This window comes from Scomber japonicus, chromosome 18, assembly GCF_027409825.1.
Source record: "Scomber japonicus isolate fScoJap1 chromosome 18, fScoJap1.pri, whole genome shotgun sequence".
NCBI classification, from domain to species: domain Eukaryota; kingdom Metazoa; phylum Chordata; class Actinopteri; order Scombriformes; family Scombridae; genus Scomber; species Scomber japonicus.
Window position 1 is genome coordinate 22,346,420 of NC_070595.1, and position 125,844 is coordinate 22,472,263.

Sequence of the window (125,844 nt, forward strand, 5' to 3'; positions counted from 1 at the left end):
TTCTTAAAGATTACAAGTCATCACTGGAGAAATTTACAATAAATTCACATAAAATGTATTTCATATTTTTTGATGGAGGTATGTTCAGGTTAATTTTTGTACCTGACACACCAGACATTATAACAGCAAATAATTTAGCCACTTGTCTTTATCTGACACTAAGTCTCATGTTGGAATCCTCAGTTTTCTACTCAGTAGCTTTTTAGTTAGGGTTAGGGTTAGGAGATAATCTCAATTTCTGTTTTGTGGAAAAACTAAAGTCCACCTTTGCTATCTGTAGTTGTAATAAACACACAAGAGCTGCATTTGACTGACTGATTTAGCTCCTGATAGAAAGTCTCACCTCCTTACACAAGCTATTACAGTTGTATTATTCAGTTAATTATGACAAGGTTTTATGTCACCTCCTCTGTTTATTCTCCATTAGTCTTGTCTCTGTAGCATCGTGATGAAGAGATGAATTTACTATATTTGCCAAACCATTTAGGGGCTTAGACAAAGTCACAAAGTTTCAAATTCTCCATGCAGAATTAAATTAAATTAATCAAATTCATGATTTGCCTGTCGAGAGGAACATCAAATATTCTCTGTGCCAGTCTTTGGTTTTAGTTTGGCCAGGGTTTAATGGGTTATGTGGTGTTGCGATCACCTTCCGCCCCTCCACTCAGCTGATGTTGTTTTTGTTTGTTTCTCATTTAAACCCTTTTTAAATCTCGTTTAAACCCCCTTTAAATCTGAAACATGTTTTCATAATTTAATTGAAAGAGCTTGAACTTTTTATGTGTCGTTGCTGGAAATAGTTACAGCATCCAGTTAATGAATTATTAAAATCTGATAATAAATATTGCAATTTACAATTAAGAAAAACATGAAATTAATCAGTGACATTTAGTTTCAGTGACACTGTGTTGAATTAGAAGCAAGAGTACTATTATATACTCATTTGTAATGGTTTAAAATCATGTGAAGCACCAGTGATTGAAAAACTATTTATTATTCTGCTTGTGAGCAACTATCAGTATGGTCAAATGTTGTTGCTGGAAAATATTCAGTTCTGAAAGATGTGATCTTGGCCTAAATTTCTGAATTGGATTGGATTTGGTTTCCATAGCAATGGCCACAGACTAGTTTGTCCCTTGAATGGTGCCAGTGGACATGCATTTTATGACTGCGCAGCCACTGACTGTACAGTTTTGCATCCTCTCTCTCTCTCTGACATCACACAACACAACCATAACTGGTCCTAATTTTAATTATGTAGCTAACTCGGTGGCTTTTGTGTTATTATTTTAGTGAGCAGGTTACAATCTATTCCCGGGTTGCCTTTAAAACATCAGCGTGAGATGAGGAGTCTAACACTGATGTTGAAACAGAACAGGATAATGCTAATCATCCCCAGCCATAACAGAATACATTATTCTTAGCCACTTCATGTTGCTGTGGAAACTGTTTAAGAGTCAGTAGGTCTGCCAAGGGTGTGCAGATAAACATGTCACTCTCTGTGTGTGTGTGTGTGTGTGTGTGTGTGTGTGTGTGTTTTTGTGTATTTGTGTGTTTGTGTGGCTTGGCGTACTACGTGTTTTATCAATTGAAACGTTGAACTTGCTGGCGGCAGTGCGTGTTTGACGGGTTAATTTGAAAAACAGATGAACGGATTCCCAGAGATTCATGGAGGGTGAGAAAGGAATGAAAAAGTAACGGCGCAGGAGAAAGAAAAGGACAGACGATGAGGGAGAGAGATGCATGAAGAGAGGTGAAAGAAGGCGGGAGGGCAAAGTCTGAATGGGCAAAAAGACAGAGTTAGACAAGAAGATAGATGAATTGATGGGGGAGGAAAAAGCCTGAGCTATAATGATATCCTAGTGGTGACATGTATGTACAGTATATATGATTGTTATGGGGGCGTGTATTAAAACCCTCTCTGCAAGGTACAATGAATTGGCTCTATTAATTAAAGTGTGAACCACTGTGCGGTCATGGATCCAGGACACATACACACACACACAGACACACAAACACACACAAACACACTGTGCTTCCACTCCAGGCTCATATCATTACCCATCATTACACCCCCCATTTGGCATCAGCCGGCCAGATCGATCATGGCCGATAACTCTGTCTCACTCCAGGCCAGCCTATCTATCTCTATCTCACGCCCTCTCATATCTCGCTTTCTCTGTATCTCTCTTTTTTCACACCATATCGGCTCTCTCCCTGTCTCAACCCCCTCACACAACTCTCCCCTGCCTACAAATTGTATCAGTTTCAAAATTACTTAAATCGTCCACCCACCCCGTCCTCTATAGCTTTTTAGCTTTGCTCTCTCTAAAGTATCTCTTCATCTCCTGTCGACCAAATATCGCTAACACTCACTAATCTCCTGCTGAATCCTCTCTAGGTTCTTTGCCTTATTTCCCTAACTCATATCTCTACCTTTTAGCACTGTGACAAGCATATCAATCACCTTGTATTTCCATTTGTTGCTGACCTGCTTTCAGCTTCACTTTAATATGCCTCTTCTTCTTCCACTGTACCCTCCCACAGCCTTTCATCTTTCTTTCAGTCTCTGTCACCCATCTTGCTCTCACTCAGGCAGCCCAGTCACACCAGCTGTGTCTTTGCACACGACTCACCGCCACTTCCTCTCTCCTTTTGCAGTGCTCTCCTTCACCACCACCGCCGTCACCACCTCCTCCTCATCCTCCTCATCCTCCTCATCCTCCCCCTCCTCTTCTATCTCTGCATTCCCCTCTTCTCCTTCTCTGCAGAGAGAAAGTGGTGCTTACATCAAGACTTGAAGGCTCAAGGCTGGGCTCAACAGCCAGTTGGAAAAGTGTTGAGTTTCTTTAATGTGTGCGTGCATACTGTTTGTGTGCAGAAGTGTGAAAAAGCAAATGACAGGCAGACCTGGAGATGGACGCTTGAACAGAAGAACGATTCATCTGATCTCATTTGAAGGCTTGAAAACATGGCCTGAAAAAGGAAGAGAGTAATCAGCTGCTTTTCGTCTTCTCCTCCTTCACTGTCCCTCTCTTTACTTGCGTCTGTTGATTTAATGATGCTCTTGCTTGTGTATGTTTCACATTGATTCTAATTCAATTTGGATGGAACTGGTCTTTCAGACAATTGTCTGCAGCGAGGGCCCCAGATGGATTTTTAGCTTCTTCTGCCGGCATTAGAGATTAATGGTAAGAATGCCACGCTGGACAGAAGAGAGCAACAATCAATTTCTCAATAATTCCATATTTACACATTCTCCTCTCCCAGGGGAAACAAACAGTATTATAGTGAATGTGAAGAAGTGAATGCATCACTGCCACAAGCAGATGAGCTGTTTTATATTAATGACTTGTCTTTGTAAAGAAACCAGTGCTGTTGTTGACAGTCTTGATTAACTGATAATCATTGATGACTCACTTTATGCCAGACGTGATTCCAGAATAATAAATAAGTAGCCTTACTTTGGTTTATAACCTTACATTACAACCTTATATTTGCAATACTTGACATTCTTTATATTGATCATGGCAACTTTTTATACACTAGCCTTTCTTTTTTTAAACTTTGTGCATCCGCAAACAAATGAAAGCTACAAACAGGCATTGCTGGGATTTACAGCTCCAAATCTCAACCATCAAGTAGCTAAATAAAATGCTTTAACTACTTAATTGTTGGCCAAGATAAATTTAAACAAGAGCCACAAAGAAAAAGAAAAACAGTTTTTCTTGAAACACTTTGCAAGCCAACTACTGCAGAGTTAGAGCCGTGGCTATGGTTTCACTTGCAGCTATCATGCAGTGACACGCAGCCTTTGTACAGTCGATTCACTTTGACACAGTCTGTTTTCATGCCCACTGTTGTGACACGGGGAACTACGTGCACGCGTGTGCCTTTATACAAGTGTGCACAAGTGTGATTTTGTGTCCTGAGTGGTATCACTATACTGCACTCTTCTCGTGTCAAAACAGTGGTGGCTTGCCAGACGTGAGCTGTTTATTGATGTCATATGAAGCAGCCTGAAGCAGTATGGTTGTACAGTGCAGCAGCCCTGGCCCTATAATATCCCGGCCTGCCTGTAGTGGCTATTGTTTCCTGGCTTACCAGCTCTTTGAGCATTTCGCTGAGATGGTCTCTGGAGGCCGTGCTATAAGCCCCAGACTCGCTCCCTGTAGGCCGTCTCACTGACAGGAGATCAGGCTACATCAGTATGTGTGAGAGGTACAGTGGGATCTAAGGGATGGATCCTATTTCAGCTGATCCAGCACACTGAGAGATGGTTGCCAGAGACTCGCAAAAAACTTACTTTGTGCATCTGTGTGTGTGTGTGTGTGTGTGGACACATGTGTGTGCCTGGTTGCGTATGATGTGAGTGGGTTTTGGAAAAAGACAGCAGTGAAAGACAGTTGAGAAAGTGTTAGAGAGTGAGAGAGAGAAAGAGAGAGAGAAAGCGAGTTGGAAAATATGTTTGCCCTGTTCACACCGATCTGTTTGTGTGGGAGTGCATTAACATCTATGTGGGCTGGAAGGGAGGCTGAATATGCAAAACAGTTGGAACAAAGGCTAATAACTCTGGAGCTGCTGTGCAAAAAGATGGTACATTTCCTTGACTTTTGTGGGAGCCAAACAGGCTGGTGTATCGTTTGGAGGAGGAACACAGGTTTCTGTTATTCTTTGTATAGTCTAGAGTGCTTATCTGAACCACGGGGAGAGATTTTCAGTATCAATGACAAACTGACAGGGGGCAATCTGAAACTACTTAGCCTTCACTCTTGTGTATGTTTTTTCTTCCGAACAGAGTTCATCTGTTATACTATAAAATAAGTTCAAGGAATGTCACAGCCAATACAACTTTGTGTTTAGCATCCAAAAACCTGATAAAATGGTATAATCCAATCGACACTACAGCGACAGTGTCAGGAGAACAAGGACAAATGGAGGGAGGGTGATAATTGGGGAGAATCTGAGTGTATGATTCAGAAATTTGAGGGCAGGAATTATTCATTCAAGGGAGCAGATTAAGTAATTCCAGAGTACAAATTACAAAATTGAGGGAATGAGAATATATATTAGTGCACAAATTAGTAATTTGAAGGGATGATTTGTGCAGAGAACAGTGTGCTGATTGGAAGGAAGAATTCACGAAAAAAAAAAACATCCCGGCACCTCCCTTGCTCCTTAGAAATCGGTGCATCAGGTCTTTTGAAATACCTTGAAATACCTTTTGTCATTACTGAAATACTTTCTCAGTCATTCAGCTGAAGAAGGCACAGATGCCATTTTCGTATGGGTGTGAGCTAAAAATGTCAGGGTTATGTTGCATTGTGTAAGAGATGGCTTGTGTTAACGGGGATCTTTGTGTCTCTGTGTTCATGTTTACTAGAATACACACAACAGGGTGTAATGATGTGCATTTGTATGAATGTGTATGTGTGTCTTTTATTTCAGTAGTGGAAGGTTTTTGGCAGTAAAGGGATTTCAAAAGTGCGATTTTGAACTTCTTCATGTTAGAAGTCAGTTTGATCAATGTCTGCTGCAGCTCTCACTTGCTTCAGGGCACAGTGAACCACTGATAGATGAATTCCTCTGTGTGAGTCCATGGACTGATGTGTAGGTGTACAGTGAGAAAAAAAAGAGAACAAAAGCAAATCACAGAGTTTAAATGAGTGTGTGTGTGTGTGTGTGTGTGTGTGTGTGTGTGTGTGTGTACACACATACCATAATATCTGCATACTGTATCTTTCTAGTACAGAAAAGGTGTGGGCGTTGTGTATCTGTGAGCTTGTGCATCCATCTATGTGTGTAGCGTTCACTGATTGAATCACATATTCAAAGCCTCTAATTAGTATCGTCTTACTCGTAGGCTCATAGCGGCTAACAAAGACACCAATGAGTCTCTGGACTTTATCAGCCAGTCCAGCCACAGAGTCGGGCTGGCAGTCAGGCCTCAGTGCCCAGCCTGGCCCTGGAGCCCAGCGGCCTGCAGAGGAACCCATGTGCAGAAAACCTTTTAGAGCTCCAGCAATCCGATTAAGGCAGCTCTTTTTTTTTCCTGCAGCACTGTTGATGCCGAGATAAGTGTTCTAGTTGGCTCCTTAGATCAACTCTAAAAGCACTATTTCATTAAACCAAGAACTCAAATTTCTGAGTGGATCATTTTGGGTTTCTTCATATGTTTTGAGGTGGTGAGATGGGATAGAAAAGCTTGCATACATGCACACACACACACACACACACACACACACACATACAGCTGCCGCCATCAAGATGTGAAATAATGATGCAGGATAAAAGGCGGTGAAGCTGCTGCTGACAGAGTGAGCCGTGGTTGATGAATAGGCGCGAGAAAGATAGATTTTTTTTTTTTTTTTTTTACACTTTTGATTTGCAGAAGTAGATGGGAATTACGTGTCTGTGTATGTTTACTCTACGTGTGTTTATGATTGTGTGGTTTTTCAAAAACAGGTACAACTTGAAAAAGCCTCCATATTTATCTCCAAGTGTTCTGGCAGAGTGTCAGTGGGATGATGGATGATGTCTTCATCGGTGGCCAATTCTCTGAAGTTGTGGTTTGAGCGCTGGACTGAAAAACAAGATTACATTTAATGGACATTCACTCCCATCCAGGATTAACTGCAGGCTAAACACATACAGCTGAGCGCAACATGGCGTCCAACAATCCAATTCAGTGTCCAGTGCTTAAAGAAATACACAAAGATAAATAAAATTACTTTCAATTTTCACATTAAAGTCTTTAGTGAATATTGTTTTTTATGGAAGGATGAGGAATATACTCTGGACTGTCAGCTCAGCGCAATAAAATATATTATTCAATCTAGCTTTTTCAAATAAAACCTGTGTACATATTTTATTTATTTAAGGCAACAAATGCAGTAAACAGAGCACGTAGGACATCAGTTAAATTATAAAACTTTTTTTTTCAGGGAAAATTGTATCTAAATTACGATGGTAATGCCATGTTGTGGCCTTGTTTTGAACTGAAGTGGAAAAATATGCTTTAATATTAATTAGCTCTTGAAAGAGGACATTTTTATGTGATGTTGAGACATTGGGAACAGAAAAATCTAATTCACAATTGGAATTTATAATTAAACTGTTGCAAAAAAAGTGATTTTTTATTATTTAGTAGTACTGGTGTCTTATCATTATCTATTAACAGAACAAAAGATAATTTCCTAAGAAAGGTCACATTACTAGAGCATCTTGAAAAATTTAAAACTATGAGTTGTATAATGCTGGTTAAGTAACTACACAGTCTTGATTATGCCTCAAATAATAGCTACAAATGCAATAAATTATAAAAAACAATCATTGACTCTGCAGATACATGCTTGTAATGCATTTTTTGTATTCTGTAAATAACTAATAATATAGTCTCCTTCATTTTCTATAGCAATGCAACACTAAACTACTGCTTTGAAATGAAAGAGTAGAGCATGTGGATTGACATAGAAATAAGGTTTCAAGAAATTAAGACACTAAATATGTATGCAGTGCCCTATCTTCATCAGAGGGTAACCTTTAGCACAGCCTGTTCCTGTATAGTTTTCCTCAGGGTGCGAGGTTGTGGGCAGGGCTTGGCTATATACAGTAGGAGTACTCAGTAGGATCAATAGCTCTCTCTAAAGCTGCTCCCAGACACACCTGCTGTACCCGGGGTGGCCTTTGTGACACAGAGATAAAGGGAAAACACTCCCCAGGCTGTTAGTGTCTGCCAATCTCCTCCTGTCCCTGTTTCCCCTCCTCCTCTTCCTCCTCCTCTTCCACCCGCACAGAAGAAGATGGATAAATCAAACTCGCATGACAGAGCGCGAAGTATTGCTAGTATTTTCATGATCCACAACAATATTGTCGTGACTTAACCTTTTCTTCAAGGCGGGGAAAAAAAAAAATCCCTCCATCCATCCATGCCGGGCTATGCTGAGACAGCTGAAAGAGCTGGAGGGCGGGGTCCATGTATATTTACTAACTCTCTGTTCAATCCATCACTAAACGCAGCATGTTGGCTCCACCTGTCTATCAGTGTCCTCTCACATTCCCTGTCCACTTCCTCTCCCCTGGCCACTCCATGGTCTCCTTCACTTGATATGTGCATGTTAAAGAGAGCACTCTCCTCTTTGTCTTCCCAGACTCTTTTCTGTCACTGGTCTTTTGTTGCTGACTCCAATCTTCTACCTCTTACTGTCTTTTCCCTTCTCTTCATCCCTCCTTTTTTTGTCTGACTCCTGTATGCATTTTCCCTAAAGCTCCGGGAACAGAAGTAGTGTGTAGTATGAGTGTGCTGTCCAAGCAGGTTAGAGAGGGTAATTTGAGCCTCTGAGGGTGCCGTGGGGCTTGGATCTAGTTTAGGAAGGTGTGCTGACAGTCAGCAATCCAGCACTGATCACACCAAAGTCACACGGATCGGTAAGATGTGTAAAATCCTGGTGGGAAGAGGGTAAGTGTAAATGAGTTAAGGAGAGAGTGAAGGGAAAGGAGTGATTGTAGTTTTATCCACATAGACAGAGTCGACAGAAATGTCACTTAACACACGAGGGCCATGTTAGCTTTTGAGCTGAAGTCCATTTACACCTGACACAACTGGAGAGAGCATTTTCTGCCTGAATCCACATGTGTGCAGGACAAAGGACGTATGATTCTTGCTGTGTGTGTGTGTGTGTGTGAGTGTGTGGGTGTGCATTGTGTATGCATAAGTAGAAAAATGAAGACTGATGTGGTGCAGTGATTAAATGTATTTGAAGAGTAGATAGTCTCCACTAATGGCTTAGTTTCAAAAGAACAACTGACACATTCTCAATTGAACAACGCACACCCAAAAAGAAAGAGAGTTGGAGTTGGAGTGGAAGTTGGGAGTTTGAGTGGAGTAGACAAGCGTCTGGTATAGAAGCAGTTTTAATATGTTAGCCTGTCTCCCTGCTGGCTTCCCCTCCCCCTTTCAGGGACGGCACTAATGCCATTAAGTGTGGGACAGATCTGTTCCATGTCTGCAGGCCTGCCAGTCTACTGGTCTGCCCCGAGACCACTCTCCATCTAATCCTATCCTCTCTCTCCCTCTATCCTCCGCCTCCCCTCCACGCCAGAGACAGGAAGAGGCGGCTGGGAGAAAAATCTAATAAATAAATGAGAGGATGCAAGAGGAAAAAAATATATAAATTAAGTTCTCCGTTCTCGTAAATCATGTTGCCAACTTCCAGTAGACAGGAGGGCGGAGCTTAGGGGGGTAGCGAGAGAGACCATACGAGAAAGAGGGAGGGAAAGGCAGAGAGCAAGAGAGAGAGAACGAGTGTCAGGGAGTGATCGAGAGAGTGCGGGAAACGTTTCTGTTCCACCCTCAACCTAGGCTTGGCTCTGGAGACTCGGCGGCGAGGTGTTTTTAATTGATTTTTGATTAGATAGACATGAGGAGGGGGGGGTTGTCCATTAGCATGAGGGGAATGAACCTCTGAGAGGAAGTGAGTGAGAGGGAAAGGTACAGTAAAGGAGAGAGAGAGAGAGAAGCTGACATAAAGAATTGTCAAAGACACTGTAAAACAAATGACAAGTAAATAAATGCATATGTACATTTGATATGCACCAATGGGATAGAACATTTTTTCTTTAAATCAAACTACTTTGCAGCTTAATTGACTAAATTATTTGCTTTAATTATACCCTATTACCCACGGGTTTCAGGTTTTCCATTTATAGAGTAACATTTTCATACCAGCAGATAAACTTAGGCTATGCACATGCTGGTGTTTAACTCAGCAAAACCTTGATGAGTTTTGAAACTGTAGGTAGTTTTAATATCTCCTGGGTCCATCCTGCTCAGAGAGATGCTTAAAGCAACGGTGTCCTTTACAGTACTTTGTAATCAGTACTATCTAATCATATAGCTATCACCCACCCATAGTGTTTACCTGTAAACTATAAGAAAAAAGGTGGGTGTTTTAAGTTTAAATTCAAGAAGAGGGCTCAGTGACTCCAGGTGTCTGAAAGCTCCATTTACATTAAAAGCACTAAACAACAGGTAACGAGTCTGAGAAGCTTTTCTCCAGCTGAAAAAGTCAGATCAAAATCATCATGTAACAAGATGATCCGTGGAGTGATTACATGATCTTACTAGTTATTTTAGATGGTCAGACGCCGACTCGAAAAAAATAGAGTGCAACAGCGCAGTATAAAAGTCTCAAGTGTGTTTGACCTCTGACCACACCCAGCAGTACTGCTCGGTGTCCCGGAGTACACTTGTACATGTCAGACTCATCACTCACTGTTTACTGTTCCCTCTCTTTACACCACATCAGAGCACCCTACGGCCTCTGCCTCAAACTAAACGCATTCAGCTAGTAAAAAAATGCACACCTCCAATTCCTCAGCAAAATAACCAATTCCTGTGCACGCACACTGTGGTAGCAATATTTTTGACTGACTTCATTATTTAAAAAAAAACAAAAAAAAACCTTGAGTTTGTTTGGCTGCACTTCTAACTGATTCTGTTGTATTTCTGACAAAATAGCTTGAGGAGTTTTTTGCTTCAGTAATAAACATACTTGCTGATATTACAGTGGGTGCTGCCAAATCGACCAGCACTGAAATCTTAAATCTTACAGTTTTAATGTCCATCAACAAAAGTAAAGGGTGTAAAAGAGAGCTTCAATGCGTGGTGCAAAGTGAATCATCATATCAGTAAGACCAAAGAGACTGTAATGATTTTCAACTTACCCATGTCTGTTGGAAGTCGCCAGCCACCTGTCAGTAGTGAACTGTGAGAGCTTACTATTGTGCAAGCAAAGATCATAAAGAGAGTGTCTCCTTCTGCCTCATAGTTATCCCTCCCCCAATCTCAGTGTAGTTATTTGCTGTTATTTGGGGATCGAATGGCATTGTTCTAACTCGCTAAAATGAAACAGTAACTGTTCCACAGTTCCAATAAACCGCTCCAAACATATTTGGTGTGATCACACTCTAACTGTCATCCACTACAAAAGACACAAAAACTCCTGCCTCAGTCTCTGCTCATTGAGATAGTGCTGACGCTTAAGCTTGTTCACACAATTTTATATAAAACATGTTCTTGAGTAGCATATATTTTTAGAAAGGCATCCGTCCCTTTTATAAACTTGTGTATACATAATTGATAACATTTGCACCATTTTACATATTTATTTTATGTTTCTCAAATAATGATTTATAGTCAATCTATTCCATAAATCTAATGTGAAAAAATCAAAATGAATTTGCTTTTGTCTTTTTCTAATCTTATGTATTAACTGCAAACTTTTCTCAATCTGCCATAGGTCAATACAGTGAGAGTTTCTTTTATATGATAATGCCATTATAGTATTTTTTTATTTAGTACTTCAATGTCAGTGTCTGATCAGTTAGTAATTCTATTTTGTCTGTAGCCCACCTACTCACAGATATGCACGCATGCAAAGACCCTGCACTAATATGAAAACAGAAGGGAATTTACTGCCAATTACAAGAAATCCAATATAGGAGAACTATGTAGCCATAAAGAAAAAAAAAAAAAAAAAACTAGCCTCGCACAGAGGAAGGCACTGACAAATGACCTCTCACATATTGATTGCTGTTCACCCAGAGCCTCACGTACAGCATAATAACAACCAACAGCGAGCACAGTAGCGTTGATATTTGTTGCACGTTTGTTTTTTGTTTTTTTATATTTCCTATTTGTCCTCAGGATTAGTTTTAATGGCTGAGCAAACCAAGGAGAGAAACACAACATGGTATTCTCCAACCATAAATTAGATTTGCACCTCCAGCAAACTTTCGCTTTGCTACTTGGTAACTTGTCTCAGTTCTCATAAGTTTTCTAGTCTCTAGACAGTTCACCCCTCCCCTTCCCAACTCTCATCCTCCTGGTCAGTGAAACTGGTCCCAGCTGCACTTAAACAGAAACCCAGAGCTGCGGACGTAGACACATTCACACACTCCCACTCCCTCACCCATTCCCTCTGAGGCACATAGGGTTAGAGTAATATCCAAAGTGCAGGTGGGACATTGCATTCGTACCAAGGCTGAACAAAGCGGGGCAAGAGCGCGGGCCAAGTAATGGAGTGATGATCACTGCAGAGATTGAACAATCAAAGTGGGGAGGCCAGTGGTGGGGGCACTCATGGACTTAGGGAACTTGCACACTAATTGTATCTTATGACTAATTGGTAAATTAGTGAAACCTATTTCAAGGCGCCAGGCTTAGCTTTGGGGGACACCCACAGCTCATTATAGACTCATATTCGGGGAAGAGGAGGAGAAAAATAAAGGAAATTATACAATTGCTCAGGTGAGAATGGCAATTAAGCAAGTGCTTAAGAAGAGGAGGAAATGAAGCCTCACTCACGCATAATTTACTGTACTCTCTTGTGCCTGGCTTTAAATCACCACTGATCCAGGGCACGTATTTATAGTGGCGCAAAGCGGGAATAAGCAGTGTATGTGTTTTTGTTTGCTTACTTATTTGCGTGTATGTTTGTGTGCATGCAAACGAGCATGATTTTTCATGGTTGTATTGATGTTGTATATTTATCCATATAACTGAGGTTGATGTGGTTGCACTGCAAGTTTTAATAAATTACTTAAATGCAAATGACTGAATTCTTTACTAATGTCACTGGAAGGTCCATAAGCAGTAGGTTTGCTTGCCCAGTGAAACCATTATAAACATTCCCTGAACAGTATTCTTGGTGATGATTTTGAACTGTCCAGGCCTGATTCTGTGAAAAATCATTTAGCCTCAGGAGATAAGACGATGTCATCAAAGACCAATAAGTCCTGGAGGATTTAAGAACGGAAGAGGCCAACTTTGTTGAGAGAGATACACTGCCTAATGAAATTCACTGGAGATATGACCTTATTTTTAGATTCAGGCCAGTTAGCTTTACGGGAAGAAATTTAGACATTAAATCTTAAAGAGACATTCTGAGTCTATAAAGATAGATGGCTGCATAGATTCCCAGCTTTGAAAGCTAGCTGTTCTTTTTCTCAAATATTGATTTACCTGCCAAAGATCACACAAATTACAGATCCACATAATATCCAAAAATACATACAGAAGTATGAGGCTCTAACAGTTCAGACGTGAAAGTTAGAACATCTGGGCAGAAAATGACACCAATTGTATGGTGAGATATGTAATTATATTTATTTTTGCTGTGCCTTCAGTCAAAAGGTGTGGTTTATCACACAATCACAGAATATGTCCTCAAAAGTTACAAAAGGTGATACAAACTCTTAACCTTAACCAAACTCTCAAAGCTCTTAACCTTCATTTCTGCTCATGGTGTCCTTTCTCCTTCTATCTCCTCCACAGTGTCCTCTTCACACGCTATCACTCCATGTTGAGGGTTGCTTCACCTGACTCCTCTCATGCTTTGACTCTGTCTCTTCGTTGTCATTCGGAGGACATTTTAGATATTTCCACAAGGACACCATCAATCCTTTCAAACCCCTTTGCCCACCCTCCCCAACCAATTTGCCAGCAGTAAAACTAATATTGTCTTTAATCAGATGCAATTAGGCTTGCAAGTTAAGATCTCCTCCCAATTAAAACTCATTAGGTCTATAACATCATTAGGGGAGTCTGGAGTAACCACTGCTTGCTTAGGCAGCCCACTCGTCACAAACAACAGCACAACTCAGTAACTCTGGCCCGTGCAAACTTAAAAAGTAGGCTATAACAGCAGCCAGGATGACTTTCTACTCGTAATTGTACAGCCTTGTGACTGTAGAGTAAAATTGTTGAATGTAAAAATTCAGACACTGCACGGGTCAAAGTCATTCTGTTGTTGGGTGTGAATGGAGAGGCTTCAATAGTAACGAATAACACAGTAACAGAATAATCACAGTTGAAGTATGAATGGAAAAGCGTGACCTTTTTGTGCATTATTTTTCTAATATGTTTTCTGAAGCAGGTCAGCAGTGCAACACTATTAACATCGTTTTAAATGAGACAGATAAGCAGGTTGAGTAAATGGAAAATGTTTTTTTTTCGAAATGTAGTTTTGTAAATTCTTACAAAAATGAATAAAAACATCGAGCTTGGGGCCGTACGAACAAATGTGTGATTTGATGTGAAAGAAAATGCCAGGGGCTATGACAGCATTCTAGCAATGATGATTCAGTGTTTAGTGGATATATCACAGTCTTAGTCATTTTCAATATTGTATTTTTTTTTTTCGAGTCTCAAAGTCTATAAATGCACTGCTTTAAATTGTGATGATCTTCAGTACTGACAGGTGATGTAACTAAGCAGGTATGTTTTTTCCAGACTTTAATTAAGAGATGTCAGATGTTCTGTTGTAACAAAATAGAGCTACAGTATATTAAAGACATACTCCGTTAAAATATAGAAATTGAATAGTCTCATTTATGGTATTGTAGTTTATTAGAGTAAAATAATTATGATGACTTGGGGAAAACAAGGTAGCAAAAACAATATTTCATATTCAATATTATTGTTTAGACCCTCAGATATACACTATAAATGGTTCAAAATGATACCATGTTATGTGTGTTTGTCTCTATACATTTGCTCAAAGAACAATCAATAATGCAGTAGACCATGGCACTTCTATAACACAGCTATAAAAAAAAAGCAGTGGCAAGGTCAAATGTTAAATTCACTGACTGCAAAATAAACAAATAAACAGATTGCTGCTTACAAAACCCAATAAAACATAAAATCACCACAGATTCACAACAACATTGAAATGTATGAAGTAACTGATTTGCTGTTTTGCCTGAACTACCCCGCCATTAAGCTGGGGAAATATTTTTTTTGAACGAACCTAAAACTGCTGAAGGAATATTGAATTTGAGGGTCTCTCTGTCGTGCTCGCAGTTCATCATTGATTCCTGCTGAAGAGTTTTTCTAAAACCTTGAAACAGCACTACCTTGAAGTTCATGTGCTAAAGGCACACAGACATAGCACTCTTGCTCGAACGCAATTCTTACTATCTCAACACTCCCTTTGAAAGCTCTCACAGTACACCATTTTCCTTAGGCATGTAAAGAAATCTTGAGGCATCATTTTATAATTCAGCAAATTTTGAACCAGTCGAAAAGGAATCCATTTCACATGTACAGTATGTTTGTGATAAAGCAAGAGTTCCTGCACTGTAAAAAGGATATTTATCGATGCAATGGTTTCATTTCTGTGGGTGGAGCCTGTAAAATGTCTGTGTGACACCAATCAGCAGTAATTACCAGAGGGGTTTGAGTTTTCCTCCCACCTCTAATTGGCCTTTGCTGTCAATCAGCAAGTGATTTCTGTTCACAATTGAACTAAAGGGAGTGATAGAAGCATTGATGGCGGGATAATTGAAAATAATTGAGGAAATTGCAGATTTAAGAACTTGGCTTCATCAGCACTGCGGGGGTGGAATATGAGCATGTAGAGAGAGGAGAGGTGAACAGAGGAAAAGCCAGATCTTAATGATAATGAACAAAACACTCGCCTCTATTTTGCCTCCACCCCCGAGGATAGATCTGCTTATCTGAATAATCAGCCTCGTACATGTCTCAATGTCACATGCATGGGAGAAGATGAGCACCTTTGATCTCTGTATCCTGAGCTTCAGCAGCTATTCACCAGCCTGAGGGCTTACATCCTGGCCCCGGTCTGAAAAAGACCCTCGAGCACAGAGGAAGTGTACCTCTGTGGTGCAACTGTGTTGGAGTCTCTGCATATAATTAAATGTGTGAATTCAGCACTGGGCATGTGTGAGGCTGAGAATGAGAGTGAGAGTGTGTGTGTCCATATGTGGAACATTTTTACAAGTCAATTTGATTTAATGGGCCTGAAAGTGTCCAACATCAAGTCACATTTGTAAATACATAATATCATAGCCAATGTATGTGCTTTAAACGCAAGTTATAGGTGGGCTTAACAGTGTGCATGTGTGTAACAGCATAAATCAACTCAAGTCTACTAAATTTTCCTCTGTGGGCGGATTTGTGTATCTGATAGAATAGCAATACTGACAAGCTATTGGGACCAAAGGCGGGCCCTCAGTTTCAGTTGTTTGTCATCTCTTCCTTTTCTTCCTCCTACTCTCCCCATCCTCAAGAGCAGCTTACCTTCCACAGCTTTGAAAAAAAAAAAAAAAAAAAAACCATCTCGCCTGCAATTTACATTTCCATATGCTGCCAGTGGCGCCAGGGAGAGTGGATAATTGGGTTGAAAGTGGTGACGGTGAGAGCAGGATAGAAAGGGATACAGAGAAGGCCAAATGAAAAAAAAAACAAAAAAAAAAAAACAAGCCATTACAGGATGGTTTTCGTTTTTCCCCTTCACTCGTCATTTTGCCATGCTGCTCTTAACCACTTGTGTAACTGAAAAGATTTACCTTGGCCTCCCATTCTCTCTTACTCCTGCAGAATCACTCTGTACTTGCCTCCCCCAGAGTCTCGCTCCCGCCCTGCTTCTGCCTCATCCATATTCATCCTGCGTCTCTCTCTCTCTCTCTCTCTCTCTCCCACTCTCTCTCTATCCCTCCCTCTCTCTCTCTCTCTCTGTCTCTCTCTTACTCTGTGTCTCCATCTCTATCTCTGTTTCTCTTCCGCTTTCTCCCTGTGTCACCCACAGCACGGCGTTAATACACCAATTAGTACTAAGAGCAGATAATGGACTATGTCATATTGCAAAAGGGAAAGAGAGACACAGACATATCCAGCGAGTGAAAAAGAGAAAAAAGAGAGCAAGATTGAGAGGGTGAGTGAGAAAGAGAGCGAGACAGAGGGGTGGTGGAGGTGTCTTTATGGATGTGGTCTCTGAAAATGTTGAAATGCTGCGTTTGCTGTGAACATCCATCCAATGGAAAGAGCATGATGGGAAGAGAGCGCTCCACCGGTCACAGGGTTGCTATATAAAAGCTGAGGTGTTACACCAACGCTTTACCGGCTCCAAATACTGATGTCTGTTTGGCTTTGTTGGACTCTTAAACCCTTTTTATTGGTTTCCTCCCCTTTCACTACTGGAAATACTATAGAATTACTGTGCTCATATCTACGCCTACAGGCCCTCTCCTCCACTACGCTCTATATACAGCTATACACAGTATGTCTGTAGTAAAATGCTTTTGTTTTTATATCTTCTACCACATATCATAAATAGGATATTGATTTTTATATAAAGAAAACCCATCTTTAATCATGTTTCAACAACATAGCGAAATGCTGGAAACAATGCAGGTATTTTGGTGATAAGCTTTCCACAGTAAAACACACACACATACACACATACACACACACACACACACACACACACACACACACAGACACACACAAATGCCAATATGGTGATTTTCTATGACACAGATGCATTTTAAAGTAATGCATTGCAGCTTTTAATATGTCCTTAATCAATATTCATGCGTCGGTATCGTTATAATTTTTATATTCTTAATTCATCATGACTCATAATTTGATAGCAACCAATACAAGTTTTAAACTACCCTGCTGAGTATTTTATACAGAGCGTTGGAAAATGGAATATACTTTCATAACAAGCCTTGTAACAAGAAAAATGTGATTCTGTATTGTGGTGAAGGAGATAATTTGTCAATCATTGCAAAATGAGAAGCTGTATCACTGTGAAAATAGGAGCATTTTGCAAATAGGGCAAGGTGTTATGTAAATAATGGTGCCGCATAAACATGAGCCCTAACTAGGAAAAATTGGCATTAATCAAACATGAGCCAGAACAAATTAAAATATGCCAGCTGTATGAGTCCATTTTCTCCTTCTTTTTTAGAAGAAAACAAGAAATAGGCAGGCAAACAGGACTACTGATGCTTTGTTGATAAAGTCTGTCTTATCACTGACGGCATCGCTGTATTGAGAATATAAATGCAACTTGGAACACAAGTGAACAAAAAGAATTATTATTAACAATGACTGAAATTTTCACAGTCATGATCGAGTCTGAATGAATTTATTCAGCGCTAGAACGTCCCCACACACCAGAATAAAACCGCTACAATGCGAGACAGTGGCAGGTTCTTATCTCGGGTTTTCTTTCATTTTTTTTCCCCACACCATCCTGTGTTTTCTAACCACTGCATTTATCAACACGTATCTGGATCATTTCATGTGGGCAAAAGCAGGAAACTAATTATGATGTCTTTAAAATTGAAGAAACGTCTATTGATGTGAGAGCCTCTTCAGACAATGAATACTGAAATGCACTGTTCATGTCACTGTAACATTTAACAGTATAGTATTTATTTTGACCACACTGCAAAATAGTATTAGAAAGATGGAAAGCAGATGATGATGATGATGATATTTGAGGACAGTGAACTTTTCACTTTTCAAAGTTATTGTGCAGCTCCAATCCATATATGGACATTTCCTAATTTAGAGGACATGTAGAGGCTTTAAAGCATGCTAATAATTGTGATTATACTGTATTTTAATACCACTGCACTGACTTGAACACAAGATGTATATCGTGTATTACCACATAATATATTTAAATCTCACAACTAGCCTATCTGATGTTAAGATATCCACAGTTTATCAACCCGCTATAGAGCATCTAGAAATCTTTATGTGGAGATTTCATTTCGAACACTTGACTTTCTAAGATTATATTATTTATAAGTAAAGTGATAAAGCAGGGAGGACGGCAGTATTTGTAACAAGGGACCGCTGCTTGTGTTTAGTAAGCCAATCAGCACTTAATCATGTGTAGTCACTATTGTTGTTGCTAAGAGACTGGGGTGCGATGAACAACTGCTCAGACTGTGCAAGGAATGAGTTGATGCTGTAAATCTGTCCACATTTGGTTCTTAGTGGGTTACAAGTCCATTCTGCTCAGTAGGTGATGAGGTTTGCCTGCAGTCTCTTCTGATCACATGTAGCACTGTGACTTTGCATGAATAACATTTGATCTTTAAAAAAAAAGAAAAAAAGAAAAAACAAAACTGAAAAACTGATGACTGAGAGTGTGTGACTGCCATGGAGCACAAACTACATTATGCTAGCTGTTTATTGGCACAATGAGTCAGGCGGCCCATGAAGGTCAATTGACTGGATTTGAGAGCAGTATAACTGAGTAGGTACTGTGTGACAGAAGGCTAAGTGGGAAAGGCGTGTTGAGCCCATACAATAGAGCCCAATATTAGCTATCATAATAGAAACTGACAAAGGCATTTTCAGAGGGGCCAGAAAATTGCAACATGCGCTGTGCACTGGTGCAATTATTGCATGTGATGAAGTTAAATAATATCATCTGGCAGTGCAACCTATTCTGTGTGCACCTGGAGACCAAAGACTGCCTGAGTTTAATCCTGAATCATTAGCACTCTTGGCAAACATGAGCTGAAAAATTAAGCAAAACAATATCATATATTATATGTGGACATTTTGGGTTATTGGTTCCAAAATGTAAGATATTCTAAGTAAGTACAGAAAATTGTGTAAAATAGTTTATTTCCACTAAAGAAAAAAAAGATTTTGCCTTAAATGAAAAAAATGTCTTGTGGTATATACTTGAATATTTCTGTGTATGTGTGTATGCTGTATATAGTATGGACTAAATATATTAAACCTACATACAGTACCAATCTAAAGTTCGGACACACCTTCCCTTTCCCCTGAATAAGAAAGTGTGTCGGAGTGTGACTGGTACTGCATTTGTATGTATGATGTACCTTGAATTCAGTCCTGGTGCTGCCCTTTCCTCCCACAGTCCAGACATGCAGGCTAAGTGAACTTCAACTCTAAAATGACCAAATACTGTTGTGAGATGTGTTATGGTACTGTATATTATAAACATGATTACATAAAGTACATGACATAAACTGTAAATAATATGGTAGAGTATATAACATATGGAAGTGAACATACAGTATATTGTGTGCAGCTTAAAAATATTATATTTAATATGTAAACCTAGCAATATACAGTATATTATGTACACCGTTTTGAAGTGTCTTCTGGCTATAGAGGATGAATAACTGATTCATCAATGTAGTTGATATAGTTGAACAGTCACTGCCATTGTGCTTTTAGAGTTAGACTATAGTGGCTTGTGGCAAATGTTTCATTCATGCCTCCAGGATAAAACTACAAGTAAGAAAGTGACTGGTATCTGTAGAGCATCATGCAGTTCAGCAGGCTGAGGAGTAACATGTACGTTCAGCTCATCTCCCACTTTGCTATGCGTCACTGTCTGACTCACTTTCACCCCATAGAGCATCTCGTATGTGCTATGCAGTAGCTAAACCATGTTCCACTAAAGGATTTTAACTTGTTCTTAGTTTTTTATTCCTCAGTTGATTTTCTTTTTTCACTCTCACCTATGAACATCCTGAAGAGTCCCTGAACTGCCAATTTATGACACTCTTTCAGTTCTGTGTAAATTTTTGGTTTTTCAGCAAGTTGACTTTCAATAGAGGTACAGTACCAGAAAATAATATTAAAAGACTGTTTAACATTTCATCTCATCTAGTGGACTGGACTTGGAAGAAATGGAATATAATATTAATAAGTATATTTTGGGGGGCAGGTCCTCTTCCACAGAGGCTGCTGTGTTGCACCGCCATGTTTCTGAGTAGTAATTATTTGCAAGTGTCACACCGTAGGTTCTCCTACATACTTGGAAGGGGTATTCAGTTTGTTGCAGTCTGCAACCTCACCACTCGTTGCCACTAACTCGTACACACTGGTCCTTTAAAACAAGACTACTGCCTGGGACACACTGTCTGAACTGCTGTGGTTTGCGCATGTGTGGTGTCTACAAATATAGCACTGTTGCCACAGCGCTTCTACTGCCAGCCCTCTTTCTACATATAATTTGATTCTGATAATGGCCATCAATTATATTACGTGTCATATAATTTCATTATAAATTTCACTTAGAGTTAATTTAGATTAAAAAAACAGGTTAAGCATGTGCTCATTTGTGAAAATAGATACATAAAATATAAGGTGATGGCAGTTTTCTGTCCAATGGGAATGATAGGGTCTGACTGGGGCTACCTCTGTGTCAGCCACATAGGGTAAACTTCTTACACAGGATGGGTTTTGTTATTTTATTGATTACATTGATTATTCCACCAGTTAAACCCCTGCTGTCTCCGCTTCAAGGGAAGAAAATCCTTTCAGAGGACACCAGGTTCCCCAAATGAGCCAAACACACTCTGACAGACAAACATCCAAACTAACCATCAGGAGGGACACAGACAGCAAATGAGGAAAATAACGACATCAAACCTGTGTCTGGAAGCAGGTGAAACAACAGGCAGAAGTCCCGGTTTGAACTAATGTCACAAAAAGTGAGCAGGAGTCAAGAGAAAAGTTCAGTGGCAGTGTGGCTCCCAGCCCTGGCCAGCACTGTGCATGCTAACCTGCATGTCGGTGACATATTTTACAGAACTGATGTACATTGATACTATAGTAAAAGCTGTAATGTTGCTGGTATGATGTCAGTTTGACTACAGTGCATTTTCACTGTCTATTATTTGTGAAAACTGCAAGGGTCACACAGAAAAAATAGATGAGATGCTGAATCTCCAGACGATGTGCTGCTAGCCTTACGTGAGCCATGCGTCTGATGCAGGCTGTGTGGCTGCTCTAACCTGTTAACATGGGTACGAAATGACCAACATACACTGCTAAGAGAGACAGTGTATTCTATAGGCGTAGGAGTCTGTAGTCATGCTAATGGCTGTATGGAGCTAAACTTAAACATAGCAGTAGGCTATGCTAAATACATCTCAATGTTCACAGTGTGCTTATATTCAGCAGGTTTAATGTTTATGATCATAGTTTGTCATGTTAGCATGGGGATTAGCACTAAACATACAGTTGAGTACCAAACAGTACAGTACAGTACAGCTGAGGCTGATGGGATATGTCATACTTTTGTCAAGCGCTCACCTGCAGGATTCATGAGGACCATGAATGTATATACAAAAAGTCATGGCAATTAATGATATTTCAACTGATACAGCTTCCAGTGTCTTGCTTGGCTGCGAAAGGCATCCTGGCTTAGTGCCATTTATGTCCTACTGTATATCATAATTGTCTTAATTGTTGTTAAATTTTTCACTGTCCAAGATGACTGTGTGTAGAGTGTGAAATGAATTTTCTCTCAGTATATAATGATACTGGTGGGGATCATCACCCTTTTGTCACCCAATATACCTGAGTGTCAATATGGACAGGTGCATATTACAGCCAGGACACTCTGCTGGAGTTGCATCCTAAATTGACCCCAGAGGACAAAAAGCACTGAATATCCCCAATGATTTTAGATAACATCCCCACTGAACTGAGAAGGCCAGTTGGGAGAAGTAGGGGAGGAGAGGTGGGATTTGAAACTGCCTGTGGCAAAGGCACACCAGACTGCCTCTACCATCTATCATCCTTAGTAACCCACACTCATTGAACAACAAGGTGGATGAGATCTGAGCCTGTGCAAAGTACTGTTTTGAATTCTGTGAAGAACCCTAGCTATGTTCAACTGAGAGTCGGCCTCAACAGGACATGGCCGACTCCCTCTTTGAGATAAGTGGATTCACTCTGGTGCATGCTGCCAACTTAAGGGAAATACAAAGGTGGTAGGATCTGTGTATACATATAAGATCTCTGGTGTCCTCAGTTTACATTAAGGGACACAATATGCAATCCCAATGTTGAGATGCTTTGCATGACATTGAGACCTTTTTATTTAGCACAGGAATTGTGAAGTGTCCTGCTATGTGTGTTGTACCTAATGCCCAGCAGTAAAGCTGTGCAAGCCAATGCCACCATAGCAGAATGTGTATAAACTGCAGCAGAAACACTCTGAAGCATCAGCCATCGTTCTGGGTGACTTAAACCATTATAATCTGGACAGTACACTGCCTGGCTTCTGTCAGTATATTAAACAAAAGACAAAGACAAGAAAGAGAAGGGTAAGATCCTGGACAAATGTCATTTAAATGTTAAAATGGCTTATGAATCCACAATCTGATCTCCTGTCGAAAACTCTGATCATAATGTTGTACATTCAATTCCAGCTTACAAAACAAGACTAAAGAGTATTAAGTCAAAGGAGAGAGAAATCAGGATATGGTCTCCTGAGAGTAAGGAAGACCTTAAAGCATACTTAGATTGGACTGATTGGGAAATAGTTCCCTCGATGAAACCACGACTGTAACTAGTGACAGTTATTACCAAAAGGTCTTCTTCTTCTTCGTCGTCTTCGTCTTCTTCTTCGTCTTCGTCTTCTTCTTCGTCTTCTTCTTCGTCTTCTTCTTCGTCTTCTTCTTCGTCTTCTTCTCATTTTGACTATCTGACAACCCTGAGAAATGTGCAGATCTACTTAAGAGCATTACACCCACCATTGCAGATAGTATTGCCATTACTGTGGATGAAGTGAGGTTCATCTTCCAGCGTAACATCTCAAGGAAAGACCTTGGCCCTGACTCAAACAGAGCTCCTTTACTTTGCAAGGAAATTGGCCCTTGTCTGGCAACCCATCTTTCAACTGTCCACTGACACTCAAACCATTCTACTGGCTTGGAAATCATCTCATATTAAACCTTTCCCAACAAAAGCAATGTCATAAAGAGTACAGTGATTTTCGGCCAATTGCACTTATATTTGTTATTATGAAACCACTGGAAAAGATTATGGTCTAACACCTCACCAAAGCAATAACACACAGGATCCTTTTCAATTTTTCTTACAGGCAAGGTGATAGCATGGAAGATGCAATAATCAAGCTTGTGTATCTCATCTCTAAACACTTTGACAAACCTAAAATGTGCCAGAGCTCTTTTCTAGGACTTTTCATCTGCATTTAATACAATTCAGCCTGATTTGCTCCAACCCAAAATGATTCAGTTACAGCTCAATCCAAACCTTATTTACTGGTACAACTCTTTTCTCACAAACAAAATAAAGCTAATAATGGTAAATGATACACTTTTCTCTTCAATCAGGACAAATGCTAGAGCACCTCAAGGCTGTATTAGCTCAGCTCATCTGTGTTGTTGACATTGTACACTGCTGATTTGCGTGACCAGTGTGCCCAAAGAGTTTCTTTTAAACTACTTTGATGATTCCACCTTAGTGTCTCTACTGACTGACAGCAATGACTCCAGACTGTACCAGTGTAAATCTGACCAGTTAAAGGAATGGTGTGGCACTGCAGTACAGCCTGGCTCCCCAGCCTATCTGTAAAACTTAAAACTAAAGTATGATCAAATCCAAATTTGTGTGAAGATTACTGACCAACCTGCCACACTCCTTTGCCTGAACAGTGGTGGAACAAAGTGGTGGACTCACCTACACACTGTAATTGCCTTTCCTAAAACCATGTTGTTAGCATGGCTAAAAATCCATTTGTGTCTGCACACAGAGGCGGCAAACTGCCATCTTATGAGGATTTTGTTCCCTCTGTTAATCAGTGTTTCATATTGAAGATATTGTTTTCTATGCTATTAAATTAATATTACAAAATACAATATAAAAGACCTTTGAGATGCATTTAAATTCAAGATGGTTCACTTGAGAAGAATCCAGTCTCATAATACAGATGAGCTGTTGCCAGGTATAACGTTGTAAGTGATTCCCTCAAAACGTTATCAACGTTAATAAATTTGCTGCAGCAAGAAAAATGTTGTATCATTTAAAATAAATCTTTATTGCTCATTTAGAAAATGTTGTCTGATATATGCTGAGGCTTCAGCTCCAGCTTATCATCAAACTGATGAGTTTGAGTTCTTACACAAAAAGGTTCAAGCACATGCTGATTGCATGCTGTCGCAGGAAAATCAAACTCATCTCTTATCAAAGAGTGAACCATTTTAGCAATTTCTTTTTTTTTTTAAAGATTTTTTTTTTTTTCGACACAGATGCCTTTATTTAACAGTAGACAGACAGGAAACAGGAGAGAGAGGGGGGTGTGACATGCAGCAAAGGACCTCCAGCCGGGATTTGAGCTGGGGTTGGCTGCGTATGTGGCATGCACTCTAACCACTCGACCACCTGTGGGCCCTATTTTAGCAGCTTCAATACTGAACACACAGTGTGAGGTTGTATAAAAACGTAGCAACCACGTTACATTGTCTCTGTTTTTCTGCTCTGCTCCATTCTGCTCTCTGTCTCTGTGTCATGGCTGTATAAAGAGCTGCAGGTCTGTGTGTCTGCTTGACTGAAGGCACAGCTGAGCTACACACACACAGAGCAGAGAGGCCACAGTGGACAGGATGAAACTCTAAATTCATATAAAATCTGGAAATGCTGCACCTGCCTGCAGGGTTGTGCGGAGGTGTGGGCGTGTTTATTTGTGATTTAGAACTTTACAGCCATGAAAAGATCAGACAATAACTGATTTGTGACTTTGTTATTACTCTCTTCATTCACTCTCTAGGTTTCTCAACCATCACTGCTCCCTCAGACTCTGGTTGAACAGGGGAGGAGGGGCCAACTTTGAAAGCTGTGTTTTTACAAACACCAACCAACAAATCCTGCATAGTATAATTTTAAACTGAAAGCACTTAAGGCATGTAAACAATGAGAAATTATATAAACAATTATTTATTTGAACACCAACATCATTTCATAAACCTCCATCCAAATAAATCACTTCTGGTGATCAGAAATGACTGGAGACAGAATGTATACAGCAACATGTCTCAAAGCCAGCAGGGAGATAATAGGAGTAAAATCTGTAAATCAAGTAGGCCCAATTTAATCTTTTTCTCATGCATATACTATACAGTATGTACCTGGAGAATTACACCAAACATTAAACTATATCAGGTTTTGCAAACCAACCAATCACCTCTTCAAGGACGTGGGATTGGCAACTGATAAAAACCCCCTGCTTTATACAAGGGAAACAGTTTAACTAAGTGGGCGGGCAGAAGTGTCACATTTTCCCTGCCCTGAGTCAGGGTAGGTTTTAAAAACTGTTTAAACTGTCTTTAGGCTACCAAACTAAATGTGAAAGCCAATGATGAATGCGCTAGGTTGTAATAGGCCTGATGTAGAACTGCAGTGGTTGAAAATACCTTGTGAATGGTCCTGATGAGAGTGTGCGCTGCCTGCCGATGAAGAGGGAAACTATAGGCTAGACGAGTGATCCGCTCGGTGCGTCAGGACGCACAAGATAACCGCAGATGGCAGACTATCCCAGTTCAAACGGATGATTTCAAACCGTGTATTTTTTTTAGACTCTATGAAGGTGAAGAGTCTACGCTTTTTTGGGGGGGGTGAAAAACAGAAGCGTCCTACGAACAGATACGCATCAGACATCCAATAGTCTGATTTGCCTTACGCAGACGTTTTTCAACGCTGGCACATTTGCTCACATGCTCACCATCTAACCAGCAACGGACGGACAAGCCGACTGCAACTTCAATTCAGTCAATATATCCACCACAGTGTCACATTTCCGTCACCGCTTCGCTTGACGTTGTAGTAACTCGCAAGTCATTGTTGTTTTTAAGCAGGACGATGGTGTCGTCGTTATTTATTTTGATGCCCACACGGGCGCATTTCCGTGAGAATCTTCTCTGTCCGTGAGGATTTTCCTCCCACTGCCGTTATCAGATTCTCAGTCGGGTGGATTTTTTCTTTACTCTCCCGTTATTCGTTGGTTTGTCTTTAAGATAGCAGGCTATTAATTTTTAATTCTTATGCATCCGCACGAAGACGGGACCAGAGAGGAGAAACCGAGTGATAACCAGAGGGGGAGAGAAGGAGAAGGAGGCAAGTGAGCGAGAATGAATGAGACACATTGAGCAATCAAGGAAAAGGAGATTGGAGGAATCAAGGTAGGAACGAAGCTGTTTTTATGTTATATGTTCTTAACACATGTTATACCAGTACGACAATAATAGCATGTAATGTGCACCACCCAAGCTTACCGTATATGCTGCGTGAGGTGGTCGGGCGTGTAAGCCGATTTATTTATTGATATTTTCTGCTTTGACAAATACGGAGTTTTACGCTGCGTTAACAGCAGTCGCTTCATATTTGAAATGCGTGCTGCATGCTCTCAATAAGTCGGGTTTGAGAGTAGGTAGTCCCGTTCGTGGGCCTATGCATTGCACCGTGGCCTGCACACTAATAGATTTAGGTAATTTTAATTATTACAGTCTGGTAGCAAGGAAAATTCTTGTCCTATTAAAGCAAAGTGGTGGAGGACATTTTCAGTTTGGCTAAATGGTGATGGGAGTGGGTTATGAGATTGTGAAATAGTATATAAAAATATAGTGAGTGATAAACTATTTTTTATTCCTGGTGTGATCTCTTCCAGAAGAATGAGAAAAAGAGATGTCCTGGGATATTTTCTGCATATGTGTTTTAAGCAAACATCCCTCACATCATGTCTTCTTCTTTTTAAAAACAAATCTCAGCACAAGTTCCATATGAGAGAAAGAAATTGTCTATTGACTATTAGAGGAATATATTCATCAGAGCAAAGTCCAGAGAGCCTCAAAGTGAACTGCTCTCTCCATCCTCCCATGTCCAAGAGTAAACCATTAATCCCCCACCTTGTCAAATCATTACCTATAGGCCAGTTGCTCTCAGAGGGGTCTGTGGAGTCCTAGGGGAATGTCTCAGGGTGCCCCAACAAAATGAGGTGCACTTTAATTTAATTTAATTCAATTTCATTTAATTTAACTTGTCTGAAATCCCAATTAAGGCGCATGTATGTTCAGCCTTATAGGTTCATGTGTTAAATAATAAATGTATCTCCACCTTACAGCAGGAAAAGATCCTTGCATATAGCCAGATTTCCAATGTCACCCCGTAATGTTTAGGGGCTCATATCATGAAAATTGAGAAGCCTTTATAATGTACTGTGTTGACATAATTCCCAGTATAATAAAACATCTAATAAAAAGGCACCAACAGCCTGCATTGTAGTTATGATGGAAGAAATTAAACCTTTTCTCTTTGTGTGTTATTATGATAAAATTGATCCTGAGGAGGCAGACCCTGAAAACAGTTATTTTCTGTCGCTAAGCCTTTTCCTCATTTCAGCGGGGTGCATTGTGTTTGTCCAATTCTTGGGGAAAAATTGGCATGTCTACTATTCTGAAGGGGCTGAATGAAATTCAAATTCTTCAGGTGGTAAAACAGCAATATTGCAACTGTCTGATTGCATTATCTGGGCATTCAAGAAGCCAGACTTGGAATTGGTTTACTGCCAAACACTCTCCCCGGGAAGACAGAAGGATTTATTTCCCCCTTGTCTGTGTGTCACATCACCATCAGAAAAATTATTCTCTGCTTTCAATGGGTGAATAATAATCATACATTAGCATGGCATTAATGATCGTCAGACTTTTAATAAGTCACTAATCATAATTAGATTTATTTCACTGTGAGTTCTGCATTTTGGGAGGTTCTGCGATACTGTGGTTAGGATTCATAAACCATATCATTCAGTTGAAAGTACCAGCTGTGAATGAAATACTTTATATGGAACCTGCCTGTCTGTCTTTGCACCGGAGAAGTGAATTGATTTGGATTTATTAAATGCATTTAGTTTAAACAAACGTGTATACTCTGTATTCTGCACGTGTGCCCAAGCACGCATGCACACGACAAATGGACAGACTCATATGCTCCCCTATACAGCATGTGTTTTGTATACACACACACACACACACACACACACACACACACACACACACACCCACAGACATACTATTTTTATGAATAAGAAAAATAGGAACATGTCCCCATAGTGAGTAGGGAGAGTTTCCTTTGTGTTTTTGTTCTTCTCTTCTATGAAGAGGAAAAACAAAAACGTATGTACCCCCTACAGCTCTTTGACATGGCGGACTAAATGAATATGTTAATAGAAAAAAAGTAGGGAGATAGAACCCTGATATGAATTTCAGAAAATGACCTATGATATTTCATATCCTTAGGACAGATAAATGTATTACACATATGCTAAAGAGTAATGTGAGAATAACATAAACCAGTTTTTATTTTTTTATTTTTCAACATGTATTTTCACAATGTATTTAAATGTGTCACGGCATCACTATTAATTACAGCGCAGGACACATATTGAATGCTACATGTCAATAAGGGATTCTTGATTTTGACACTGCATTGAGATTTGTCCGTAACCTGCGAAGGACACTGACATCCTTTTCACGCATAGGATGGTGTGAAATGAAAATGAGCGAGGCTTTTACTAGCAGCACATCATTGTGCAGTTGCAATGGGCTTCGGGGTAACAAATAACATTGTTAAAAATACTGATAAAAATGCACTATGCTGCGGATATGAAAATTCACCTAATCCACGATTCAATTACGTTTTCTATTTTGAGATTAAAATTGTCTTCAATTTCTATTTTGTCCCCCATTTCAACAGATGATAAAACTATTGTAACTATTGTGAACATATCCGTTTTTATTTTTCAAAAAATGTTCAAAAGAAAAAAAAAAAGAATATAATATTACACACACACATACATATGCGCATATACATATACATATACATATGCGCATATACAAACAAACCATAGATAATGAACAAGGATTTCTTATGCACAACAATAGTATATTTTCATTTAGAGCAAATCATGCTCCGGTTAAATTTGAACGGAACAATAAATATAAACCTACTGATAAGATACCACTACACAGCACGAAAATATTGCCATCACGTGTTACATTTTTGTTCTTGTGGGAGAACTTGTCTGAGTATGTTATGAAGTCTTAGTTGTTTTTTACCTCTGTCAAACAAAGCATTGATCCTGTGGAATAATAGAAATGAAATACTTTCTTCTTTCTAATATGAAGTGGAAATTGTTGCACCTCTCTATTATGACCATATCCAGGTTTGTCTTGATGTAGTCTTAACACACTGCAAGCTTTGTCAACATGCAGCAGGAAATGGTTGAAGAACCTTTAATGCCAGTCCAGAAGAGACAAGCTCTACAACAGCACTGCAGTATATTCTGATGATAAACTTAATCTCATTATTGCCTTTTGATGATGAAAGGCCCCCAGATATGATATCCGATTAGAACTACAAGCCTTGCAAGCTAGTCTGCCAGACCTTGCATGGTCCATTGAATAGAGGAATTTATTTTTAATAATCATGTTCATGCTCTGTATTGATTTATCGTAATTCTGAAGATTGTTTGCAGTTGTAATCCATTCAGAACAACCCTTTGAAAGATTGAATCTGGATGTCAATTTTTGACCTTCTTTTTCCCAAAATGACATTTTGACATAGCACTCAAAGTCATTCTGATAACTGGCTGACTAGTTGCGACCTTTATCACAACAATTTTGGAGCAGCGTTTTTCAGCCCATCTTTACATATTTGCTGACATTTGAAACGGAATGGATACGCTTCGGTGGGTACTTTTGGTGATCAGTGAGTGCTCTTCAACCAATTCTATCTCATTAGGGTGGAGGTATGCTGTGATGGATGGCTGTGCTGGGATCCATGCAATTTTTTAAAGTGTCTCAAGAGGTGCTACCATGTACCAATGTACCTCTTGTGCATAGGTAAAGGGTAATCTTTTATGCCCTTTTCAGTTGATGTCAAAAAGGTATGTCTCTGTAGGCCAGTTTTTCACCAGACTGACCTAGAAAGTATTTTATTGTGTAGTGCCTGGTAGCTTTTCCTTACTGCTTCCCTTCGTAGCACTGCTGTTTACCTGGCAGTGGCAGCTCTGTGGTTGTCAGCAGCCTGATAAGACTTGTCATGACAGGAAAGCTATTATGATGATAATGACAGTTATTGTGGTCCAATGTTTTACCACCGCCGACAAAACTCCCTGGAAATGGTTTTAAACAGCTGTTGTTGGACTAATTATTGCAATCAAAAATACCCTATTATGTTTTCTAAGGCTATTTGTAATGTGTTGGCTGTTTTCCCCTTAAATGCTAGATTACATTTTGGGATCTTGGACATGCATTAATGGGTTGGAAAGAGAGGGATAAGGAGAGGACAACAGAGGGAAAGAAAATAGAAGAGGGTGCAGAGTGCAATAGCGCGTGTGTGTGTGTGTGGGGGGGGGGGGGGGGGGCTAGGCGGCGTGGGGGGGGGGGGGGCAACAAGCAGAAATTGTCGTGTAGCGCAGAGGTGCAAAAGCGATGGGCAGTGTACATCCATTTTGAAGCTTTTGGCCTTTATGCTTTTGGAGTTCTCTGAATGTAGCCATGCACTCAACAGCCGGTAACTGCGGACCAGCTCTGCTACATCTGGAGAAAAGCTAGAGGTGTGAGCTTTCAGAAGTCAGTCCTATAGCAACCCTACAACACACACTAATTCAATTCAATTGCTGCCAGCCTTGAGCACGTGTAGGCGCCAGCATGGCGAAAATGAACAAGAAAAAATCGATGAGGACTCTTTTTCATAAATGGAGTGGGTGTTAAATTAGCTGGATGGGCCCATGTAGCAACACATTGGATTGAGTGCCTGGTGTATTTGGGTTGTATCTATCGACTGAGAGACAACTTGGTGTACAGCAGTGAAAAGACTCCGTGATGCTCAATCAATGTGACCAATCAGCCTCTCCGGCAATTCATTCCGTTTTATACAGATTTGTCGAGAAGAGCGGGACTCTGAATTGGTGTTTAAAGCATGCATCACCACAGTTTCGATGACCAAATTCAAACCGCTGCTTGTAATGGCCGCCTTTGATTGCCCTTTTGAGGCTGCCTGATTTTCCTATTCATGTTGTTAAAAGCAACTTCAAATGCCAGCTATCAGCTCACCCTGTGTTTGTCAGTTTTCATTTCTTAACATGTGTTTAATGGGGTTTCAAGGCTCTGTGCCATGATCCAATTTTGAAGGCACTTGGGAATAATGATCACAAATCAATATAATCTTGCCCTACTGGTTGTCTGGCATTTGGGGAAATCAGTTATGGCAGCTCCTACCAAAGGTGTATAGTGGCAATGGTGCTCTTAACACTGTGAGATCGATTTTGATCCCTTCGCAGCACCTATAGCAAAGCACACAGTCACAGAGAAATACTATACATGCTATATATGCCAAGAGACATACAGTACAGGAAGGAAACACAACACACAAGGACAGCTTTGTTTGTGCCAAATTATTATATTTTCTGTCTGAGTGCTAAAGTCACCAAAAACTGAAATCACTGTAGGGTGGAAAGGTGAAAATATTGCTTTGCACACAAAGAGAAAGACGGAAAGAGGGTCCATCTTATTTAAAGCCTTGTCTTCAGGTAATTGGAGTAGCTTTCCACGTCCAAACTGTCTATCTGAAAAAGGAGGAGCACACAGATGAAAGGAAACAGGGATCAATTGACCTAATAGCTTGTCCAATCAATCCTTATGTTTTTCTGATAGCTTGACGGAGGGTGCACGGACCAGAGTGGTGGATGAGCCCATCTAATTGGCTCGGGCCAGAGCAAGGCAAAGCGGGAGGCTGAGTGGTAATGGCAGGAGTAGTCGTCATTCCTCCTCCCACCTGGCTCTCTCACAGCGTCAATACAGTGACACCTTTGTCCTCATTACCTTCAGCTTAGTGCCATGTACAGACCCTTCATCTGCCAGTGAAGGACTCCGATGTTCCTTCATTACACCTCCGTTTACACAAACCACTTCTCACTTTCTGCCGCTGACCCCTCACACTCAATGACTAATATAGGAGTTACTCAACATTGTCTAAGCTATCAACGCATTCAGTCAGGCAGGAAAATATGAAGAGACGTGTATATAAACAGAAACTCCTTTTGTGTGTGTTTGCCAGTCTGGCCCTTACAAGCAGTGATGTTCACCTGAGACTCACCTGAGCCATTCCGCAGAGGACGGCTCTGGTGGATTTGTATTTGTGTCAGTCGTGCTCCCCTTGGAGTACCTGGTGTTGGACCAGTGTGAGCATGTTTGTGTTTGTGCGTCTGTGTGCGCATGTGTGTGTGTGTGCATCCATGCTGTGAGCTGTGAGAAGAAGCAACGCTACGAAACAACACGGGACCAAAAGAGGCTGTTTGTTTGCCTGTCTGCCATGGTAGTAGTTGGAGTGGAGGAGGAAGAGAAAAAAGAGAACAGGAAGTAGAGAAGGGGGTGGGGGAGATGGAGCTCCTAGAAAGAGGTGTGGAAGGGCACGTACATTCATAAACAGCTGAAAAAACACCTAGAGCATAATACATAGTGTACAGTAGTTAGATGCCAGATGAGACAAAGGGGGAAGGTGCACCGTGATGGAAAAAGTCTATAAACAACTAGAGCAATGAACTTAAAGAGAGAGAGTGAGAGAGTGCATCCGGAGTGGATTAATTAAGAATTATAATTATGTTGGGACTATGCCTGCCTCACCTGAGACTGCCCTGTGCCACTCTTCTCCAATCCTCATGCCCACTGCTGCTCCTCTGCACATATGGACATAAACCAGAGGAAAATACTACTCGTGCTTGTCGTATCATAGAGTAACCTCGCTGATGATGTGCACAAAAAGTGAATGAGCACCATGGTGTATTAACCACTTTGCTGCTTTTTCTTTTTTTCAATTCACAACGGCATATGTCGAAAGTCTTTGTGTTCATGCACATGTGGCAAGAGTTTGAGTTTGAGTTACCTTGAAGTACAAATTGGTTTATGTATTAAATTTACAATATTTGGTTGTGAAAACTAAGTTAATCATGGTAACTACAAAAATTGTCATCAAAGAGCAATTTTGCATATTTCTATTTGAACCTGCATTAATAAACTTTTGCCGCTTATGGACAATGGAAAAAGGTGTAAGCATACCACTGACATTATTACTGTAAATAGTTAATATAGCAAACATGTAAGTAGTTGCCTGTAAACTAGCAACAAGCAACATTAGCATTCATTTAGAGTTGTGTGTCTGGCCACAAATGTAAGCCAAATATTCACTCACTTTTTATGTTTTTGTCTCCGTCAGCTTCTGTGGAAATATCTGACTGTTTATCAGCTAAATACTCCACTGTGTTCACCAGGTAGTTTCTAACTTTGCCTGTCTGCAGTTTTGTGCTGAGCAGGTAGAATGGGTGATTTTTTAGAGCTTTTTCTCTGAAAACACCTGGTGAAGCTGAAAATGGGGATGCTGAGAGAGCAGGAAAACTGTAGCAAAACAGTTAAAATCTAAAACTTACAAAGTTTTCTGCTTATTTTCAAGACTACTACTTGTTCATACAATACCACATATTCATTACAAACATTGTGTTATGGAGACAATGGCAGAACATCAGCATCAGGCACATTGTTTATTAGCAACCTTCTACTGCTAGCGAGAAAAACAAGATGGCTGAACGATTTGTCGTTTGTCTGATTTTGAAGACATCTTGGAAGAAAATAAAGACTGTGATTCAAGCCGTACCACAGCTGTACTCAGCAGTGGTGACATGCTCCAGAAACACAGGCAGGGGAGGGAATTTTTCCATGTGTCTTCCTTACATTACAAATATAGTATTGAGTTTGTAATGTCCTTTTTGTAGCATTTAGGAAATAGTGTCCAGTGTGACTGCACAGTGGTCAACAGATAGCTCCAAGGTGTGGATTTAACAGTGTAAACGTCAAATAAAAATGACTATATGTTCAGCAAATCTTCTGTAGTTACATGAAGTCTTTTTAAAATGTATTTATTCTCTAAAAACTACAGTGCAGTGCAGCAGTTTTTTTTTATTAAATGAGTGCTTTGCTACTTTCATTTGTAATAGAATTGGGGGATGTTTATTTAGTTAACACCAACAAAATGATGAGTATCGTGACTACATGTTGCATGTTGAAGGACATCATTTCTGATGAAATACACTGTCAGGGTATTAATGTGCTTTTAATCCCGTAACGATTAATATAACACCACTTGCGCTCTCATCCTGTAGTGCTATTAGAGTATGAACAAGAACCACACATCATACATCATCTGACCACGAAAGACACTTGCCAGACCACAACTTAACCTATGGTCACCTCACAGCTCCAACACAACACACACAACTTGAACTGACCACTAAACACACACACACACACACACACACACACACACACACACACACACACACACACACACACACACACATACACACACACACACACACACACACACACACACACTTGCTCTGCAGCCACAGACATTAGGCATTTAGGGAACAGAATGGAAAAGGATTTAATTGAGTCTTTGATCATTATAGAATTACCATGTGCCTTCTTGGCACCCTGGTTATTGTTTCATGGATTAATCATTTTCATTTCACAAATTGTGGAATCCACATAGCAAATCAGTGTGCTGCCTGCTTGACATAGATATGCAGTTGGACCAAGGGAATTTTAATGTGCCCTCCAATTGGCTCTAGTCGTCCATGCGACTTGATTTATTTGAAAGATTGGTTTTATTGATTTGCTGAATTAATATGGTGCCAGTTTAATCAGTGTGCTATGGAACTATGCAGAATTTGGCATCTCTGTGAACTCAAATGAATTGAGTGTACAATATTGATCTGGTTATCCACAGTATTTATTCAGCTATTTGTCTAAGGGCTGATTAATTCAGTGTGTACGAAATAATGTAGGTATGTGTTTATGAGGTTGTGCGAGTGTTTATGTTTGTGTGTGTGTGTCTCTCTCTCTCTCTCTCTCTCTCTCTCTCTCTCTCTCTCTCTCTCTCTCTCTCTCTCTCTCTCTCTCTCTCTCTCTCTCTCTCGGGTAATTTCATTTGTTATGGGCTGCAGGTTTCAACCTTTTATTGGAACAGCAGCATTTACAATTTATACCTTTCCCTTTCTGTACATGCAAAAGCACGCTTTCGCTGTGTGTCATAAAATGACACATCACATGCAGGCTCAGCATTAATACATGAGAGCATGCATGCACACAAAACAAGTATGAGCGCCATGCCTGGATGAGTGCAGTATGTGAGGTGTCATTATATAGCAGCAGTATATAATGTAATGTATGTAATGTAGAAGTGGAGCCGTGTTCAGCACCAGTTTGGTGATTGAGCAGTATCTGTCAAAGAGGGCCAGAGGAGGGAGAGTAGTTCTCTAATTAGAGCTAACTCAGGATAGATATGGATGCCTTCTGACAGCTGTCTCATCTGATTCTGCTGCCTGTGGAAGAAGAACATTTCTTTGGAGATGTTTGTTTAGGCTCATTATGGATAAAAACAGAGGCTTCACACATCTCTTTCGTTCTATTCCATGTGTAATGGAGGACCACCAATGTAAAATTACACAGAAGAGAATCTCGGCTGTCAGTGGGTTTCCCACATTTATAGAGCGAGTTCTGCTCACAAGATATTTTGCAGTTCTCGCTGTAACCCTACAAGGCTATTTGAGCACACTGGGGTAAAGACATCTGCCTGTATAAGAGACATCATCAGCAAAGAAACATTTTTTTTTAAGCTTGATATATAAATTCTCTGACTGTATGCTATCATAGATGTTGTTGCACATCCTGGAAGCTATTGTAGATTTTAGGAGACTGAGGGTACACCAGTATGTAATGAAATACAGCCCAAACTGAAAACTCCTGCTCCACATGTTTACTTAATCATATGATACGGACCACAGCTCAGGTCATAATTACCATACAAGTTCAAACAAATGCAAAGGGCAGCACTCTATATTCTACTGGCATTTCTGCTCTGCATTATGATACACTGTATATAGTTAATACGATGAATGACTAAAGGTGCCATAGGAATGATCATTAGGTTTACAGCTATAGGGTGTGAATTAGTTCTATTTAAAAGAAATTATGGAATTGAATTCCATCTTTTATGCTTTGTATTGTGTTGTGTGAGGGTTTCTATAGGAGCATGTGTGAATGTCTGAGTTTCTTTACCTGTTTGCCACACAGAAGGCACAAGGAAACAATAACCTTCAACACTATGCAGCATTTTCACCATATTTTTTTATACTGCAGCACTACTTTACACTTTACATGAATGTTGTAACTTAATTATAATCAGATCAAGGCACTTAAAATACTACAGCTGCCATGTAAACATGTTAACTAGATTATTTTAGTTGAATTAAATCCAAAATTGGAGAAAGGATAATTGACTGACCCCAAAATCAATTGTTTTCTTTAGTCTGACACACACTTCCATCCTGATTTCTTTGATTCTGTGGAAAGCAGCGTTACTGCACAGACAATGACATGGCTGCCTACCAGTGGAAAACGAAGCAAAACAAACATTTTTGGGGCGACAGAAAAAAAAAATGACTGATGTTGCAACCAGCTCTGCAAGTGACAGAGCTCGTGTTACAGGGGACTCGATAAATTCATCATCACAACAAAACAAAAGCACAAAGTGTCTCTGTTTTCCTCGTGCTGATAAAAAAAATTTCTTGCCGACTTTGCGTCATATAAATTATGTAAACACTGCATCACTGGCAAATAGTGTTAATGCAAACTAATTGCATGTTGAACTAATGTGAGTTATTCAGCGAAAACAGGTTAAAGGTGTGTGTTTAAACATACTATTTCCCACATCTACTACTATAGGTCTCTGCGCATGTACTGAATTGCATTTTTAACTTCCTCTCCTCTAAACCAGATTTTTTCCACTGTACTAACAGTATGAAAGTATCTACATTAACCTCTTTTCTATGCTCTTTCCGTTACCCTCTAAACAATTTGTTCTGCCCTCACAGACTGTATTTGTTGACTAGTCTAAATAATTAGGGTGCTTCAGCCCACATTCATACCTGTTTGCTCACCTATTGTTTGCAGTTCACAAACCTAAGTGTCTATGTGCTCACTGGTTCTCTAATATGTGCCCGTTTACACTCTCTTGCCCCTGCACTCTGCACTTGCATGCACTTGTATGCACTTGTATGGACTATCCTTCCTCTGCAAGTGTACTAACGTTTGCCCTACACTCACCTTCTCTCCTGCTCATGTGCCCCCCTCACTCACCTTCCGATGTTAGCAGATATGGATGGAAATACAAATGACCCCTGATGAACCCAGATATTGAGCTGTTTCAAAGCTGGAGGCTTTAGATAATATCCCTTCTTTGCTCCAACGTGCTGGTGAAGGAGGGGCCATGGTTTCTTGCTACATCAGAGTTTTATGGGATTTATGACCCCCGTCCCCAGCAGCTATCTTTTCCTCTACTGGCACTTCTCCCACTGGCTAGAATTAGCAGGCAAGGAAAACAAACAAATTACAAGGAAACAAACACAAGGGCTAATAAGCATGTAGTGACATGAAGAGAACGCTTTCAGCAGGATGCAGGCTGAGAGAGGGAGAGGGAGGGAAAGGGCAGGGTATAATCTTCTCTCGCTCTCCCTTCGTCTTCTGTTTCTGCATTTCCCTCTAATTTCCTCCTGCCCGGCTGTCCCTTCCACCCTCTGTGACTCGCCAGTGGGGCTCTCCGAGGAGATCATCTCCGAGCATGGGCAGTGTGAGACAGATGGGCGGATGATGGATCTGACGTGATAGACAGCGGGGTGATGGATGGCTGGCTGGCTGATAGGGGATTAATGCAGTGCTGAGGCCGCTGCAGCACAGCGGATGGCTTAGTGATAGATAGATAAAACTGACGAGCAGATAAACAAGAGAGCGCTAATCCACGCCCCCTTGATGGACAGAAAATCAAAGAGAGGGAAAAGAGCCACAGAGGGAGAGGTGGACCTTTATATCGCCATTGCTGGGTGTAGAGCTTTAATGGGAGGGAACGTAAGTGGATGCAAGGTGAGATGAGGTAGGGGTCTTCTGAGAGTTGGTGTAGTAGTGGTGTGTAGGCATGGGTCAATGAAAGCACATGTCTTTTCGAGCCAGGCTTAGTACTGGATATATTGGATGAGGGCGGGAGTTTTGGTGATATGGCACTGCGGGGGTGACAGTGAGGGCTGGTGATATTCTGTTTCGAGTGATGGCGAATAGTTTGACTGCGGAGGAGAGATTGGGCACAGTGGCAAATTGGCCATAGTGGGATGTGATGATTGGACAGCAGTGAGTGCGCTGGTAAGGGATTTGAAGATAGGGATGATTGTTGTGCTTGTTGGTATTTTCAATGCACTTCCCTCAGTGAAACAGCTTAACCTTCTGTGCAATGTACGAAAATAAAGTTTTTGGGTCTCTATGTTTATGCAATTCTTCCAACTGGCGGGTTGAAAAGGCCTGCCGTGATAAGAGGAAGGGGGAGGGGAGGGGAGGGGGGCTGAGGGGAGTGGAGGACAAGCCCAGAGAGAGAGTTCCTCTGAAAATAGGGAGCAAGCAGCCTATCCCTACGTTATTATCGAGCGCTAAGCTTTGTCTCTGTTCACCGTTTCAGGGGACCCCAGGGGTTCTGGCATCGATCCGGTGTACTCAAAATGCACTCCGGTGTCACCTATTTAAACACAGTGAGCCGCTAGCCAACTGAGACAAGCCTTTATTTATCAAGCCTCTGATTTTGGCTGCACGGATGACAACCTGATTAGTACTTAAAGGAGCTCTTAAATCTTTTATTGGAATGGGTGGAGGAAATCTATATAGAGAGGGAGACAGCAGTCCTAGTCGGAGAGAGTTATGGAGGATGAACAGAGAGGCGAGGTGAGGGACTGTCATCCCAGGGGGTTAATGAAGGGGAGGGACACACCGGATAAGAACTGTGTGATAGAGAGAGATAGTGTGTTACTGGGAACGATGGGTGAGAAGTAGAAGGAGAGTCTGGGTGAAAGCAAGAGAGGGCATGTGACTAAGGAGTGGTGGCAGAGATCAGGGGACCGGATGAGAGCATGAGCAGCTGAGGCAATGAATGAACGTAGGATGACTGGGTGTGAATATAGTGAAAAAGTGAAGGGCCTGAGCAAATGAACAAATTGCTAAACAAACAAGTGGGTGATTGCGTGTGTTCATGCAGGATGTGCACACACACAGGCAAATGAATGCGTGAGGCATGATGGAAGAGACTAAGTGAGCGAGTAATGGGGGTTAGTGATGGGTGTGTTGACAGAAAGTGTCAGCTTTAACCACACTGACCCGCGAATACAGGCTGCATGCACAAGTGGCTGAATTTGAGTGCCAGCTTGGACGTGAACTGACTGTAAAATTGGATCTGAATTTCGTGTTGGATGTGAAATGAATGCAAATAGGAAAAGTAGGTGGATGGTGTTTGCGCATCTATCTCTATGTGTCAGCCTCCCGTCATTTCTATATCATTTTAGATGAGCGCTGGAGACGAGCATCTCTCCAGTCTCTCAGGCACATAGATGTAGCTACATTTGAACATGTCGTTTCATCTTCTGTGTAATTATAGCCGACGGGATTGATCTGCGTTTTGTTTTTGCGGGGAAGGTCCTCTCCTCACTTCTTGTCAACATCATCAGTGTACCAAAATTGAGGCTTGTATTTTTAATTCATAGATTAAACTCCATTAAATAATAATCCCAACCTTCTTGGCACGCTTTAACTGGGAACCATTTTGTATTGTGTAATGTATGAGTATATTTACTCTCGTAGGGAGAGGAACACTAAGCGATGCCAGTGCTCGATTAGAGAGGAGCTGTTACTAGAGAGCAACAAGATAATTTATTCTTGCTCTCTTCCCCCCTTGGGATGCCAATGGCCGATTCACTTTCAGCGCCAAGATATGTGTATACGTTTGTTTATGTGTGTGACACCAGTGGCGGGTTGATGTAGGGCTTTTCAGGACGAGGCTACTGTCTGTCCTGCAGCTCGCGCTACACTCAAATCCTTCCCCCCTCTCACCTCGCCTCTGTCAGTAACAGCAGTTGCAAAACAATACGGCCCGTAAAATGTCAAGAGAATTAGCATGGCATGAATGCACACACATTTTTTACTGTCTCCTCTTCTCTCCCTGGCCTTTCTTTTTTTTTTCTGCTCACCTGTCTCTCTCACCAACTTGTCTGCCGTGCCCTCCCCACCACCCTGGGCTGCAGCATGCTTGTCTGACCCTGTCCTAGTCTCCTTCAGGGTCTGTGTCTTGGTGATCAAGCTCCATTATTCATGCTGTATCGTGTTTCGCCATCAATTCCCGCAATGGAACAATTGAGACAGATTTCCCTGACTGTCACAATAGCACCGAGACTCAGCAGAGGTTGGAAATGGGATTAGCCTTAAATGGAATTTAATTTTCACCGTCGTTGTCTCCGAAGCCTGTCTACCACCCAGACACCATGACGCGCTTTGGTAGTGCTTTTTACCAGTGTGTGTTGTGTGTTTGTGTGTGTGTGTGTGTGTGTGTGTGTGTGCGTTTGTGAGAGAGAGAGATTAGGCCTACTCCTGTGCTTTACAATACCGAGTGTAGCATTTATAATATAATTGTAATGTGATGCACATGTTCAACTGTGTCTTATTGTTGTAAAGCACTGTCATTTAACTGTGCAGCAGTATCATTCAGTTTTTTTTTTTCAACAAAGTCTCGCATTGACAAGTTGAGACTGTAAGATGTCAATGCCTCAGTGTATAATACTGCAGGAGATGGAGTGTGTTTATTTGTGTTTCTTTGTAGTGATGGAGAAAAAAACACAAAAGCAGCACATAACAAACAATAGGAACTTTCTCTCATCTCTTTAACTCTCCTTTTTGTGTCTCCCAATGAGTAAAAAAAAAAAAAAAAATCCCTCGCAAGTCAATGGACTACTCAGGCTTCAGCCACAGTAGCTGGTGCTTCTTTGACATGAAACGTATAAGCGAGTAAATAGATAAATGAATAAGTGTTGTCGAAGAGTGAATCAATGTTTATGGATTGGCATCCACAGACCTGCTGTGCTGCAGATGAAATGAATGAGGTAGTGGTTGTGTGTGTGTACATGTCAGTGTGTTTGTGTTCCTCAGTGAGGCGGGTTGGGAGCTGAGTTTGGAGGCTGCTGTGATGCTTTAAGTGTGTGTAAGTGTATGTATGATGTGTTTGTCTTCGGAAGTTGAGGTGTACGTTTGTGTGTGTGTGTGTGTGTGTATGTGTGTGTGTGTGTGTGTGTGTGTGTGTGTGTGTGTGTGTGTAAACTTCTGATGAATTCCGTTTGGTGTTTTTCTGACTTCCCTTCTCTCTTTTTCCATCAGCTTAACACAAACATGATCAATACTTGAATTAATGTGTAAGTAAAGAGGCAAAACATGTCGCACTGGCCTTGGAAAAAAGCTCCCGCCCCACACTCTCCCCTCCCCCCAACAGCCTCCAATGCAGCTGGGCTTAGTGAAGTCAAGAGAGGAGTGAAGAGAAAGAAAGAGCAACATAGCATGGGGAGGAGAAGAAATGAGTGTTCATTAGTAATGAACACATTATGGGGGTAAACTGAAATGCATTCAGCTTTCAGAGTCTGTTTTTTTTTTTTTTTTACTGCTGTATTAATTTTACTAATTATTAGTCGAGGGGTAATTATGTCTTGCTCCATGGGTGAAGCCTCTTGTCAAGGAAGGCAGCAGTGTGGTGAATGACGTGTGCGCTGGAGTGTTGGGGGTGTACATGAGGTATAAAGAGCAGTGACTACAGCATGGCGAGACAGGCCACAGGTGTGGGTGTCGACTCAGGGGAGGGTGTCAGTGTATGTGCGAGAGAGAGCGCTTGTGTGTTGTGTTTGTGTGCGAGTGACAGGGTGTGAGGTTCAAGAGGCAGAACGGTGATTTGTGAGTATTGTATTCCTGTAATCTGCTCAGATCAGATCAACTAGAGCCAATAATGCAACACTGAGCCAAATACCACACTGCTCTTTCTTCATTTCTTTCTCTCTCTCTCTCTCTCTCTCTGTTTTGTGTGCCCCCCCCCTCCATCGCCACCCTCTCTCTCTGCCTTTTTTCTTTTCACTGCAGTGGGTGCCAGCTTTGCTGCAGAGGGAAAGATTGAGGAAAGATGTAGAGAGAGAGAGAGAGAGAGAGAGAGGAAGAGACAGCGAAAGACAAACTAGATGAGAGAAGATGGATGGTGAGAAATGGAGATAGGAGTAAGAGAAAGAGACTCTGAGAACAGAGGAGGAGATGGAAGGTGGACGGGATTGAACAGCAAACGATTACTGCTCTGTGTGTGCTCCTGGTAGAGCCTGATACCGAATCAAACAGTGCTGTTTCTTTCTATTGACACGCACACACACACACACACACACACACACAAATAGACACACACACAAACACTGGCCACAAGCATTTGAGTTTGTTTTTGGCCAGTGCTGGGTGGTGCTTGGCAGAAGAAATTAAGCCTAACAACCGTGGCATCTGTCTCAGCAGCAGGAGAGTCCCGCCTCCCCACCCACACATGACCTGCCCTGCTTTCATTCACTGAACGCCTGCTGCCAGCCTCAGGATGGGCCGCTGCCTCCGCCACTGCCTGCCACCCCCCTCCATCCTGGCCTCTCTGCACTGCCAACCACTCTGTGCCCGCGCCCATGTTTCCCCCCTCGAGCAACAACCAGGAGCCTAGCGATATGGCTGCTTCAAATATTCATAACAGCCACACTGCAACACAGAGCTCTCTCCTCCCCTCCATTTTGAGAGGCAGTTCTCATGCTGTAGCTACTGTTAGTGTGAACACGGTTTCGCTGCTCCGAGTCAACTACTCTGTAGTTAGTGTGTGTGTATTAACTATATTGTAAGTATTAAGCAGCACTTTCAGTCTGGCCTCCCAAATGATTGTGCATGGAGCTAAATATAAACCCTCATCCTTTCTCTTTGACGCCATCCCTCCATCCACTCTCAACCCTCCCCCCTCATCCACGGTTGAGCACAACCACCAGCCTGCTAAAGGGGTCGTGCTGCTTTACGCCACATTGAAACCCAACCGGAGTCGGGGAAGAGCAAACTAGCACACATGCAAAAGAGTCACCGATGCTATACTTAGACAGGCACAGGCATACCACAGGCACACATGCTGGGCCAGTGCGTAATACATGCAAAGACTATTAGGCAGAGAAATGTATCCGGACTTCAGTGCACACATGAACATGTAGGCCCGCAGAGTGATGTGAGAGGCTGCTTCTGGGGAGAAAAGTTCTACTATGTGTCTCTCAGGAAGCCACAGGCTGGATAAACATCCATTTGGAGCAACAGCAGATGCCTCCGTCTCCCTCTAATGCCTGTTCCTCCCTTCCTCTCCACTCTCACCGTACCACCTCTTCACGCCCAACACCTCGCATCCCTCTCTCTCGCTTTGTCCTTTAATGAAGACTACCCCCTGCTTGTTCAACCCATCCCTCTCAATCTCCCTTTTCATTCAGCCACCTCCCCTCCTTTACTCACTCCCTATGTTGTCTCCAATTCTCCTTTTTCTCTCTCTATCTCTGTCCTTTCTTTTATTCTCCATCCCTTCTCATCATGCAGGCCGCCTGCTAGCTCTGGGCCCCGCTGCTTATCCTTCGTATTCACTCGTTGTATCTCCAGATTATTTCTCTGGGGGGCATCCTGTGTGTGTGCTCTCCACCATACTGTGTTATCTAGCTCATCAAGTGGGTTGGAGTGGATCAGGATGGGTGGGGGTTGAGGCTTGATGCTCTGGCTTGTGGCAAACAGGTGGCCCATAGGGATGAGCACTAACAGTGATAAGTACAAAGGCATGGGAGGATGCTAGTGTTTCTATAGCAATCTGTTTGGAACTGGCATGGCTTCTAAACAACAAGACATTATTTAAGGCGTGCCATCAATATCATGAAGTTGTGAAGCTACACAGTGGGCCCACCAACCACCAGTGAGCTGCAAGATGGATGGGATGGCTGCTGGAACTAATGTGGCAGCTGAGTCTTGAGGCATGAGCCTGAATAACATCTGGTTTAGCAGTTAAGTTGTACAGCTTGCTTTAATGTGATTATTTTTAAACTGTGTTGGGGCACCTGCAAATTGGCGTTGATCATTGCTGATTGGCTAGTTTTTAACAGCTGGTCTACTGTTTAATGTTTCTGTCATGGAGGGGTTATCATGTATCCTGTTTCTACTGTCTCCTGTCCTCGCAATAGCTAAATGGCAAGTCATCCTCTTAAGAGAGAGGGAGAGAGAGCATGAAAAAGAGAGCCGTGCAGCATGGAGCCCTTATTAAAGCTGTCCTCCAAGGCTGCCCTCTGACTGATTCCCCCTGTAAATCTCTCCTTTAATTGGAGAGGGCACAAGCATAGAGGTGCAGTCTCAGTCACAAATGTATTCTGTGTCTCTGAGGATGGATGGAGGAGAAAAAGATAGAAGCAGACGGAGAAGGGGGACAGAGGTCTTTAGAACCTGTGGGTGGAGACCAAACAAAAGTCAGAGTTATAAACACGATGAAGGGTTGTGAAGTGAGATGCCATATTTACATTTGCCTGGGAAGTTGGAGGTGAGACGATGAACAGGTAGCGCAGTAATGGAGAGAGACGGACAGGGAGAGTTGAGCCAAGGGTGATACAAGGAGAGCAGGAGTACAATGGCTGAGGAACAGAAAGTAATGGAGGGAGACAAATAGAAATGGCTGGCAGTGAAAGAAAAGAAAGGTGAGTGTGTGTAAAAGGAAGAGAGAGTGAGAGAGAGGGGCAGAAGAGAGACAGGCTGATTTCACCAGAGTTGCAGCCTGAGTGTCCTCCCTTAATGGGGTTGCCATGACAACAGTGTATAAGAGAGTCAGGCTCCAGCAGAGTGTGTGGTATGTGTATGTGTGTGGGTAAATTTGTGTGCGTGTGCTCTGCTCCTCAAGTGATTGATTGTCTGTGAGATAATATACACCACAATGCCGTAACACAAGCACACCTTGGGCATTTTTTTTATAAAAAGGTGGGCAGGGGTTTATTTCCTTTCTCTGTTTGTTTGGTTGTATGTCCTTGTGTGAATGACAAACAGAGGGATGGAGGGAGGGAGAAGGAAAAGGAGCAGTTTCTGAGTCTGTGTCACTGCCCTTACTGGCAGAGCCAAGTGAGTGTGCAGTAGCTGTTGTGGACTGTCCATGTCCCTTATACCACTGGCAGCCATGTTGAAAGAGGTTAGGTCATGTCATGCCAGTCAGGTGACGTTGTTTGGAGGGCCCAGCTGTCACAGAGCAGAGGCAGTCCCACAGGAGCACCAATCTGTCATCATTATATTAATGACACGCATAGCACTGCTAGCAATGTCATCTCTTGTGTGTGCCAAAGCTAACGAGCAGCGCCCTAATTGTAAAATTAATTGAAAAACATTTTGATTAAGGACCACACTCCCCACCCCAACCCTCCTTCATCTTCATCAGCTCCCCTTTCACTCGGCACCACCATCTTTCTATCCCCCCCGGTTATATCTTTCCAGGCCCAGCGGCTCTCTCATTCTTATACTATACTTATTCTCACCTTCTTTGTCTCCTATCGCATTTGCATCACTGACCTTCTCTAATTTTCATCCGTGCTGTTTCTCCTTCAACCTTTCCTAACCCATCAACCTGCTCCCTAGCCCATCATTATCTCCTCCCCTTAACATACTCATTTTCTACTATCTGCCACTCTCTTCTTTCGTTAGGCAAATGACAACTCTTTTATGTGTGCAATCTCCCTCCTCATCCCTCCCTTCCTCCCCACCTCTTTGTCTTTTCCCATCAGGCTTCCCTCTGCGCTGCTGTCTCTCTTGTCTTTTCTCCTCATGTCTCCATTACTGTCTGTTTTCCGCCCTCAGTATGTCTGTGTATCTTTGTGACTTTATGCAGTGGTGGAATTATAAGGGGGAACGAGTTGATGAGGTAGTCATTTGTGCCCAGCTTTGCCTTTTTACAGCAACCCCACACCCCTTCAGTCCTTTTTTGTACCCTCAGAGACTGGTCAGACTCTCACTCACACACTTTCTCCTTCCTCTCAGAGCCAGAGGGAAAGAGAGAGAGCGTGATATGGCTAGTGTACATCTCCACTGGTCTTTTATTCTCTAGCCTTCCCTCTCATCTTGCCTCTCCTTCTGCTTCTCTCAGTCTCCATTTTTCCCGTGTGGACTAAGGTCCAGTTTATCATTCCACCACAGACTCCACAGCAAGATTTCTGGTTTTGTGCAATTTTGTGTGTGTGTGTGTGTGTGTATGTGTGTATGTGTGTGTGTGTGTGTGTGTGTGCACATGTCATGATCTAATTAAGTAAATGACACATTAGGTATTTTAGCTCCCTATGTGTGCTTGAGTACGTACAGTATGTGTGAGTGTAAATTACAAGGTTTGCGAGAGTGAGAGTATATATAGGCAGGGATAATGGGAGCACCAGGACTCATTAATGTCACTTGTTGCAATAATGATACAGACACTGAGGAGACATTGATCATCAGCGGACGATCAATAATGGGCCGTATTGATCAGAACAACAGTTTGTCACCATGTAGATCGACAACCCTGCAAGACACCCGGCTCCCAGGGGAGGGTGTTACTGCCTCACCACAGGCTCCTATGTTCATTAATTCAAGAGGAAACATAGGCATAAACAAATTCCGCTCCAATGAATGTCTGTTTTGTGCATAATTAGGTAAAGATAGCTCTTAGTCAATAGATTCACAAGATTCTTCCTTTGTGAATAATAACCTCTAAATGTGGCTATCGAACATTGTGGGAGCATCTCCAAATTCTTCATGTTCTTGATAGCTGAGCTGAGAGCAAGAGAAAGGAAAGGGGAAAATGTACCCATAAAAAACCATATCAGTGCCAACATGAGAGACTTAAGCCTGCCCTCTTTTCCTATCTCGCTTTCCTGAGTCCAATCTTGTTGGCCCTTTTTACAGGACCCAGACTGTCTCGAAGAATAGCTGGCAGTGAAAGAAAAGACAGCAAAGTGACTGTAACACCGGGTGGAGTGTTGCCATAGAAACGCAGCATCACAGCTCCTAAGCAGATAACACATTCGGTGCCATTCCCTTCATTGTGATTCCCACATCCAAGGATGGAGCGGGAACAGGTGTGATCAACAGCTTTCTTAAATATTAGAGAGGTGGGGTGAGGGAGCTTTTGGCACAGGAGGGATGGTCTCTCTGTGAATTCAGAGCAAAGCTTGTTCTGTTGTAATGACGACCTTGGGGAAAGAACATGAGACAGTTCTGATGCCTCATGAGCCTGCATTGAAATGCAAAATAAGGTGGTGTGGAGGGGAGGACAGTAGGAAAGTAACACTTTATAATATGTTACTTCCTGCATGTAGCACTGTCTGTGTAATTACAAGTGCTTTTTAACTGTGGCCATTATTTCAGTCTCATGCTTCCCTGTAGACAGTTTCCCTTGCCTTCTTTTATATTGCAAGTACAAACCAGTGTTTTACAAGGCATCGAATGTGTTCTTCTTCACATATGTGTGTGTCTGTGTGGGGCTGGCCCAAAGGCAGATCACCAAACAGCTGTGTGTTAGTGCCAGCAAGCAGACATTTGGTCCACTCGACCTGTAACGCTGGCACACAGGGAGGGGAATGGTGTCCAAGTCTTCCTCTCAAATCCTCAGTCCATCCATCCATCCCCTCTCATTGTCCCTGGGGCAGCAGGAGGCCCCAGCTAAATACTGATCTGCCTGAACGAGCACAGGTGCGGCAGGGGGTCTGTCCCACTGCCAAATGTTGTGCTTGTGTTTCCTTTGGGCTTATGGGAGGGTTGTGCAGCTCTCTCTTTTGCTTCTGGGGGGATTTAAAAAGCTGCAGATGCAAGTGTTTGATCAGCCTGTCAATACAACTAGAAACATGGGAGAGAGTGAGACTTACATAAAGAAAACAGAGGCAATGAAACAGTCCAAGAGAAAAAATCTGATTGGCAATTTGCAGGACTGTAATAAGTGACAACAGTAAAGCATTTCAAAAGTGTTGAGCAGCTCTGGGACTTACCAAAAATGGAGCCCTGTTTGAAGGGACACTGCAGTGTACCTGCAGCTGTCCTCAGGGAACAGTATTTGGTGCGGCTGTGTGTGCCAGGGGTATCTTTAGAGAGAGGCATGCTGCAGGCATCCCTTTGGGAATGCAGGAAGGGGAGGGAAAAGTAGTGCTCTGGTTTCATGTCTCAATCAGGGAAGCTTCAGGAGTGCCTCTCAAGGCTCAAGTAGAGGCTAACGTCCATTTGTAGTGTATTTAAAAGAGAATGCTTGCACTTAAGGGCTACTTATTGCCTCACGTAGCCTAACAGAGACAGTAAGAGACAGTAGATACATGCGTAAAACCCTGGGTACACTGAGAGACTGACACATAGCACAGCAAACCTCTCTCACCCTCTCTCTTTCTTTGCGTGCCCTTGCTTTCTCATTCGCTTTATGTCTCCCAGGATAGTGCTCAAAAATGTTGAATAGGGGCCTAACCCATGAAGCAAAGAGGGAGAGTCGTTTAAGCTAAGTTAAACAAGGGCACTTAGATTTTAAAGGGCCATAATCTTCAAAAAGGGGCGCTTTAAAATCAATTGACAAGACATATAAAAGGTAAAGACAGATTGAAAGCATGAAGGTGTAGTTGCTGGCACTTGAGTGACTCTTTATGAATGAGCTTGTTTAATTGCATGTCGTTGACACTTGTTCTGTGCGTGCATCTGTGCTTATGTGCATGTGTCCACATCTGTAAGTATATGCGTGTGTGTTTTCTGGGCTGCGCAGGTGGGCTTGATCAGTATCCAGAACAGCACTGAGCCAGTGATTCAGCCCGCACAGTTTGGGCCAGAATCCAATCAGGGCAGCCATCTGGTGACCAATCAGGGCCCTGGCCGTGATGTCACAGCAACAGAGTTTTGAGTTTCATGGGAGTAGGGAGGGATAAATGCCATGTATCACACTGGATCTCTGTGCTGGTAACTCCGGCTAGTTGGACCACAGAGCACACTATACGGACATAGCTATGTGAGTGTCAATGGAGTGGATGATGGGTCATGAGGGGGTGAACTGTGCTGCTGACCGGGACACAGGGTCAGTGAAACCAGGCTGCTGTGATTTGTTTGCTTGTGTATGTGGTTGTGTTTGTTTTCACCGACAAGCAGCCATTGTTGACTTGTTTAAAGCTCCTTCTCTATTCATGGTCGAGCAGTCTAGTCCACATATCCTTACTTTCACTCTCATGTACTGTAGAAGTCTTGTGGAGAAATGTGGCATTTCTGTCTTTGTTTAACTCTACAGATGATGGAGGTGACACTGGAGTCCATGCAGATAGGGCTGGTGTGATTGACAGCTCTGTTAATTCTAATGTGATTAATATTTCAAGGCTGTCCTCCATGTGAATGTGTCTATAATGTAAAACAGTCTCAAAGAGCACAAGCCAGGTCTCTAGCAACCCGGCGAATCACCCCGATCGAGCCTACAGTGGGATCGTTCCCAGCTTTCACACCACTTGCGGTTAGCAGGCCAGAGGGGTGGCGGATGGCAGTGTGACAGAGAGAAGGAAGTCACAGGAGAACGGCTACTGTCACTACCGAAAGGCCCTCTGCAAGGGCATCAGAGGGGAAACAGAACAGGCAGGCAAAAGAGAGTCTGAGTGAAAGTTGACCTTAAAAGGCTTCACAGCACCAGATATTGCTGTAACACTCAGGCCTGTGAATATTTCATCAGCCCTTAAGCGAGTTGTAGAATATAGCTGGCGATAGTGGTACAGCTATAGTAGTAATGCACTGCCCTACTGTGAAGTCTTATATTCTGACTGCAATGTAGGAAAAAGGGGTTTACATTTATATGGTAGCAGAATTCAAACTAGCCTACAGTATTAATGCAAATCCCTCGGTTTGGATGTACAGTATAGCATGGATAGAGGAGGTAGGGTGGACTGTTGTGATTACTAAAAGCAGTTAAATCCACCCTCCTTCCCTCTGGTGCTTATCTGATCAGTCGAGCAACCAGCTAGCCCCTCAGCATGGGATTTAATATCAAACACAGGCCATAAGCTGTGTTCAATAGGCATGACAAGGATAAACATCAGTGGGAACACGCAACGTATTGCTGGCCCTGACTGCATATAAGGGCAGCAGGGGTGAGACGAGCGCTGCGTCTTGACATCAGTGCATACGTAAATAAACAGGGGAGAGCCCACAAGCTGGACCTCACATATTCTTCACACAGAGAATGTGAGTGCAACAAAGAGGGAGGAAAAAAAATGAAAAGATAGAAAAAGAGGAGTGAGAAGGGGAGGCAATCATGCAGAGAGACGAATTTGAGGGCCTAGCATGAAAGTGCAGGAGGTGGGAGGTGTATGAGCTTGTGGCTTGTGGGACTGTGTGTGTGTGTGTGTGTGTGTGTGTGTGTGTGCGTGCGTGTATACACTTGTATGTGTGTATGCCTGCTCTGCCACCCTGGTGACTTCAGGTGTTATCTTCTTAGCCTCCAGACGTGACACTGAGATAATTAGAAATGTTAACACTCAGTGGAGCTTGTACTTCTATACTTCTATGAATTCTCACTTTCTTTCTCACTCACTCTCATTTGCTCATTCTCCTGTTTCTCTTTCATAAACACACATATGCATGCACATACACACTCAAATTCTATTATCTCCCTTAGCCCGTGTTATGAATGACACACTTAAAACCTGGAATGACATGGCCATGCGGCAGTGGATCACAATTAGCGTCAACACCAGCATCTGTGGAAATAATTGTCACAGTTCAATTTTAATATGTTGATGACCCGTTTTATGTACTTTTAATAAGATGTATTTATTTTGATTGATCATTTTTTGTACATAGGATTATCCATTTGTTCACTGCATTTGTTGCAGATTTCATAATTCATTAGAATTGCAAGGATCATCTGTTAATTACAGTATTTTCCAAAACAACACAAAAAAGGTGAAAATGGAATGATAGATGTGAAATTAATTACATTCACAGTTGGATTAATCCGACTAGGATCAGAATCAAGGATCGTAAGTTGCATTTTCTTCCCTTGAATAGACACAGACAATAGACATCTATTTTTGAGGCAGCCAACACAGCGCTTGGTTTACTGAAGCAGTAGGACACTGTAGAAATTCTGACAAATGTCTTGGCTCAAGGAAAGGGAGAGATACAGAGAAAGACATGCTTACTGGAGTGTTTCACATGGATTTATGAAAAGTGACAGAGAGCTGACAGAGGGATGACAACCTTGTTTGTCCTTTACTGGATGATCAACATGTGTTACATGGATATGGGTCCCTAAGGTGGACATCGGGCGGCTGATACAGTGGGTTCCACGCTCCACTGGAATTCCCCTGCCTTTAAATTAGCATCCTAACTCTGCTTACTCAGCTAGCGGCACAAGCTGTGGAGCAGTGTGTGAACGCTGGCGATAACGAAACTGCACAACGTCGACATCATTAAAGATAATCTTGGCTCATTTTGTGCTGGGACACATAATCCTAGGAAGATGCTGCAAACAACAGGAAGCGTTAATTTTTTCCAGAGCAGGGCACATAAACACCTTTCTACTATCATCTCATTGTCTCCCACCAATCTCCACACCTCTGATGCTTGGTCGGAGGGATGAAAAGGTACTATAGGTTGGTTTGCACGAAACAGATCCCAGGTCAAGGCAAAGGCTTGTCTGAAAGCGTCTCCAGCGTGTGTCTAATTGAGCGCTGTGTAGTTAATTGTTTGTGCGTGGGAGGGGAGAAATCAATCTGTTTTCTCACTGTCGTGACTTCTGGGCCCTGGGGTGGGAGACTGAAGCTGGCAGACTCAGACCTACACGTACACACACATGCACGCGCATACACACACGCACAGCTCTGCCAAAAGAACCCAAAACCATGCCTTGCAAGCACAAACTCATGCACATGCACACCCCTACCCTCTCTTCAGTGGTACACACACTGAAACACACACACACACACACACTCCTCAGAGGAAGAAGATGTGCATGAGGGGTTATTGAGTCAGGGAAAAGTCAGATCCATCTATTGATCGGCTGCTTGCTGAGAGAGGAGTCAGGAACGTGAGACCTGCACAGGTCAGAGGGCCAGGAGACAGAAAGGATGAGAGACAGTAAAAGAGAGAGAGAGAGAGACAGAGAGGGAGAGAGAAAGAGAGAGAGAGAGAGACAGAGAGGGAGAGAGAAAGAGAGAGAGAGATCTACAGAGCTTTCAGCTAGCAGCATTCTCCCCCACACCCATCCTTTCTGAATGCAGAGCCAGCGTTCTGCTTTGATGTGGATATTCAGAGAAGCTACTCGGCTCCATAAACACTAGAGATGAGATTTCTTCAATTTGTAACTTGGGTCAGTGCCATATGTCAGATCAATGAGAAAGAAAGAAACATACTAACGGCAACTAATTGTTACCCTTATCTTTTGATCTGTAGTCATTGCTATAGATTATTATATACTTAATGTATAATATATATAATTAATTTGCTGTGAATTACTCTGTCAATTAACATATAAATGCTTTCTATAAATAATGAATTAATTTGCATATTCTGCTAATCAGTTCATTTGCATGTGTCTAGTTATCTTTAAGGGTGTTTCACTTTATGACAGAGTACTGCTGTCAGTGAAACCCTATTTGCATTTTTAAATCTTTTACGGTGTGGGAAAAAAAACACAGCTTCCTATGATGCTCTGGTCTCCCCCACAGAGGGAAGACGGTCGTGCTGGTTTAGGAGAAATTTGCAGAAAAAGAGTGTCACCTGAATAATTTACTTTTCCTTTTAATGGTATCAGAGCTCAAACTCACTTCTGATCTCATTTGAGCCACCGAGGCTCCTTTCCTATTGGCTGACAGTGGCTCGTGGAATGCCTGTAAGTCCCCCCTTGATTGGCTGAGAGTTATTTATTTTCATCCAGTCAAAAACTCTTCAATTATTGATGGGAATGAAGCAAACTGGGATCTGATGATGAGATGTGAAAATAGGATGAGAACTGCAGAGGGATGGAGGGAGGCGCATGTGAGTACAAAACAGGGGCGGTGGGAGGGTGTGGAGGGGCAGAGATGTGAGGTTGAAGCGAGATATGTGGAGGGGGAGGGGTGATAAGGTGGATGAGTACAAACAGTACTATCCTTCACTTGGGTAGCAGCAGGAACCATGAGATGTCTGTTGATTCATCTCCCTTTATGCGCTTGGTTCCCTTTCTCTGCCGAACCTTTTTAACCGAACAAAGGCAGACGGAGGGAGTGATTCAGAGTGACCAGACGCCCGAGACTCCCGAAACGAAGGGGGAGAAAGGTCACATGAAACAGGAGGCTCCATGGAGACCACCGACCAGAACGAAATGTGTCGATGAACTGATGTACTCAGGCCCTCAGGGACAGGAGGAGATGGAGGGAAAAATGAGTATTTGAAAAGAAAGAAAAATAGGGAGCGGGTAGAGTCAGAACTTCGTGTGTGTGTATGTGTATGTACGTATTTAAGGTGTGTGTCTGGGTGTACATGTCTCAAGGGCGTAATTATTACACCAATGCACAACAAGAAGAAAATATACAAATGTGTGTGCAGTAAATGTGTGTTTTGTCTTTGTACATACGTGCCTATACTATCCTTGCTTCAGTCTATGAATGGTAGTGGGGGAGGCAGTCGGCACAGACCCTCTGGATCCTCTCCATGCACTAATGGGTGTTCACCTGGTGTGGATTCCGGCAAAGCGTTTTCAGCACAGCGCTGTTGGTAATTAACAGAAGCAAGCAGTGGAAAGCAGCACATGTTACAGCCTGACTGACTGAGGCCCTGAGCTCTGGGCTCTGGGCTGTGTCTTCCACCACTCTTCTCTAATAATCAGACCACCACAAATGCCCATCTCCTCCTTTGGGACCTCACAGCATGAATGTATGCACTTGTGAGTTTGTATGATTAACTGTGGAGTTCAAAAAAAAAGGAAAGGAGGCAAGTACAAAGAAAGAGAGTGTACAATAATTACAATAGTAATGTTGATTCTGCACATAGCTTTAGGCTCTCTGTCTTGTTCTGAACACTGTTTCATTTGCAGTAAATAAACGTTCCAGTGGCAAACATTTACCTGTCTCTGTTTCTAGACAGCTGCTCAGTGGACACAGGACATGATGAGATGATTTAACCACTGTAGTGCTGGTGTTAGAGTGAATGTGTCTATTTCTGCTCATTTATACTCACTTATAAACACCAGGTGATACAATTGTTTTAAAAAAATGAATAAATGAGAGGTTTTAGCATTAAATTCAGATTTAGCAGGACAAGATGGCTACACGAGTGTGTGTGTGTGTGTGTGTGTGTGTGTGTGTGTTCGTGTGTGTGTGTTCGTGTGTGTGTGTGTGTGTGTGTGTGTGTGTTCGTGTGTTCGTGTGTGTGTGTGTGTGTTTCCGTGTGCATAGACTTTTATTTCTTCTCAATTATTCCTGAGCAGCCATGAAGGCTACTGCTGTGCTGTATGTGGGACACTGTCACTCTGCCTTCATGTGTGTGTGTGTGTGTGTGTGTGTGTGTGTGTGTGTGTGTGTGTGTGTGTGTGTGTGTGTGTGGGCTGCATATGCGTGTTTGACAAAGGTAGACATAGAGAGGAAGTGAGAGAGGAAGTGAGTGACAGCCATGTTTTAGAATTGGGGCATGTCAGGCAGGCCTGCTGTGTCAGTATCTCCTGATGCCCACTCTGCCCATCCTAAAGCTGGATAACCTTGGCAGGCAGATTGGGGTCAACACTATCAAATTAGATACATCACTCACACACACACACACACACACACACACACACACACACACAGAGAGAGATACACACCGTTGCACAACACAAATCACTTGGACATGTGCATTTGGAAAAGGTAGACATGTTTGCGTCCACATAAACAGACAAACACCCACTCATTGTGCTCTTGTGATGCACAACAAAACCATCTGGATAACTGCCACCAGGATTAGGGGGTAGGGGGTAGGAAACAACACTTTGTTAAAGTTGGAGTTTGGTTAAATTGCTAAAATGCCTCTAAATTGGCTACTCTACTGCCCAGAATTGCACTGTGTTGATAACAGTCCTGATACATTCATCCATGGTTTGATTTATGTTTGCTCACATTAAGGCTAGAAGCATACGCTCAGAAAGTGCTTATGAATGCAAACTGCTCTGTGCTTGTGTGTGGTTCATTTACATGCTAGTGTAACGCTCTTAAATCTTGAGTGTTGCCAATAATAAACAGCACTTTCAGGCTTTCATGACAGAAAACCACACCCTGAAAACAAATGAAAACCTGAAAATTCATCAAACATTGATGTTTTCTAAAGGATATAATGGATTTGGCAGCTTTTTCCAATTATAAGGCTGCCAAGACTTGGATCCAGAACATACTTAGAAAATTTAGTAATGTCAGCTTTATATTCAACGAGCAATAAACCTGCTGTAGTGAAAGGGATGTCAAAACCCAGTATGTAGGTATAAAGAGGAGACACAAAATGCATCTTTCTTTAGCCACAGTGTGAGCAGCTGTGGAAGTTAAATATGAAACGATATGAGGACATTTGGATGTCCCAGCTACCCGACTTGCCTCATGGTTACACCATTTCATAGATTTCACCATGAACTAGAGAAAAAGTAGCTGGTGTCAACAAAGATAAAACAAAGGATGGATTTATTTGAAATATTAACAAGTAAGATGTTTAAGCCTTAGTTCAACAGTCTGTTGGATCCTCCTGACTCCAGCAAGCTTCACTTTACCCAAACCCCGGCTAGTGTAAGGACTGGATCTCTGAAATGGCAAAGTCAAAGATGTGACAGAATAATTAGTTGATGGTGTCACTGACACAAAAGATGGATACTTCCATTGTATGGGTCTCAGCAAAGAGATGAAAAGAAAGTCAACCTATTTTTAAATGTCACTGTCTCTTTTTGTTCTGAATCCCTGCTCTACTTTGTGCCACAGATCTAAACTGGGTCAACATCACATGTGGCGCCCCGGTGGGCTTCTTCTCTGTGCATATATGTGTGCGCGTGAACATGTGTGTGAATGCTTCAAGCCATGATCATGTGCGTCTTAGCATACACTGACACCAACACTGCGGAGGGGGTGTCTACAGTTTGCCTTGAGTGAATCCCAAAGGTTTGCTGAACAATTATGAATTATTTTTTTCCACAAGTAATTATTGTCTATCTTTCCCAATTAGGAGTGAGCATGCATTATCTGCAAATTGTTTAAGTCTGTTGTGGTGCTCATTATTAGAGAGGGAGCTGTAGATAGGCTCGTGTGTAACAGGATTGTGCATTTGTGTAAGTGCATAGAAAGTTTGTATGTGTTGCATCTGTTGTGTATCAGTAGTGTGTTTGCACAAAACGTATGCTTGACTATGGCGTACTGTGTTGCAACAGTGAGGCGGGGGTTGCCCTGCTGGAGCTTTCAGATTAATAGACACTGATAATAACACACAACTCGCAGCGCTTCTGTCCTTAATGAAGATGGATCTAGTAGGGCCAGGCAGTGCACAGGCACTCAGGGTGGCAGTCTGCCAGTCACAGCCAAGTGACATCTGGGAACAGCTCAATGCAAAGGGCGGGAGGGAGCAAGATTCACTAGAGAGTACAATTTCATAACATTATCATGTTATATCATAATCCATTGTTGGTGGCTCACAAGATTAATGTCAGGGCCGGCAGTTATCACTCTTGTTGTTTAGACTTAATGGTCACGGTGAATTATTCATTTCCTCCTATTGATTTGCAACACAACTCATGCCGACAAAGTTGACAGCGCAGGTTGACTGATATGGAGTTTATCTAATTTGACTGTGAGGTTGGGAAGCAGGGTGACAGTAATAAAGTAGAAAGCATAAGAGAAAAAATCTAAATCCAGAAACAAGTTGAAGTTATTTGTCACAGCGCAGATACAGATGTGCAACAAACTGTGCTAATTGACTTTTTTTTGTCCTGTAAGTGTTTTGATTAGTAGATTTCTTTGCATTTATATCAGTAAACTGATTTTAAAATTTGCAGTTTTCAGAATGAATTACTGTATAATTTTTCTACTGGTTAGCAACTGGTTAAGAAGTGGCTGCCAAACTGGTTCAGAGGTTCCATCCCTGTAAGATATTATAGTCCATTAGAGCGAGGCTGCAGACAGTGTTTGTTTGAGAAGACAGGTGGGTGCTGAGGTCACTTCCTCTGGCAGCTGTAGCGGGCATCACAGGGCAAGCATTGATGGGTGGTGGCATTGCCTCCTGTTGCATCAGTAATAATGAACAGTGACAAGCTCTGCACCGACACAATAGATCACAGGGCACACTGGAGACACTGAAGACCCGGCCGGGGGAGCATCCTCGCTCTGCTGTGTGGTGTCAGCACTGACGAACACACTCACTGGTTGGCTGTCTGGCTAGGGGCAGACTATCTCACTCATTCATAGATGCTGCGCTGTTATCACACTCGGAGATACTCGCCCACTCTGATTAGCATGTACAACTGTCACTCAGGAATATTGGGCTCTTACTGGCTGCTTTATAGGCAATGAGGACTTTTTTTTAGAGCTACTACTGTTACGGAAACATATAATAGTTAAAGTGTAGACTCTAGAGATAAGGAGGTGTGTGGGTTGGGGTTCGTGGAGAGCTGCAGCCGAGGGCGGTTGCTGAAGCAGGAGAAAGTGGTACAGGAGTGTCTATTGAATAAAGTGAGAAGGGCTCTCTCTCTCTCTCTCTCCCCCCCCCCCTTCCCTTTGCCGTTACCTCTTTGACAGCCACACTAGACCTGTTTGATATCCCTCCGCTGTGTTCTGCAGCTCTGCAGATTCCCTTGTCTCATTTACATTCCCTTAAAGCACACTTCCATTAAAGTCTCTCCTTGTTTTTTTGTCTCTTCCCTCTTTCCTTCTGTTTCTTCAAATAGGTCTTTTTTTTCCCTGGGTTGCTGTTTTGGAGGGAGCCTTATTCCCTGTTGACTACACAGCCTATCCCCGCTCTCCCTGAGTCAGTAATCAAACACATTGGCCCTAATACACAGGCCATTACAAGAGCTCTGATGTTCCATCTGCACACAGTCGGCACAATGGTGTCATTATATAAACAGCCCTGCTGTTGAAGCCAGCAAGATATTACCACACCAGAGCTCCGGCCTTAACTGACCTACCCTAGTAAATAGAGAAGTGTTGGGATGATCTGACCTGAATGTGCTTGTGTCGCTGCTAGCTTAACAACATTATCCATCCTCCATGAATGCTGTAGTGTTAACATTACAACAGGCTATCAGTTCTCACTATGGTCGAGATAATGTGGGCTGTCGAGCATCAATGCAAATGTAATAGAATCAGGTTGTTTTGAAGGAATGATATCTAATGCTATTATGTTGTCTTTGCTAGCGATAGCCTCACCAAAAAGGATTATGGAGATTAGTGATAGGCCCAACTGGAAGATAACAAGTAAGGGGGTGGGAGGGCGGCGGTTTATACAAGCTGTATCATATTTCTTATGCAGTGACATTGATTCAATCTTGTTTTGCAGCTGCCAAGTGTAGAGATGGGATGGTTTGTTCAAAATTGTGTTTAAGGCATGTATCTGGAGTTATTTTAAAGTTTCAGGGGTGTAGGATATTAAACGCTGACTTGCTGAGATTCCTGTTGTTTTGAATTTCATAGATAATGGTGTCGAATTGTGCAGGCTTATCCTCTGATATCACTTTAGCACAGTGATTGAGGCAAACTCTTTGTCATTATCAGAGTGATCTGATTCTGTGCGCTCTCTTAATGGGGGATTTTGAAACACACACACAGCAAGTGGAAGTGTATCCAAATCATCACTTTGGCTAATTTGAATGATCATTGAATTAAATTCGACTGTCATACCTCAGCATCCTGGAGGGCAGGTTTGACAGTAAAAACACAGCCTCCCACTCAGCACGGCTCGATCACAGATGGAGATGGTAATATTTCATGGTATGTCTGTTACGTTTCAAAAGGAAAAGTAGAATAATTATATTCGCTGGAGAGTGATTAGTTTTATGGTGGTGAAAAGGTAATTAATGAATTCTATCTCATCCTCATTTATTGTTACACTTCCTTGTATTGCTCCCTGTTGCCTAACTCAGGAGAGTACAAAGTGGTATTGAGTGTGACAAAGCTTCAGCACCGATGACTCATAGGCAGAATTACTTAGAGGCCCACAGGCGAAGCATACGTTTTTGTCATCCTCTGCAGTCTCATCAAACTCTGATAATACTACATGCTTAGCCTTCACTGAGTCCAGTGATCCTTGCCTCTGAACTTTCTCTATTTATTTCAATTTAAGTGGAAGTCTATTTGAGCTAAAATTTTACTTGATTACAAATATGTAATGCAGCAGTTTGCATCATTCTCTGATTTGTAAGTGAGATGTGATTGCTATTCATTTGTACGCTAGACCGTGTTAGTTGCTAGGAGGCAATAATTTCCCTCATAGCGGGAGCGTTGCTACTGAACCAACTATTTGTTGTTGAAGCATCTGAGGCATAAACATCAATCCTAATAGCATAAGAAATGCTGGTGCTTCATCTTAAGATGCAAAGACTTCATTTTGCATCAAGCAACTGACCGTCATAATTTATGACTGTCAAATCTTTAAATCAATCACAAGTGTTTTCCAAACCGAATACATTTGTGTGTTTGTGTTTTCCCACTCTCCACTTTGCCCCCCTCATTGCCCCGCATAATTTGCACTTGTTCATACAACATACCTCATCTTGAAATGTATTGAAATGCTAATTAAGATGACAGCAGTTGCTGTAGTATTTTATTTTAAAGCATATTTGGCAAGATCTCAGCTTGAGGTTTACAATTAAAAACACACACACGCTGCAATGACTCACCTATCATACTTGTCTCCCTCTCACCTTGATATCAGAACCTGAAGCTGTAGCAGCTCTTGAGAGTTGCACCAGCTTTTCTAATTATGCAGCAAAAATTGTCTACGTAAACTATTTGTCCTTCCTAAATGCCTCTTTCTAATGTACAGAAAGAGATAAACATGGATAGTTCTCATGACAGACACACAAGCTTTAACTGTACCCCCTACCCCGAATAAAAAGGACTTGTGACACCCTGTTCTTGATGAGCATGTCTGCAAAAGCAAACAGATCCTAATGATCAGGGTGATTATCGTAATGATCCAATAGAAGTGGATAATGAGGTTATTTGCTTTAGATCAAAGCAGCCTGTAAATTAATAGCTGAAGAAACAGAGGGTAGCATTTGAAACAAAATGACAGAGCTCTGTGCTGAAAGTCTGTGTAAAGTCAAATCATTGATTTACTTCTAAACATATTATACATGTTGGAAAATGGTTACAGAAAACATGTGAAAAGGCTGATAACTATGCAGTGCTAAATTGTGGAGATAGAGCCTTAAACTGTTTCTCACCCTCTCATTTTTCCTGATTTTCTGAGCCTGCAAAAAAGGGGTACTCCGTGACGTAGTGGCGTGACCTTGGTCCCTCCTCTACTATATAAGACCGAGAGTCCCGTCTCCTAAGTGGTTAACCTGCCTAGTGGCGAGTTATTGTTACTACATCTAACACTACTACTACAGCCTATAGTTAGCCAGTTAGCTGACTTAGCCACCGAGTTAGCCGCTCTCAGACGGAGCGTCCATGTTTCGGGTAGAGTTGGTGACTTTGATTGACAGGTGACACTTGGTAGGGGGCGGGGTTTCAGCAAACTCGGTGGGTGTTTGGGAGCAGAGACAGAGGCTTATTTTTACACAACTTCGAAGGCTAATTTCATATATTTGGCGATTTTTTTAATCATTCAAATTTTGCAGAGTGATTAACCACACACTTTTCTGTGGTTGTCATACTCAAAACACATATTTATTCTTACTTTACACAGACTTTAAGTATAACTCTCGGTTTAGATGGCTGCATATCTTTCTTGTTGTTCATAGAACAGACTGTCTCCTACTTTCTCCTGTCCTCACCCTCCTAACCTTTCCACCAGTGCAGTGAAATTGCTGTCCATTCTCCCATTTTGTGGGCTCTGGTCTCAAAGGGATATGATGTTTTCCGCTCTATTAGAAGAGAAACAGTGATGATAATAATGGTGGATGTGATCAGTGCAAAAGGTCAGCCTCTGGCCTCGGGCGTGTAACATCCTCCAAGTAGCGAGAGCACGGAGGGCGAATACCCCCATCTCACACCCTCTCAAAGATTCCTAACCTTCCTCCACCCAGAGGGAGACTGACTCATAGATACAGGCAGAAGAAATATTTTGTCCTTTGCCATTATTTCCTGCTTTCTTACTATTCTTTTGCTGTTCTCACTTGGCTATTTTCAGCCATTTCCCCTCCCACTCGCTCTTATTTATTCTTGTTATACAGAAAGCCACCCTTCCTTACGTTGTTTGTTCCTAACTTCCTTTGCTCCTTCTGTTCCTTGTTTGTCAGTAGCTCACGCCGCATCATGCTTTCTCTGTCAGTTGCTTCCTCTCCTTTTCTGTTCCTTTATTCCCTTTTTCCTTTGTTCTGTCATTCCTTTGTTTCTTCCTTCCTTCATTTTGGCCTTCAGTCCTTCCATCTTCGCTTCCTACCATATTAAAATTGAGCGTTGCCTAATGTTAGCCTTCTTTTTGTCACAAAATAAAATCAATTTATCCACCCTGCACTTTTCTCTCCTTCGCTCCCTCAATCCACATACTGCCCTCCCCTCCTCTGCTTTCATTCTCTGGCCTTTCTCATCTTCTGAGACCACAGGAGAGCTACTGTTGAAAAGTACAGACAGAACAGTCAAAGGAAACAAGAGGAAAGACAGATTTTTCTTATTAAAACCACAAAAGTTGGAGAGAACATAAAAAAACCCAATGCCCGTCACTGCACAGGAGGGGATCACTTTTTGACCATTAATAATACAGTGAGATGGAGGGGCGGGGAGGGGGGGGGGTGCTGAGAGACCAAGTGATAGAGACTGAGAGACTAAGGCTTCTACTGTACCACATCACACATCTATTGCTATTTGTTTACAGCTTTCTGCTCTTTCTTTATCTCTCCTGCTCTCCCTCAGAGAATGTTCTTTTTTCTCAGCTGCTGGTCATAGAGGGTGGTCACAAGCAAACTCAAATTAAGGCCCAGGCTGCACTAGTGCAGAGGTTGTGTGTGTGTTGTACGTATAATAGAAATAAACACTGGGGTAAAAAACTGCTGCTGTGGATGTGCTTCATACTCTTGTGTTCTGTTTTCGTTCTTTCTTCCTCTTCACTATTTGTCCTCTCCTTTTCTCTCTGTCTTGCTTGTACTCTACGACATCCGACACACTAATCCACCCAACAACACCCAGGCAGGTTGGTTGCTGTGGGCTGGGCGTTGCCACTGGGGAGGCGGGTAAATATCAGAGAAGGTCAGGGAGAGGAGGGGCTGGAGAGATGGAGTGGAAGCCAAATCAGTGATGATGGAGAGAGGGGGTGAAGCCAACCAGTCACTCACGACCTGCCGTCTTGGCTGCCAGGAAAAAAAAGCTTTGCCGTACTTGCATGCTGTTGTGTAAACAAACAACGATGAAAAGATTACAAAAATGCAATTTAAATTCCTCAAATAAACGATGGTTGTCACTTAAAAGCTCTGATAATAGCCAGTGGTGGTTGACATGAACAAATAAAGGCTGGCCCCAAAAACATGCCAGGGGAAAAATCAAGGGTGGATGAACTTCTGGTGCCTGTTATGTAATGTGCATGCCAGTTAAGCATAAATATAGTTACCTGGATGTAACTCCAGTTCTATGAGTACATGTGTAGCCCTGTAGCCAACTGTCACAGAGAGGAGGGGGGCCAGGGAAGACACAATGTCACTTAAACATGGGGATACCGATGCATATTTTAATAATAATGACGGCAGTGTCACTGCATGAGCACGGTAACCGGGGTAACTTGGTGATGCCGGTGAGCATACTGTACATCCATGAGCATGCTGCGTGCATGCTACAGTTAAGTGATGCACTGACAAAATATTCTGGGTGTAACTCAAGCGCTGGAATTATTGTTCCAGGAGTATGTGGATTACCGCTGAAGCAGTAACAAAAAATGAACAGAGTAAATGGAAGCAGATCATAAAGCAAAGAGGCTTTGTACTCAAAAGGTGAGCAGAAATAAAGGCCTCTCTTTAATATAGGTCTGTTTCCAATAAAGGTCTGGTACCCTCTGCAATTGGAGTAAATGAGGCCACTATATGTGGTAGTATAGTAGTCTGACTTCTATTTCAGGTTAAAGTTTAGATGATCAAGATTAGGATTAGGGTTAAAAATTCAACATTTGTGAGTGCATCACTGTAGCGCAAATTCATTTGTGTGTGTCGTCCTGTACAAATACGATCAATCAAATAAAGTAGGTAGAGAGTTAGTGAGACCAAAGAAATCCTCTCAACAAACCCCCACGCCCCCATCATCACCATCCAAAAGAACAATTCGCACAAACAATCACACACACGGGTACCAACAGTCTCAGCAAGCTCAGCAGGAGTAGTGGGTTTCAGCAATACCGTAGCTACAGTTTTCTGTCTCTTAGCCCCTGGAGAGACAGAGCAGCCTTTACTGTCAAAAAATCAGAGCTGAAGTTCCAGATTGTGATTTATTTCATTAGGCAAATGAGATGAGTGAGCCCTACGGCACTGCTGACTGAGTCACAGCTATTGTCACACACACACACGCAAGCACGCACGCACCACACACACGCGCAAGCAGGCACACACACACACACACACACACACACACACGCATAGACATGTATTTTTTACATGTTGAATATAGCTCCGTTAACAGCCCCAAAACATATGTAGCATGTCTGATTCAATCAAGCGTTCAAACACTGTAGAGTGATGAGCCGGTGGTGGCAACAGCTGTTGCCATGCCATGCTGCACAAAATGGCCTCAGATCTCCCTGACTGATCATTCTACCTGACCACCAGAGGGGGAGCCTATCTCCTCTCCTCTCCTCTCCTCTCCTCTCCTCTCCTCTCCTCTCCTCTCCTCTCCTCTCCTCTCCTCTCCTCTCCTCTCCTCTCCTCTCCTCTTCATCTTGATCTCCTACCTGATACCATTTAGTATGCTATACCGGTTGTGAGCCACTCAGTTTTGACTTATTATCACATATTCCAGTGATAAATGCATAATAAATTAGTCAACACTGTCTAATTCAAATGCCATGCTGAGAGGAGAAAGAATGAAAAACAGAACAGTAGAATAACTCCTGTTTATGGGCATGCAGTTACACACAAATATTTATGAAGCAGTACTTACTTCTCTTTCATTTCTCTCCCTCTTTCCCTACAGGATCACCCTCAGGGAGGGTGTAAGCTGAGGAAGTGCCACCCCACTCACCTGTGCCTGCTGACCACCCCTACGCTTTAGCCCTCCCTCCCTCGCCCTGGCCTCTGGTCAGCCTCCAACATGGCTGTTGCAGTCTGGATCGTTTTCACCTGTGCAGTGGCTTTCAGTAACATTACTCCATCCTCGCAAGGTATGTAATAAATATTTACATTGTACGGTATTTTAAATATTATTACATTGCATTATAAATAATTAGAATCTGTCTTGTGTACAGCTTTTATACTGTATTTCACTGTTCACAGTATACAATATGTATGGTTTTGCGTTGCTTCACTGGTTCAGCCTGTAATGTTGCTTGTAAGCTGCTGTCGGTGTCACTGTGCCCTGTAACTGGCCTGATCAGGTTATTGCAAATGAGGATGTAATATTTATACCTCAGCTACGTGATGAAGGTTGTAAGTATATTGACTCATTGACCAAGCGAGAAATGCTGCACTTGATTAACTAGACTGTCTCTACAGGAGACAGAAGGGAGAGAGAATGTGAGTGAGGTGGAGAGTGTATGTGCGAATGTCAATAAAATTTCTTGTCATCTTGATGTTAGTTGGAGCGTGGCAAGAGTGTAAGGGGGAATCCGTGCATGTAATGTTGCCATATGTGTGACCTTCTTGAACATGCCGTGTACCATAAGATATTTCATTTTTTGTTTGTGTGTATATGTGTGTGTGTGTGTGTGTGTGTGTTAGTGTGTGTGTGCACTAGCTGTTATAAGCCTGGCAGCAGGTGACCTGGTTGGGCTGAAAGTGATGCTGGAGGGGTTATGTGTGTGTGTGTGTTGAAAGATGTGTAGGAGGGGGGGGGGCAGGGATAGCAAAGGGGAGGCCGAGGACTGAGGAGGGAAAGGAGGGGCTGTCGGGTGTCCTGCTAGTGGCCTGCCACACCGACAGCAGCACACCATCTGCTGTATGCTCTCAGTCAGCTCTGTGCCAACGAGCCGCTGGGTGATGGACAGCTAGGACGAGGTGGAGGAGGAGCACGGAGGAGAGGCACGGTCGCCACAGGGAGGTGCTAGTGATGAAGCAGGAGAAGTTGGGAAAACTGAGGGAGGGAAAATGTGTTTGTGTTCGCCTGTGTCAGCACTGGTTTTAACATTCCCTCTGTGTAAGCACTGATTGGCCAGGTGTGATTCTAATTCGAGTAGGTGCTGTTTTTTTCCATCTTAATTTGGATGCTTTTCTAACATTGGATTTGTGTAGCGCTCGTTCTGTTCCATTGGTTACATTTGGCCTCTGGCACTGTGTTGCTTTGTGTTTGTGTGGGTGTGTGTGTGGGTGTGTGTATTTGGGTGAGAATGAGTCTCCAACTATCTGTGTGACCTGGCACTTGGGGAGGATTAATAATGCATTAATAATCAATTGACTGTTATTTGTATTCAGCCCCAAAGCACAGGCGCAGTATTTGATGAAATTAAGAAAACCTTTTTTTTTTCCTAATGAAATCAGGCATGCAGGTACATACTCAAGCACACCAAAAGCATTTTAGTGCTCATAATTTTGGCAGCCAAGTGTTGGCCTAAATGTTTTCTCTCTATTGTTGTGTGACCAGAGGAGGAGGAGAGAAGAGCAAAGGAGAACAAGGGAGATAGAGTACAAAGGAAGAGGGAAGAGTTTTGATGTGATGAGAGCTGCTGAAATCACTCTCAGGCTAATCAGAGCTCATTTGGAAACCTGCAGGATCATCACACATGGCTTCACAGTCTAATGTGTAGCCCTGCTCCTCCTCGGTGTCCAGACTAATCTGCCATGCTTTAACCTCACTCTACACCTGGCTGCACATCCTAATATTTACCCCTAACACACACATTTATTCTTCTCCGGAAGCAGCTTTTTAACTCAAATGCTCCTCACCAGCATGAGCTATGTACATATACTACTTCCCTGCTTTGTCCAACAAACCTCACTTATCTCACACAGTGACTATTTATCTTGTTAAATCACTCTGCATTTTTCCGTTTCTCTGTGAGATGCAGTGGATGTGTGGAACACAAACTATATCTTCATCAGTGAATACAAACCCATTCTAACCTAGGCAGAGCCCCCCTCACACCCGTCCGTCTTGGCACTCTCCCCGACAGACCGACATGCGTACCCTGACAAACAAAATGTCCCGCTGATTCCACAGAATGCTCGAGAATGTACAACCCTTCATATGCTGTGTTGTTGCTCTGAAAGCCCATTAGGCTTGCTTAATGTGGCAGGCATTGCAGGCAGCTGCGCCGTACGTGATGAAACCCTGACACAGAGCTTTCATTTAGCACAGCGCAAGCATTGGTGTGTGTGTGTCTTTGTGTGTGTTTGTATTTATGTGTACCAGTGGTGGCAGCCAGACCATTATAAGGTTATTTGTAAGACCTTTCAGCTTGTAATGCATGTGACATGTGTGTATTTGCAAGTACACACATACAATACTGTATATTCATGTGTATACAGTTTGCTCATGACTGCATAGTGATGTGTATGTGCAAGAGTCTGTGTGGGTTTTTGTGTTTACATAAGCGTGTTCATATGTCCAGATGGGTGTGTGTGTGTGTGTGTGTGTGTGTGTGTGTGTGTGTGTGTGTGTGTGTGTGTGTGTGCGTGTGCATAAGTGTGTGTGTGTGTGCATCCGTGTGCCACTCATATCAGCATCTCAGTGCCAGCTGACTGGTGGAATCTGTTCTCATCTCCCTTGTATTTAAGCCTTTGCTCTCAAATCAGTCGCCTGGAAAGGCCTCTGGTCCTTTAGTGCACACGCAGACATTTTTATCTGCCTTCCCCTTCTCTCCCCTGCTTTTTTCTTCTGTGCCTTTTCCCCTGAACAGTAGTGATTATTTAAGGATAGGGGACTTGCTGTTTTTACACATCTTCTCAACAAAGTGTCTCTCGACTGTCCTTGGGTGGTGACTGAATGTGTGAATGGGGACTGATCTCAATGCAGTATTTTTCTTTCTATGATGCAGGGGGTGCATAGTTATTTTTCATGGAGGGCCACATGAAGAATTCCCCATGCCTTTGCAAGCCAGGTGATATTTTTATGACTGAGCTGAACAGTTACATGTGTTATACAACCTTAAACTTAAAATTCTGAGTGAAGATCTAAAAAATGCTTGACCTGAAACCACATCCAATATTGAATTGAGAGAGCAGACTTTCAGTCTCGCAATACTATAATATTAAAATGCTAATTTCAGAACAGCGACCTACTCACTAATTCATAAGAATTGATTCTCAGACAGGGTTGTAGCAATAATATTTTGAGAGGAGGCAATAAAGCAGTGGTGCCGCTAACCTTGCTGTGTGGAGTTGACTTCTTGTTGTATAATTTGCTGAACAGCACATTGCATTGGCTTAATATGTGTTCAGTAAATTCTCAGTTTTACACTTCTTTTGCCACAAGACACGTTTGAAAAAATTCGCGCTGAAGTTGTGCATCCTATTAGCCGATCAGAATCAGGTTGACACAATAACCAGTTAGATTCACACAAATCAGTGAGGTGAACTTTATAACCTGGCAGGCACACACTACTCTCATTGCTGCTACCTGCTGTGCCTGCTGCTGATAAGGTTGTGCTGAGCTCTTTCATTTCTTGCTAATCCTACACGCTGCCTTGAGCTTTATGATCAGAATCAGTTATGTATATTTCACATCTCAGTAATATGTGTCTGCTAGCTTCTGTCTGTGCTAACAGAAGCCAGTAACATGCTGTTTGAATTCATACAGGAAGTATTCTCCAGAGTCGAGTTGTTGTTTTTTCCCCCCTAATAAATACAACAGAACAACCATGTGCTGCTACAAATGGCCCAATTTTCTTTGACATAAGTGTTATACACTATGCAGAATCATAAACATAGACATATCAGTGTTTTAGATTTAGAAGTTTACAGACAAGTTGCATTTGCCTGGTTCTACATTTAATAGCGTTTTGTTTTATAGACCGAGGCCAGTCAGAACCGGCTGCATGTGTTTGCGTTTATAGAGACAAGTAAACACTCATTTTGTCTCAAAATGACCTTTGAATATTTTACCACGTTTCTCTCTGCCATAAAGCTGAAATCCACAGTCTTCGCTGACACTAATTGCTAATCTAGCGGCTTGTGAATATTGCAGCGTATCATCTGGATTTTGCAATAAAGAACTGCTGTAAAGCCTATTTTCCCCTGTTTCTCCCTCTTTGCCTCTCATGTGTGTTTTCGAGCTTTCGTTGCCTCCCCATCTTATTAGCAACAGTCGGTGCTTCTCACTTCTCTCACTCCTAACACTCGCCTCTCATTTTCATCCAATCGCTCCACTTTCTCTCCCCTAACACCTCGGTTATTAGTAGGCATACTCCCTCTCTGTGCGTCGTGATGTCCCCCCCCCCCTTCTGTTTTACTGGTCTTCCTTATCTCTCGGCCCCTATTCCTATTCCCACTTTGTCTCCTCCATGTTTTTTCTTCCACCATCTTCCTCTCCAACCTCTCGCCTTACTCCACTTTCTTTCCAGCTTCGCTTCTTCCTTATCCCTCTCTTCCCACGGTTATGTCTTCCCTTTCCCTTTCTGTTCTCTATTTTGCCTCTTCCTGTCCTCCTCTCTTTTCTCGTTTGCTACAGTACCTCCCTTGCTCCCTCCCCTGTGCTGGGGGTTGCTGTGCTCTTCAAAGCCCTTGGCTGAGAGCAGTAGATCACAGAGAGGTCTGTGTGAGTGAAAGGTTAATGGATGGCCTTTGAACATATATTGGGAGTCGGGGGCGGGCAGGAGAAGGAGGGAGAGGCCGGGGCAGAGTGACGGTGTGTTCTTTCAAACCTCCCTTTGAAGATGACGCTCGCCTCTCTCATGTGTCTGCGCCTGTATACAGGAGCTGCGCCTTTTTGTTTATTCATTTGTTCACAGTGTTGGTGTATGTATGTTTGTGCCCATTTTGTTTGTGTGTTTGTGTTTGCTTGTAGTTGTGTGTGTTGGGGTATGTTAGTTTGTGTACATTGATTTGTGTACTGCAAACAAGCTCCTACATAAAGGATTGGGGACTGTGTTCCTGTTTGTGCAGTCGTGTGATAGCTGCCTCTTTTCTCCCAGGGCCTAGCTGCGTAACTTTGAGGCTTTGTAGCCGTGAAGGACTGTGTGCGTGTATCTGGGAGTGCTGGTGTGTGTACGTATGTGTGTGTGTGTGCGCGTGTGCAAAAGTGTTGGTGTGTATGTGCCAAGCATGTCATGTGTTTGAGAATGCGTGCCTTTGCTTCTTGTGTGTTTTGTGAACTGCAGATTGATAATTACCAGCAGCAGCTTACGGCTGGCAGCCAAGGGCAGAGAGAGTAGAAAGGGGGACAGAGGAGAGAAACAGAGGGAGAGGGATGGTGAGTGGAGAGGCTGGTAAAATGGTGAGAGGGAGTGAGAAAGCAGGAAAGGATGGGAAGAGAAGAGGGGAAAACAAGGAGTGTAAGGTCAGGACGAGAGGGAGGAATAAAGACATGAAAAGAAGGAGAGGAGGGCGAAGAGGACGGGTGGGGAGGGTAAATGAGAGAGTTTGCGGGTGGATGAAATTGGTCGAGGGATCGAGGGATGGTGCTCGGTTAGAAGAGAAAAAAACAAAGGGAGGGGAAACCTTCAGCACATGTTTACTGCATTACAGGTGAACAAGTAAGCGTTCAAAGATGTAAGAGACGGAGTCGCATTTTATAGCTGAATCTATATTTAGTCATAGACATAAATTCAAAATGCTGGAAATGGAAATGCTGTATACTATATTTACATGCATATACTTGCAAACACATTGATCCGCTCATAAACATGCACAGTAAAAATACATACAGACACACACTCATACACACACTCACTAGCCACATGTCCAAGCCTTTGGCTTAGCATATAAGGAGGTTAATTAAGTGTCTAATGCAGCGGCAGGACTGGGCTTTGACACTCATCTTTACTAACAGGTCTCTGGATGCGACTTGCAACTCTTCCAAATGCACACACACACATCTCTCTGACAGCAGGCCTTGCATGGTGCTCACTCAGTCTTCCCTTTCTCCTTTACATATTATATCTAACTCTCTGTCCGTTTTCTTATCACTTTCTACTCTTCAGTTTCTTACCATCCCCCTCACTATACTCTCTCTGCTTCTCTATTTCTGCTCCATTCTCTCCTCGTCCCCGTGGCTGTTTCCCTGCAGCACCTGCAGTTTACTCCACCACAGTGTTTATATGAATCTAGGTCTGACTCACTGTCTACTGGACTGCCTCTTGTGATATGTGCTGGAAACAGAACAGAACAGCGTTGTATTGAGCCGGTAGCACTGTTCCCGTCCCTGGGGACAAGGAAGATATTTTACACCGGGTAAATCTCGTATTTTTTAGGCAGGCTGATTTTTATTTTGGGCTATGCCGTTTCCCCCCGCTGAGGCGTTTTTATTGCATAATTAGGCGCCAGGGCCAGCAATGAAGTGGTTTGACAGTATGAGCACGTCCCGTCTCGCCTCCCTCCTCAAGTTTGTGTGTGTGTCTATTGCTCTGTGTCTCAGTGGCGTTTTAACCGCCTGTCTTAATCTCTCTGCTATGCCTGCTAGTTCCCCCCACAGCAAAGTTTGTCAACACATACTGAGAGTTCTCGAGGTTGAGGATGAATGAGGGTTAGAGCTTGTGTGCGTGTGTTTGTCTGCCTGCAAGAATTTTGGTGTGTGTGTGTGTGTGTGTGTGTGTGTGTGTGTGTGTGTGTGTGTGTGTGTGTGTGTGTGTGTGTGTGTGTGTGTGTGTGTGTGTGTGTGTGTGTGTGTGTGTGTGTGTGTGTGTGTGTGTGTATGTGTGCATCATTGCAAATGCATGAGTATGTGTTGCATGAGGGTGTGTGTATCCCATTTCCAGTGGGGGCACTGTTAAATTCTCTTATGAATGATGTAATGTTATGGGCTGTGCTGTAATTCAGTTCAGTTAGAGGACTGGGCTACTGAGGCGAGAGGCTGTCTGTGCTGAGGACCTCTCTCCCATGAATCTGTCTGCGTCATTCCTTTTATGTTGGTGACCTTGTGCCTGCGCAAAGAATGGTCCGCATGTTCATCTTCAGCCAGCATCTAGGTTGATAGTTTCTGTCTTTTTTTACTATTCTTACCCTGTCTCATCGGCTCTTCCGTTCCATTTCCATCGACTTGACTCAGCTCCATCATGGTAGATCTGTGTCATTTCGGTGCTGCTTTGTGTTCTGACCTTATAGTGCGACTGGTGACTCCCCATACACTTGCCCCTCATCTCATCCCCGCTGTCTCCCTCGCCTGTAGGAGACAGGCGGAGGAGTCACAGGAGATGAGATAGCATCCTAGCTTTGAGGCCAATGTCACTCCCCTCTACCCCTCTTTCTCATTCACACACACACACAGTCCCACAAGCTCACATAGCCCCCAACCCTTGCGCCCTCATGTTAGGCCTTTAGCTTTGTCTCAGGATGTCACTTTGTCACAACTCCTCAGCTTAAAGGCTGCCTGGATGTGACAGTTCTGGCCACATCGCCTCAGTTCGTCTGTGGTGACAGGCCATGCTCCAGCGAGTCATTACGCTAACTCACAGCGCTAAGTGAGTTGCTAAGATACAGCGCTGAGCTGATAAAGTACTGGAGAAATTGGTGGGCATGATTATCTGCTAGAGAGGGACTCCCATCACTGAGACCTTTCGGTTCTGTCCAATGACTGTAAAATTACTTGTTCTTCTTCACCAGTTTTACTCAGGAACTAACCTGAAACTCATGAGGGAGTTAGCTCTTAGCACCAGCACTGAGGTTGAGGGCATATGTAGATGTATGCAATAAACTTTTAATATTCCACTGCTATCGCTGGGTGAAAAGATGATACTCATCTGTTAACCTTAATGCCACTGAAAGCTGATTTTAAGGATAGTGATGAAAAAAGAATCCCACCTCATTAGCAGCATGCCCAGTTTTTCAACTACCAATACAGCTTGGCATAAATGTTCTCTGGCACTAAGCATCAGTGCTATGCTAATGAGTAGCATTAGGAGATGACTGTTGGAACCAACAGAGGGGCTAAGAGGGGCTGATCACATTTTGACCCCCTGAAGACAGTCATCCAGCCAGCTAACAATTCAGCCTTAGGGCCACGAAGCTCCATAAGTATAATCTCTTATTGTAACTCAGTTGCAGAGTTCGCTAGAGTCACAGTTTCTAGCTACCTGGAAGGCCAAACCATCTCACTCAATTCTTTCTGAAAAAAACCCTAAAGAACGTCTGTGATAATGCAGACCAAGGTCAAAATGTTGGAGACAAAATCAAAGAGCTTTTATGTTTGAAGAAAGTTGTTGGTAATGTTCAATAAAATTTTTTTTTAGTATTTTTCAGAATTCTAAATGCAGTCTTTCCAAGTTAGTCTCGACATAAGAGACCAGATTTTCTTTCAACTTTTCTCAAGTGTTTGTCACGACTCTTACATGGAGGTCATGTCTCCTCATCTCCAAATTAAGTTGAATCTTTGCAAGTGTGTGTGTGTGTGTGTGTGTGTGTGTGTGTGTGTGTGTGTGCGTGTGTGCGTGTGTGGGTATGACACTGTATAAGAGTAGATACAGAGATACGTAATGATAGAGAAAGAATGAGTGTATGTTCAAAGACGAGCTTGACTTGTGCAAAATTATGTTCTTGTCTGAGGGTCCAAGCATCTATCCAGCCTCAGGCTTTAATTACTGTGTGAGGATAATGAGTCAAATCCAATCAGTTCTCTCTCTTGCTCTTAATTTGTATGGAGCTTCTATTATGAAGCCAACCGCTTTAGCCCCTCACACCAGCTGCCCTGGAGTGACACCAGGCCCCTGTGTGCATGTGAGAGAGAGAGAGAGTGTGTGTACGTGTGTACGTGTGTGTGTGTGTGTGTGTGTGTTGTGTGTGTGTGTGTCTGAGTCTTGCTCACAGCCACATCCATGCAAATCAACTCATATAATTATTGAATTGGCTCATATCATTATCAGTATGTGTGACAATTGGTAATCATTTCTTGCAGACAACAGATATTAACTGAGTTTTATATACCACAGGAGATGAGTCATAATCTCACTGTAAAGGATTAAATCCACCTATGCATATGGCTGCTGCTGAGAAAGACACTTTGTCATCTAGCTATTATGAGTCTGACAGGCACGACTAAATGGCCACACGCGCATATATGTGTGTGTGTCTGTGTGTGTGTGTCTGTGTGTGTGTGTGTGTGTGTGTGTGTGTGTGTGTGTGTGTGTGTGTGTGTGTATTGGCTGAAGAGACCCTGAAACCTTAATGGATTCCTGCAGAGTGAAGGACAATCGTAGCCCATGGCCAGTCCAAGCTTATCCTCTGCTCATCTCATCTCAGCTCAGCTCAGAGCCAGCCACGGCTCCAGCTAGGCCTCAGGCCATCTGGCTAACACACAACCACATACACACACACACTTTCTAACAGACAAATTCACAAATGTACAGTCCCTGAAGTTGGGTCCCACACTAATTTATGAATATGCCATTCAAAAAACTTTACATGGTGAAATCCACCAAAAAACCTGGAAATATATAGGTGTGACATACAATATGGCAGAGGTAGAGGTTTGCAGTGGTGCTGAAATGGACTAGTATCATGGTTGCTGCTATCATTGAAGTGCACTAGACATATGGCTAAATATATACTGTTACAGCCAGGCCAGAAAAAGGAATAGCTGAAGAAGCTTTCGGTTCATACATTCTGCATAAAACTGGACTTGTTGCTCCGACAATTCATGTCATGACTAGGTGGTGAGCTACAGGTGATGTACTGTAGCAGACATAACAGTGATGGTAATAAACTGAAAGTATATACACAAGCACAAGCTGATCTGCATAAGTACAGGCAGTGAAATGGCTCATAATCAATCAAAAACATTGCAGAAATTGTCCATTCAGTGCTATCAAAACCGCTTAGCAGTAACTCAACCAACAGTCAAATAATTAAACAGTTCCCTGGGCTGTTATGTCCAAGAGCTGAGCTGAGCCTATCTACTGTAGCTATTGGTATTAGCGATCAGCGGCATTGCGGAAATATTTACAATGTAAAGTGTGTTTAGTATGTACAGTGGGTTTAATGTGTGATCTGCCCCCCTCCAGTGGGGGCTAATGTTCCTGTTGTGTCGGTCCACAGTGTTAGTGGAGTGAGTGTTATCACTCCTGTTGGCCCCCTTCAGTTTTTACTCTCCTCTTGGCTCACTGTGTGGTTCTAATCACTGGACAGATGTATGCTGCTGTGTACTTACACCACAGGGTAGTTAAGCGAACAAGGCCACACACTGACACTAGGCATTGTAATCCCACTGTGACACCAGGACTGTGTGTGTATACATGCGGGTAACTATGTGTGTGCTTGATTGTGAGTGTGCACACTCGTCTGCCCAGTACGTTCCGTGTGTGTGCTAATTTACTTGTGTAGGTTTTTGCATTCGTGTGTGGACTTGTTTGTCTGGCCTCGCCTGCTGTTTGCATCTCTGTGTGCTTTAATTAGTATGCGCTTTTGCATCTAGGCCTTTGTGATTTGGCACTGGCGCTGCATGCTGGCGAGGCATAAAAGATTTGAAGTCTGTCTGTGCTAGTCATTCAGCCTTAATGGCGTTAGTTACACAACTGAACTCAAGTCCCCACTGCATCAATGGGTGGCATTTAGAAATATGAGCAACTCCAATGGCAGTGAATCATGTAGCACACCACTGCAGAGGATGTCTGGGATGACTGACATTGACATTGACCCAAATGGGCACTCCTCCTGAATGGACAGCAGCTGAAACCTAAGCAGTGCTAGCTCAGTGTCAGGCAGGGAAAACAGCCCCGCTCTGTGGGTTTCATCACTAACACTAGTGGGGGAGAGTGGCCGATTCAGTGGCTTCACTTGCTGCTGAGCCTGTCTGGAAGAGGAAATGCTGTGGAGGAAGAGCTTCTAAATTCTAGCCTGCTTAAGTAGAGCTATCATTGCCCACCATCATCTTCATACATGCCATGTCCTCCCTACTGACAATGCAGAGGATAGCTCAGTAAAACCCCTTTATGCCTTCAGGACAATGGACAGCTCCATACCTACCAGTTGAGCAGTGTGTGATGCAGCTCCAAGGCTTTGGATATTATTTCCCAAAAGAAATGTTGTCAGTTCAGGACCATGGACAGCAGCTCACAGTCACTGGCATAGATTTCAACACATAGAAACACTGACTGTCCTTCAAGGCCACATAGAAGTTAACTGCCAGATCTCTCGCTCTGTCTCTATGTCTATTCTGTTTACGTGCCCCTGCTTCCACATGGGCTGTAAAGGAAGCTAGCAGCCATTTTGTATTTTTTTTAGTGCGAGGTTGAATGTAGAGGCAGTCGGAAAGGTATGCAGTTGCAGAGAGCTGGAGAGAGACGGCGAGTGTCTCTCTCAGCGCCTCTTTGCAGCCCTCTTTCATGCCTCTCAGCCTGGCTCAGCGATTAACCCCGCTGTCTCTGCTGACCCTTCTCCACACAGAGCCCCGCTGCTGGCCACAGTACATTGACGTGCCTCTCAAACAGCAGTGAATGTGCAACTGCCATACACACCAGAAGTGAACATGTACACATGCATTAATTCTCACTCTCTCTCTCTCTCCCTCTCTTTTTTTGATTCTTATTTTACCATAACTTCCTCTCTAAGGTGCTAGGATCTAGTTGAGATGGAATAGACTAAATGATGCTGGTAGAATATACAGTTCTTCCCAGAGGAACTGTGGGGATGAGTATTATAAGCTGATGCCTGTGTCTGTGTAGGAGTTTGTTAACACTTGAAACTCTCACAGTTTGTTTCACAAGTGGTGCAGTATCTCATTGGAGAAGCTGGTATGGCTGCAAATCTTTCATGCCAATATGTAACGTTTGGTGTTCCAATGCGAAAACTGGATTGCCAGGCTGTGCATCAACAGTGCTGATATATTACAATTCAGTGAAGACGAGTCGATAATAGCTCATTTATGTTTCATGTGAGGACAATAGGAACCGCTTTCTTTACGCCTGCTCTTGTCAAATACTACACATCATATTTACAATGCGGTCCAGTAAGTACCTCCTAAAAGTATTAAGGTTCATTGAAATATCAATAACTTTGCCTCTCTCCCTTTTTCCATTCTAGCTCTGAGCCGGTCAATGATGCCCTTCGGCTTGATGCGTCGAGAGCTGGCGTGCGAAGGCTACCCGATCGAGCTGCGCTGCCCTGGAAGTGATGTCATCATGATTGAGACGGCCAACTACGGCCGCACTGATGACAAGATCTGCGATGCGGACCCCTTCCAGATGGAGAATGTGCAGTGCTACCTGCCTGACGCCTTCAAGATAATGTCACAGAGGTAACTATTGATCTGTTTGGATTCAGTCAGAGTCAGAGCCTGTTATTGGCCCTGGAAACAAGATACTATTTCACAACATAATTTGTCCAGAATTTCCTCCTTTTCCTCCTGAGGTGTTGGTATTTTGTGTGGAGTACTAAAGTCAGCATCCTTGCACGCAAAACACTTCTGAATCTAGATGTGCATGTGTACGGTCGTGTGTGTGTGTGCGTGTGCATTTGCGTGAATGTGTGTATGTGAGCGGGTGTGTTTTGGATTGTTGAGTATTTGTAGTGCTTCCTACAGCTGCTCTCTGCGTTTGTGCTCAGCATCTGCTTCCTCTGAGCTCAGATCAATGGAAGCCCTCTCCCAGCTATCCATCACGCATGTAATGGAGGCACAGGGTGCTAGCTTGGGGATAGAGCAAGAGAGAGAGGCAAATGGCAGGGGGTGGAGAGAATTGAGGGGGTAAAGAAAGGAAAAGAGACTAATAGAAATGATGGGATGATAGAGTGAGTGCAGCAGAGATGTGAGATATAAAGAGAGAGAATGTTAAAAGCTGGATAGAGAAGGATTATGTGATGTGAAAGAGTGAGTACATGTGTATGCGAGTGTGTCTTTTCTTCTGTGTGTGTGTGTTTGTGTGTGTGTATCTGTGTGTGTGTCTCTGTGTTTCTCAAACGTGAGGAGGCATGCAGCGATGCGGTTTAGATGTAGGTATTATGTGCATATGAACGTTGTCCCCGTGTGTGTAGAGTATTTGCCTTAGCCCCCCCTTGTCCTTCCCTGTTCTCTCACCTCTAATTGCTCCCACTCACAATCCCCCAGGAGGGGAGCCTCTTACGTCACTCACCCTCTCCCTGCCTCTTTCCTCCCTCCTTCATTCTCTCTATCCTTCATCCTACTCCTTGCCCTCCTCCCTCCCTCTCTGTTTCCCCCCTCCCCTCGGGTGCAGCTGTCACATGATCTAGTCTAGTGTGAAATTACTCCCTTCCCTATCGTTCTTTCTGTCTTTTAGACCCCGAAGATGTTTTTTTGTATCCACTCCTCTTTGTCTTTCTTACAATGGTACTGCAATGACTTAATTTCTCTGTTCTCTCTTTTCTTCCTTCCTTCCTACTTCCTTCCTTCCTCTGTCTGTCTCCTCTCGCAGGTGTAATAACCGCACCCAGTGTGTGGTGGTAGCAGGGTCGGATGTGTTCCCAGACCCCTGCCCGGGGACTTATAAGTACCTGGAGATCCAGTACGAGTGTGTTCCCTACAGTGAGTACTGAGACCCTGTCACCTCCTGCCACCTCCCCAACCCCCTGCACCCCAATCACCGCCCCGACCATCCCTCCCTCTACCCCCCCACCCGAACCTCCTACCTGCTTTTTAAGCACTCAGAAACCCCAGACAAATGACATCCTCACACTCAGACGTGCACACTTGCTCTCTCTGGCTTTTTTTCCAACACAAACACAACAAGACAGACAGTCATCCTCTCCTGCTCTCTCTGTCTGTCTATCTCTCTTCTTTCTCTCTCATACACTTCCACTGCACAGACACACACATGCACACACTCACGCAGAGCGCTAAACCTTTTTTCTTCATCAACAGAGTGATGCACCAGTATCTGAGAGGGATTTTCACATGGGGGAAGGTGCTCCACAAACACAGGGACTGATAAGCACTTCACGCACACCCACTGCAAACATGGGGTCAACCCTCATTGGCGTTCACAGCAGTGTAACACACACCACCCCGCACTCACACACTGATTGACCCAAGGGCATACCACTGCCTTTATCTGGTGCCAAACACCTTTGCTGTCCCTCTGATTTCCAATAAAAATTAAAATTGGGCGCAGTGAGACCGGGAGGCAGGGGGTGTTGTGCGTGTGCCACAGCTCACAATAGGAATGTTAACACAAACAGCAAAGGGCTTATTTTAGACCACATGACCTAGAGCGCCACACATTTTAATGTCCCCATGGTAACGGCTGACTTCCTCACGGCACTGCTCAGAGCTCCGTGGCAGGTGCGACACACACACACACACCTGCACATATACACAGACAAGTTAACCTCACAGTTGCAAATGGGAGACACACACACACACAGTTGCTCTCTTTCTCTCTCTCTCCCTCTGGCTCCTCCTCTTCTGTGCAAGCATGCACACAGGCACACACAAACAAGAGTGCACTCACACAGCCAAAGGAGCAGGCACAGCAAGGATTATATGGTGTTGTGTTGATCCTCGCTCATGTGAAAATCTCCGCTCAGTCTCCCCTCCTCCCTCTCATGTATTATTACTCTCAGCATTGATCCCCTCACTGTGCAGGAGCACCTGGCTGGAGGGGAGGAGTACTGGTGCTCCCCTCCACTGGGTAGAAGATGAATTGGGGTCCAAGAAGGGGTGGAGAGACATTTGAGGGTGTTAGGGTCAGGGGAAAACTGGGATACTAAGGGCTGTTTGATTGATCAGGCTGGGGGATATGGGTGATTCTCTCTGCTTTTTCCTCAGGCGCAGATGTTGTGGCAATCCACAGGAGCAAGTCAACACCAAGCTGCTAACCTCCTTTGCTCTCTACTTCTGCTTCCTCCTTCCCATTTCCTCTCTCTGAGATCTCTCCCTCCTCCTCCCTTTGTTTATTGTCTCTTACAGTCAATATCATCTCTTCTCTTCTCTTTCAGAATCTTTTCTCTTCTCTATATTCTGTGTTTCTTTCACTTCCAGTGTTAAATCTTCTTCTATCCTCCTACTTCTCTCATTCTTCTATTTTTGCTCTCCGTCCATCTATCTGCCACAGTATCTTATCATTCTATTCTGTCTCTTCCACTGTCTCTGTTGTTTTTTTCTTTTACAGGTGGAACAAATTACGAAAATATCCAACCATCCATCTCTGATGGGGAGGCTCAATAAAGCTCAGGGACTTCCAAGCACTTCTTTCAGCCTTTGCCCTTCCTCTGCTCAATGATTTTGTGCCCTCAGTTTACTTTTTGAGAGACTTTTTGGAGTCAGGTTGCAAAGTTGCAGATAAGATGAAGCTAGCTGGGTTTCTTGTCAGTGGGGATTATTCTCTAGTGTGAGTCTTTTCTTCACAGCCTTCCAAGTGGCAACAAGTGTTTTTCTTGAGTCTCCTCTAGCCCTCTGTTCACCCTCTCTTTTAGTAGATATTAGCTTTGGTCAGACTGACCCTCTCCAATGACGTGACTGTTTGTTAGTTGTCTGGTAGTGTTGTGCTAAAGCATGGTGTTCTGTATGATATTGTCCATAGAGGGTCATGGTAGCATTGCCATTGTACCTGACTTCTCCTCCTCATGCATTCTAACCTTATCTTTTCCCCTATGACTGCACAAGGCAGTTTGTTCTCTCTTCATGAGGCAATCAAAGGGATGATTAAATACCTGCTAACTTGCATTTTTCCTCCCTTTTTGGAAAAAAAAACTTTGTTGATTGCATCTGAAATATGGCATTGCTTAAAAAATTGGAAGCTGATCCCTCCATGATGAAAAGTCCCGCCTGTCTGAGGTGACAGAGAAGAGCCAATTACCCCTGTCCTCTGCCACTCGCCTCCGCTGGAGAAACACGGGCACACACTACACCCGGTCACACACCCACACATAAACAGAAACAAGTGTGCACGCATGTGTCACACTGCAGGCTGCTCTGCGTGTTTGTGCCCGTCTGACAAACTAAATACAACCTGACACATTCAGATTCAGAGCTGGAACTGTTCATCCCAAAACCTAGTCACCGTCGCACCGTACGCCACTCAACTCGGCCACTTTTAATTACCAGGAGAGAGGGCGCGTCGCTCTCTTCAGTTCTGCCTCAGCAGAGATTTGTCAAGATTAATTGAATTTGCTGCTGCTAATCGCTCTGGTAATGCCCCATCGTTCACGTCTGGCTGGGAATGCTGGGCACTCTGGCATCATCCAAGGCTGACGCATGTTTTTTGTCGGTTGTCTCGATGAAGAGGTGAAAGATAGAGAGATGATATGTAAAGCTTGCGTGTCATAGCAGCTGAGATGGTGTGTGCAACTGTGTTGATGTTTGCATCTGACAGGGTCCTCTGTGTGTGTGTGCGTCACACAGGCGCCATGTTACCAGTCACCTGAAATGGTGAGGTGACAGCCAGAGCCAAGTTGACACACACACACTCACACACCTCTGACGGCTTAGCTCAGACAAGGGTTCAGAAAGTGTGTCTGTTGCTGCATGTGGGATCGCCGTGGCAAAATACAACATCTGCCAAAAAGTCAAATCATATCTCATCGCGCCAAAAGGCCCTGTGAGTCCACCCTGCCACATATCATTGTTTTTGCCAACGGGACAGAGCAAGACAAAACAGCTCAACTGAACTCTCATTTCACACTGTCACAGCCTGCTGTAGACTGCTAGATTCCATTAAGACATCACAGATCTATGCACACAGTTGCAGCGTGTTTTTACTGCAGTGGAAATCCGACACTGCAGTCTTAACACAGATGTACACAAAGTCACAGTAAATCCTCCCTGTGAGAGAACTCTACCTGTTCCCCCTCCTCCTCCCGGACGGAGTGCTACATCATTATTGATTCCTAATGCTCTCCATTGGGGCTATCCATGCTAGCCATGCCAGAGTCATTAGACCTAGTGTTGTGCCTGTGCTATTTCATCAGCTGTGATTTATCTTGTTAATATGCACAGAGCAGGTAGATGAAGAACCAGCTTTAAAAGCGCCTATAGAGACTATACAGTAAAGATTCTACAGAGCGTCTTAGGTAACTTCTTATTCTCCACTTCTACATGTGTGGCTCTGCCTTGTTTAACTTTATAAAATTGATTCTTCCCCACAAATGTAGTCAGCATTGCCTATTCATTATAAGACATCGCTTTTTGGACACAAAGCCACTGGAAATGATAGTTGACTTGTCGGGAAGAGTTTGTCAGTAGAAGGAATAATGGCATTGTAATATGACAAGTTTTCAGGGGAGGAGAGGAAACACTTTGATGTAGCTCAAAATGAAATTCTATTAATATGTATAGGGACACCATTAGACGTGGGGCTCATAAATGTTTGGTGAATGAGAAGCAGGCGGCTTTGCTCAGGCCCTGGAAACGGATGACTCTTTACTGTGAAAGATGTAAAGTGAGAGAGGGAGAAAACAGAGAGGGGAGAGGACGGAAGGAGCTGGAGAGGACACACTATCTCTCAGCACTGTGAAAGAGACAGAGGAGGCTAAGTTGTCCCGTACAATGTGTGTGTGTGTGTGTGTGCATGTGTCTTTTTGAGAGTGTGTGTTTTCTAGCTGTACTCATTAGTGTGGGTGTAATTGATAGGGTTGTAGAGAGCGCTGAGCAGAGTGATTAAGGGGAGAGAGGGCAGTGGCTTATTTCTCAAAAGAGCCCTGAAAGAGAAATGCTGAATGAATCAGACAAACAACCAAGGTGGCCTTAAACTAACCTCCTGCTCACTGTGAGGACAGTTTGATGAGTTTCTGTCTCTTTTCTCTGTGTGTGTGTGTGTATGTGTGTGTGTGTGTGTGTGTGCGTGCGTGCGTGCGTGTCCTCTGGCACGTGTGATGATCTTGTGTGTGTCTGTGCTTAGTGTCTATTTTTCAGGACAGCCAACAGCAGAAGAAAATGGAGCCAACAGAAGTCTTCCATTTCCCCTATTTTTCTTCTCCTTTTCTGCAGAATTGAAGTCATTTTCTTACTTATTGTTTCTCTCTCCCTCTCTACATTACATTAGTGTGAATCACTCACATCATGTTTCTCCTGTTTAGGACGACATACTTAGAAGTTCATTTGCTACATTACATTTAGTTGACCATCTTCTGAGGAATGTAACCTGATTGAAGCCTTGCTCTTCTGGTGTCCCCATATAAACCCCACGCAGTTACCACAGAGAGAGGATAAAAGCTCTGGATGCTCTCAGAACAGTGTCTCCCTCTCCTAACCTTGGAGCTAATGATTGCACTCACAGTTGGTGGCGGGGATGTAATGCTTTCTTGCCCCCTGCCCCTGCTTCACAGGACTCGTATTCATAGCTTTGCCATGTTTACCCCTCTAGGCTGAAAATGGCTACCATTCCCCAGGTCTTCATGGAGGTTGTTTGTCCAGTTTGATCTTGGCATATGATGATAAATGATCAGTGGTGTTGCTGATACTGATGCTGCCTCTGCTGTACTGCTGCCAAGATGCAAGGCCATCCCCCACACAGATCAGGCTACTGCTGCTAACGCTCTCTTTTTCCTTTTATTTTGGACACTTTTTTTTCTTCCTTTTTTTACATCTCTCTTTCTCGCTGTTGCTGTCTCTCTCTCTATCTCTATCTCTGTACTGGCAACCCTGCAAGGTGTCATGACAATTTCACAGGCCTCCCTGGGGACATCTGACTTCCCACGACACACACATGACAATCATGCTCGCAGCAGGGATCCACAAGGCATGTGCCTTTTGACACGTCTCTTCCCCAAGAGACATGACGATCCATTCGCACACCACTTGTGCACATTGGACAGGCGTGTGTCAGCACTGTAATGTGAGAGGCGGACCTGAGATCCTTGCTCGCTCTTCCTCGAATCTTCAGCTGCTCGCGGACCTCCCCAGAGGAGGTGACACGAGACAGGTGCCGAGCAGCGTCACAGATGTCAGTGGAGCCACACCTTACCTGCTCCTGTCAGCTGAGGCCTTGGTGTGACACACTCTCAACACACCAAACTATTGATTCTAGTGTGATGAGCCCGCTGTAGACATTTGTCTCATCTCTCTTTTGTCTCTATCCTCTTTATTTTCTCCCCTCCCCTGTCCGTGTCTCTTCATTTCTCTCTATGTTTCTGAGGCGTTCCACTCTGTCAAACCCTCCCTTTCCCCTGTTGTTTGTTCTCTTTTTCTTTGATGAGCCAGCCTTGGCCAGGCAAGCCGGCAGCTCCCCATTGATTGGGCGGTCGATGGGTTGAGTGTTTTTGCTGGCTTCTATAGCGAGCTTCCTGACTCTGTAAATTGAGCAAAGCCAAAAGCACCGTTTTCTTTGGATCAAGGGACCGCTCTAATGTCAACAGCGACTGTACTTGGAGAGAGAAGAATAGAGAAGATCCCTGTGAAGGCAACTAGAGACAGATAGAGACATCCTCGTTGCCATCTTTCCATCTACCATCCCCTCATCTCTCTCTTTACCTTTCCGCACTCTTTGTTTACTTCCACAGCTGAAGAGGACCACAGCACTGTTTCTCTCTCCAACAGGTTCCTGGAGCTGGAGTTTGGGCATAAGGGTGGGAGTGAGGGAGGGATGTGGCAATAAGAGGGGTGGAGGTGGGGTCGAGAGTTTGTGGTTGTGGGTGGATTGTGTTGTTGGGGGATTATTGATAAAGCTGAAATGAAATGGAAATGGATTTAAACCCAGGTCAGGCCATTTTCCCCTCCTCGTTTTCCATTTGAGCCATCCTTTCTCTGAGTAGCCAACCATAACACAGACAGATAACTTGCTTTAAAAAAAGAGAGAGAGAAAGGACAGCATTTTATTTAATCTCAATTTTCTCTTTTTTCCTGCACCTGTTTTTTCTTTCATTCTCTTTACTTTCCCTCCCCCCCTCTCTCTCTCTTTCTCTCTCTCTCTGTCTCTCTCTATCTGTCTCTCTCTCTCTCTCTCTGTCTCTCTCTCCCTCTCTCTCTCTCTCGCTCTCTCTCTCTCTCTGTCTCTCTTCCTTACTGTCTTTCTATTTTATCTTTCTATCTTCTTCTTTCTCCTTTTTCCGATGCTTGAATAGAAGTGGATCAAAAAGGTAAAGACCACAATGAACATAACAACCACAGCTCGCCCCTTCCTCCCTCCCCTCCTCCTCCTCTTCCTCCTCCTCCTCCTCCTCCTCCGCCCTTGTCTCCTTCCCTCCCTCCCTACCTCCCCCCATATCTCCCTCCTAACCCAGCACCTTGTGTAGTGGTCATGTTTGATGTTGATATCCCTCCCTTTTCTTTCTCGATCTCTAATCGCCTCCTCTGCCCTTCTCTTTCTATCTCTCTTTGACTTATAACCAAAACTCTAAAATCCTTCTAGATTTCCTCCTTGGTTCTGATGACACCAGCCTAACCTGCACGCATGCACGCACACACACACACACACACACACACACACACACACACACACACAAACACACAAACACACACTCACGCTCACACAGACACGCATACAAAAACAAGCACATGCACATCAACCCTGCAAAAAAGACATCATGGGAGGTCAGTCCTGTATCTATGAGAGATAAACTAGAGATACACTTCATTCCTTTCCTGTAAGAAGTAGCACATCTCAGCTGAAACTTACAGACAACATACATTCATAACATCTCATGGGATGGCAAATCTCTCCTCTTTTGATCATCCCTTTCAAAAAATCCATCTTCCTCTTCACACTGTTGCCTCACACACACCTGATGATTCACATTTCTCATTGAGTTTCACTCATTCCGCTACTGCAATGTATCTGTCCCTCCAGACCTATGAAAAAAGTCTCTCTTCTCTTCCTTTACATTATTCAGCTGCTCCTTTTCTCCATATTGTATCTTTTCCCCTCTTTTTTTATTTTCCCAGGAACAATTCAATTTGTTGCTGTTGTAATCTCAAGAAACAAGGGGTTAAGAATAACACAGTAACTAGCCAAAGTTTCGCCCAGATCCTTTTTACAGTATCCCATTTCCAGGTGCTTCAGTGTCCTTCTCTCATTCTGTCTCTCTTTCTTTCTCAATTAATCCCACTTTCATTTAACTATTTTACTCTCACTATCCCCCTTACCTACTTGCTGTCCCTACTTATTTTCCCTGTTTTGTTTCTCATCCTCCCTTTCTTTTGTTCTCTTTCTCTCGCCTTTCTCTGATTGGTTTATCTCTCAGATCACATCTGGCCATCACAAGCAGCCGCAGGCTCTTTTGAGCATCTCTTACACTCTTCCTCTTTCTCCTTTTCTTCTCTCTCTCCCCCGTCTTTTTCTACAGTCTGTCACTGCCACCTCTCTGTTTTCTTTATTGCACATGCACTGTGAACTTGTGCCCCCCCTTTACCCATCCACAAGTCAATCCTTCCTGGTTCCTTATGTGTTCAATGAGGCTCCGGAGGGGGAGGGGGGAAGGGGATTGGAGGAGGGAGGTGCATCCCCTGTAGGGAGTGCTCCAGCTCCTTGTAATGGCCTCTCTGATGCAGCAGAGCTTCAGCACAAGCACTCCTAAAGAGACCCAATCAGCAGGGCCAGGCACCTCAATCACTAGCTCCTTGAACAGAGATAGATCTGACCCATATCCAAGGTTGTGGTGAGAGTAGTTCCTAGTGAGCCTTAACTCTCCCTCTCAGGTCCCCAACCTCCTCAACTCTCTGAACCCCCACCATTCACATCTGTCTCAGCCTCAGCCATTCCCCTGTCTGGCCCCATGGCTGGATCCATATGTTGGAGAAATTAACTCTTATAAAGGTTATTATTAACTGGCTTATGGAGCCCTTTGTCTGTCGTTGTGTCCATGGCTTTTCATTAATATGGATCATTGTCCCACATATTTCTCCCACTGCAAGCGGCCATTTTAGCTCTCTCTCTGTGCTTGCAGTGGAATAGAAAGCTGCAAAACCCTCCTCCCTCTCCTCCTCCTCCTCCTCCCCCTCCTCCTGCTTCTGCCTCACCCAACTGGTTATTTTTATTTACTACTCTTCCTCCCACTAACATTAAGATGGAAACCCCTTTCCTCAGTCTGCACTCCTGCCCTTACTCACCTTAATCCATCCCACCACTGCTGCTAAACACAGTTCCTTTCTCTGTTTATGGCTGAATTAACATTCCAGACGTGCGTCTTGCCCGTGTCTGTCAAATTAATCCTTACTGATTGATCCGCTAATTGGCAGATTGGGATTGGGATGAGGTGCATCGTGTGGTGATGTCACATGCTGGAGATCCTGTTCAATGAATGTCCAATACTTGTCACCCTACCTACTGTCAGGCTATTTTAAGACCACGCCAGCGTCAGCCGCCTCTATGTCTTCTCATCTCTTCCTCTGTCCCTTTTCTCACCTTTTTTGCTGACAGTCTTGCAGAATACACTACCCACATCATTACAGTATTATCACTGCTGACAGGACCAAACAAGAGTCCACCATATTTTTCTCACCTCCAGTTTGTTTGCTTCTAAAGGAAAAGGGGCAAGAAAAGGAGGCAGTATTAGACTACTGTGCACAGTCCTTGTTTTTTGATGGAGGGTGGGAGTGGGGGAGCACACTGGGACAGAACCATCACTCAAGTAAACAGCTCTCTCTACCTGTGATTTGGAAAAAGTGAGAGGAAATGAGTGACAAACCCCTGCATCACGCAACAGGAAAACACTAAGAATGGCTGCGAATGGAGGGAAAGAAGAGCTGTCGCTATGACGATGAGTAAGGCAGCATCACCTCATTAGGAATGACCCACCACACACAAGCACGGTCATGTGACCAAGGCAGTGCAGACACTTTATTCAGTGTCACATGGAGATAGGGAAGAGGATAGGGATTGACTGTACATGTAGAAATCATTGCATTGTTAGAGCCAAGGAACTGAGAGGTGAGTGGGTGAGGCAGGTGGCTATGAATATAAATCACAGAAGCTGGTTTCAGGACCTTTTAAGGAGACATGACGACTGTGGGAAGCCTGATTCAGACCAGGAAGTGGGAGGTAGCGACATGCAGGGCAGTGGCAGACGAAGCAGCTAGGCTAATGTTATAGCCATGCAGGTTTATTGTTCCCCCACCGCTTAAGTGTCAGTCAGTGTGTAGTCTGCCCCTCTGTCATCTACTGTATCTGCAGCTGTGTCCCGACCAACTTTCCTGTCACTCAGTGTCAGCTTCCCTCCAAGGCAGATAAGACTTGCTTTCAATGGACAATATCTCTAGCTGTTGCCAGCTTTTGGTCTCAGTGAAGGGTATTCTCTGGGGTGAATGTTTGGGTTGATAAAGGTGCCAGTTTGACACCTGCCTCCTCCACTGTCTGGACAGTGTGTGCGTGTGTGCATTGTTTGAGAGTCTGTGTGTATCCTTAGAGTGTACGTCTGTGTGTCTGTGCATGGCTGTTTGTACTGTATTGTGTTTTTACTCCAATGACTTGACCCCCTTGTAGTTTAAAAGGAAGCGGAAACACAATGGGAGCCTCTCCCTTCTTTTTCCTTACTTTTCTCCTCTTCTCTCTGTCACTATATGTCACTCCTCAGCAGATTAACTCACTCCTAATTCTCATTTCACAGGAAATAACCTATTTATTCTCTCTTACTCCACTTTCTCTCGCTCTCTTCTTGTTTGCATACACAGAACACGCTCACATCCCTCTTCACGCTTTCTTCTCTCTTTCTGCCTATTTGTCACTCCAAACTGCACACACACACACACACACACACACACACACACACATACACACACACACACACACACACATATGCACACATATGCACACGCACACACACATATGTATGTATATATATATGTGTGTGTGTGTGTGTGTGTGTGTATATATGTGTGTGTGTGTGTGTGTGTGTGTGTGTGTGTGTGTGTGTTTATTTATATATACATACATACATATACATATGTTTATATATAAACATTCAAACACACTAAGACACACTTAAACAAACTAATGGGCTGATGAATGCACCTCAGGAGCCTCACTGCACTCTCATGCACAAACACTAACCCTTAAAGCCCATTAACTGTCCAGCATGGAGCGTGGGGTACCATGCCATGCTCCACTCTGCCCCCTGCTGCCTGTGTGCGGCACCTGCCAGTAACAGGTGTGGGATTCAATTAGAGCAGCATGCTCTCAGCAGTCAGTCCTGTGAGCAGGCCATGACTATGGACTGGGCAAAAGCGTAGGCCAGCAGAGCCCTCGGATCCCTGTAGATACAAAAAAAAACTAAAACCCCATAAACACCATGAGGACGCCATTTTAAAAACAGCTGCCAAGCATTGGCAGGGGGTGTTTAGATCATCAAAGTTGTACATTAGCCATCACCATGATGCTGTCACATCAAACATGAAAACCACACAAACTGTAGAAGACAACCAAAATGAGAAGTCTAAATTTAGCCCAAAGCTGTCAGCACGCATTCTTAATTGTGTTACCAGTCAATCACAAATTGCTGCTAGATTCTAATGGGAGATATTTACTGTCATTTTCAGGAGCGTTCTGGTGCTTTCATCATTTTATACCGCAGCCTCATATTGACAAATAACAGCTGACCTGTGCCTGGGAAAGGGATTATGGAGATAAATAGTCAATTATTACCGCAGTATTTCCCTGTATGTGTGGCAGTAATTGGCATGCTAGAGTATGATAGCTACAGCCTGGGTTTTAATCCCTGATAAGGTAAGTTTCATTAGCCATCTGGCTAGTTGGGAGGGTAAAGAAGTGTTGTGTCTGCACTGCCTGGTGACTTCACAGGGCTGATCATGACTACAAGATTTCCATCTGCACCCAAACAGGAAATAATCTATTAATCTAACTATCTCACATAATCCAGATGGCTCTTACTCTAGCTAACCTGTGTTAGCCAGACTAGGATAATGCCTAATCTCAAGATTTATGCCTAATGCTTAATGCCTAATGCCTAATACTTCATTCATACTGTAGTCATAATAGCCTTTTGTACTATAAGACTCTACTGTTAGGGTTTGGCTGCTCCAGCCTCCCGCTGCTACAATCACCCTTCACGGTTAGAGGGAGAGAGAAGGAGGCATAGCGACTGAGAAGCAAAAAGAGCTGGTAAACAAGAAGGCAGCCAGGAAGGCTGGGGAGTGCAGGTCAGAGTTAATGAAGCCCCCTAGGCAGGGTTTGCAGGGTGTGAAGCGTGGCCACTGTTTCTGTTTGGCCTGTGAGTGTTTGAAAGAGAGAAAGTGTGTGTGTGTGTGTGTGTGTGTGTGTGTGTGTGTGTGTGTGTGTGTGTGTGTGTGTGTGTGTGTGTGTGTGTGTGTGTGTGTGTGTGTGTGTGTGTGTGTGTGTTTCCTCATGGCCTGCATGTACAGCCATGGAGGCCGTTGATGAGCCCCTTTGACACTGGGCCCATCCACCGACCAGTTCATTAGAATAAACTGGGGCTTGCTGAACAGCAGCCGGCAGGGAGAGCAGGGAAGAAAGAAGGAATGTGTGGGAGGAAGGTAGAAGACGTCAGACTGTTAGTCTATGCTGCACCGCAGTGTTATTGTGATGATGGGCCCAACAGAGTACAGAATGCTACCAATTTATGACAGGGCTGGAAGGTTAGGTTCAATAATGAAGTGAATCGCATAGAATTTTGGAAGGGACACTGTGGCGGGCATGATGTTTTGTGAGTAAATTGTATTGCATGCAGCAACGACTACTGTGGAGATATGATAGATTGTAGAGCATTCGTCTCTGTCGCTAGCTTGTATATTATAGCCAATCATGACTGCGTACATCATGGATCCAGTTCTAAACTTTTATTGGTCTATTAGGCGCTTCTGGACATCTGGACATGATGAGTAATGAATGGTTATTAATATATTATTAATATAAATTATTATGTCATAAAACACAAAAAATAGTACATGGTACAAGGCTAAGTATTCTCTCTGCTATTTAGCAGTGCTAATTAACTTGAGTGGTCACACCTGTACAAATTACTAATCCCAGTAAAATTAACACCAGCAAAGGTGAATAACCACCATATTAAATCTTAACACATTGAACTTAATAGGATTTGCATTAGATCGTACCACTGCATAACTTTGTTAAGTTTTGTATGTGCTGCTGTGTAAGATGGATGTGTTTTATTAGATTACATGAACCAAAATCATTATAGTGACATTATAGATTTTCTCTGCTCTCTGCTTTACTCATAATACATATCAGTTTCACTGTATAATGACTATAGATGAGTCGGATCTTTGCATGCATAATAAGACTTGCTTTTATAGTAGGTCGTCCTTTTTGTGACTGTAGATAACAGACTTGCATGTTTGTGTTTCTTTGTCCTTTATTCTACCTTGAGGCAGAGTGTTCCTGGCTTTGTTTATGGGTCACCTACATGCAGAGTCCCTGCATTGCTTTCTGCATGCTGTTTATTTCTCTATTTACAGTAGCATTGTAGTTTTGAGGCAGTGTCCTACTTTTACAAAAAAAAAATATTCACACTTTAGAGCTTCCTGCTCTGATAATACCACACCTTTTAGAAAGTGAGGTGTTTGAAATATTTTGGCGCACAACTTATTTGTAGTAGACTCATGGTGTGCCTGGATTGATAAAGATGTCATGTGATTGTGGTGTGTGAGGGAGAATTGGCAATGATCTTAGGCAAAAAAAATTGACATTTCATGTTTCAGTTGTCTGAAAAGTGCCGGATTTAACCATTGCTCTGAACATTATTTTGCATATTTCAGTCACCCACGTTCATATTTGCAAAGCAAACACCTCAGGCGTCCCTGTTTTTGAGTGAGCGTTTTGGTGTGACAATGGAGCATGACAAGCCTCCTCCCTGTGAAGAGTCTGTATTCAGAGTGTTTGTTTTTGCCCAAGCTTGATTAGATTCCTGTTTGGCTGCTAGTCTCAATCCCTGTTGGACTCCGTTAGAGAAAAGAGACTAATTTCTAAGTGGCCCAGCACTACAGATCAACAGCCACACTATCAACAGCAAAGAGAAGGAAGCTGGATTTTCCATTTCCTCAATTTCTTTGTTATGATTCTCCTCCTGCACCAGACTCCATGCAATATTCAAGACAGTTTGAGCCTAGACTGATCCATCACTCTTAACAGTGTGACAGTGACAGTATATGTATGCAGGGGTGTGTGCGTATCCATGTTGTGTACTATCCTAGTGTGTGTTGGGATGGTAAGCGTGTGTGTGTGTGTGTGTGTGTCTATGCATCCATGTGTGCTGTATGTCATCTGTGTCCAAATGCCCCTGCAGCGTCCAATTAGTTCAGAGATGCGTTCAATCATGAGGTGACCAGCAGGTGTCTGGTTCTGTCGCAACCCTAAGCCAGAAAGCCACATAAATAAGCTGGCAGAGGAGACGTGGGGACTCCTCAGCTGTTTTGTTCTGTAGTGCCTCCAACTCTCTCTCGCCCTCTTTCTCTCTGTTGCTAGTACCACTGTGCTGTGATGTCAGAGTGCCGAGGATGCCAGCAGCTTTCCTCATAGATCACCTGACATGCTTGGTGGTCCCAGGGCACTTTCTCTGTCAGGCGGGGACACACTGCGTCAGCCAGCCAATTTACACCAGTCCCCAGTGGATGACCTCCACCTGCCTAAAGTAGACATCCTCTGTATTCTCTTTGTGTGTGTGTGTGTGCTTGTTTGGTGTATGGATTGTGTATCGGGGTTTCTATGTGTTGTCTGTATGTGTCTTTTTGGAATAGTAACAATTGTTTTTTGTCTGTATTTGTGTATGTGTGCGTGTGAGTGTGTGTGTGCGCATGTGTGTGTGTGTGTGGGTGAGTTGCAGCTGCTGAGGAAAGGGAGGCCTGGCCAACTTCACATCTTTACCCCAGGATGCTTTTTTTCCTTGACGCATTACTCTTGACTGAGAGCCAAATTTTAGTCCTAATAAAACAAGCTCCACAATTACAGTTTTACCACCCAGTAGCAGAGCAGAAAAGCAGAAGCCTTTGAAATAGAAAATGCACAATCAAATAAAAAGTAGGCCAAGATAAATTAGATTAGAGACCACATTGAAGCCGCGGCGGCAGCCAGAAATCTCCCATTTATCATATCCAGACACTTTCCAACCACAATGCTGATGTTCTACAAATGAGCTTTTATATGTTCCTTCATTTTAAATCTGATAATGTACCTCACCTCACTCCCCCGTTTCCCCCTCTTGTCCATTCTCCTCCTTTTCTTTGTCTCCTTTTCAATTCTCAACTTACTTTTATCAACTCACATCTTTCTTTCATCCGCTCGGTGTCTCTCTCTCCTGTTCTATATTCCATGGTCTTTGGCCTTTTCCCATTTCCTCTCTGCCTTCCCTGCCATCTTCATGATATCTTTCATTTTTACAATGCTTTGTTTTCATTTTCTATCTCTCCCTTTTTTCCTTCTTCTCTCTGCTCCAATGCCCCTCCTCTTGCTCCAGTCTTTGTATGTCCGGGGACGCTGCTGCGGGTGCAGGCGGCCAGCTCTCTGCAGGAGGCAGAGCACCAGGCAGGGGCATGGTGTAAGGACCCGCTGCAGTCTGGGGACCGTCTGTACGTTATGCCCTGGACCCCCTATCGCACCGACATGCTGTATGAGTATGCCTCCTGGGAAGACTTCAAACAGAACCGAGCCACCACCACCTACAAGTGAGGGCGCCTCCCACTGTCCTGGATGATCAAATAGCATCTGCTGCTGTATTGATTTATTGGCTTTTCATGTGGATATAGATGGTGATAGCAGTATGGTCCCACTGTGGTGTCAGCTTGCTCACCATGAGCCCGTCTTGTAGGACTGTGTCATGCAGAGTAGATGGATTGGCTTGTTCTCCTGGATTTCTGCACCACTCATGTGATTCTCTCTTAACAGGTTGCCCAACAGAGTTGATGGCACAGGCTTTGTGGTGTATGACGGTGCAGTATTTTACAACAAAGAGCGCACACGAAACATAGTCAAATATGACCTAAGGACACGCATCAAAAGCGGTGAGGCCATTATCACAAATGCCAACTACCATGACACGTCACCGTACCGCTGGGGAGGGAAGTCGGACATTGACCTGGCTGTGGATGAGAACGGCCTCTGGGTGATCTATGCCACGGAGTCCAACAACGGACGACTGGTGGTCAGTCAGGTGGGAGAGCAGCGCTGCACAGAAGGGGATGAGATGGGGATTATATTGCAGGAGTGGATTATGTCAAAATCTCATTTAACTAGTCAGGCAAAAGGTCATATGTCACACATGAATGATTTACCATTGAGATTACACAAGTGCCCTGCAAATGAGATACAGAGATATTGTTGACTATGAAAAAGAGTCACATAAACCTCCTTTGCAAAAGGTCAGGCCTAATTTTAAATCCCATCATATCTAAAAACTAATCTACAGAGGGAAGCTAAATATTTGTTTTGTTTTGTTGCCGCAACACTACCAGTTTGTTTCTAGCATTAAACAGTTTTTCTACTTCATGACTTAAAATCATAAAAGTGTGTCCTTGTTAGGTTGTCAACTCATTTGTATATCAGAAGTTTATATTGTGTATTGTACACTTTGTGTTAAATATATCATATTCAAAACATGATCCATCACTGTGATCTTTGAAACATTCATATTTTAATACTAGTTGGTTATTTATTTCTTAACAAATAATGCTCAAATCAGGCAACAAAGGTTCAAATAAACAGAGTTTGAATTAATGTGTTGTTCAGATAAAGGGTTTCCATTTATTAACACTATCTTTGACCTTACCAGGAAATTGTATTTCAAGCTGTATAAACTAAACTATTCATCTAAAATATCAAACCCGGCATGAAGTCTCAGAGTGTGCAATAATGCAGCAGCAGAATAATATACAAGAAAGTGACCACTTTCATCATCAATTGCTGACATTACTGTTGAAAGTACTATTTATGCTGCTGGGGGATTTTTTTTTTTACAGTAATAGAAGTGCTCAGCACAGACCATTTAGCTTTAGAAAAAAAGTGAACCACAGAACGAAAATAAATTATTTTAATCATTAAATGAGGTTGAGCTTCTGTACAAAAACCCAAACTCACTATTCAAAATGCACAGAGAGAAATGAAAAAGGATATTGAGAAATTAAAGGAAAGTAGACCTTCTTTGCTCTCAGTCATGAAGACCTTTGACTTCATACATTTATATATTTTTAACCTACTGTACAAAGTAAGCCTTGGTTGAATTCAGCATTTCTTTTGTGCATACAGGTGAACCCTTACACCCTGCGCTTTGAAGGCACCTGGGAGACCAGCTTCGACAAGAGGATGGCATCCAACGCCTTCATGGCGTGTGGTGTGCTTTATGCAGTGCGCTCCGTCTACCAGGACGATGACAGCGAAGCAGGTGGTGATTTGGTGATGTATGCCTACAATACCAACCATGCCCGTGAGGAACCTGTCAACATCCCTTTCCCAAACCCCTATCAGTACATTTCCTCTGTGGACTACAATCCTCGAGACAACCAGCTTTATGTCTGGAACAACTACAACGTGTTGCGCTACCCTCTGGAGTTTGGACCACCAGACCCAACCACAGGTAAGGAGATATTACACAAGCACACAGAAACACAGTGTGTGTACAGTGTGTCACATCTATGTTTGCATATTTCTTATGAGGAAGTTGTTTTTTGATCCTATAATTGTGAAACATTTCGAAACATAAAAGTTTGTCCCAAAACGTTGTCTCACTGAGTACGTCATTTGCTGAGCTCATGCTGTAATAACCTATGAGGGTTAACACAAGTTGGTAATAAGGTATTACCAACTAATTAGAGTTTTGCTTTGTTTTAAATTAGACTGATATCCAGCATATAATTTACTATGCAATAATTCATTCATTGTTTTTTTGATCAGGGAACACTTCAAATAGCCCACGCAGTATGTGTTTGTCATCTTATCTGACATTTGGATGCTCAGATACCAAATCATTATATTTCCATCCACAGCCATAGTTACAGTAAAGAGCAGCCACTAAGGTATAACTGCTGTAGAGCTTCATATCAACTTCTCTGTGTCATGGATAATGAAAAAGTCATTCTGAAATGATAAGGGGGGAGGATGAAATGAGAAAGCCACATGGCATTTTGGCAGTCCATCAATATGAGAAGGAGGTTTGGATGTACTGTATATGTGAGCTGCAAAAAGGCCTGTATGAAGCTCGGATTAGGCCCATGAAGAGACGAGGCAGAGACAGACGGGCAGCGGCACTCACAGAGTTGCGCGCTGACTCTGCATTTGATCTGCTAGGATTTCTTTAGTTGTGATGTGTTGCTTTTATCTTCACATTAGGTTTGGTTGTTAGTGATGGTGACTTCTCTGATACATTTGATCAATTATTAAGTTCTCCCTGACTTGTGATGATGCCTTCTCTCCATCTTTTCCCCTGCTTCTCCTCCTCTCTCTGGAGAAAAGACTTTGTGAGGCTCAAAAAAGTATTTGTCGCCCCAATTATTGTCGCGGTAACTTTTGAACTAAGCTTCTGAGAGGCATCTTACATTCTCATGCATCTGTCCTTCTCTGTCTTGATCTCTCTTTTTTTTGTTGTTGTTGCTTTTCTGTCAGGGTTTTCTACTCTCTAACAAAACTCTATTTACCTCCTCTTACAATTCTCTAAATGTCTGTCTTTCACTCTGTGTCTTTTTCATTGCCTGTAACTTTGTCCTCCCTTCTCTACTTTTGGTTTCCTCAGGTCCTCTGACCACTACTCAAGTGACCACCACTCTTCCAGCCAGGCCGTTCACCTCCAGTACCAGCCCCTCTACCACCCGCCCTCTGGCCCCCACATCACGCCCAATTGGCTCCATCAACAAGCACCCTGATCTCCGACCAATTACTGCCACTGTGCCTGTCACCCGTCGGCCACCCCGTCCTCCACAAGGCCCAGAGCCCCATGTCTGTGAGACCAAGCTGGTCCGTGGTGTCCAGTGGCCCACCACACAGAGAGGAGAAACAGTAGACCGCCCGTGTCCCAAAGGATCTCTAGGTGAGGACATGTGTATATTTTTAAATGAGGGCACATTTTTTCCACTTCATGAAAGACACAACATGTGTTTCATGTTGATATTTACTTCCTCAGTATGTCCTCTATCCATGTGGTTGTTTGTGCTTGCAGTATACCTCAATGCGTGTGCCCAAGTGATCAGCATGTTTGTGCTCTCACGCTTGTTTTTTTCCACTGTTGTCTTCTTCTGTCCCTGCGTTGGTCCCACCAGCAGGCACAGTCCCCAAGGACTCACAGATGAAAGCCTGTCCTCCACAAATGAAAGGCTCATCTCCCACAGAAACAGAGCTGATTGAAAGTGGCGAATAATGAAATGAAAGGCTAGACAACAGAGGCTTCACCTCCCTTCTTGCTAGTTTCTATACCTCTAAACATACAACCATCAAAACGCTCTCTTTAGTCACAGAAAAAAGGCATCTCCCTCCATCTTCTTATCCAACGCCTTTCACTGTTTCTGTGGAAATGGCAGTAACATTAAATTAGCAGCTGGCTTAATTGCCGCATCTTGGCAGAGCTCTCAAACCCAATCTGTGTTCGATGGTGGAGAATATAGAAAAAAGCGAGAGAGACAGGGGGAAAGAAATCAGTGGGAGAGAGAGAAAAGGGGGGAATGAAATGCAACACCACATCTGCTCTGATCCCTCTACAACTGTGAAGCGTTTCTGCATTGTCTCTGTCATCTCCACTCTTCCGTTCTGCTTCTATTTCTCTTTCTCTCTCTCTGTGGTCTCTCCTCTTTTTTTCCGTCTCGTCTTTGTGACTTGATGCTGGTTATTTGTGTTAGCAGCAGCAGATAGACCCTTCCCTGGTTTTATCCCTGTATGGTGTCCTTTCTCTGAACCCTCACAACTAAACAGAAAACCTAGCTGGAAACAAGGGTTGGTGGAAGGTACTTCCCTTCAGCTGTTTTCATTTGACAGTGAGGGATCATAGCTGATGTCTTTGGTGTGTGTCTTTGTGCACGGAGTAATATTTATGTGGTAGGAGTACATATGGTCCTTTTAAACCGTTCCTTTTACAGCATGAAAGCCTATTCCTCCGCCGCCGTCGTCTTCCTCCTTTTCTCTCCTCTCACTTTCTCACTGCCCTACACTCCATTATTTAACCTTTTTCCACTTCCGACCCATTTCTTCTAAGACTTTCTACTTTGCTTCTGCTCTACCCTCCTTCCTCCATCTCATCTTCAAACACTTTGAGTATTGCATTTTTAAAATTCATTCTATTCTATTTTTCTTCTGTAACAAAAAAAAAAAAATCACACTTTTTTGTGCTTATCCCTCTCCTCCACACGTTCCCTTTTAATTGCAGACACCTAACGCTTATTATCTTTTCATTTCCCTCTCTTCCCCTGTTTCTTCTGCCTCTGCTGGTCTCCAGGCATTGCTTCGTTCCAGTGCTTGGCGGAGCAGGTCATGTGGAACCCGCGGGGTCCTGACCTGAGTAACTGCACCTCCCCGTGGGTCAACCAGGTGGCCCAGAAGGTGAGACCTAGAGCCGTGCCTCCTGGCCATGGGTCTGTCCCCTTCCTTTGGTCCATTGCCCTGACCACCCTCCCTGTCCACCTCCTCACACACATTAACATATCTCCAAGACAGGCCTGATTAAAATACAGACTCATTTCAACTGGTCCTTCATTACAAGGAATCTGCTCTTAATACTTAATTAACTCTCTTTTTTCACTAATATACTTTAATTACAGCTAGGTGCAATTATTTTTTAAAATCAGGCTTAGGGCTTAACAGCTCGTAAAGTACTCTTCCACTTCAATTTCTCCATCATAGTCTCATATAATGCATTACACCTGTGCAGTAGCTAGTAAACATCATAGTCAATAGATGATACAGAACGTTTGTTTAATTGAGCTCACTGCTATTTAAATGAACAAATGGTATTACTATTAACACTGTCGTAATCTGATCATTCATTAAATTTGGCTTTCAGAGTTCAGAAAAATTGTGTACCCTTAATGCGAATCAAAAGCAGTGTAAACTTGTAAACTGGAGAAAACTCAGACTACTCAGCTGTGCATACGCTCGACCGGCTTTCTTAAAGGTTTTTTTGTGTATGTATGTGGCTGGAAGAGTAAGTAGCACCCTGCTGAAAAGTTATATCGTTGGAAGAATCCATTACACCATCTCCTTTGGCAAAAATCAATTGTAATTGGAAAGTGGTTGCTAAGGGTGCGATTTGCAAGTGAAACCACACTAGGGAGAATAAAAACTTCACAATGTGTTCTGCAAGGTCCATGTTTGTTTACAAAGATGCGAGAGAGTCTGATAATAAAACTAAATAAAACTAAAAAGAGCATGAAATCCATTTCACTATTGAGACTAACACAAAACATGTGGTTTCTGTGTCCTTACTTTTAGTGCGCATGTAAACATTGGTTAGACTTTTCCAACTGCTTTGAATGTGATTCAACAAATCAAAGCTGAGCTGTTTTATTATCATTATATTATCACTGTGTGAAAAGATGCGTGTGTTTTTGTGTACATGTGCAGATAAAGAGTGGTGAGAATGCTGCCAACATAGCTGGTGAGCTGGTGAACCACACGCGGGGTCGGATCCAGGCGGGAGATGTCAGCTCCTCCGTGCGACTGATAGAGCAACTGCTGGACATACTGGATGCCCAACTTCAGGCCCTGAGGCCCGGAAACAAGGAGTCAGCTGCACGGAACTACAACAAGGTAGAAGAAAGTGTAAACACGCATAAGCACACACACACACTATTATTTTTCGAAGGATTAGAAAAGAATGCTGCAGTTAATACGAATTTACCCCCCTAGTGCACATGCAAGGACCAGTGAGTTTTTAATTTACAGGTTTTTTTTTTGTTTAGCTTTTTAATTCAAGGCTTTGTTTTTTTCCCTTCCAGCTCCAGAAGCGAGAGCGGACCTGTCGGGCCTACATCCAGGTACTTTTTCTCTTTTATCTGCCTGCTTTACATGCCTGTGGAGTAGGAATGCTCTGTGACTTAGAATAGCCGAGGCAAGATAAATCCTTGGGTAGTCTAGGTTTGTGGATGAGATTCCTTTGGCTCAGTGCTCTGTATTATGATTTATATTGCCTTTGGAATCATCACTTATAGAATATCCGGTTTGTGCTGAAGAGCTGTGTGAGTAAGTTTTGGTATAACTCCTGGCAGACAGCAGGTACAGTAAATGTTGGTGTAGTATTTCCCACAGCAGTGAAAGCTGATTTGTCGTTTTTCTATTGCTCATGGTGTACATATCTTTTAAATATGGCTTCAACTAATATGGAAGTCATCTCCCTCTGACATAATCTTAGCTTTGTTACACTGAGATACAGCATAAATGTATAATATTGGCCTTGGTCTCATTGTGTTGCACAATAAGGTACAATATCTCTGGCTCTGAGAAAATGTAATTTGATGATAGTATGAAAGGCAATAGTTTGTGTTACTATACCCTTCCTTGCTTTTTCAATATTTGTGCAATATCTGTGGTTCTGAGAAAGCTGTAATCTAATATCTTGAAAAGGCCTTGTGTATGCTTCTCTGTAATGATGAAATGCGGCACTCTGCAGTACATAGTCTTTTGTGTCTTGACCTGTCTGCAGCATACTGTAATATGACACCCCATCTTCTGATCTCTGTTGGTGCAAGATGAATGTAAGGCTGCATTATAGTTTGTAACTAGACCATTATTTTTGTCACTCGCTGCAAGGTGGCTCAGTATAACCTCACTGATCAGAGGATAAACTAGAAACACGCTCCGTTTTTTTTTTTTTTACTCCTCTGCAGCGGATAGAGTGTGTTCTGATGCTAAATTCATTTTATTAACAGCAATCCTCTGTATTCCACACAGCAGCCAATCCTTCATTTTGAGAGTCCTGAGCAAAAGAATTACATGAATCATCAAGCAGGCTACTCCAATAAATTGCATAGCTGATACAACCATCAAAATTGCCATTAAATGAATTGTAAGTGTGAAATAGAATTGGTAATATGTCTGACATAGCACAGTAATAAATGTAGTGCAGGGTTATGGTGAGTTTCTAGGAAATTACAGTGGAATAGTAGTGACTTTGTACTTGAAGCGATCAAGTGATACGGTTACACGTGACGATGTGATACATAAAATGAGTAATTGCCAAGGAAAGAGTAACAAATCAGGAACTAACTGATAATTACTGAATAGCTCATCAATATCTAATAGCACAACAGATTGGTAGCGCTGTTAATAAACAAGCTTCTAATGATTAGTTGCTAGATGTCTGTGAATCTGCACGCTAACCACTTTCTTAATTAATTTTTCCCAATTTATACAGAATACAGAAAGTGCTAAATTGCACAACAATCAGTGACTGCCTTATAATGAACAGAAGAGTATCATACTGAATGGTTGCAAGCAAGGCATCTTATTTAACACTTGTGTCTTTCCTCGTGTGAATTAGAGTGTCTTTACAGCAAACTGACAAATAGCCCGTGAGCTCTATCTGTGAAAGGAGTCATTATGAATGACGAATTTTAAAAAGATGCTTAAAATGTTTTTAAATGATGACATTCAGAACATTTCCATACATATTCACCCCGTGTTTGTAATTTCTTATGGACTATTCAATTTAATTTAATGCATTAGGTAGTTCTTGCTTTGGTTGTTGTTCATTTCTTGCTTTGTATCTTCTTGTAAAGTGTGTCCAGTAACAGTAATAAATGCTTTGTGCCAGGCGGTGGTGCAGACAGTGGATAACTTGCTGCGTCCCGAGGCTCTGGAGTCGTGGCAGGACATGAACAGCACAGAGCAGGCTCACACTGCCACCATGCTACTGGACGTACTGGAGAAAGGAGCTTTCCTTCTGGCCAACAACATGTACGGGAATCGCTTTTCTGACCGAGCGCCCAGCATTGGTAAGAAAACAGTATTAATGGTGTTAATTATGGGTGGATATACTGCGTGAATAAAGTGAAGTTTGGACCACTGTTTGTGTGACACAGAATTATTGGATCTTTGACAACGCAGGAGTTTTAATAAAATATCTGTGTGTGCTGTGTTTCCACCATCAGATCTCGAGGTGCATGTTCTAAACACAGAGATGGACCTGCAGGACTTGTCTTTCCCGCAGAACTACGCCAGTGACAGCACTATTCAGCTTTCAGCCTCCACTATCAAACAGTACAGTCGCAATGGTCAGCAACCCTTACCCGCCCCCCTCCTCACCCCTACGACTGAAAAATTGTACTGTCCTGTGCAGCCAGCTCTCTTATGTTTCCATTTGCATTTTCATGCGAGCTTAAAACAGTCTGCATACAGTTGACTAAGTTATTGGTTCATAATAATAGGCTAATCAGATTAACAAAAGCGCTGAGACAATTTCTTTTCTTGATGGTTTCTTAACAGCAGTCTTAATAGAATAGCTGGGGAGGCGTGTAGATTACAATCGGCCCCAGTCTGACAGAGCAATCTCAGCACTCCCTCTCTTCTCTCTTCCCCATTCCATTCCCTCGCTCCGTCTCTCCTCCATCTTATCCCCCTCTCTCATCTCTCTGGTTTCCAACTCCCCCCCAGCGCCCCACCCTCCCCCACCCCCGACTCTGTCACCCCCCCCCCCCACCCCCCACCCTCCCCCAGCCCTCATCCCCTACCCTTTTCTGTTTTCTGTCTCCGCTCGGCTCTGCAGTGGGAACGAGATTAGAATGATTGAAACAAACGCACATGAAATATTCATATGGAATAATAAGAGATCTGTGAATGCTTGAGGGATGAATGTTCCATTGCCCTCCACATTAAATCTCGCTCTCTTCCACCAGTCAAAATGAAACGGTCCTTACCATCATTCTAACCTTCACTAACTCTCTCTCTCTGTCTCCCTCTCGCTCACCCTGTCACTCTCCACTCTCTATCTCTGTCTCTCTAACTGCCATTACCATATTATGCCCCCATTTCTGTATTTGGCCTTTTTTTTTCTCCGACTCTCTCTTCTCCTCCTCCTCCCCTCCTCCTCTATCATTTTATCTGTATTTCCCTTTTCATTTAACATGTTTTCACTTTCTATCTTTTATTCTGTTTCTCCTCCTCTCATGCAGGACAAGTCAAGGTGGTGTTCATTCTGTATAAAAACTTGGGATCCTTCCTGTCGACTGAGAACGCCACCGTGAAAATGGAGGTGGAGGCCGGGTCAAGCCACGATCGGAAACGCCTGGCGGTCAATTCACATGTAATCGCTGCCTCCATCAATAAAGAGTCCAGCAGAGTGTTTCTCACTGAGCCGGTGGTCTTCACACTCAAACATCTAAAGGTGGCCTAATTCAATCCTTCATCTCGCTTAATTTACATTCTGACGCATAAACCACTGTTAACATTCTCCATCATTTCTCTCTTTGTTTTCATTTTTCTGCAGCTGGAGAATTATTACACTCCAAATTGCTCCTTCTGGAATTACTCTGAGCGCTCCATGACAGGCCAGTGGTCCTCGCAGGGCTGCAGGCTGCTGGACACCAACAACACGCACACCACCTGCTCCTGCAGCCACCTCACCAACTTCGCCGTGCTCATGGCTCACCACGAGCCCGATGTGAGTAAACAAGGGCGTGGCAGACACACGGTTTTAAATGGAAGCCGAGTAATTTATGCACACATTAATTCGTGCGAGTAATAGCGTTCGCTCACTCTCAGTCACACACCCTCACACACATGCACATTAATGTACCCTCTCAAGGCTGACAAGCTCTTTGTTTTTGAATTTTCCCTTTTCCCTCTTTCCGACATTCAGGGAGGCACATGCTTGAAAATTCATGTCCTGCTACTTCTAGCTGACATTCACATGAATTTGAATGTCATGTTTGTTTGTTTTTTCAGGACATCTTGTCTCTTGTCTCAACATGTTAGGTCCTTGCATATATTTACAAATATTAAATAAAGCAATTTTGGTCTTTCTCTCCCCTCCCCCTTTTTCTGCCTATCTATCCCCATATTGTTTCTTCCTCCCACTGTTTTCACATACTACTCATTGTTCATCCTGCTGTCTTCCCAACACTTTGTCCAATATTTTAACCCTCTCTATTTGTCTGTCTCTGCTGTGTTTCTCTGGCCCCTTTTCACCCCTTTTTTTTCTCTTCACATTCTCAACCCCCTCATTTTCTTTACCCACCACCACCTGGACATCAGTACCCGGGGAGAATGCATGAACTCATCCTATTTGTGATCACCTGGGTGGGGATAGTCATCTCTCTAGTGTGTCTAGCCATCTGCATCTCCACTTTCTGCTTCCTGCGAGGCCTGCAGACCGACCGCAACACCATCCACAAGAACCTCTGCATCAACCTCTTCATCGCAGAGCTGCTCTTCCTCATCGGCATCGACAAGACAGATTACCATGTGAGTTTGCAGCAACATGAGCCTGATCGTACAGGAGAGAGAGAGAGAGAGATTGGCTTGTTCTCTTTAAAAAGATGTTTACTGCTCTCTTTAAAAAGCTTAGTAACTCAATACTTTAGCATGACATCTTCAAAACTTTTTCAGTATATTTCTTCCTCTAAAACGCAGTTGACATGTCTTATTAAAGTGACTCATAGGATCAGGTTAAGCTTTTGCTTGAACACAGCATTTTTACTGAGCGCTGACTGTGAACTTCTTACTTAAATTGAGACATTGCACGTGTCATTACATATGTTCTCTATACTCTATAACAAAATTACTGTACTGACTATTTAATTACCACCATATAGCATGGACTCACCCAGGGGGCAGCTTTTCATTTTTCCTCTAGTCATGTCCAAAACTACCTGATAGTAACTCTGTTCTGTCCTCTCCTTGTTTTTCACTCAGTTATATGCCTTGATCTCAAGTGTTTCTGCTCCTTCATCTTAATCTTTTCCTTCTTTCCTCTTGTTCTCCTCTCTTTCTCTCTATCCCTGGCTGCTATCCTCAGATTGCCTGTCCCATCTTTGCTGGCCTTCTGCATTTCTTCTTCTTGGCTGCCTTCTCCTGGATGTGTCTGGAGGGTGTGCAACTCTATCTCATGCTGGTGGAGGTCTTTGAGAGCGAGTACTCGCGCAAAAAGTACTACTATCTGTGCGGCTACTGCTTCCCCGCGCTGGTGGTGGGCATCTCCGCGGCCATAGACTACAGGAGCTATGGGACCAAGAAAGCGTACGTGTGAAGACAGGCCTTTTGCACCTGCAGATTGAGAAGTAGGATTATGCTATTCCCCCAGCTGGAAATGTAATATGCAGTGCTGTGTGAACGGCTCTTGCAACTCCCCGTGGACTGGCTTTTCTGAACACACTTAGCCAAAGCCTGATGATTAGCCTTCATAAGATAATCCGCAGAGACAGGGAAATTGTGTGTGCATGCTTGCCTGTATTTGTGCGTGTGTGTGTGTGCATGTGTCTGAGTGTTTTTGAGCTCAGTTGTGTGTAACTCTCTCTTTTCCTCTCTGCCACTCCAGATGCTGGCTGCGAGTGGATAACTACTTCATCTGGAGCTTCATTGGACCCGTTTCATTTGTTATTATGGTATTAGCTTTAGTGTCAGACAGTATTATTGCCCTCTCTATTTTCATGTAATGCAGTCAAACCTACCAAATGTATTTTACCATTTTGTGAGGTTCTTAACAATGCAAGGTCAGTATTTTAGAGTAGACTGTATGGTTCGCTGCACATTTATTTGATTCTTTCTATCTTCTGCCCTTAGCTCAACCTCATTTTCCTCATGATCACTTTACACAAAATGATCCGCAACTCCTCAGCACTCAAACCTGACTCCAGCCGCCTGGATAACATTAAGTGAGTTGACTCAGTAGTTATTTTTAGATTCAAAAAATAAAATAATGACAGACTACATTGGCAGATGAATTTCCAATCATGTCAATTAATATCAAATTATGATATATTTAACATTTCTGTGTCCACTGCCACCAGGTCATGGGCTCTGGGGGCCATTGCCTTGCTCTTCCTGCTGGGGCTGACGTGGGCCTTTGGCCTCCTCTTTATCAATGAAAACACAGTGATCATGGCTTACCTTTTCACCACCTTCAACGCCTTCCAGGGCATGTTTATCTTCATCTTCCACTGTGCCCTGCAGAAGAAGGTAACAATGCAATGTGTTCAGCATATGCAGTAATTGCAAAAAGTACATTTTGCTGTAGCATTCTGTTTCAAGCCTGTTTCTCTACTCTTGGGTCCAGGCTATTGAAGCTAACTGTTTGTGCTTATGAGTGACTTTAAAACCTGCCTGCTATGCCGGCTGTGTTGTTTTTTTTACAGGTCCATAAGGAGTACAGTAAGTGTCTGCGTCACTCCTACTGCTGCAGCCGCACCTCCACCACCAGCTCCCACGGCTCCCTGAAGAACTCAGGCCTGCGTGCCAACAACCGTTACTACAGCGGCAGCCAAGCTCGCCACGCAGCAGCCCACAGACAGGTGCAGGCAAGACAGACCCACACACATAAATGAAGGCACACACACAGAGCAGCGTGCACACGCTTTTTTTCATCTTTACACATCAATAAAGCTGCTGTTGGGTTTTAAAATTGTGTTTTTCTGAGAACAAATGAAAAGTAAATCTGCCTGTGCAGAAAGATGATTTTACTTGTATTCAGTGGAAATCAGGTTGTTTCAGTAGAATGAAACGAAAAATCAATTTTGTTGAATAAAATGACTTTTAGAACACTGTCAAAAATTGTGTCAAAACAGAATAAATAGCTTCGGAAACAAGGGAAATTTTCTCAAGTATTTTTTTCCCTTGTTTAAAAGGTCTGTTATATAAGACTCTGAAGTACAAAATGAGTGTGTCTGCGGAGGTTTGATTGCTGATCAATACCAATGACTCAGCGATTACTTTGTGATGAACTCACATTCACTTACTTATCTAACTTGTCATCCCACAATCACGTTGTTTCCAATAATAAAGACTATACATTTCAACACATTTTAATCTTTGTTAGAAAGCAGTGTCAAAGTGTTTTACATTGTGATATATAACCTGTCAATTAAGCACCTCTTTTACAAATCTGGTCTAATCAGCCAGCGTCCTCTGTTGGGAAAATTTTGCTTCACCATGTGTCTATCCATTACTGGCAGCCCTGTGTTTAATTAACTAATTAATATAGATATCCTCCAACTCCACATGCTATGTATAGACACAGACATCATGCAAGATACCCATAAATACTGTACATGCAGGCATGTTTGCAATGGCACAGACACATACACACACTGACAGTTGTTTGTCACAGTCAACAAACAAGCTTTCACCACAATGTAATAAGACGCTTCCAAAGAACAATTGTATCAGCCGCTGCAATCATGTCTTACACATCTTGAGTTTATTAGTGCCCCTCATGATAAGATGACATAGCTGTGTGCCTCTTTACTCGACGCCTCAATCTCTTTGTCTGCCGTGTTTGCCTATTGTTCTTTGTGGATTAGAGCGAGTCCCACAGTTTTGATTACAGCAGCCCCACTGAGTTACAAAGTCTACCCACCGCGTTTCTATATTTAACTTGTTGTCTGTTTGCTGCCACTCACTGCGCTCTGCTTCTTCTTCCAGAGTCGAATCCGCAGGATGTGGAACGACACGGTTCGGAAGCAGACGGAATCTTCTTTCATGGCGGGAGATATCAACAGCACCCCGACACTCAACCGCGGTGAGCCCTCCCTCTGTCACTGCTCTGCTTCCCTTCTGTTGATTTAATGCACGCTTAAATGCACACAAACACATTGATTCTAGAACACATATAGACATTAACTATTGACATGCACAACATGTGGGAACAGAGTGAACAGAACCACCACATCACAAGTGTTAAATGTGCTTATACAGCCTACTAATACTTGGTGTATTCAAATTCACTAAGTCCAGCTTGTCTTGCATACAGTGGACAGCAGGTAGTAGCATCAATATCTCAAATTGAATAACATGGAGCGAAGGCTACTTGGTGGGCGGTGGTTTTCAGTTTATAGTGCACGGACGGCCACTGGTCAGTAAAAGCACTTAACAACAGCAGAAATGTATCTAGCTTGACCGCTCACACTCAGGTTATGTGAATGTGTGTGTAAGTGTATGGTGTAGTTTCCATTACTGAGTTCATGTTCCTGCCAGAAAACCTACGCAATGAACTCCCATTACTGTAATTATGAGGATTTAAGTGCATTCATCATTTTTAATTATTTAAAGTCAATAATATTAATTTTATTCAGGAAGAATTAATGCATGAAAAATGATTCACTTGATCACATCTTAGATTACTTTCATTACAGCGTAATCCTCTTTCGATTCCGTAACCATCACAAACTGCTACAGTATGCAGACATTTGCAAGTGAAAAGAGAGTCATCAAAGAAGAAAGAGTTTCATGGTTTTAGTTTATTGACAACAATCTAATATATTTGTTCAAAAAAAGACGAGCAGACTTTGTCAGCAATAAAGTAATTATGTGCTGGACATTTTTCCATGTTTACACAGACCTCCAACGACGTGCATTTACTTTTCAAACTATTTAAAAAGTAAAAAGTACCAGAGACACATAGTTTAGAAAACTCAATAAATATCAATAAATGAAAATGTAGATTATAAAACTATATTAAGATGTCCTCACTCTATCAGGGAATATTGGTAGCCATTGTTTAGCCTGTGCTTTAAAGTATGGAGGGTTTGGCTGCTCCCCAAATGAAAGAGGTAGCCTACTTCATGCCATGGCTCTACATAACAGAAAGGAATCCTTACCTGCTTTCAATTTAAATCTAAAAGAATGACATTTGGTGTCACAACTCTGAACTTGAACTTTACCAACCTTCTTAAAATAATCAAAAGGGGAAAAAAAGCTGGGAGCACTTCAGTGTACCGTATTATAAACAATAATTAATTGAATATGACATGCTTTGTCCTCAACTAGAAGCCAGTGAAGCTGCAAGAACAGACATCTGCCAAAATGACCCCTAGGATCAAGCCCAGGGATAACGCTAACCAGTTTGTTTTGTGCTACTTGAAGATTCTATTTCAAAAGCTTTTGTAAGGACACACTGCCATGAACTAACAGCACTGTCAACATAATATTGGATCAGACAGGATTTAATAATTTCAGACTTTCTCTTTCAAATATGTTTGCCTCTATATGACATTTACCTTGAGGCCATAGCAGCATTTTGAAACTACTGACACAATATCAATCTTAAGGTCCAGATCGGAGTCCTTCCTTAGCTTTCATACTGATATTGGAAGCGTCAGTCTTGATAGCCAGGTTGCTATTCTATTTAATAAAATTTCCTGTATCTTATCTTTATCCCTATTAGACACCAGGATAACTGAATTGTCTTCATAAAACAACAAAGAACTGGAGCAGGTTACTATTTTATTAATAAGCAAAATAGGTACAGAGCCCAGAACTCTGCCTTGAGGTACTCTGCTGACAATGTTAAAAGGCTCAGAGAGGTTCTCACCAACCTCAAAATCTGTTGTTCATTTTTCTTCAAACCATCATTAAAGGGAAATATTGTGATGGTGCTATATTGTGAGAAAGCTTGTGGTTCGAAGCCCTGGTTTGAACTCTGTTTTCTCAGCCTTTTATAGTTGCATGGGATCAATCACATCCCGTATCCTATTTGCAGGGCACCAGCAGTACTTTAAGAGCAAAATAAGTGAATAATGTGTGTGGAGTCACTGATTGTATCAGCCTCAGCAACTGGTTGCGTCAGTGACACCGAGACGATCAAGGTTGGCTCAGGTTCCAGATTGGGGTGTGTGAGAGTTTGTGTGTGTGTGTGTGTGTGTGTGTGTGTGTGTGTGTGTGTGTGTGTATTTAGAAGGGGGTTGTTGTTGATGATGACACAGAGGCAGTTGCTAAATCAACCGTCACTCTCTATGCTAATTTCATCCATTTTGTTTTTAATGAACTGATTAGCGTGTGAGCGAACAGGGGGTAATTATTCTAATTGAGTAGAGTGACAGGAGCAAGGCAGGGGATGAGGAAGAGGGGTGCTACGAGTGAGCTAGATGGATGAGAGGTATGTGTATGTATTTCTGTTTGTGTGTGTGTGTGTGTGTGTGTGTGTGTGTGTGTGTGTGGTTGGGCGGGCGGGCGGGTCGGTTTCCGGGGCCTCGTCACGATAGAGCAATCACCAGGTCTGGAGGAAACGCACATTGTGGATCATTCCATGGTGTGCTGTCAAACACAAACAACTGTGCTGTGAAGCCTTTATTTTCTGCACTTCTAAGAAAAGTTTGTCAGTTGGCAGAAAGTGAAAGACAAAGAGAATCGCAGGAGCGGGGGGGGATAGAAAGAGAGGCACTATCATGGAGGAGTAATTAAACAGGCAAAACCTGCAGTAGAGAGGCTGCATTTTTATCACTGGCATCTGGAATCTCTTTGATTTCTCCACTTCACTTCTTTATGAACCGCAATCTCTTCCTGACGATAGTTATGTGTCCAGAAGACGAGGCACGCAGTACACACACTCACAGCCTCCCATGATTCCACTTGTCCTACTTTCTCTCTCCACTTAGAGCTAGTTCCTTTAATTTTCTACAGGATATTCCTATGAGGTACACACAGACAACTAATCCCAACTAATTTGGTGGTTTATGCCTGTCAAATAAATAAATTAAAAAAATTCTGGCATGAGAAACTGAGAAAATGTGGTTGAATCGACACAGCAGAACAAGCCAGAGAGTGGAAGGAGAGGGGTTTGTGAGGCATGCCAGAAAGATAAACAGGGGAAGTGTAAGAGGAGGGAAAATGACAAATAAATAACTGTGTGAGTGCATATATTCTTTTTTTTCTCTTTTTTTTTTTTTTAAATTCCCTGCTCCCTTGCTATGTGATGAACGGTAGGCGTGAGACCTGAAGGTTGCACTTAGCCTTGGACTACTCTCCGTCATGCTGTCCTATTTTTAATTTCATGGCATTTCTGTTCGAGTTGCCTCAGGCTCGAGCCATACATGGGCATTATACAACATTCTCAGTGTGCCATTTCTGTGAATTATATTTGTCTTGTAGTGGCATTCACATTTCACTGTGAAATTAACTGTTTCAATGGTTGCACCCCTAGACTACATAATGGCATGCATTACTGTTCTCCCCCTCTTCGACTATATTGTCAGTAGCCAAAAGAAAAAAAAAAGAACGGCAAAGCTCCAAACAGTACCTTTCCCCTGCAATTGTATTTTTACTCAAAGGTTACAACTAGCAGGCATAAACATTGAGGAGAACACTGTGAAATGCATTACTCCATAAAGCACAGCATAACAAAAATAACCCCATCTGAATAATCTTGGCAGCATGTGGTGCAGTGGTTGGCATTGTTGCCTCTCAGCAAGAAGGGTTCAAACTTCAGCCGTTCCAGGTCCTTTTTGTGTGGAGTTTACATGGGTTTCCTCCCACCATCAAAGACATGTATGTTAGGGTTAATACTCCCGTGAGTGCCTCTGACCACTGGCACTGACAAAAGAGCTGGAGTAGGTCCGTAGGCACTGCACCACAGCTGGGCACCGGACCGCGGCTGCCTCTATTTGTAAGATGGGTCAAATGCAGAGGATAGATTTCATTTCATTGTGTAGGACTGCTGAGAAATAACAATAAAATTATTAAACTTAATAAAGAGTAAATTATATGATTTTTATTATTACTGAGTCTGGAAATGTGAATTTCAAAACCTGTTATTTGAAGCAAAGATAGGAGCCTATTCATGATAATGTACATTTTTAAAATTTTTGTTTGTGTGTTGCAGCAACCATGGGCAACCATCTCCTCACGAACCCGGTGTTACAGACTCGCACTGGTACCTCTCCTTACAACACTCTGCTGGCCGAGAGCTTCACCCCACCTTCACCTGGTGTCTTCAACTCTACTGGTTAGCTTCTCATGAACGCACCAGTCTGTGTGTGCAGTCTTGTCAGCGCGTGTGTATTATGCGCTCAGCTTCCTGTCTTATTGTCTGTTGCTCTGTCAGTAGTTTGACATGGTATACACACACTCACCGCTGTGTTTGAGTGTTCACTGTGTGTGTGAGTGCGTGTGCGAGCCAGTTTGTGTGGGTTTTTTTTTTTTTCAGACTATGTAGCTGTCAGTCTGATTCACTAGGCTGAGCAGAACAGAGCCAAACAGTGCCTACAGCCTAACCAGCCATCTGGTCAGATCTTGAATCTTCATAAGAACAGCCGCAAATTGATTAGAAGTTTAGGTACAGCTGTGACTGCCAGAAATCTTGAGGACGGTTTTCCTGTTGCCAAGCAAAAAAAAAAAAAGTCAGCTTAAATCATGACGGCCGTAGAAAGGGATCAGACAGCTCAGTGGTCAGGGACATTCCATCTGGATGTAGGTCAGTCAGGTGTGAGTGCTCACTGTAAGTGCCCGTGTATGTGTGTGTGTGTGTGTGTGTGTGTGTGTGTGTGTGTGTGTGTGTGTGTGTGTGTGTGTGTGTGTGTATACTTGCTTGTATCTCATATTGGGACTCTTTAAACAGCCTGATAATCTTGTTTTATTGCAATGCTGCATTCCCAGTCTACTCATTTGATGCAATAACTGCTGAATTAGACATGTTCATGTAATTGCTCAACTACAGTGATGTGTGTGTGTGTGGCTGATAGCTGGCAGAGAGTGTACCCGCACAGTATCAGGCCTAGTGTCTGAGGATTGAAATTTGAGGCGGCGATTCTGTTAAATATTTTACAGCCTCTCCGCACAATACGTCAAGCCTGATGGCCACAAGCCTGGCAGCTAAGACATTTTTAGAAGAGAGTGGGAGAGGAAGTAGGGAGAGTACTTCATTAGAATGTCTAATTATCCACACCACCACCGAAGAAGAACGTTGATTAAAGTCATACTACACATTAAAATTTAATAATGAACATGCTTCTGACTTTTTGGGTGGTTGTGGTGTTTGCTTTGCTCTGTGTTGGTAATTTGAGAGAAAAAGCACTTCATTTGTGTTTTGAAGGCAAGTCGTGAAATAAACATTACTGCTATACTGTACTAGGTTTTGTATGAATTATGTATATAACCAGGTGTCACTGACAGTAAATAAATATCCAATGTATTTTCTGTGGCAACACTAAGTCTGCATAAATCAGAGTTAATGTGATTGTGTGTATGTTTGTGTTTGTGGCAAGGTTGGATATGAGAGTTTGAAGGAGACAGAGAAAAGGCTAAAGGGGCAGATGGATTTTTATTCCATTAATGGCCCTATTTAAAATTCCTTAAAAATGAATACATCAAGTTAATGTGTATCATTAAAGGACATTTACTAACTTGTGTCTTTCATTTTATTCTCTCCATGACTTTCCCCTGGATGCACAGGAACCTTTCGTGACCCAAGTAAGTGTACTTTTCCTCATTTCACATCACTGTAAACTACTCCAGTTTAAATTTTACCATATGATATTTGTTCTTCTCTTCCTGACATTTGAATCTCATTGTATGATAATAACGCTGAAATTCTCTCTCCTCTGTCTCTCTTATGTTTGTGTTTGGGTCCAGAGAGCACTTTATCTAAGGCCCGTGACCCCTGTGGAATGGAAACCCTGCCGCTGAATGGTAACTTCAATAACAGCTACTCCTTACGCAGTGGCCCAGGGGGTGTAGGCGGCGGCAGCTGTGATTTCCTAGGTGGTGGGGGTGAAGACAGTCCCCCGCCCCTCCTTAATCCCCGCAGCTCAGAAGCCCTGGGAGGTGGAGGCATTCGACGAAACCTCTCTGATGCCGCAGCCTTTGAGAAGATGATCATCTCTGAGCTTGTGCACAACAACCTGAGAGGTGGTGTTGGAGGAGGTGATGTAGGGGACAGAGTGTGTGGCAGCCTGGCCAGGGGACGTCCTCACGTTGGGGTTGGAGGGGGCACAACGGGGGTCGGGCCAGAGCCGTCGATAAGCATAGATGAAGATGAGGACTTTCTGAGAGAGGGGCGGCAGCGCACCCCGCAGGATGTGGAGCTGCTATATAAAGCTTTGGAGGAGCCACTGCTATTACAACGTGCCCAGTCAGTCCTCTACCAGAGCGATCCAGAGGAGTCAGAGAGCTATACGGCCGACCTCACCGAGAGTCTGGGCCACAGTGGCCACAGTGGCCAGAGTGCTGGCGGGCAGGGAGGCAATAGAGCTCCTGACTCCCCGGCCCGTGACTCCCTGTACACCAGCATCACCAACCTGCGAGACTCACCATACCCCGACAGCAGTCCTGAGCCCCTGGAGGTGGTGCCTCGCTCGGCCCAGCCCCCTGAGGAGCTGTACTACAGCTCCGGCAGGCCTGCCCTGGGCTCTCGTGGGGCCCCCATGCAGACCTTCTACCAGGCCCCACCCCGGAGACCGAGTGGGGAGGGACACCAGGCTCAGGAGCCTGCCCACAGCGAGGGAGACGGACAGATGCAGCTGGTCACCAGCCTGTGACTGGAGCCTGAAGGAGGAAGTTGGGGACTAATGTGATGGCCATTGTCGCCTCCTAGCCCATCTCGTTCTCACGTCTCTCCACTTTCTGCTTGTTTGGTTGCCTTTCTTTCTCTTGACTTTTATTTAACTAACAGATGAGCAAACAGAGTGACCTTCAGGGGGAGTTTTGGCTGACTCTGCAGAAGCAGCCTTTATCTTTGACCTTCCCCTATCTTATGGAGATGAGTGATGGGTATTTTCCAGAGCATTCATCTGCTCTCTCCAACCTCCCCAGTCCTCCCCAGTTCCTTTGGTACTTTAAGGCCAAGTTCAGCACTCTGAATGTACCGATCCACCCCCCTTTACCTTCAGATATTTCAAAACTTTTAAACTTTGTTAAAGTTTTTTATGTAATTTCTCGTCAGACCTGCCTCCGGAGATGGGAAATATCATTTTATATTTTATCTCATTTCTCTTTCGTACCATCCATAGGTCTTTTTTCAGTCATCATATGATAGGAGTACTTAGCTGTGGAGACAGGGAATATAGTACACTATTATAACCTAAAAAATGTCTCAAAGAAAGCTCTTCATTGTTGCCAAAAATATCTTTTATTGAGCCAGAACAGAAACTAGAACATTCACAAGGCAAACACGCACTCACATACACACACACACATATACACTCACTTATCCAGAAGTGCTCATTACTGAACATCAAAAGTGAAAACAGTACTCCATCTAAGTAAAAGGGAGCAAGAGCTTTTGTTCCAAGCAGGCAGTGGGAGCTGATTAAGTGTAGTTGCCTTCATTTTCTCTTGCTGTGAATCGACGACTATGTACAGAAGTGGAGTAGAGGCAGAGGCACTGCACCACCCCTCCAGAGCAGGAGAACATTCACCCATATGACTGGCCAATCCTCTCCACTGGTTGTTTGCTTTAGGCATTTGAAAAGTTAAATGACTGCCTTGCTATCATTTTGGAGAGTATTCATTTTGTTGACTTTGGATCTGCATCCTCTGGGGGCTGCAAGTGCGGATCGGTGTCCCCCCTCCTCTCCCCCTGTACTTTGCTGTTAGAGCCTAGCCAGATGAAATGGACTTGATTCCCATGTGTGGTTGTGACAAGCAAGACTGTAATTGTCGCAAACGCACTGGTCGACCATTTGGTATAACTCTGTACATAGGAACCACACATGAATCTACTTTATTCCTACTATGTAAATAGAGACACCAGATGATCAAAAGCAACAAAAAGTAACAAATACTATGAGAAATGACTTCTTGTACTGCAACAAACCGACGAAAGAAAAAAATAAAATGTTTTGGAGTTTGTGACCTGAATGATACACTCTATCTCTCTTCCCTTTTGCTTGATCTCTCACTCTTCCGTGCCCCAGCACTGTGCCATTCAGTGAAATCCAATGGAGAGAGAGAGGCGGAGGGCGAGAGAGAGAGAAAGAGAATTTATGACGTGTAGTAGATTTTATTTATACAAATTAAAAATGGAACTAAAAAATCCTGGCACAATTTTTATGTAATATAATTCATTACATGTTGTTAATATTTGACCTTTGACATTCCCAGGGTGGAATTGCCTAGGGCAGCGAGGGGCAGAAGGTGTGGGGCAAGCGAGATAGATTTTGTCAAATGTCATACTGTGCCTCACAGGCACGATAAAGCATTGTGGGTGAATGACACCATCCATGAAGTGATTTGGTTTGTTCTTGTATTATTTGAAAGATACCAGTATAACCAGATGACTTACTTTTAACATGGGTTTTTAGCATGAATGATAATGACATTTGTTTTTGCTATCGGACAATATTGCATTGTGCTGTTTCTTAAAGATAGTTCAGCATTACTCCAGAGCCTAATGTGACAATTCATTAATTTCCTGTGTGCATGTGTGGGTGTGCATGTGTGTGTGTGTGTGAATGTATGAACATGTGTCTAGAGTGCCTGCTTGTGTGTTAAGTGTCCTGTGTGTGTGTGTGTGTGTGTGTGTGTGTGTGTTTTGTAAGTGCACACACATTTGAAAGGCTATATTTTTTATGACGTGAATTGAATGAAACGTCATACAAGGGAGGGAGGGAGGGGGGGTACTCATCTGAGAGAGCTGCCATTACTTTTTCACATCAAATGGAAGTTGCTCTTACCGTGGTGTTCAGGTACAAGGAGGACAGGAGAAATCAGACTGCCTCGGGAGACATGAGATAACCATATACCATGAAAATGACAAGCAGGGTTGACTGATCGGGAAGAACATGTTTCCAATATGCCACCTTATGCAAGCGATACATTTGAGAAATTAGCTGTCAAGAGAGAGCCACTCATGAGGCTCCTTTCATGCAGCTGCAATCTGTCTGACCTTTAAAAAACTGAGAGTTTGCCTTCTTCTACGATTTATTTATAGGTATTTGTTATGGTTTATTTATCAGTTTTTATGTATGTTTTTCAAATATTTATTCACATTTATTCATGACAGTTTTTTTTCTTTTGTTTTTTTTTTCCTGACTGCTTCCCTCGTAAACCTGCGGCAAGCGAGAGTGTGATGTGTGGATTGAACGTGAGCAGAAAATAGATGCATCCACAGCAGTGTGACATTTGGCTAGGGCCTGACTGTCCCACTTCTAAAGCAAACCCAAAGGACAGCTTTTAGCTTGGCTCCTGGGGCTAAAAGAGAGAGCGAGTGAGAGGGTTAAAGACAGACAAGGGAAAGGGATTACAAGGATTTGTCGCCATTTATTCCTGTTATTCAAATCACTTGTGTAAGTAAGATTGTATGAGCCGTGGAGCACGGTAAGGCTCAGAAATAAAAGGCCCTAGTATCATCACTTGAGCCATAGGGGGAACGTGTGCAATACTGGTTTGATGGTACATGACTTGGACTTGCAGCTGAACCTGGGAGTTTGTGTTTACAAATGAAAAGACAATATGCACATGTATTCTGCTCTGCTGCAGTGCTGCACAAAGTGAAGCATAGATCTTATGGCTCAGTGGTGGGGCACTGTGCCGAGGCAGCACTCACAGGTCAACTGAGGACAACTGAATGTATTTTAACAAGCAGGACTGAAGATATAACCATTCATATAAGACGGCCATCATTCCCATCACCATCATCATTAGCTCCATCCCTCCCTTATTGTATTTGACATAATGTGCTGATGCTGATCTATGCTGCTCAGCTGGGACCTGCCCTATGGAGAAACACTGTTTAGACTGACATTTCCCATGAGAGAAGGAATGTGCGTCACCTTGGGCCTGCTTCTCTTTTTTTCCAACACCTCCATGCCCCCACCCCCCACATCTCATCCCCATTTTAATATCAATCTCAATGGACTCCATTAGTGCAGCACTTCTTTGAGAGTGTTAATTTGTTTTGTCAAAAGCTTTGTTTATCCCAGATTAATATCTCAATAAACAGAGGAGTGCTGCACTGTGGTAAATGATAGTGATTATACAGTAGAACATCTGCGGCCCACGCTGTTGGACGAACGATCACACAACGGGAGTTTCTCCACCATTCAAAGCCCTCCAAACCTCTGATTACAATAATAACACCGTGGGTACTAATTTACTGCAGTGTTCTCGCCTTCGCTCTCTTTCCGGCTCTCCTTTTCTTTCTTTGAGTACAAATGATTGACACAATTCCCATCCCATGCCGTTGGAAAGCTTGACATGCGTGTACTCCAGCGGTTTGGTAGAAAGTTGTTTAAAAAGTGGGATGCCCAACCTTTGACACAGCGCTGTGTCACCCCCTGAAGCTTAGTGTCAGTGGAGAGTGAGCTGTGGCATTGTTCAGTCTATCATTAGACAGCAGAGGTCCCAGCAGGCCGACAGTCTGTTCACTTGCAGTTGACCCTTTCACACACAGATCTTTTTCATTTTATTTTTTATTTGTGATTTGTGTGGCCCATATCACACCATGAGGGTGGATGTGATACTGGTGTGTGAGTTCACTGGCAGTGGGGCTGCAGAGGGTCATTATGTCTGCAAAGATTGGCCCAAGAGGGGACAGAGCAGAGATGTCACAAATTCATAGCTATAGGCACTGGCAGTGAGCGCTAGAGGATGACTGGTGAGGAGGAGGGAGGGGGGTGGTAGGGGGTTGTTGTATTGAGGTTGTGCAGGGTCGGATCTCAAGATAAGAAGATGAATGTGCTGCTTTATTTCAGATGGCTTTCTGTTGGTGGTTTGCAGCGGGTTATCACATTATGGTTAAAATTGGTCAAGCTGGCATGTCAGATATCATGTTTGTTCACAAAATATAACAAATGTGTTTGTAGTGGGGGAACGATGATGTGCTTGTTGTTTGGTCCAATGAATGCTTCCTTAAAAAAATGTGAAAAAGAATCCACTGCCGCATCAGCCAATTAAAGTGAGATTTTTAGAGTGCTAACAAATGCAACTGGATTTTCCTATAGAGATTTTTAAACCACAAATGTAAACAATGATAAAGTAGTACTATTTTGTTATTGGTCTCTTGTTACGTGTCCACATGACTACTATACAGTACTTTTAGAGAGTATATAGAGTAGTTTTAAGCATATGTAGGGGTATGGCATAAACACCAATGATGAGAATTGTGCTGTTTCTCTTTTGTGTTGAATACGTGTATGTGGAGCTGTGCCATTAAGTCAGGGCAGCGGCCATTTTTGATGAACAGGGTAGAACTAACAGAGGATGGGGTTCTCCAAATGTTAAACCTGGGAGGCCCCTTCTACAAAGAGACCCTCAGGTCCAAAACCAAAACAAACATATCTTTTGACGCACAGACATCTATTATATTATACACATTCAGTCAGGTAGGTAGTCTTAAATACAGTGTACACTAAAGTGGAGGTAGACATGGGTTTGCTGTTTACATGTTAACAGCCATCCATATTAGGCTGGAGCAGGCTGAATCTGTAGGCATGATTATTTCTATTTCTTCCTTATCCTTCACTGGGTGCACTGTCTCAGAGTGTGGAGGAGCTGAACTTTACTTGTATGTGTAGTAATCTCCATAACATGATGGTTCATTGGGCAGAAAAATCACAGTCTGTGTCAGACATCAGAGGTGGAATGGCTGGGTATAGCAGGTGTGAATGGGATACTCTGAGTATCAGCTAAGAGCTGTATTAATTAGCCCAGAGCAGTAGAACCCGGTCAGTATTGGACAGCTCCTAAATGCTTAAAATTATGGGAGTAAATTATTGGGTACTTTTATGTAGTAGGCTGTAGGCAGTGATAGAAACAATCAGCACCGACATTGTGGGGCTCTACATATAGCACCATTTCCAAAGCTTTCTGTGATTTTTTATACGAAATTGGTCATTTATCATGTACCGCTGAGACATTTGTAATCTAAAACCTTGATTCTGTTTCTATTTTCTTTGAGGAATGATGTTCATTTATTTTATTTTCTTTTTTCTTTTTACTCACAGTCATTGCTTTGACAGCTGTCTGGGCCAAAGGGGATGATTTTCTGTGAGTGTTTGCGTCATCGCAGGTTTGAGCGACCTTGTATCAGCACATATTAATAAAAAACTATTGAAAATATATGCAGTTCATGCTTCAGGATTTCTCTGGGAACATTTTCACAGGGCTCAATTTTGGTGTGTGTGTCTGTGGTTTGATGAGCAGCATAATTGCTTGTGTGCTTGTGCATGTGCGATAAAAGCGTAACAGCACACATATCATTATTAATCTTTTACTGGGCCATATGCATTTAAACTTCAATATACCTTCCTCATGATTCAAACTGGGAATGAAAAGACGTCTTTAAGCACTAATACTGTGGTTATGTTTTATTCATGAGCTGGACTGCCGGTTACAACAGCACCGTGCTGCTCATCTGTGAACCATGGGAAGCAGGGGACTGAAGCCAAGCAACCGAGCCCCTTCCTGAGTCAGCTCCCCTTTGAACCACACGCTGTATGCATATGCAGATTTGACCTGATGGTTGGGTTGATGATTCCGTCAAACACTGGTCTGTGTCCAAAACATACTACACAAAGGGATCTAAGTAATGCAGAAAAAAGCAAGCTGTCAATTTAGGAGACAAAACCCCGAGTTGCAACACCCGTGGTGTTTGGACAGGGACTAATACTGTACAAGCTTTATGCACCAGGGAGGATGAGAGGACTGGTCTCATACTAATCTGAGGAAAGCAAGGCTTTGTTTCACTACAGTAACCCTGAGTCAGTATGACCAAGAACAGCTACAGTGATGCTTTCAACCATCTCATATGTATGTGTATGTACATGCATACCTGTGGGCATACTTGCTCAGGTGGATTCAGTTTTACAGAGCATCAGTCAAGGTAATTAATCATACAGTCTGTTGTGATCCCTGATGTAATCTTTTAATAACCGTGGTGTGAATACAGCTTCTGACTTCTGAATGCAGCACTGTTTGCTTGCAGCTGTCTGCTAAGCCACGACGGCGCACAACAGTAGGCGACCTTTACTACGCTCTGGAGTAAGCATAAACATTGTGATCAGCTAGAGATCAGTTAGGGATAACACATACATAAGTGACTGGGTTATTGCGGCCCATCTTGTTTCCCTTAAGCCTTCTTATCCCCGATATGGTGTGATCAGTGTTAGCTCCCACTGAGTGTTGTTTCCTTGACTGCTCATAATCCTGGTCACAGTGGCGTGTGATTGGTAACTAATTAGCTGATATCTAGTTATTATGAGCATCAGACCATGGAGAATTCATCCATAATTACAGCCTTCCACCGACTTTGCCTCACCCGTGTACCTGTTTTGTTTTCATGTCATGCTGCATGCTGTACATGTACGATGACATGTGATGATCCACCCCCTACCCATCCACCCATCTGCCCAGCTCCTGTCTCACTCATGTCCCCTCAGTGAAACTCCCTGAGCGGGGAGACCCTGGAGCCTTGACCATTCAGTCACCCACACTTTTTTTTTCACACTCTGACTCAACAAACATGAGCAACAAAGCCTCTTAACCCTGACACACGCACTTCCTGGCACTCAGTCCATCTAAAAGGTAAAAAGGGGGCTTTTTCAAGGTCATTGCACATTTAGGGAAGCTTAAAATAGACTCAAGACATTGACAAATCAAGGCTCACAGCAACTCTCAGCAGATCTCAAGAGACAGAGAAAAGGGATGCATTGAATTCAGACTGAACCTCTGAGTATTTGTGTGTTACGTTAATTACTATCATACATCAAGCCACCGGGCCAACAAATGTTTTAAGTACTGCAACATATATAACACTTAAATGACCTAGTGATGCGCAGTAGACTTGGTATCCCTTTATTGGCCGATTAACACATCAGAGCACCATACCAGAAAATATAGTTATCAACCCAAATACAGACACTGATTGCATTGAAAATCCACAATTGTCAATCAGCAGTATTGTAAAGCAATGTTAGCCCACTCACAGCAGTTTATTACAGAGAAATAAGATATATACTTTTAAGTGTTAGTAGAATTTTGAATATTCAAACTAGCACAATTGGAAATAAGTATACATGAATGTATTTTCTTCACTCAGCAAAATGGTGTAATTCTGTGGCTTATGTTGCACAGTGTTGTAAAAGTCATGACTATTTACTGCCCCCTTATGGTGAAAGGTTAATACTCCAAGAGCAGTGTTGACTTCAGTTTATAAACCAAAGAAGAAATGAATTGAAATCCAGACAGGATTAAACACTTTATTTCAAAACATCATTTTACTGTTTTCATTATAACTACATTCAAATTGATTACAAACAATTAAAAATAAAAGCAATGCAGCAAAGTAAATAAGAAATAAATGATAAATGCAGAATCACAATAAGATTAACAGGCAAAAACAAAGAACTGTGGCTAATATAGAATAACACTTAAGCATCTAATCAAAAAAAGGGTTATGTGATAACTTTAAACACAGTACTAGATTATGCAATGATTACAGGATAATAAAAGCAGGCTTATTTATTGCTGATCAAGGTTTTAAAAAAATGAGTATTCTCTCTCTCTTTTTCGCTATCTATCCATTTATCCATCTATCCATCCATCTATCCATCTATCCATCTATCCATCTATCTATCTATATATATATATATATATATATATATATATAATATAATATAATATATAGTATTATAGTATTGTATTGTATAATACATATGTATTTAGTATCTATTAGTATTAGTCTATTTAGTAATATCTATTTAGTTTATAAATACTGACCCATACTATACATCACAGGGTTTTCAAAGTCTGAGTCCGTGGGCCTCCCGCCAGATAATGCTTGGAAAAAGCTCCCCCTCCTTTACTTTACTTGCTTAGTTTCACTCTATTCCTGGATGCCTATGGGATCATGATTATGTTATTTGATCCCATAGACATTCAACAAGAGCCTGATATTGCTGTTTGACATACGTCAGACTAAACCAAATACATAAAAAGGTCTGTGTAAAGGCATTTATTTGTCTCTGACTCTGGGGAAGTGAGAAAAACTGTAGAATTTCCCAAAACTACTTCATCTCTGACTCTGAACTCTGATCTCTTTAAACAAATCACACACATTTAGGCTTTCTACGTGATCTCATGTTGATAATTAATGTAAAATATTTTCACTCCTTTTTACTAAGCCTCCACTAAAACTGTTTGGAGCCACGGAGAGGCCCATCTCCCACTTTGAAAACCTCTGCTATAGATATTCTGATGTTGACAGTTCTATTGTATAGGTACAATAATAATAACATACTTTTACTGGCAGGTCCACCCCTCCTTTGGTTAAGCCAAGCACTTAATATACTTGCTCGAATAATTATTTTAATGAGTGCACCATCTCACATCATCTGTCAACCCCATTTGTGTTTACTTTCAGTTAACATGAAGTCTAACTGACCATATATCAATTAATAGGATCAGATCAATGAATCATAGCTCAATGAATAGGGTGAAAGTAACACTTAGACATCTTTAACTGTCCGTGGGGTTTGTCAAATTTTTCTTAAAGGACAGAAATTGTGGTATTGCTGTGTGAAAATGATCTTTAAATAAAAAAGTGCTGGACTCAATGCCAAAGGATTTACCAGTAAATACAGAGCCACATGCCCTGATTATATATGTATTATATCAAATATTATATTAATGTTATCATTATTTAATAATAATTATTATCATTATTTACTATTTATTATTATGCATGTATCTATTTATTTATGGTTCTTCATGATGTGGTGTCATTGACTTCACGTCCTGCAGCAAAAAAAAACAAAATTTGCAAGTTCAAACAAAAAGAACAGAAAAAAAGCATTTCAGCAGAAAAAAAGATAATTTCGGCTTTCTAGAAAGATTCCTACTTACTGGCACAGTAGAGCCCCTGCTAACCTGGTCTGGGTCAAAGTCGCTTTTGTACACCAAAACTGCGACTGAGGCACCTGCTGTGTTTAAATCTGGGGCGGGAGTTCTGGAGACATAAACAACAAGGAAAAAAGACATTAGCCTCTGCACAGTAACCGTAGATATTGGTTTATGCTCACTTTCCAAGCAGGCATCACATGTATTGTGAAGTTTCGACTTTAGAGATATTGTGTGGGGAAGAAGAGGGAGTTCAGAGAGTTACTCCTGACAGCTGTCCAAACAACAGCAACAGGCCAATCGAAACCAAGACTGAGAAAGTGGAAAGTGATACAGATTTCTCTTTGGACATAGTTATATGAGTACAAAATGACAAGAAAGAAAAAGTCTCACTTCTCAGTTGACAGCAACGGTTGTCCTTCAATCACATGATCCTTTGAGCCGTGCGTTTCACTGCTGCTAGAGAAAAAATAACAGCCTTTATCAGTTTACTCAGACGGGCATAGAAGAACCTAAAGATGAGTATTTCATCTCATTTCACTGTTTGATCAGCCTTTAGTCATCCTACTGATTTACCAGTATAGTAACTGGATTTTTGTTGACCCCAACTCACTGAAAATCTAGCACTTTATTCTTTTTTTGATTGGATATTTATCTCCACTTTCTAGCTTTTTATCATATTCTGTCAATGTGGCCTGTAGGCTGCAGTGATATCATTTCATTAGATACAATTAATAATAACTGTTTTTATACTGTACTACTCATACAAAGTAATTAACCTCTGGGAGGCAGTTAGATGAAATGGCAATCTTATAACTATCTTCAACACATTTTCATCATATACCCTAACAAGTTAAAAGAGTTGTGTATGCAATGCAGAAAGGTAATTATTCTCTGACACTCTGTTACAGTATATCTCCAATTATGGTGATTGTCAGACTAAAGACTTACCACGCAATGCACGGTCCTCTGGTGTCTCCTCCTGGATCATCCCTCATGTCCCTGAAGCAGACACAATCAATAGCTGTTAGACAGTGTTCATGGAATAAATAACAAAAATAATTTACATAAATACACTGATGATCCATCAAATCCCAGAAGCATACCTGTTCATGGCTCGATGATTAGGGGTTCCGTTAACATCAGGGGTACTCAAGTTTCCACTGCAAAACAAATACTTGATAAGAATGACACCATATCGCCTGTGAGATCAGTCACTACCACTTAAAGGGAGCATTCACCTAAATCTCCAAAGAGAAATAAGCAGTTTTCATTCTCACTTTTTAGATTGCTCGATTCTCACGTCGTTCAAGTTGTAGTCCACACTAAGGGGTTGAGGAGTCCTGCCATCAGCTGTTGAATCATTACTGTGGAGACAAATATAGCTTTAGCAGATTACAGTCTAGACCTCCTATTCCTCTGAAAAATAAAATAAAATAAAATTACACTTTGACGGGTGATAAAAAGGCTAATAAGAGGTCAGTGTGGATAAAGATGTTTAATTATTAAAGTGCCTAACTTTGAATGTGCATACTATCAAATTTGCTGTCATTCTCAATATGGTTCCACCACTTCCTTGTTCAGTGTCAGAGGGTGTTTCATTCAGCCTATAATGACCGCGCAGTGATATGCAAGTTTAATAGAAAGTCACAGATATGGGCTGACATCTGAAAGTAGCTGCTGAATATGCATTCATCTCAATTCCCTATTGTGTTGAGGCTGTCCCCTCTTGGGTTTCACTTCCTTCACTGTGTCTTAAATGGACATTTAAACATAAATGTGTTCATCAGCACTGGAAAATATTGGGTTGAGATGTGCCACTTGTTGAATTTGGAGTCTTCAAAAATGTTCATTTCTGTAAAAAGTTATTGATAGACTAGAATGATGTGATAATAGTTATAAGTAAAGAAGAGGATTTAACTCATTTTACCGAGGTGTATGTACAGTATGTGTGCTCAAATGAACAGTACAAACTGGAACATGTATGTTAAATGTAAAACTGACCTAGTTTCTTTGCCTCCCCCATCCTGCCGGGAAATTGGTTGTGTGTGACCACAGGAAGTTCGTAAGCGTCTAAAACAACAAGGAAGTGAGGCCTCACCGTGCTGCGGCCTTTACATAAGAAAGAAACAACAAACACATATTTCTGAATCCATGCAAGGCACTGTGTAAGTAAATATGTAAATGACATTAATAGTAACTCTGAAAATAGAATAAAACTCACTCCAAGTACCTTTTCCAAGAAATGTAACACCCCCAAACTATAATGGCACACAGCACAGCAACTAGTACTGTTACAGCAACTGCTACACCAACTGAACAAAAGGACACGATGCATAT

General features: G+C 42.8%; 1 protein-coding gene across 1 annotated transcript; it reads left to right on the top strand.

Annotated features, from left to right (window-relative positions):
• Positions 1-65,036: 65,036 nt before the first annotated feature.
• Positions 65,037-114,206, top strand: adgrl1a (adhesion G protein-coupled receptor L1a). The gene is made up of 25 exons (XM_053339163.1): positions 65,037-65,106; positions 77,045-77,258; positions 78,391-78,500; positions 84,974-84,988; positions 93,293-93,500; positions 93,721-93,985; positions 95,077-95,404; positions 96,557-96,850; positions 98,246-98,349; positions 99,370-99,555; positions 99,744-99,782; positions 101,558-101,738; positions 101,895-102,017; positions 102,915-103,126; positions 103,229-103,402; positions 103,996-104,205; positions 104,759-104,979; positions 105,278-105,344; positions 105,523-105,614; positions 105,750-105,918; positions 106,095-106,250; positions 107,380-107,476; positions 111,554-111,676; positions 113,122-113,139; positions 113,302-114,206. Exons 1-25 carry the CDS (start codon positions 65,037-65,039, stop codon positions 114,204-114,206), a joined length of 4,581 nt encoding a protein of 1,526 aa, XP_053195138.1.
• The last annotated feature ends 11,638 nt before the right edge of the window (positions 114,207-125,844 follow it).

What these genes read in the sequence shown, in the direction of transcription:
- adgrl1a (XM_053339163.1), top strand. Translation starts at nt 65,037, where the DNA reads ATGGCTGTTGCAGTCTGGATCGTTTTCACCTGTGCAGTGGCTTTCAGT. An exon ending in CCTGTCGGGCCTACATCCAG is followed by an intron (nt 99,783 to 101,557) that starts GTACTTTTTCTC and finishes GCTTTGTGCCAG; the next exon opens with GCGGTGGTGCAGACAGTGGA. An exon ending in TCGACAAGACAGATTACCAT is followed by an intron (nt 104,206 to 104,758) that starts GTGAGTTTGCAG and finishes TGCTATCCTCAG; the next exon opens with ATTGCCTGTCCCATCTTTGC.